Here is a 144,179-nt window from a genome sequence, read left to right on the forward strand (position 1 = left end):
TTTGTTCTATAACTGTTAAGAAAGTGACAAGTTGCCAAGTATTTGTCTAGAGCCCCTGATTCCTCTTCTTCCCCTCACACTCCTCATTTAATCCACCAGCAATCCTTTAGGAACTACCTCCAAGTGTTAGCCTGTTTTTCCACTTCTTCCCATTTCCACAGCTAACACCCTAGTCCCAGTCTCCTTCTTCTTGCCCACAGCAAGAGCTCTTTAAAGGTTTCTAAGCTTCTGCTTACAACAACTGATTCTCTAGGCAGCAGCCAGTTATGTTTTAATAACATGGAGTATGTCAGTTCCAGGTCAGAACCATCTCTCAGCTTTCCATTACACCCAGAATAAAACCCTAGCTCCTCCACATGGCCAACAAGACCTGATATAATGCACCTGTCAACCTCTTCCACACCTGTGCTATGTCCTTGCCATTCCTTGAATGAGCAAGTGAGAGCCCATCTCAGACCCTTATGCTTGCTCTTCTCTCTGCCTTCCACACTGTATCTCCAGAAGGCTGCACAGCTTGCTCCTTTCTACCTCTTAGATCTCAGTTCAAACAGCCGATCCTTGGAGAGGCCTCCGTAATCAGTCACCTCTATATTGCCCTCCAGTCCCATTCTCACTCACTCTTCATCCCTCTACATTGGGATTTTCTACAGCACACATAATCTGACATTCTTTTTGCATGTTTCTCTTTCATGGGAAGATAAGATTGATGAGAACAAGAACTTTGTCTTAATTGCTGCTAATTCTCCAGCCCTGTAATGTCATCTATCACATAGTATACTCTCAATTAATACCTGTCAAATGAATTTTTCTACTTCCAAATACAATGTCTATTCCCATGAGCTATTTATGAACACAGTTACCATAATGGAGAAGACTGATATGAGTGCCACAAAGGTGAGGGTGAAAGTCTAAAAACGTGGTGGTACAGAAACAAAATGAGAAGAGACCCTGAAGATCCGTAGCCTTTCAGATAACCTACACTGTACCAGACAGTATTATTACTGAAAGACTGTCAGTAATTCCCTACTCTGTGTACCTTACAGATCTCTGGCAAGAAAGCATATTCACCTGAGGGTGTAGGACCTTAGAGGACAAAAAGTGACGAGCAAGTGCCCGTTCTGAAGCAAAGGAAACCAGAAATCTAGGCCTTCTTCAAAGTCTAGGCCTGTGTTTTGACATTAAATAATTTGCCCAATCTCATCTGCAGTTGTGATCTAACTCTGACCCTACTTCGTCTCTGAAAACGGAAACAGACACATGATAAGTGTAGTGGCAAGAACTCTGCACTTGGAGTCAGAGAGCACAGGCTTGATGTTATGAGTTCTGACACTTAGTAACCTTGTGACTTTGGTCACGTTTCAGGTGAATGCATTCCCTCATCTGTAAAATGGAAATAATGCACCTCCTTCACAAGTTATCATGGAGAGTCCATGAGATGTGTCTGTGAGGGAGCCCAGCCTAATGCTTACATGGAAGTGCTCAGGGTATATTCATTTCCTTCCATCCTTCAAACTCTATAGCTCTTTGCTTTTCATCCATCAAACACGAAACAATGATTTGGCAGGCCATATAGGCTTCTAGAGCATCAATACACAGGCTTTAAAGGTTTGTTTTCTGAGCTTCACATAACCAAATGTATTGCATCTAATCAGCCAGAGATGCAGTCTTCTTTGGCTAGAAACAGTCTCAGATCTTGAAAATACATTGCCTTCACTGCATTTTATTCTCAGTCCATCACTAAAATGACAAGCTGCTTTCCTCAGAATGTATCAGAAATTCTGTTTCTTAGCAACACTCCTCCCACAGGCAATAAAAGACAGAATATAATTCCTTTGAGCATTAGGAGTCTGCTCGTAATACTGAAAATGTGGCCAATTTCCCCTTATATGCAGAATTAGAAATCAGTTCTCCATGTTTGAAAGACAATACACTTGAGACCCTTCAAAGTATAGCTTTTGAAAAGTTTAGCAAATTTCTTATTCTAGGGCCTGCTATTTCAGGGCTTATTTTTAATGATGTTACAGAATTTTACTGTATTAGGTCATGGTTCAAAATTAAGAATGAAGCATTTCTAATTCTAAGCTCTTTCCTCCTACTACCTCTCAAATTCATCTTCTGAGAAAGTATATCAACATACTCATTTTGACTATCAGCTGCACTCTTCAGTTTTGTATTCCAGATTTCAAAAAATAAAATTTTATTTTTATTTTTTTGAGATAGAGTCTCACTCTGTCATCCAAGCTGGATTGCAATGGCATGATCACAGCTCCCTATACCCTCAACCTCCCAGGCTCAGACAATCCTCCCACCTCAGCCTCCTGTGTAGGTGGGACTATAGGCTTGTGACACCATACCCAGCTAATTTTTAAATTTTTTTGTAGAGATAGGGTCTTGCTATGTTACCCAGGCTGGTCTTGAACCTTTCGGATCAAGGGATCCTCCTGCCTCGGTCTCCCAAAGTGTTCGGATTACAGGCATGAGCCACTGCATCCAGCCTACATTTTTAATCAAGTATAAAATAAGCTCATTATAGACATAAAGTTTGTTTAAAGGTTAAAATCCAAATACATCTAGTGTTTATGATATATTAATGATTCACTTTTCCATCAAATAATAATACTATTACTTTTATTTAGAAATTATATGCCAAGGGCCGGGTACGGTGGCTCACACCTGTAATCCCAGCACTTTGGGAGGCCGAGGCGGGCAGATCACGAGGTCAGGAGATCGAGACCATCCTGGCTAACACGGTGAAACCCCGTCTCTACTAAAAAAAAAAAAAAAAAAAAATTAGCCGGGCACGGTGGCGGGCGCCTGTAGTTCCAGCTACTCGGGAGGCTGAGGCAGGAGAATGGTGGGAACCCGGGAGGCGGAGCTTGCAGTGTGCTGAGATCAAGCCACTGGACTCCAGCCCGGGAAACAGAGCCAGACTCCGTCTCAAAAAAAAAAAAAAAAAAAAAAAAAGAAATTATGTGCCGGGTACTCTACTTAGCCTTTTAAAAGCTTTATTCTCTCCTCATAAAAACCTTGTGGGAAAAGTATTAATTCTCATTAACCATGGAACTGAGACTTAGAATAGTCAATTAACGAGGTCAAGGCCACACAGCTAGTAAATAGAGAGCCATGTAAATAATATATTAATCTTTACTCTCCAATATTTATTTGTTCCCTTTTTGTCTTTATTTTGTGCTCTGCTCGTCACTATCTTTGACCTAGTTTGTTGAATCTAATTGAATGAATAAAACCACATGTAAGTTTACACTTCTAGAAAAGGTGATATTCAGTAGTTTACCAAGGACATTTGAATATATCCAAAATTAATACTTAATCCTTTTACACTGTCATTATATGTTGCAAAGATCTAGAATTAACACTTAATCCTTTTACACTGTTATTGTTGGTTGCAAAGAAGATATGTTGAATGAATTCAATGTAGTAAAAAAGTTTCAGTGAGCTATGAGTTATTTCAGATAAGATTCTCATCACCAGAGCCAAACTATTTTTCCTCTGTTTGACAATAGGGTGATTTATCCCATCTTCTCTATGTCTGCAATTTTGTCATGTCCTGCGAATAACTAGGTGACTAGCAAGCAAAAAAAATTTGGTCACAATTATTTAAAGTGTGCTGTCATCTGATGAATCTAATTTTTCCTTAGACACGTGACACTTGATGGCTTGCATGTTCTATGACTAAAAACAGTCTTACCATTATAATTTAATAAGCCACTCCTTAACTTCAACATGAACACTCCAGCAAATGCACTATCTGTTATGCTGTTGGCACAATCCAACAAAGTGCATTATCATTCAGCTTTATATTAAGTAGTGTCTTGGGAGAGATCTCTCTCTTTCCATATATATAGAAATATATGAGTATGTAGATATATAGGTATTTCTCTATATATTTACATATATGTATATGTTAAATGAAGTGTCTTAAGGATAAAAATATAATAGATATTTAAAAGAGTGCTTATGATGAAAGAATGTCTTAAATACACATTTCTTCCTTTAGCTACCTTGGGATAGTAGTCCATTGCTAGAGGCATATGACATTATTTTAAAGGGCCATTAAACATCAAATGATTCATATACAAGTAAATAAGAATATAAATAAAAGTTGTACTTTATACACTAAAATAACACACAAGTGAATTTTTCTAATAAATTAAAGGAAATGCACTATACAAGCTCTTAACCTCCTTGTACCCTGGACCTTGCAGGAAGGTTTATTTGAGTTAGGACTACAGTCTGTGACTACAAAATGAAGACAGGCTCAATGGCTCAAAAGGTTCTCAGTCCCAAATCTTGGCCTCATTACAGGTTGCTCTAAGCAACTTTGTTTTCTATTGTGGCAGAGGAATGACACTGTTCACATTCAGAACTGAATTCCATGGGCATACCCAGGGTCACATATGATTCTCAGCCCAATTATAATTCTATACTTTTCTGATCTATTAACAAAGTGTAATTAAACTTTAGGGAGAATGTCAATATAAGAATGTTCTTAAATCAACTCTGATTTATAAAACAGCAACTCCCTTAATACTTGGTACTTATGATCCAGCATAGTTTGAAATGACAGTGGTGGATTAGCTTAGTACAGACTATTCTCCCATTCCAAACACGTGGAAAAGCTAGATACATGCACAAAAAAATTATTTAAGTAAACGGCTAAGCTTGAAAGGAAAATCCGTAAATTTCAAAAATGAAGAGGGTTATTCAAAGTCAGAATAGTAAGTGTATGAGAAAATACCAACTTTAATGGGGGTGAGACCATCTAATGGCTAGGGACTGAGGGTTTAGCACCTACAGAAGGCATCTCCTTGAGACTCAGTTAAACAGAAGCTGAAACTTATCTGAAACTGAATTTCACATAATTGCAGGAACTCTGAAAAGACTATTCCTTGCATAAAGGGAGCCAAGAAAACTTTAGTTTTCAAGTCCAGAGACACAGCAAGAAACTTCCATTGTCTGCCCATTACTCTGGGTTTGGTTAAAAACCAAATGCTCCCATTAAAAACTGGAACTTTAACCCTGCACTTGGTACACTGAATCCAAATTAACTCCATCATCTTCATATAAAATGCCCAAGATGGAAATTTAACATAAGAAGCTGATTCTGGAATTGCTGGGGCCCTGATTACTGTGATGGAATTCTCCCAAAGCCCTGGGCTTACAGATTTTCACTTGGAGAAATGCTAACTGCTGAGCATACCTACAAAAATACAGTGACAATCTACATGAGACAAGTATCCATCAAGCAGTGAGCAGCACTACAACAGGAGGATCAGCACTCTAAGAATTTGAGGTAGCATAATCAAAGGAGACCAGAAAGTAGGGAAGTTTTAAATGATATGTAGAAACTGAAGACAAACAAACAAAAAAATGGGTAAACTTGTAAAGAAGAAATAGAACTTCTAAAAATAAAAATACAGGCATAGAAATTTAAAAAGTAATAAATGTTAGCAGACAAGATAGGAAGTAATATCATTTGTGAATAGAAGATTTAAGAAAATTAGAACCAAGTACAGAGAGATAGAAGATATGTGAAAAATTAAGACACAAAGAACGGATTGGAAAAGTCTAACAATATGCCCAATAGAAGTTTCAGAAAGAAAGAATAAAGAGAATGAGAGTCCATAGAAAGACACAATGAGTAATAATTTTCCAGAACTAAAAAGAAAGACATGAGTCCACAGATCAAAGAATCATACTGTGGTCACAAGCAGAATAAATAAATAAATCAAAAACAGGTTTCATCATAAACTGAAAAATGCCAAAGACAGAGAGAAAATATCTAAAAGAACATGAGAAAAAAAAAGATTACTCACAACGGAGCAAAGAATGACTGAACTCACTAGCATCAGAGGGCAAAAAACAATAGATTAGTATCTTCAGATTAGTATCTGAGGGAAAAGTAGCTCCTGGGGCTGCACCATGGCATCCATGGGAACCCTCGCCTTTGATGAATATAGGCACCCTTTCCTCATCATCAAGGATCAGGACCACAGGTCCTGTCTTATGGGACTGAGGCCCTTAAGTCTCATATAGTGGCAGAAAAGGCTGTAGCAAATATGATGAGAACATCACTTGGGCCAAATGGGCTTGATAAGATGATGGTGGATAAGGATGGTGATATGACTGTAACTAACGATGAGTCCCCATCTTAAGCATGATGGATGTCGATCATCAGATTGCTAAGCTGATGGCAGAACTGTCCAAGTCTCAGGATGATGAAATTGGACTTGGAACCACAGGCGTGGTAGTCCTGGCTGCTGCCTTGTTAGAAGAAGCCAAGCAGTTGCTAGACTGAGGCATTCACCCAATCAGAATAGCTGATGGTTATGAGCAGGCTGCCAGCGTTGCTGTTGAACACCTGGACAAGATCAGTCATAGTGTCCTTGTTGACATAAAGGACACTGAACCCCTGATTCCGACTGCAAAAACCATGCTGGGCTCCAAAGTGGTCAAAGTTGGCACCAACAAATGGCTGAGATTGCTGTGAATGCTGTCCGCACTGCAGCAGATATGGAGCGGAGAGATACTGACTTTGAGCTCCTCAACGTAGAAGGCAAAGTGGGCGGGAGGCTGGAGGACACAAAACTGATCAAGGATTTCCAGTCACCTATAGGTGCCGAAAAAAGTGGAAGATGCTAAGATTGCAATTCTCACATGTCCATTTGAACCACCCAAGCCAAAAACAAAGCATAAGCTGGATGTGACCTCCATAGATCATAAAGCTCTTCACAAATATGAAAAGGAGAAATTTGAAGAGATGATTCAACAAATTAAAGAGACTGGTGCTAACCTAGCAATTTGTCAGTGGGGCTTTGATGATGAAGCAAATCACTTATTTCTTCAGAACAACTTGCCTGTGGTTCGCTTGGTAGGTGGACTTGAAATTGAACTGATTGCCATCTCAACAAGAGGGCGGATTGTCCCAGGTTCTCAGAGCTCACGGCCAAGATGCTGGGCTTTACCCGTCTTGTACAGGAGATCTCATTTGGGACAACTAAGGATAAAATGCTGGTCATCGAGCAGTGTAAGAACTCCAGAGCTGTAACCATTTTTATCAGAGGAGGAAATAAGATGATCATTGAGGAGGTGAAACGATCCCTTCACGATGCTTTGTGTGTCATCAGCAACCTCATCCGCGATAATCGTGTGGCATACGGAGGAGGGTTTGCTGAGATATCCTGTGCTCTGGCAGTTAGCCAAGAGGCGGATAAGTGCCCCACCTTAGACCAGTACACCATAAGAGCATTTGCCGACGCTCTGGAGTCGCCCCATGGCCCTTTCTGAAAACAGTGGCATGAATCCCAACCAGACTACGACAAAAGTCCGAGCCAGACAAGTGAAGGAGATGAACCCTGCTCTCGGTACTGACTGTTTGCACAAGGGGACAAATGATATGAAGCAACAGCATGTTATAGAAATCTTGACTGGCAAAAAGCAACAGACATCTTTCGCAACACAAATGGTTAGAATGATTTTGAAGATTGACAACATTCATAAGCCTGGAGAATCTGAAGAATAAAGACACTGAGAATACTATGTAGTAAGATCCACTACTGTGATTAAATGGATGTCTTGTGAGGCATCTACAGTTATTTATTACATCCGTTTTCAGACACTGTAGATACTATAATAAAAATAGCCCTTCGGTAACCATAGTTTGACTTGTTCAAAGCTATGTAATTGTAGGGGTACTATCTCAACAGCTTTTGTATTCATTATATTAAAGGAATCTCCTTAAACAACAACAACAAGAAAAATTGAGGGAAAAGCTGTCTGAGTGAGACAAATGTAGTTTAACATACAGTTTCCACTTTCTCCTGCCCTCAAAAGAAGAATATTAACAGAAATAGTTTAGGAAGAAGAAAACGTTTCCCAAAAGGAAGGAATGGGTTGCAAGTAATGAATAGTGAGTGCTATCAATAAAACTGGTAAATAAGTACGACTGAGCACAAACTAAAACAGTGACAACAAAATGAGGATGGGAGGAGGATGAAAACCAAGGTGAAACAAACATCTGTGATCTATAACAACGTGAAAAATTAGTGCAAGATGTTAGGAGTTAAACCATTCCAAGGTCTGTGTTCTGTTAAGCCTGTATGCATGTTCTCTTAGTTTCCTAGGGCTGTTACAACCAATTATCACAAACTTGGTGGTTTAAGTAAAACAATAAATGTATTCTCTCACAGTTGTGGAGGCCAGAAGTCCAAAACCAAAATGTTAACAGGGTAAATTCCTTCTGGAGGCTCTGAAGAAGAATCTGTTTCACGAATCCCCTGGCTTCTCGTGGCTGCCGGCAATCCTTGGCGTTCCTTAACTTGTAGCTAGGACTCCAATCTTTGCCTCTGTCTTCACGTGGCTTGCCCCTTTGTGAGATTGCCTTCATGTGCCTTCTCCTTTTCTGCCTCTTAGAAGGAACCTCATCATTGGATTCAGAGCCCACTCTAATCCAGGATGACCTAATCTTGAGATCCTTACCTTGATTATATCTGGAAAGACCCTTACCCCAAATAAGGTTATATTCTAAGGTTCTGGGTGGACATATTTTTTGAGTACCACAGGTCAACCCAGTGTTCATGTTAAGAATGTAAAAGTAGCTACTAAAAAGGTTTTTCTAAAAAAGTAGAATGTATACATTCTAAACAAACAGAGAAACAGAAATCTCCTTGAAGGTAGGAAAGAAGAAATAAAAGCATGGTGAATCATAAACCAAAGTCCAAATAAATTAGAAATGATTTTACATGCAAACAAGTTAAAATGCAACTGTTAAAAGACAAATTCAGATTAAAAGCAAGACCCACGCATACCATTGCTTCTCTAAATATTCACAGACGTGTTTCATTCTCTTTAATACCTTCTTCAGTGCCTTAGCTTAGCAAGATAGAAGTACGTTTTCATTTGATTTGTGTCCTCAAATCATTTTCACCTGTGACATTAAGCTCAGCCTACAGATGTTACAGAATAGAAAAAAGTCCCTTTCAAGCCAAATTTCTCCTTTTCAGGTGGTAGCCAATAAGTTAATTTTTCTGGAGCAGCTTTACAATTTTTTATTTTTGAAGTACTTTTAGATGGCTTAAAACATTAGTAAAAGGTTAAAGCTGTAGGACTTATTTTTCATCCCCCACTCATGTTTATTCTTCTGCCAATTTCATGTCTTAATTACCAAAAAAATTCTTTGAAATTCCTGACTATAAAGAACAACTCTTTTTACCAAACCTGTAGACTATGACTGATTTTCAATCATGGTGAGCACGAATTCTGAATGCACAGCACGGGTCAATTTTAATGAGTTCAGAATTTCTTCTAAAAAGTCATTTGCAAACATACACATATGCACATCCAAACGGTAGCTCTTACAATTTTATCTAAGAAAAATTATGAGTTTCAAAATAAGATACAAAATACAAATTTTGAGCACAATGATGTAAAAAAGATGAAGAAAATTTCATCAATGGACTAAATGGACTTTTCCCTTAACCCCCATCTTGATGAAAAGATGCAATAGCCAGCTAGCCCTAAACAATGTGAACTATGTTTGTTTTTTTTAAGTGGACAATGAATATAGAAGCAATTTTAATTCAAGACCTACTCCAATTCTTATTAAACCTAAAAGTCAGACTAATTCTCTGACCTTCAAAATATAGTTGAAAATTAGCTTTGTTTGCCTCCCCCAAAATATTGCTCTCTTCAATGGCAGGATTCTATAATTCATCTTTATATACCTGACTCACTGCATAGTGCTTGATGGTCAATAAATTTGTTGAATGTGCAAATTTACACAATAAATTCCCCCAAAACTGATTTCCCTTAGGTCATAAAGACTCTTTCTCCCACACTTTCACAACATTAGCAGGCCAGAAGAGTTGATGTTCTGACAATCTGACCCCACATTATTCTCTGAACAAAGCAGTTCAGGCCTAAAGAAAAGTCAATACATTCAATCCACAGCCCTATGAGGTATTATGAAAGTGACCAGCAATTCTAACTCTTATTTTGGTTTTTAGAACAAATTAAGGTATTTTATTATTTAAACATGGAGAATAATTTTCTTTTAATAAATTATTCCCTTTTATTAAATAAGTTACTTTTAAATAAAATTTAAAAGATAATTAAAAGACATCACTTTATCTGTAAGGCCTTACTCAAAATGACAGGAGACAAATTTCACAAGTTGAAAACTTTGGATTCTCTTTTAGTAATCACTGCTACATTTTAAAAATGAGCTAGAGCTGGGCACAATGACTCTGGAGGCTGAGGCAGGAGGATCACTTGAGGCCAAGAGTTTGAGAACAGCCTGAGCAACATAGCAAGACTCCATCTCAAAAAAAAAAAAAAAAAATTAACCAGGCATGGTGGCACATGCCTGTAGTCCCAGCAACTTGGGACTTGAGCCCAGGAGTTAAAGGCTGCAGTGAGCCAAGATGCCATTGCACTCCAGACTGGGTGACAGAGCGAGACTACAACTCAAAAAAAAAAAAAAAAAAAAAAAAAACCATTATAAAGTGAGCTAGAAAGTCAAGTAAAAGCAGTGAAAAGATACTAGAGTTAGACTTGTTGAACAATTGGGTGAGACAGAAAAAAGAGAGCAATTTTAAGTGATAACGGACTCTATTTTAACTGCCTCTTATACATTTCCTTGTTTTGATGGAGGCGAGCTATAGCTGGTAATCAGAATCTTATGTCTCTCTCTTTGCTACCTATTGAAAAACAGTAATTTAAGAAAATTTTTGTTGGGAGAAAAAAGGTGCTGCCTTAAGTAACTTTGGAATATGTTTTGACTGGATACTGTAAGGTTAAAGATGAAAAGAAGTGTACTCCAGTAGGTAAACTTATTATACATATTCTAGGTTAGCAATTCTGCAACCACTTTATTGTGTACTAGGGCTGAAAAAAATAGGGGCATAAATTATAGATAATGAAAGTTAAGTTTCTCACTGGCAGAGAAAGAAGTTACAAATAAATGAAGGGGAAAAGCTAGAATGAATCCTATGGTGCTGGATTAGGAGTTACAGATATCCATATAGACTCATTTTTAAATATATACAGAAATATACAGAAATCATTACAGATATGTGTGTATACCTATGTTAGTAAACATTCATGTATTTCCTAGCTCTGTTCACTGAGGTCTAGAAGCCATGACATCCCAGTAACAATAAGCGCATTCAGCACTCAAATCTTGGATTGTAAATAACATCCTCCAATAAAAGGAACAGGGCTCTTTGGAGAAATGACTGATTCTAGGGCTAGGCAGAGAAAATAGAAGATCAGCCTGGGGCATCGTGGTAGTGCCAGAAAGTAAAAGCTAAAAAGAAAAAAAATGGGAGCATGTCAAAAGATATGGCTCCCAATGGCCAAAGTTGGAACAATTTGAGCAACAAAACAAATAATTACAGTACTGGATAGTACGGCCGAAAAAATAAAATATGTATCTACAAGTCTACACTGAAAAATATCTCCCCTACATTAGAATTCCAAATAATGTATGTAGATACCCCTCCCAAGAAAATGGAGCTTAACTCCTGTCCCTGTGAGCACTGTTGGACTTACTGACTTGCTTCCACAGAATAGAATATGAAATGAGAAAACAGTAACTTTATAATGGAGAAACCTGGCACATATCATTTTAACCAAGTGATCGAGGTTAAACTTAGCAGTGCTACGTCATGTCGATATCATGTACATATCGATATGAGAAAGTTACCTCACTTCTGTGGTATTCTTCCACGGAAAACTATAATCCCAGTATAGTCATGACCCAAATTAAGGGACGTTCTACCAAATATCTAACCAGTACTCTTTAAAAATGTCAAGATCTGTAAAAACAAGGAAAGAGTGATAAACTGTTCGAGTAAGAAGGCATAATGATTAAATACAATGTAGTGTCTTAGATTGGGTCCAAAACCAGAAAAAGGGCATTAGTAGAAAAACTGGTGAAATCCAAATAAAGTCTGTAGTTTAGTTAATAGTGTTGTACCAATGTTGACATCTTAGTTCTGACAAATGTTCCATGCTTAAAGTATTAACATTAGGGGAAACTGAACGGTGAATGTAGGAACTCTTAACTTTGCAACTTTTCTGTAAGTCTAAAATTACTCCAAGGTTTTTTAAAGTTTTGGAGTATTTAAAGAAATCCAAACATTCTACAACTCTTACTAATTTGTGTATTTTATCTGTAAAATAAAAAAATAATTTTCATAATTCAAATATATCAACATGTTCAAAGTCAGTGATACAGGAAGAGAACTAAATACAGCCATGTGTTTCAGTCAACAATAGACTGCTCATACAATAGTGGTCCTCTAAGATTATAATGGAGCTGAAAAATTCCTATCACCTAATACTTATTACACTACACTTTTTATGATTATTTTAGAGTATACTACTACTTATTTTTTTAAAAAAGTTAACTGCAAAAACTTCCTCAGGCAGGTCCTTCAGGATGTATTCCAGAAGAAAGCACTGTTAACCTAGCAAATGACAGCTCCCTATGTTATTGTCCCTGAAGACCTTCCAGTGGGACAAGATGTGGAAATGGAAGACAGTGATATTGATGATCCTGACCTTGTGTGGGCCGAGGCTAGTGTGTGTGTTTGTATCTGTCTGTGACAAAGTTCAACAAGGAAAAAAAATTAATAGAAAAAAGCTTATAAAGATATGCTTTTGTACAGCTGTACAACGTTTTAACTGATATTACAAAAAAAGTTAAAAAGGTAAAGTTCATAAAGTAAAAAAGTTATAATCAGCTAATTTATTATCAAAGAATTTATTATAAATGTAGTATAGCTGTGTAGTCCAATGTTTATAAAGTCTACGATAATGCATAACATTCCAGACCTTCACATTAACTCATCACTTCCTCACCAACTGACCCAGAGCAACTTCCAGTCCTGCAAGCTCTACTCATGGTAAGTCCCCCATTTTTTTTTCTTTCTTTCTTTTAAACAATATTTTTACTGTACTTTTTCTATGTTTAGATACACAAATACTTACCATTGTGTTCCAATTGCCCAAAATATTCAGTAACTTGCTATACAGGTTGGTAGAGTAAGAGCAATGGGCTATACGATATAGCCTAGGAATGTAGTGTAGTAGTCTAGACCATCTAGGTTTAAGTACATTCTAGGATGGTCTCACAATGACAAAATCACCTAAAGGACACATCTCAGTACATTTTCCTAGGCATTAAGTGATGCAAAATAGTACAAAACACTAGTTTATTCTTAAGATGACCATCGGAAATGTTTAAATGCATTTTACAAATTCTGTATAACTAAAGCTCCCACCATTTCTGTAAAAAGTTACATTTAGATGAGTAGAAGCTATTCTACTATCAGCTACTGAAGAGATAAGTAGAAAGATATTGTTGCCTAGTGGCATACAATGCAGGCTTATTTTTTGTGTGTGTGAAAGATTACTCTGAAAGAGCATGAGGAATATGCCTAATTTTCTCTCAACTTTCCAGTATATAATCCCGATCACACTTATTTGAAGTCATTCGTGACTTTAAATTGCATTTTCATAATTTACCAAATTTTAGCTACTACTACTTTAAGAATTTCTGTCTTGAAAAAACTTAAGATTCAACATGGGAAAAAGAAAAAAGGAAAACATACCTAAGATACTAGGTTTTAGAACAACTATGTACTACTATAAGTATCTTTTATAGCTGTATAATCTACAAGTATAAGGATGAAAAGATACTAAAAATAGATACCAATCCTAGGGTTTTCAATTTTTTCAAGGTAGGGAACTGTATTATTTCACTTTTGAAATCAGATGTACATATATTAGAAAAATCAATTGAATTGACATAATTATATAAAGCTGTAATTTTATGAGATAAAATCTTATATAAAAGAGCTTTACAAAAAAACATGCAATAAAGTAACACGGAACCCAGGAATCAGTGACTTCACTTAACTCCCACAGCCCCAAACTTCTCAACAAAGAACGTTCTACCCACTAGTACAGAGATAAAAATATGAAATAAAGTATCTTGAAGAAATGGAGTATCTTGAGGACATACTAAGACTTTTTCTTATTTAGAGCCTTAAACATACAATATTCTTTTACTTATAAATTTGGTAAGAGTCCTCTTAAATATTGGTGGTGGTAGTGCAGACAACCATAGAACCACAAGACCAAGGGTAAAGAAGACTAATGTTTAAAAGGGCCCGGTCAAAGGAAGACAAAGCCTATACTTGTCATGAATAAGGGATAGTAACAATTCAAAAGGGAAAAACCCATAAAACTGGAGATTTCAATTTATGCTTGGAGTTTAGAAATTACAGCCAATTCATTTTCTGACTCAACTAGAGCTTTTTGTATTAGGCAAGTTAAACATAAAAAAAACAAGGACTACTTAGATTTTACAAATGAAAAGTGATGGAAAACAAACGTATAAAACTTGCATTCATAATAATATATTTATGATATACTTCTGATCACAGCAAACCAATTAAAAAACAAAAATTAAAGGCATCCCTTCTCTTATGCAGTTGACAACAAAAGTCTCCCCATATCTTTAGCTTCTGTGATCTCTACTAGAAAAAAAATTTAGAATAAACTGTACATAAATCATACTTACATAGAAGTATTAACAATAAATGCTATCTTTTAAGTTTTAACTGGCCACAAATTATCAATTAGGTTTTTCTGAAACAGGAGTTTACTATCATTTGCATTAGGATAATACCAATCAAGTATTAAGAGTTAATAAGAATACACTTGAATTTGGTGCAAATTTAATTTTATTAAACCTTACAATGAATGTTGTGGCATATGATTTTCCATTGTGTGACAATTTATTAGCTGGCATCTGAATACAGTACTTCTTTTGAAAAAATACACAATGGGAACTGACATAAGGGAGAGAAACTAGTTGTTTAGTGACACATAAGGGCAAAAAAAAAAAAAAGAAAAAGAAAAAAAGAAAATGATGATGACCAATTAGTTTGTTTCCTTAGTATCTAACTCTAAAATGGTTAAAGTTCTAGGCAATAATGCTGCTGTTACAGTGTAAAAGAGTATGTCATTATCTCATCCAGCCTGCACAATTCTAAGAAAATTAATTACAAAAATTATCATACCTGTAAATTCAGCCTAAGGTTTCTGTTGGGCAATATGATTTTTAAAGAGCTACTTTTCCCATATAACCTAAACAATTTTCCCAAATAATAGTAGACTGGGGTCTCTATATACATTAAGGTAGTCACTTTACAAGTGAGCTATCACTTAACTTCAAATTCATAATGGGCACCAAATTATCTTTGATTTGGGTTTATGCCTGTCAGATTTATGAATAAGAAAAATGACTATTTTTAAGTCTATAATCCATTTGTCTTTATAAAGTAGACTGGCATCTAAGTAAAATGACCATTTCTTTTATAGAAATGATCAAAACAGTGGAACATCTAAAATTCAGGAGGCCCCAAAAGGGCATTTTCATAGAAATGTTAATAACTTACACATTAACTCCAGTCAATAACACCATGCTACAGTGTACAGTTTAGTTAGACTCACGAGTGTAACTGGTTCATTATTAAATTTACTCATCTGTGGTTCAAAAAATAACACAAATTTAAGTATTTTATTATAATCCATCTCATAATTGTGAGAATACTTTCTGACAAAGGCTTTATCATTGTCACATTTATGAAACAATTTTCCCTAAAAGAAAATAAAATCAGGGACAATTTTGAGCTATTAAATTAACTGGTTTTTCAAAACCTCCCAATGGCATTTGTGGAGATGGCAGAGAAGGGAGAAATGTATTCTAAGTGAAATAAGTCATTTCAGTTATCAAGACTGAGTTCTAAGTTATCTATTTTTACTGGTGCAAAAATGCTATTTAAAGAAATCCTTACTTTACACAGGAGTTGCACAATTCAAATTCTGCTGCAAAACAGTGAGATGTGCCTCACTCTAAGAGCATGTAAGCCCTCCCACCCAGCCCCCAAAGAGGAGGAGGAAATACTAAATCAATTAAAAATTCAATTGTCATCTGTTATCCTCAAATTATCGAGATCAACTAATGTAATTTACTATAATGGCAAAGTTTTCCTTTATAAAAATAATAGCTTATTCATATATAATTCTTATACCACAAAGTTAGAGGCAGATGATTTCAAGATACTGACATTTGATATTTCTAGAATATTGGTCTAAATCACAAAGTATTCTTAATATATGTGACAGTTCAAATATTTCATCAAATTTTCCCACAGTAAGAGATAGTAAAACCTCTTCATCAAAAAGTTGGAGATCGTTCATTTATATCCAATTTACCTTTTCTTAATGGTGAAATCAAATTTACAACCCAGCAAATGAGTAAGAATATCTTTTAAAAATTAAATCTCAATTATTTAACCAAAAAGTCTAATGTTCTCTTGTTTATTTACTACTCCTCATTACAAGGTTTTTACTGACTAAAGATGATGACATACCTAATGTGACTGTTTGCATTGATGACTCCTTAAATAGTGTAACATCAACCCTCAGAATAAAATGTCAACACAAAAATCCAAGTGAGTGATCCAGCTCATTAAACTCACAGGTAAACTGAGTTTTTCTCAAATCAATAAGGAGCTTTTTATTGAGAACAACTTCATTAAGACATTTGCAGGGCAAATATGCCATCATAAATTTTATTCTGAATTACAATAAAGTGCTGAATGATAATTACCTGAATCTTTTTTAGTACTTTTCACTTATCTTAAGTTAAAAGAGCCCTTTCTGTGGCATTAGCAAATCTGTGAGTGAGTGAGAGAGAGAGAGAGAGAGAGAGAGAGAGAAAGAAAGAAAGAGTGAGAGAAAGAAAAGAAGAAAGAGAAAAGAAAAAGCTAACTTCCAGTAAGGGAACAGGAAGCACTGCAACCTTTCATGTTTAACTGGGGTGACAAATAATTGAGACCAAAGTAATCAAAGTAATTCATGCAAGTTATCTTTAAAGGTATATGTAAGCTTGAAGAAAGAAAGAACACTGTTACTGACCTTTGATATTATGGCAGTAAATTGCATACTAAAATACTTTAATTATCCTAGATGCCTAGATCTGGCTTGGCAAGCATCATGCCACTGACATGCTTTAGCTCTTTTTGTAACTAAAAGTGATTTGCAGTTCAATTACTGAGTATTTCAATGTGACTCATTAAGCTGTGTGATGAACTTTGAAGTTAAATTTAAGCAAATTCTCTACACCTAATCACACCATCAGCACAAGCAGGACAATGCTGGAGCAGCATGAAAGGTGGGTCACTTTAAAAAGATTCTTCCTTTTACTGCATGATATATTAAGATGACAGACCTAAATTTCAACTGGGTTAATGAGTTAGAATAGATCTGTTTCCCAAATGTAGCACACAATAATTTCAATGGATTAGAGAAAGAAACCTCAGATGTGAAGAAAGTGAAGAAAAAAACAAACAAAAAAGCTTGAGCTAAAATAGCTAACCTGCAGCTCTAAAAATTGTCATGCTACAGAGTACTTTCAAAAAATTAAGTTTGTAACAAACATAAGAAAACAGTGTTTTGAGTTGAAGTTGACCAACTGCTGCATAGAAAATATGCTAACATACAACAGTCAAGTTTAAGCCTGTGCATAGAGAAGATAAAGCACTTATGGTAACTGCAAATGGTAACGAGTCCTTAAAGTTTGTACAACCTAGTATGGGTCCATACGGAAAAAACTGTAGTAGAAATGGTTAGGACAAACAATAAAGTAGAAACAGGGGGGAAACTTGAGAAGAGAAGAAAGAAGCAAGAAAAAAAGACTTTCAATTGTATAAAATTCACAAACCAGTAAAGTATAAAGACACCACGGAAAAATGGTTAACTCTGCCCCAAACACCCAACAGCAAACAAAACCAGAATGAATAAGCCTTTGGCAGACAATTTTAGAAATTTGAATGTTACATTTCTCAATAATTCACAAACAATATATTATATGGTATATTTATATTAAATATTGGGAAACCAATGTTGTAAATTTGATGCTTATAATGCTTTAGCCAATGAGAGCACAATGATATCAATCAAGCTAAATGAATGCTGGTGTTATCACAACAGTGCTCATTTATGAAACAACTGTTACCAATTCGTGCTTTAACAGTGCTAAAATACAGTCAAGTTATCATCTATGAAGGGAAACAAAAGTCTCTAGCTTTTCTGGGATATGCCCTTTATAATATATTCTATGATTCACTATGACACGAGCAGCAAGACACTGCAATGTGGTATGATTTATAGGCTGGATTAAATTTTTAGCTATTTCCTTCTCATCCAGCAAGTCACTAGCAGTTTGTTTGTGCAAGTTTGTGGCATCAAAATGTGCACCTGATTTAATAAGGAGATTCATGATGTCTGGATGGTTGTTAAGAGCAGCGATATGCAGGGGACTGTTGTCATCCGAGTCTCTGACGTTCACATCAGCACCACATTCTATCAGTATTGCAGTAACTTGTAAAGATGGAAATTTACAAACAGGGTACCGCCCTACACATGTAGTATTCTTGTCCACAGCCAGATGAAGAGGGCTGAAGTTATTCTTTCCCCTTGGATGCAGCTTAAGAAACCTGTATATAGTCTGCTTTTTGAAATGGTCCTGTTCTAGAGTACAAGGAACTTTCTCTAACAAGCAAATTAAGTGCAAAATAATAGAAAGGGCCTTATTTAACTGCAATGGGTCAGCTGGACACTGAGTTTGTTTGATAGCTCGCTCTATTTCAAGGACGCTTTTGCAAAGTATGCCCATAAGATCATCAAATGTAACAGTAGTACCCAGCAGGCCTTTAGCCCTATCCTGTAGCATAAAGGAGAATAGTTCTGCAAAAGATAGTAAGCTGCTGGCGGTCATTGGGCTTAAAGGATCCAAATTGCTCTGCTGCATATCCAAAGCATACTTCCATAGGTTGATGCATCGTTTGAAATTTCCAGAGTCTGCATAGACAGCGCCTCTATATCTAATATAGTAAGAGGTATCAGGATGAGAAGGACCAAGAATACGTTCTCTGATTAATAGTGCCTGCATTCTCATCTCATCAGGATCAGCAATAAGACCTTCTAGCTCTTCTGCACTGTTCACCTCCTTGGCATAATCATAAGCCATTATTAGTGTCTGTGGCACTGGTTTACTAATAATATTAGTCCTATCACTGTACCTCATGTTCATTGCCTTTTTCCAGTATTTCAAAGCCCCAAGCAGATCTCTTTTTTTGTCTACAAATGTAGCTCCCAGAAGCTCTAGAGCATTAATACGTTCTGTCTTGCTGGTCTGTGCATGGTGTGTCAGAAAATCCACAATATTTGTGTGACCAGTCACACTTGCTGAGAGAAGGGGAGTCATTCCATAACCATCCTTTTCCATCTTGGCACAATACATAAGAAGCATCTTCATGATGTCCAAACTTCCAGATTCTGCACAATCATGCAATGCAGTATTACCTTAAAGAGAGAGAGAAAAAAAGAAATAACATACATTGAGGGACCAAAATATAATGTAATATGTATATGCACTTTAGAACCTAAAGAAAAGCAGGCAGCTTTAAGTTCCTAAGTAGGACATACTTGGTTTACAAACGAGAAAAAAAAATTCCCCCAGTACCTAAAACTAGTATCTGATATTAAACTTATTGAATAAATGACATGACCAAATTAGGTATAAAAAGACATCCAAAGTCACCAGAAGAAATTCAAACTAATCCATGGTCTCTTGGTATTTTTCATTAATGTTTTAAAGTGCATATTTTATGATCTAAAAATGGGTAGAATACAAATAACCAGCTATTCACCATTTTAGTGACAAGTCACTTAACTTCCAGGTCAGTTTCCACATTTACAAACAAGGAATTGGTCTTTTTTTTTTCTTTAGAGACCAGGTCTTGCTATGTTGCCCAGGCTGGTTTTAAACTCCTGGGCTCAAGCAATGCTCCTGCCTTAGTCTCCCCAAAGTGCTGGGATTGCAGGTGTGAGCCACAACGCCTGGCCAGACTGCTCTTTAATATATCTAAGATTCTTCATTTTGACTCTAATAGTAGTCAGAAATTATTTTTTCAATATTTATTTCTGATTGCCAAGTTGAATTTCAACTGTCTTAGCCAAAATTCTTGGTAACAAAGGACTTTCCCCAAAAAGCTCTCGTAAGAAAAACAAATCCATGGAATCTGAAAAATATGTGGGTGGTTCAATATGAACTTTAAAAGGAGATATCTGAAGTGTCCTTTCATAATGGATTATTTCCTATTATAATTTAACTTTTTAAACATTCTTTATAGCTGTACTAAATGTTCTAACACTGTCCTTTTCTTCCCACACACAGATTAAAACTGACAACAGGCACTGGCACATTAGTAAAAGCCTGTATGAAACATATTAAGACATCGGAAACACCAGGTATTTTAGCTAAGTTTAATGATAAACATTTTACTAATCATCAAAATAGGAATTATCATGCCCACCTCTGGTATTTACATACAATGTTTACATAAAATTTCAACAGTCAGTCATTTTAGGCATGTCTGTAGAAAAGAGGTAGCATGGCAGGCCGAGACTGCTATCCTTAGAAAGACCTTCTTGCAAGGTTGGACCTTTGGCTGGTAGCTGGGAACTTGGCTGGTAAACAGTTCTCTATACTGATCTAAAACTTTCCCTAAATGATAAGGGTGTCTCACTGTACCTAAACTGTTTGTACGAACAATGCAGTTTATGCTGAATGTCTGGTTTCCTTCTGGGAGTCTAAAATTTTGGGTATGAGCTAGGTACAGGGTACCTACATGACCAGCCCCCAGTAAAAACCTTGAGCACTGGGTCTGTCATGGGTTTTCCTTGGTAGAAACATGACACATATGTATTTACATTACCGGGGAAGAATATGCTCTATGTGACCCCTCACAAGAGGAACAAAGCATCAAAACATCTACACAAAGATTTCTCTACACTTCACCTGCGCCTTTACCCCTCATAATTCAGCTGCATGTCCTTATGACATTACAGTAATAAATCTTACCTATGAGTACAGTTATATGGTGAGTTACTTCCAAATTTGGGGGTGGCTTTGGGGATGCTCAACATAGCAAGTGTACCAGAAAGTATTTTAAACCTGAATACTTCAAATAAATCTACTTTGTAACTAAAGTTAGAAAAAAACAAGTTATTATAAGAAATATTGAATCTTTCCACAAGTTTATCCTGTTTAGTCTTCTATGATATCTACAAGGACTATATAATTATTCTGACCCAAGATTTCAATGGTCTACAATGAAATAGTGTTTGATAAAATGTTTTAACAATGAGTAAGCTAACCAAGCACTGAAAGAGCCCAGAACTTCTGACTATCGATGTTCATTTGTTTAAAATAATTTCAATTAAACATGACTACTACACTAAGTATATTTTAAACACTCTTTTGTATTAAGGACCTCTACTATTCCCCATGTTTTTCTAAGAAATAGGCAATATAAGAGAAATCTGAATATAAAGAAATGGCTTAGATGGCACTTTTCTCTATTCAGAGTAGCACAAAATCAAGAATAAAATGTAGCAAAAGCTGGCCAGGCGCGGTAGCACACGCCTGTAATCCCAGCACTTTGGGAGGCTGAGGTGGGCAGATTATGAAGTCAAGAGATCAAGACCATCTTGGCCAACATGGTAAAACCCTGTCTCTACTAAAAACACGAAAATTAGCTGGGCATGGTGGCACATGCCTGTAGTCCCAGCTACTCGGGAGGCTGAGGCAGGAGAATCACTTGAACCTGGGAGGTGGAGGCTGCAGTAAGCAGAGATCATGCCACTGCACTCCAGCCTGGTGACAAAGCGAGACTTCGTCTCAGAAAAAAAAAAAAAAAGTAGCAAAAGCCAATTAAATGAACTATATTTCTGTATTTATCGAAAAAATACAAAATATATTTATTTTGAATACACCCACATACCAGGAGAAAAAAAGTAGCTTTAAAAAAACAAACAATAAGGAAGACTTTCACATCCAGTAATGGCAGAGATACCTGTAACATGATCACCCTCCCACTAACAACTAAAAAAAACTGAAAAATTTATTTTTAAAAATCTGCTTGACAGGATTTAAGACATAACAAGGGTACAATATGCAGGAGAAGAAAAAACTAGAGAGGTCAAGTCCAGAATTTGAGGCAGCTTTCCCACAGTGGCCTCCACCAATTCTGGAAGAGCTAGCTGAAAAACTGAGCAGAACTTGTGACAGCCTTGCAGGGATAGAGGGGAAAAGTGGAGCCTACAGCCTACTAAGAAAGGAACTTAGAAAATTCCCCACACTTTGGGTTAAACCTCCAACTTTAACCCTAGGGAGTTAAAGTTAACTGCAAATAGACTAGCTATCACAAAAACTTAAATCTAATTTAAGATCATCTCATTATTGATTTGAAATAATCCAGGATGGCTAGTATACATAATTAAAAGCCAGAAGCAAATATAAATACTATTTAGAGGAAGATATTATCATATTAGCGTTCAAATTATTTATATTTTTCATATGTAATGCTTGGTATCCAATCAAAAATAATGAAAAGAAAATGAGGAACCATAACACAAAAAACAATGGAAATAAAGAGCTGACAGAAAAGCCCAACAGGAGACCCAGATAATGCAGTTTATCAACACAGATTTTCAAATAATAACTATGCTTAGCATATTCGAGGAGTTTTTTTTAAATTGAGAATTCAACAGAAAACTGGAAACTAAAAATTCAAGTAGACATTCTAGAACTGAAAAACTCGGTGAGTGGCTTTAAAAGTGGATTTATACACAGCTGAATAGAGAATTAGTAACTGGAAGGTAAGTAGGATGAAAATATACAGAAAGAAGCAGGGAGTGGTAAAAGAACAGAAAAGATGGAGACTATAAGAGAAAGAGGGAACAACGTCAGAATATTGTTAACATACTCAAAACCAGAATTCTAGAGCAAAAAAATGGGTCCCAAAGCAATATTTAAGAAAAGATAAAGTCCAAGAATTTTCAGAAGCTGATGAAAGCTTAAACTGCAAATTCAGTAGGTTTTACAAACTCCAAGAAGGACAAATAAAAAGAAAAACACATTGACATACAACACAGCAAAACTGCTGAAAACTAAGCACAAAGAGAAATATCTTAAAACAAGAGAATGAATGGAAGTTACCTATAAAAGAGCAACAATCTGACAGCAAAGTTTTCATCAGGAACAACAGAAACTAGGAGACATTAAATGATATTTAAAAGCACGAAAGAAAAGTAACTGCCAACTTAGAAAAAATTCTATACCCATATCAAGAATAAATGTCAAATAAAGAACCCTTTCAGGAATAAAGAAATGAAAAGGAAAAAATTAAGATATTTATTACCAGCAGATCTAAATACTATATGGTGTTCTTTAGGCAGAAGGAAGATGAGCCACGTGGAAGCCTGGAGATATAGGCAAAAACATCGACAAAAAGGGTAAATTTGTGAGTACATCTAAATAAATACTGATTTTAAAAATAATACCTTGTAGGGCTTGAAATACATACGTAGAAATAAAACACCTGACAGCAATACCACGAAATTATGGAGGGTAATTGGTGTTAACATGTTCTAAGATCTCTTTCTTGTAAAGACATAAAATTAGAAATTTATGTTAGCCTTTGATAAGTCAAAGTAATGCTATCTAGAATAACTACTAAAATAATAGAGGGTATGCACATAACTACATTTTCTCTAACATATAGAAAAAAATGAAATAATAATCCAAAAGTGGCAAAAAAGAAGACCAAGGAACACAAAACAGGCAGGACAAATAAAAATCAGAAAAGTACCCAGGAGATGAAAATCCAAAAATATCAGTAATTACATTAAATGTAAGTAAACTAAATGTTTAATTTAAACATTTAAAAGAAACTGTCAGACTGAAGATACAAAGAAAAGACAAAAACTTAAAAGACAAAACCTGTCAGACTGACAATGTGCACATGTACCCTAAAACTTAAAGTATAAAAAAAAAAAAAAAAAAAAAAAGATTGCAAAGAAGGAAAAACAATGCTAAAACGTTAAAGTATAAATAGCAGTACTAATAAAGCCTACGAGGTGGTGGCCTAAAAAAAAAAAAAAAAAAAAAAAAAAACCTGTCAGACTGAAGACACAAAGAAAACTCAAGACACACTGCCTACAAGACACACCTTAAATATACGGGTAGAAAATGATCTTTAGAAGTGAAAGTTTGGGAAAAAATGCCCTTTGCAAAAACTAAATATTAAGAAGCTATCTGATATTAAAATATGAAAGTAGACTTTAATGCAAAATACATAATTAGTGAAAAAAGGAAATATTTTATAGTGTTAAAAAATTCAAAATATACAGATATAATAATTTTAAACTTGTTTTCACCTAATATAGAATTAAGCTACGTAAAGTAAAAATCGACAGAACTATTAGGAAAGCAAACAAATCTGCAAACATTAGTACATCTAAACATATCTTTCTCAGTTTAGAAGACCAAAACCAGTAAGGATAAAGATTTGAACATTACAAACTTGATTTAACTGGCATAAATAAAAGAACATGGCACTCAACAACCACAGAAAACAATTTTGCCCCCAGGGATACAGGGAGCATATCCAAATACTGACCATATTCTTGGCCGTAAGGCAAGTCTCAACAAATGTCAAGGGACTGAAGTCACTGAGTATGTTCTAAGTCCACTTATGAATGAAGTCAGATATCCAAAACAAAAAGATAACTAGAAAAACCTGTCTATTTGAATTTTTAATACTCACTTGCTTCGTCTGTCAAAGAAGGAAGCCCAATGAAAATCAGAAAATTTTTTTAACTGGGTGATCATAAAAACACTAAATAATAAATTAGATAAAAAGAAAGGCTTATTTTTTAAATAGCTAAGTTTCCATCTAAAGAAGTTACAAGAAAAAACAGTAAATTAAATTAGAGAAAGTAGAAGCAAACAGTAAAAAAAAAAAAAAAAAAATTAATGAAAAAAGGGATAAGTACGTGAATACAGCATTTTTTTATATTCCCACATTTTATTTAACTGTTGCCCCCTTTTAATCTTATATTAATAACTTTGCAAGGTAGAGATGATAAACTCATTCTACATACAAATAGAATAGAGAATTTAGTGGGAAAACATAATCTCCTGTCTCCCAACTGCCAATTCAGTGTACTACTCATTTCTAAGGTCATATTTTAAATGCCAGTCATATTAAACCTCAATGAATAAATTATATCTAATATAAAACCAAACCTCATAATAGAACTTCAACCAATCACATCACTTTCCAACTCAAAAAACTTTCACAATTTCTCTAAGGAAAAGCAGACAATCTTTGAGATGGCCTTCAAAATTCTACATCATTGATTCTCAAAGCACTATCTGTGTGGAGAGAGCAATGAGGAAGAAATCTATAGTTTCAGAAAACATTATGTGCAGTAAAGTTTAATATTGGATATTCAAGGATACGTATTTTAAAAGACTAACAAATATTTCCCTACCCTATCTCTTTAGCTTCATTTCTCATTATCTCTGGAATGAATGATTCACTGTGCTTCTAACTCAGGGACTGGCAAACTTTTCCGGTAAAAGGCCAGGTAGCATTTTAGGTTTCTAGACTATAAGGTCTCTGTTGTAACCACTAAACTCCGCCAAGTACCATGAAATATGCTATGGTAGTATGTTAAATTAATGGATATGGCTGTTTCCCAACAAAACTTTTACTTTTGTACTCTAAAATTTGATTTTCATGTGTCATAAAATATTTTTCATTTGATTTCTTTCTCAACCATTACAAAAATGTAAAAAACTTTCTTAGCTCTCAGGCAGTACTGAAATGGGGTGGGCTGGATTTGAACCCTGGGCCATAGTTTGCCAAACCTGCTCTAACCCGGAAGACATGGTCTGCATCTCCCACACACAAGGGAGAAATTCTGCTTATGCTTCACATTATTCCATCCTAAGTACTTCTCCCAGCACCAAGAGCAAACAGCCCTGTTCACTTCCACCTCTATGCTTCTGTTCTTGATTTTCCTATAAAGCACTTCCTTCTTTACCATTTTAACTTCTTGTCCTTCAAATTTCACTAGAAATTTCAACTGCTTAAAGAGGTTTTCCTGGTTTTATCATATCAATTTTATCATTGTGAGAATGCCTGGTGAATAAATATATGAGTCATCCTAATAATTACTCACATAACATCTATTATAATACCTTACACTAGTATAATGCTACTGCTTCACAAATAAGTTCTTACCTAAACAGTCTATTCTTAAAGTATACAGATCCTATATTTCTTATATCCCAGAAGCAACTAGCAACCTGCTAAAGCTAAGGTAGATTCTAAATTTTTAATATTTGATATCACAAAAAGTAATTCAATCTTAGCTTTTGCAGACAAAATAAGTTCAAAAAGTAATATCCTAGAAGGAGATCTTTTTAATTACTCTAACAGGTTAAGTGTATAACCACCACACTTTTCTGCCCTGGAAGGCCCTAAAGGTAAGTTTTTTAATTATGGCCCTAGAGGTAAGTTTTTTAATTATAGCCTAGAGCATTATTACTTACAGCTTAGAAAACAGAGGGTAAAAAAAAAAGGCATGATCTTAAAGCAATTATAACTTTTGTGTCATTTCTCCAAGTCTTTTTATATAGTATGCTTTGACAAAGTTATAATCAGTATATATATAACTGTTTCCTGTTTTCACCTACACCTTGGGCATTCTGTCATGTGTTATTATATCGTCTGCATAGTTTCTGTAACTACACAGATTCTACATAATCCTTCTTAATGGTTTTATGGTGAAAGTTCAAGCAAGGGAGCAAGTCATACATTACATAAACATTTCCCCGTTGATGGACATCTGCACTGCTTCAGAATTTTTACTATTAAAATTAATGCTTAAAAAACTATAAGGACAGATAACAGAGCAGTGGTTGGCAAGGGCTGGGGGCTAGGAGAGGGGTTTAATGCAAAGGAGCATGAAGGACATTTTTGTTCTTACCTTTAATAAATGAGTAGTATATGTTTGTCAAAAATTACAGTACTGTACACTAAAAAGTATGAATTTTATTGCATGTAAATAAGTCAATAAACAAATGACAAAAAAAATTAACGCCTACCTAAAATAGAATCACAAATGTGTGATGGCTTAATAGACATCTTCAATTCACTACCAATGGGATTATAAAAATTGTTTAAAGTTCCACTTTATAGTATTCTTTCTACTACTAAAATTAACTTTTTAATTTATATTACCTCTATTCCTTGGTAAATAGAATATTTTCTCTTATCTGTTTATAAACTTTATTTTCTTTTATGCCATGTCTATGTTTCAGTTTCTGAGATTAATCTGGCTTTCTATGTATAAGCACTTTATAAAATGATAACCAGTTTGTTAAATTTACTGTAAATATTTTGCTATGTCAGTTTTTTCAAGTGCTAGATATGCTATAAGTATTAAACGTAATTTTTTGTGAAAAAGTATAACAAGCCAAATTTAAAAAGTGAGTTACCAGGGTCTTGTGACTAGTATGTACTGTTACATGCCACAGATCATTAAAATCATATTTTCTTTTTTGCTAGTTAACATAATTGATTTAAAGTTTTGGTGCATAACAATATATGCCAAGTACTATAGATTTAGCTCAAGAATTTTCTCTGGGTTACACAGGCCCTTGGCCCTTTAAAAACATTCCCATAATACAGCGATCGTACTTCCCAAAGATTTTCCATCTCCACATCATGTCTTCTTTTCGCATTCTCAGAATGAGAAAGACAATGAACAATAAAACAACACAAAGTTCAAAAATAAATACTACCAGGAATCTGAGATGAAATTAAGGATATGCAGCAATGAAATTTAATGAATTTACCTTTGGCTAAAGAAAAAAAAGGAAGAGAAAAAGGAAAACATATTATATTTAACAATTCTCAATGCCTGATTAAGAAAAAGTTCATTTGGAGAAAAAAAATATTCTGGCACTGAATTCATAAAAAAAAAAAAATTTCATGATTTCTCAAAAGACATGTTTGTTAAATGGGCATTTCTTAGAAATCCAGTTAATGGCACAACATTAAGTATTAATTCTGTTAAAGCATTTCTCTAGAAAGCTAAAACAGTATGATACGAATACATTAATTTTCAAATTCATAATTTAACACAAAAGTAATGCAAAGAAAATCTGGAAGAATGAAAAGTGCCATTTTCACTGGGATGCTTCTGGGATGAATATTAAGGTCAGGAAACTATGGTAAGTGCTCGTGCATTAAAGGGTGGTAGTATTCCTCAAGAAGCATCTGAAGTGCCAATCTTCACTGCTGTTAATTTTAAAGACACCTGTAATCTTTTAATAGCAGGTGAGTAAGACATTAAAAATTCATGTTCAACAGTGAAGCTTAGGTGCCTAGGAATAGAATCAACATTTTTTTCAAATTAGGTAACCCAAAAACATAGCTGTATTTTGAGGAAGAACTAGTTAGAGGCCTAAGAATTATCTGGGTCCAAACCAAACGTTTTGAGTTTGATAAGGGCAAGTGATTGTTACCAACCAACCATCTAAATCATAAAAGAGCTTCAACATAACATATAAATATCTCAATTTGGATAAAATTACCAAGATTCACCAGGATCAAGTCAGTTTCTAAACCACCCTCACGGAGTAGACAGAATTTACTGCTCTTTATAAAAAAACAAAAATGTCCTCCTAAGGACTGCAAAATATTTAACAAACACAGTAGATTCTGCCGTTTGTAAATTCCTCATGTATTTCAAGCTTTGTGTGTGTGTTTAGCATAAGTCAAATAAAGCTGTGCTTCTCAAACTTTCATGTATAAAATCACCAGAGAATCATAATAAAATGCAGATTTTGATTCAGATCATCTAGGCTGGATCCAAGTGATACCTACGCTGCTGGTCCTTGAGTAGCAAGAAAATAGAGAAGGATTCTCTATTTTCTTGTTTGCTATATAGATACTTGCCACATAGCTAATATATCTAATAGCAATATCAAGTCATATGAACATAAATTTAAAAGGAGGGCTAGGTCACAGCCCTGTTTTACACCATATAGAAATAAAATTGTATCATTCCTCTTTACTCTAAATTTAACCATATGCCAAAGCAGGAAGGCGTTGTGTTTTACAATTAGATTACAAAGTTTCATCCATGGAAAAGTTCCTGCATAGTAAATGGCATAGTATCAGTAAATTCTGCAGTCTATTCCTAACAATTTTCTTGTTTAAGTAAGACATTATATAAGTGACACACAAATTTCCTTAAAAATCCGTTTGTAAAATAAAAATCCAAATTGGTATAAACACCACCATCAAAAAAGTTAAAAAAAAAAAACAACACAGAATGGGAGAAAATATTTGCAAATGATATATCTGATAAAAGACATACATAAGAATATATAAACAACTCTTACAGTTCAGTAACACAAAGATAACCCAGTTATAAAACATGCAAAGGTTAATGAAGAAACTCCTCCAAAGAAAATAGAGACAGAGAGAGCCAATAACCACACGAATTAAGTACATGAAAAAATGTTCAACATCATTAGCCATTGGAGAAATATAAATCAAAATCACAATGAGATATCACTACACACTTCCTAAAATGGCTATATGAAAAAAGAAGAAGAAGAAGAACAAGTGTTGGAGAGGGTATGGAGAAACTGGAACTCTTCTTACATTGCTGACAGGAATGTAAACTGGTACAACTGCTTTGAAAAACAGTTTAACGGTTCCTGTTAAAAGAGTTACCATACAACCCAATAATGCCACTCCTAGGTATGTGCCTGAGAGAAATGAAAACATATATCCACAGAAGAATTTCTCCATGAATAGCTAAAAAGTATAAACAACCCAAATGCCCATCAACTGCTGAATGAATAAAAGTGATATATCTATTTCAATGGAATATTATTCTGCAATAAAAAGAAAAGCACTGATACATGCTACAAAATGGATGAACCTTGAAAACATTACACTAAGTAACAAGACAACTCACAAAAGACTACATATTATGTGATTCCATTTAAATTAAATGTCCAGAACAGGCAAACTTAAGACAGAAAGGAGATTACTGGTTGCCTAAGACTAGTGCAGTTTCAGGGGAATGAGGAGGGATAGGAGGGAGTGACTCTTAATGGATATGAGATTTTTTCGGGGGTGATGAAAAGCTGATAGTTGTGATGGTTGTATAACCCCGTGAACATACTAAAAAGCCATTGAATTGTATACACTTTAAGTGGTTTTGTGAATTTTATCTCAATAAAGCTGTTTTAAAAATCCAATTAAAATAAAAATATTGTATTTTTGGTGAAAGTATAAGTGTTGACTGATAGAAGCAGCAATTAGAGGGTCTTTTATTATAATAGATTTATTTGGAAAGACACAAAAACAGTCCTCATCTCTTTCTTCAGCCTACTATGCTTGGCACCAACCCATTCCTTCCTCAACTTTGTAGCTGGGGTTGGGCTGAGTACAGAGGTGGTCCACTTGTAAGATGAGGATAGGGTGTGTGGTTCAATTGCACAATAATGCTGATTCCAAGTATTTTATTCCCTGAATAACTAATAGGTGTAGGTTGATGGAGGAGGTAAGAAGGGATAAAGGGAAAAAAACAACTTAGGGTATCAAAGGAGCACTAGAAGAAGGATTCTCTGCTTAGAATGTTTCCCTTCCCCGTGTGTAGTCTATCATGAGAGATACTCAAGAACAGAAGTTCAAAAAAAAAAAAAAAAAGGAAATAAAAAAAAGAAGATAAATTGTGCCAAGACTACTATGTGCCCTCCCTTCATTAATTCTTTGTATAAGGCACTGAGCAAAGAACAAACAGAAATTTAACAATAAAGGTCCTTGAGCTTACAACAAAGTTAAATGCTAAAAAATAGCTGCATCCAAAGAGGTAAGATGCATTCTTATAACCTGAGGGAGATGAGGAATTGCATTTGAAATGAGTCTTGATGTTAAGTAGAATTTTCAAGGCTAAGAGCACTGGAGCTAAGGGATGAGGACTAAAAGCAACTAATTATGTGTAAAAAACTCATCTAATGACAGAAAACTTCAACATTATAATTCCCTGTCCTCTAGTTCACAGACTCCCTGTTCAATCACAGCTCTTCCCAAAGGGAGGAAAAAAAGAAGGAAGACATGTTCTGATCAGATTTGCATCCAACTGACTTTTTCATCTGGGTCTCTCCCTATCTCTTCCACTTCTATCTTCCATCACATACATTCCTGATGCCTCAACAGCATAAATCTATGTAATGCCCTAGGTTTCCTGAATTTTATTTCAAACAAACATATTTTATCAATCAATCAATGAAAATCTGATAAAAAATGAACCAGTGAAGGAACTACATTGTACCCGAAGGCCAGTAAGTGAAACGTAACTTCTATCTTAAGCTCATGTTACTGCCACAAACAATATGAACAGCAGTAGTGCTCAGGATCTACTCATTCTCACCAAACTGTTCAATTCTGTGAGGATTCACAGTTCAAAATCCAATCTCCAGGGACAAAGGACCACATGGATATTTCCCTATTGGACTCAATTTGCACACCATCTACAGCTTAGTTTATCCAGCTAAGATACTAATTCTTCCCAAGGACACAGAAAAGTGTGCCAGGGGATACAAGAGGGAAAAGAATGAACACAGAGCAACTTGCAGGAGTAACTTCATAATTTGGGATTAAAGTGTTAATGACTTCAACTAGTAAGTTATTTAAACATTACTCAATCAAAATAAATATAGATATATTATAGAGTATAATTTTAAGTCCCTCCCTTCCCCCTTTTATTTTTCTCTGTAAGTAGGTGTGCTGAGGTAACCAACAGCTGAGAAGAGTTTTCAAAGTCAAGAAGGAAAAGAGAACTTCAGCTTTCAACACTCAGATAGTACTAAAGTATACTAAAATAACCTAGAATGACAGCAATCATTATCTTAGTCTATCTGAATACCAACAGTTTTTAGTTTACAAGAGAGATTTTCTCATTTGAGATTCTTGTGCATTTACAGTGGGGAATTAAATAAGATTTTTCTTTAGCATTTCCTTGACTAAAATACATCTATACTCTAAATGCCCATTCTATGAGAGAGAAATAATATAAAGCCTTGGATTTGCTTTAAACTACTATAGAAAACAAAAGGAAAGTAGAAACTTCTTTTTAAACTTTAGCAAATGGGTAATTGTTGAAGTAAGATGATGAATACATAGTGGTTCAATGTATTCTCTCTGTGTAAGTTAGAAAATTTCCATAATGAAAAGGCAAATAATCTGTCTGAACTAGTTCTCTCAGACCCTTTTAATGCTAGCAATCCTTGCCACATGCCTACATGGATTTCTCCCTTTTCTGAACCCCTATATTCTACCTGTGCTACTCATTTTTGTCCAACTACTGTCTTACTTTGTTACTTCAAGTCTTCATGCATGTATTTATTTCCCTACAGAAAGGCCTATAAAACATAGTGCTTGCCATCAAGGAGCTTATAATCTTTCCTCTCTTAAATCCAACATGTCCACTCAACAAGCTCATTTAGGGCCAGATACTCTTCCTAATGCATGGGGTAAAAACACCAGGTCTTTAGCCTCAAAGACTATGTAGTAGAATGCGGTTAGATGTCACAGTGTTGTAGTAGAATGCAGCTAGATAAGTTTCTCTGAAAACAAACAAGCAAACAAACAAACCACTCCAGTTAGTCCTCTGCTGAAAAACTTTTACTGGCATGAAAAATAAAATCCAACTCCTGTACCTAGATTAAGTGTCCTTTAAAATTCAGCCCTGAGTGCCTTTTAGTTCTAATATGCCTACTTTCCAATTCCTGGACCCTCCAAGCATATTCTTCAAAGTGCCTTTCCTTATGCCATTTCCTAAACCTTCAAAACTGCCAAAACCCTTCCACAGATCCACATCCCAATAAACTTTCTGCAGATCTAAACCCCAACCTGTCCGTAGATCTAAACCCCAAAATTCAAAGCCCTGTTTAACTTCTACTTTCTCCATGAAGCATTCCTAGTCAGTACACTCGCTCTAAAATCCTATAGCATGGATTGCTTATACTATTCCTTCAGAAGTTAAAAATGTGACACCTCGTATCTTCTCATAACCTCCAAAATGTCCCACAGAATGCCTTGCCTACAGAAAGTGCATGTTAATTACCTTATTACCAATTTATTTAATTACTTTGGGTATCTAAACTGACTGATGAATGAGGACAGAATGTCTTCTAGAGCCAGTCTCCAAATCTGAGCCTACAGAGTTTTTATTGGTCTGTAGTACTGAATCAAGAACTTTTAGCTGCTCAATTTGTTAGAATTAGGGTGTAAAAGTGGAATTGAAGAGGACTTAACTTTGGATCTGCAAAGTTCTAAGTCCAAACAAAAACAACCCCAAAACACAAACAAAAGAACCAAAGGAGGCCAAAGATGACTATAACCATGAAGCGCTGAGATCACTGTGATAGCTCTGAGAAGGACTCACCTAATCACTACAGATTTACAGTCTAGATTCTTAAATAGGAACCAACTCCCGTCTCAAAACTCAATTGCTATGACTGTTAAACTGAAGAGGTATTCCTAAATATATCAAAGATTTTCTCCCCTTTTGGAATGCCATGGGAAAAGAAGAAAACCATTGTCCCCTCAGGTTATAAGTTGTTGGGGATAAAGCATTTCCAAAAATCTAATAGAAGAAAGCACTACTGTTGCACTTACCATACTGTGGTTTAAGTATCTGCTTATGAACCTGTCTCTCCAATCAAACCATGAGCTCCTCAAGAGCAGGGAATCAAGGACTGGCTATCTTGTCTTATTGCTCTTTGTATATCCTAAGTCTAACAGCCTGGCACACTGAGGGACTCAACAACTGCTCTCTCAATTAGTGAATTCCACCTTAGGTTAAAACATGTTCAAAATGCCAATAGCCTGTTAAAAAGTAATGAAAAGAGGTTAAATAATATGTACAAATATCAACCGCCTGTTTAAAAGTAATGGAATGTAGAAGTCACATGCATTTTATCTTTAAGCAGACCAAGCACAATGTATTGACATTTTCTTTCCTCAGAACCATTTCCAGTGAATGACACACAAAATGTCCTAAGGAATTATTCTATTTTAACTCTAGTCTTATTAATCTTTTCTACTTTTTGAATGGGGCTAAAAAAGTGGGGAAAAATCCTCTCTTGCTGCTAAATCACATCCTTCTCCAGTGTCCCTGCCTTACTTTCAATTGGTTCCTGCTTTTGTTACCATTAACCCATAGAAAAAAATCCAGAACCAATGAGAGAATGAGCAGTGAAGCTTCAGGATCAGAGCGGAGGAGGATGAACATGTACTTTAATCTGCCCCCAACATTCATGAAGAATCACTATGGAAATTAACAGATACCATGAAAAGGTAAAAATTCTGCCCATGAAGTGACAATATCTACATGCATGTGTATGTGTATAAAGTTGAGGTTACGAGAAAACAATTTTTGGCATGAAATTGTTTTCTCATGTTATATGTAGTTTTTTTAAAGACATACATATTAGATACTGATACTGGGGGAAAAAATGACTTAGAATAAGTTTGGCCAAAAGAGAGAACAGACATACCCTCACATATAAGGCTAAAAGATGATAGTGGTGATAAAGGGAACATTGTTTTGAAAGAGCTCAAAGGTAATCAAGTTAAATACTGTTCACAGCTTCTCAGGAGAAAATGCTGAAAAAATCTGAGCTATTTATATTAGAGTTCTCTCATATACTATATCTCCACAAGTATATAAAGAAGCTTTGAAAAATATAACGGAAGTAATACCAGTTCTCATCTCTCCAATAACATAGGATTTTAAAACATATCCCAATTTGACTTAAATATGAGTTTATCAATAATATCTACATCAAGCTGATGAATAAAAAGCCCAAAACAAAGAAACAAAAAATTCAACAAACCTAAACAAGCAGCCATGATTTCAAACCATTCCCAATATTAACATGGTTAGTTCAGCAATAATTTGTTGTCTTAAAACAAGCATTCTTCAAAAGAATGATAATTGTTTGGAGAAAAAAGAAAAGCCATGCTGTCATTTGATCTACCAAGCCACCTCTAAAGATAATCAGGAACAAATGAAAACACTTATTAGAAAGAATGTTTACAGAAACATTTTTTATCATACTGAAAAACTGGAAGCAACATAAAACTCCATCAGTAGAAGAGTATGCAGCTATTGAAATTAAAGAGCTATAATTGGTAATATTAAAGATAACATTTATTAAGCTAAAAAACAGGTTGTAGAACAGCATATAAAACTGCATACATATATCAGTAAGCAAAATTCAGAAATATCTTTGGAAGTATTATCCCTGAGTACTGGGATTTTGTGGGATTTTTACACTTCCTCTGGAAAAAAAAATTCAGAAAAATCACAATGATCTTGTATCATTTTTATAAAAGATCACACTTGTATCATTTTTATAAAAGATCACACAATCTACAGCAAATATGCTCAGTAACTATATAGTGCCCCATAATTGTGTGGTTTAACCTTTCTGAAAGGCAGACACTATCACAACTGCAAATGTACATTCACTTTGATTTAGCAATTCTGAACACAGGTATTTATACTACAGTTATTCTCACACAAGTGTGAAAAGACACATTTTTGTTCAAGAATGTTCACAGCAGCATTGTTTATATTAGCAAAGTACTGGATGTGACCTAAATATCAACCAATAGGGCCTAGATAAATTATGTACATTCATATAATGAAATACTGTATAGCCATGAAACAGAATGAGGTAGCTATGTGTGTTGGAGTTGAATGACATCCAAGGTTAGAAAACTAAATAAAGATAGAAAAGTATGTAATCAACCACTAGACGGAGGGCTACACAAACAAGTATGCTTGTACATAGACAAGTATGCTTGTATTTGCATAGACCAACTCTAAAAGGACACATAAAAAACTGTAAATAGTGGTTGTCAGCGCATTAGAGATCTAGAAATCAGGAATAAGACTTTTTATTCAAATGTAAACCAACAATGTAAACCAATTTACACTGTTTGATTTTTTTTAACATGTCTATATGCTACTTTTAAATTTTAATGGCTTTTAAAAATTAGGTAGTGAATTATTTTGCTGTCGTATAAATAGATTCCTGTAAGGGAAGTTAAGGTTTTCAAGTATCAAAATTATGCTATCAAGGCAGTTGCTTTTAAGGGTTAAAAAAATTCTAAACTACTTTTTGCTGCTTTTAGTTTACTACAATCAACAAAAATTATACACAATCGTAAACCAGAGCCCTTCTTCTGGACAAAGGTGTTTACACTGTTGCTAGCCAACAAATCCACATCTGTTTAATCTAGTCCTTGTTTTTCACTCTCAGTATTGAAGCAGTTTTAAAAATGTGTTTTCTCTCTTGCTATATTTAATGCATGTTCTTATAAAAGGATTATCTGTTGACCACAAACAAATATAGAATAAGGGAACAGATTTTCTCCTTTCCACTGATATTAATCCTTCCAGGTCAGTTTGGCCTAGGCTTCTCTGACAGAAAAAGTGAAATGACTGCCTAGAACAAACAAGACCATGACTCAATAAATATAGTAATTTCTACTCCAAGGTTGTTCTAAAAAAAAAAAAAAAACAAAAAACAAAAAGCTAAGAAAAATGTATTACATTTAACCATATTCCCAAGTAGATTAAGCATAAGCCTAAAGGCTCAGATCAGCTACCACTAACATGCTCTGTAACTCTGGGGAACCCATTTCTCAAGAATTTAAAGTTACTCCAAATAAGAGAGAAAATACTGCTTAACAGAGTAACAGAAGTCTTTTATCACACTTTTTCAATCTATTACCAAACATCAGAGAAACACTCAACAAAGTCATACTGGAAGACTTACCTAATCAAAACAGGACTGTCAATGATGGTTTACTCAACACCAGTGCTTATAATTATGTATCAAACTTCCTGAAAATAAGTGGTAGACATTTAGAAAAACAAAGAAGCTGAACTCACCTTTGACACTTTTTCTATTAACATCTGCCCCCTTTTCAAGTAAATACTGAGCAATCTCTTTATGTCCTTTGTAACATGAAATCATCAAGCACGTATGCCCATGTCGGTTTGACACTTCCAAATCAGCTTTGTGTTCTACAAGGTACTTCACTATTTCCAAATGGCCATCGAAACACGCAGCTCGAAGAGGAGTTGAATTGGTTAAAGTCGTGTTGTTGACAGATGCTCCATGATTTAACAAGGACTGGACCACCTTCAGATGTCCTGCTGCAGAAGCGGCCCATAAAGGGGGAGCCCCCTCAATGGTTTCGCCATCAAAATTGACGGAGCCCCCAACTTCTATGGAGGCACTGCATTGCTCTAGGAGGAATTCCACCATGTCAAGGTGCCCATACCTGGCGGCCATCAAGAGTGGCGTGGCCCCATTTGTTTTTTCAGAGATCAAGGAGGAAACCTCCTCTTTGGATTTGCTTGCCAACAATTTGGTGAGAAGCCGGAGTTTGCCATCCCGAGCTGCGTTAAATACTGCTGTCTTTAGATCCATTTATGTCCAGTTGAGAGGCTGTGCTTTATTTATCTTTCAAAGCAGAGCTCCAGTTTAACTCTATCGACACAGGCAAGAGTCACAGGAACCAAAGTTCAATGTTAATTGCTGCACCCCAGAACGGATACACAACCACGAAGAGTATGTTCCGTCCTACTGCTTTCCAACATCTGACAACCAGGGCACCAAACTAGAGAAAGAAAAAAAAAATAGCAGCATTTAATTTTCTATAGAAGAAGGCAAAACACTTCTTAATTTCCACTTCTGTGGGAAGAAAGGAATAAAAGCTATACTTCAGGCACTACTCCATCCCACACCCCACCCCACCCCCAAAGAAAAGGTGGTAAAGAAAAATACAGAAGGATACACAGAGACCCAAATGTTCTGGTCGCAGGCAGTCTCCTCCATGTGCGGAAAATTTAAACACTACAGGCAGCCCGTTTTCTCGCCTCCAGCTCTAACCAGCCAAGCTTTGTTCTAGTTTTGCTTTGCACACGCCCAGGGAGAGTACAACCGAAAGAGGCAGGAGACTCGGGTTCAGAAATGTTTCTCTTTCTTGCAACTGGAGGAGAGCTGGCCAAGGGCGCCAGGCTGGAAGGCCTCACTGAGGCCGGGTTTCGAGAAGGAACAAAAAGGTCGGACACACCAAACCCCGGCTAAGGCCAAAACTGTGCCCCGAAAGATTCTCTTTCCTTTAAAACTACTCACGGCTCTCAGGAAATCCGCCTGCCTTTTAGTCATTAACTTCGCCCGCCCCATTTCGATCACCCCCCACCCCCCGCCAAGGGATGATCCGCAGGTTCCTCAAACCACAGTCGCCCCAACACAACCTTCCCCTCTCCCTGTTCCAGACAACGGCAGCCCCCTCCCCAATCTCCTCCATCGACCACAACCCCCTCCCGATGGGCCAAGCTGTGGCCTCCAGCCAGCTGCCCGCCTTCGGCTCCCCCGGCGCCCTCCTTCCCGCCCAGGCCTTCCGCGGGCACCTCAGGCCCCGGCCCGAGCCCTGGCAGGCCGCTGCCGCCGCCACTACCTGCCCGGGGACTAGTCTTCCCCGCCGCCGCTGGTCACTCGGGCTTTGGCCGTCCCCTTCAAAGGGAAACCGTTGTCCCCACCGCCGCCCGGGCCGCCCTGCTCCGCCTGCGGCCGCACAGCTCCTCCATGCTCCGCGCCCCACAGGAATGAATCCGGCCGCGCTGTTCGCCCCGCCCCGCCACCCGAGCTGCCTCCCGCCCTCAGTCGGCTCGGGCTGCAGCGGCTGCAGCGACTGCTGCGACGGATGGTGTAATGGGCTGCGAGCCGGGGGCCGGACAAGCCTGAGCGTCACATCACTGACTGTGCCGCCACGCCATTGGGCCGGGGGAGGGCGGCGGCCGCGGCCAGCAACAGCCTAGGCGCGGGGCGGGACGTCGCGGCCGGGGTGGGGCGACGGGGAGGGGCGGGGCCACGGGGAGGGGGCGGGGCCTGAGCTGCTGGGAGGACGTGCCTGCGTGCAACGCGCTGGGGGGCGGGGCGCTGCGAGGGGGCGGATCTGTGCCCATCGAAGCGGCCCGAGGCAGCTCGAGTTCTGAGATCTCGCTGGCTCTTCTCCTCTCGGATTTTCGGGGTGCTCCCTTAGGGAATCTTTCGGTCCCATCTCAGAGACCCCAGAAGGGAAGTGTATTAGTGCGTTTTCACGCTGCTGATAAAGACATACCCGAGATTGGGTAATTTATAAAGATAAAAAGATTTAATGGACTCAGAGTTCCACGTGGCTGGGGAGGCCTCACAATCAAGCCAGAAGGGGAAAAGCACGTCTTACATGGCAGCAGGCAAGAGAGGAAAATCAGAGCCAAGGAAAAAGGGAAACCCCATATAAAACAATCAGCTCTCATGAGACTTACTCACTACCACCAGAGCAGCATGGGGGAAACAGCCTTCTTGATTCAATTATCTCCCACTAGGTCCCTCTTACAATATGTGGGAATCATGGGAGCTAAAATTCAAATTTGGGTGCGGACCAGTATTACCCTCACACACGTGAAGTCTCTCGGACTAGTCTTCTGTCCTTACTTTGGTGGGCCCTGGAAATTACCAAGCTCGTAATTACACCTCAGAACACACACGGAGGAAACTGAAATTTCAGAAAATGTGATTAGTTTTGGAGGCTGTCAAACTGACTCTCTTTCTAAAGTAGCCTCTAAAAAGCATAAAGGCTACGAGGAATGGTAAACCCTAAGAGAAATGTAAAGTCAATGAGGTCAGGTTCTTGAGCTCTGAGTAATAAATCGGGAACTAAAGCTTAAAAGGTTATATATATGAATGAAAAGAATTACTTCTTCATATAGTAGTTGATAAACCTCTGGAATTTGTGATGCTAAAACCTAGGTTGCATTAAACTAGGATGAAAAAGTTTAAATGTGTTTGGGAAATAACGCCCATAATGAATCCTGATGAGAAAACAGAATTTTTGAAAATGGACCTTCAATCACTTTGTTTGAGGGAACTTAAGCTCACATAACTCCTTAGTACCACTAGGAGAAATAGAATATTACAGTAGGCAGTCTGACCCTCAGCATATGTAATCCATAACGTTATGTTAGAAGTCATGCAGCACTAAAAACATTTATAAAAAATCACAACTTCATTTTTGTATATTGTAGTGTTGTTCAGAAGTTTATGTAGTTTTGCATAATTGAAATAATTTTCATACAACTATATATTTTGCTTTTCCTTTCTATACTCTAAACGTTTCTTATGTTTTTACAGTCTTAATAGTTTTTAAGTATAGCATAGTATTTCCCTTAGGTAGTCAGTATCAGACTACACTCAACATCAGATTCCCAAAACTGAAGTTAAGGTAATTGCCACTGAGAAGAAAATATAAAAGAATAGAGTATAAAGGATAAGATTGACCATCCATAAAAATTAACCAACCAAGAGGACTGGCTGTTTTATCCCCAGCATATGTCACAGTTCTATACTCTCCCAGGGTACAGATACCAGTGTACAGTGTCCCAACCAAGGCCTAACCTGAGCTGACCTGTCTCTCTCATCTAATTCAATAAGATGTAAACATTCACATCAGCCATCTTCAAACTGAGCTCTGTATCCCCCATGGGATTGTTAAGGGATAGATGGACACTTAGTTTAAAGGCTACCAATTTCTGCTGTGGCTCACACCTGTAATCCCAGAACTTTCGGAGGCTGAGACAGGCAGATTGCTTGAACCCGAGAGGTTGAGACCAGCCTGGACAACATGGTGAAATCCCAACTCCACACACACGCACACACACATGCACGCACACGCACACACACAAAAAATTAGGCATGGCATGCAGGAGGCTGAGGTGGCAGGATCACCTGAGCTGAGCTGGGGAGATCAAGGCTATAGTGAGCCATGATCACACCACTGTGCTGCAGCCTGGGCCACAGAAGGAAACTCTGTCAAAAAAAAAAAAAAAAAAAAAAAAAAAGGCTACCAGTTTCTGAATCTTCGATTTACACCTACGTTCTTTCCTAAAATTGATCTGCTGGTAAAGGAATATGGTCAAGGTGTCTCATTTCCCAACTCTTTCACAATAGCTGTATGTTTCCCAATTTGTAAAAGGAAAGACATTTGAGAATCTTACAGGCATTGCTCTGGGTTATAAAAGGCTCAGCAATCTTTGCCAATTCTTTATAAATTTAAAACACTGGTCTATATTAGAAAGTGTATACTTCTAATGACTGGGTAACAAATTCTTTTGCAAGTCAGATGATTTCCAAATAATTGCTTTGAACAAAGTATGACCTAAAGATCACTGATATCGATTAGAAGGAGTTCAAAGAATTAAGTGACATTGATATAATGACAAAACTCCTTATAGACCCAACTACCCAACTACTATTTTTTTTTTTTTTTAGACAGGGTCTTTCTCTGTTTCCCAGGCTGGAGTACAGTGGCACAATCTCAGCTCACTGTAGCCTCGACCTCCTGGGCTCAAGTGATCCTCCCATCTCAGCCTCCCAAGTAGCTGGGACAATAGGCATGCACTACTACACCTGGCAATTTTTTTTTTTTTTTGTAAAGACAGCGTTTCACCATGTTGCCCAGGCAAGTGTTGAACTCCTGAGCTCAAGCAATCCACCTGCCTCCCCCTCCCAAAGTGCTGGGACTACACATGTGTGCCACTACACCCAGCCTCCATCTACTTATTAATGTGAAAACATTTTCTCAGAATTTATAAAAATGAAAAATTGAGAAAACATTGAATCTGAACTTTGTCTCATTCTAGTAAGAAGTAGTATTTAACAATAAATGTGTGCACTTAATTGTAAAACATCACATTTAATAATCAAAAAATTTATATTTTGTATTGTTTTGAATACTTGAAAATTACTAATAAATACAATGATGCCTCAATCTGGAAGAAAATGAGCACCTACGGTCTTTAGTCATAAGAAACTTAAATTTCAACTTATATGTATTTCTTTATATGTGTGTGTGTGTGTGTATATATATATATATATATATGTGTTTTGTGTGTGTGTGTGTGACAGAGTTTTCCCTGTTGTCACCCAGGCTGGAGTGCAATGGCACGATCACGGCTCACTGCAACCTCTGCCTCCCAGGTTCAAGCAATTATCCCTGCCTCAGCCTCCTGAGTAGCTGAGATTACAGGTGCCTGCCACCACGCCCAGTTAATTTTTGTATTTTTTAGTAGAGACGGGGTTTCGCCATGTTGGCCAGGCTGGTCTTGAACTCCTGACCTCAGGTGATCCACCCACCTTGGTCTCCCAAAATGCTGGGATAACAGGCATGAGCCACTGTGCCTGGCTTTTATATGTATTTTCATTGCAGAGAAATATAATAGAGTGATTCATAAAACACATTCAGCTAGGCATAGTGGCTCATGCCTGTAATCCCAGCATTTTGGGAGGCCCAGGCAGGAGGATTGCTTGAGCCCAGAAGTTCAAGACCAGGCTGGGCAACAGAGTGAGACCCTGTCTCTACAAAAAACTTAAAAATTAGCCAAGCATGGAAGTACATGCTTGCAGTCCCAGCTACTCCAGAGGCTGAGGTGGGAGGATCACTTGAGCCTGGGAGGTTGAGGCTTCAGTGAGCTGTGATTGCACCACTGCACTCTAGCCTAGGTAACAGAGCGAGATACTGTCTCAAAAGCAAAAACAAAAAACACATTCAAACATAAAAGTACATTAATTAGGATATATTCCTGAGGAATGGGATGTGGAATGGAATTATAAATGCGAAGAGAAAATAAATTATGTAAAAATATCCTATAGGTAAATAATAATTTGTTCATATATTTTTTAAATGGTTGATGGTAAGCATAACTGCTATGATATTTAGATTTCGTTGGATTCATTTAAAAGCATGTTTTATTTAAAAATGTTAATTTTTACATTATGCGGAAAATTGCAACCTTTGCGAATACTTAAACTTATGATGAAAAATTTTAGGTGACAATTGAAAAATATGTAGGAGGGTAGATAGCATCTCATGTGCATGAGTAAAAATGTTTGAAGACTTAATTGAAATGTTTGGAGACTTATTCACAACCCCCTATTGGAGGTCATTTCCATTTCTAAAGAACATTTGTTCTTCCAATCTTTGATTTTTTTTTCTTAAATAGAAAATCAACTAAATTTCCTTTTATATAGATTTTACATTGTGTTTCTAAATGCCCACCTCTTTTCTACCTTCCATCAATGGGAGGGACAACTTTTTTGTTTGGTTTGGTTGGTTTGCTTTGGATTGGTTTGGTTATTAAGACTTTGATGTCTGGTTAAATCAGCAATTACTGTCTTCCTGAAAGTCACAGAATGCTATTGGGGCATAACAGGAAGACTCATTTTTAAGGGGTCTGTAGGTGGGAGCCAAAGACTGGAAAAGGGGAAAGGGACCAGAGATAGCCTCTGAATTACCCATTCAGGTAAGTGCCCAGAGATGACAGACAAAAAGGGGAACCACTTCCGGGAGCCAAGGTGAATATTCAGGCTTCCCCGACGGGGGAGCAAAGTGTTACTTGCATCCAGAGCACTTCCCTAGGCCCAAGGCTTTATAATGTAAGCCCAGAGGAGACATTACCCCTTACCTGAAAGGCTGATGGGGAGGAGGAATTGGATCAGCAAAAAGGGGACACCCTAATTATAGAACAATGAACATTTTCAGGCCTATAAGTTGTTTTCTTCTTCTCACATATTGCCTTGGGTTAAATTTCCAAGAGTTGGATTACAGAATGTCTTTTTGGCTTTTCATATACATTGTTATACTATTTCCTAGAAGACTTAGACCAATCTGTCACCACCAGCAAGGCACTATTGACTTCACCAAACATTGAACCCACTTGATATTATATTTTTTGAAAATTCTTACTAGTTTTGTATGTGTTAAATGATACTGCCAAGTTTCCCAAATTTACCTGGCTACCCTTGGGATTTTTTGGTCTGTGCAATATCCTTGAATTAGTAGAATATTCCTTCTATAGTATTCCTTCTGGGGATTGTCGAACATTCAATTCCTGGCAGTCTATATTTAAACCAGAAACCTCAGTGAAACAGTCTGCTTGCATGGTTTTGGTATACTTTGGTAACTTGTTCTAATTTGAGAAACGGCCAGGATGAATTTTTTTTAAATCTCTAGTTTTTGGTAACTAACTGGGCATAGTTCTATTTAGAAAAGTATGAAAAGAATCTACTTTCATGAATTTAAAAGTTACACAAAAATAGCATAGCAAGGTGTATGCTTCTTGTGCTATTTAGAAATGTCTTTCTCATATAAGTCCACTTTATTAACACTGATAATTTGCTCAAGGTGAGATATTTTAATTGTCATAAATTCATTCACCACCTTAAAAATTATTGAATCCTGGAATCCCAGCACTTTGGGAGGTCTAGGCTGTCAGACTGCTTGAGCTCAGGAGTTCAAGACCAGTCTGGGCAACATAGCAAAACTCCATTTCTACAAAAAATACAAAAATTAGGCAGGCATGGTGATGCACACCTGTAGTCCCAGCTACTCAGGAGGGTGAGGTGAGAGGATGGCTTGAGTCTGGGAAGTGGAGGTTGCAGTGAGCTGAGATTGCGCCACCGCACTCCAGCCTGAGTGACAGAGCCAGACCCTGTCTAAAAACAAAACAAAACAACAACAAAAAAACCCCCAATAAAACAAAGTTATGGAATCCTATTATGTACTATGTTAGATGCTGGATGAATATGATATAATCTCTACTTTTGAGGAATTGATGGTCTGTAGGAGAAATGTAGCTATAAACAGATGAAAACAAAATATGTGTATAAACAACAGTGAGAGCCCAAAGAACAGAGCTGCTAACTCTGCTTGAGCAAATCTGGGAAGGAGGTGAAGGTTAAATGGAATTTTAAAGGATTAGTAGGAGGAAGCCTAGCCAAAAGTCGGCAGGAGCGGGGTGGGAGGAGGCACCATCCAGAATGCTGGAGCTGAGAGAACACGTGAGATGTTCCCTTCTTTCTTCCTGCTTCCCCCGTGCCAGGGAGAGAGTGGTGCCCTAAGCTACCCTCTGAACGACCAAAAATCCCTACTCCCCTCACTCAAAGTGTATCCTAATATTAACACACCATTTCCTATTCCTACAGCTCAACCAGCTTTCATATTTTCTTCATGCAGCTTCTCTCGTGCAGGTTTTAGGAGGAGTGAGACCCCACTTAAGGTTATTTACTTAAAGCAAGAATACTTCCTTGGGGTACTAGCATTTTAAAAAGGAAACTTGTGAACCCAAATTAATTTTAAAATTGTAGAAATATGCAGGCAAGAATTCTTTTAGCAGGGAGATTTCCAGGTTCCCTTTGGGTAGTTTGGTCTCATCTTTACTTCTCTGAATGAAGCAAGATAAGGAGGCAGCAACTCAGTCACCAAATTCTGTTAATTTTCTCTTGGCCCAATCTCCCTCTATAGTATGGGGTTATCATTTCACTTATCACATTATTACAAGCTAGAAATCTTATGTCATTATAAAAGTATCCATTTATTTCCTTTGTTATCTTATTTCCTGAAGTTGTCAGGGCCCTAACTCTAGCTCTCTAGCCACACCCTAAGTGACGAACTCTGGTCCTGAGTTCTCCATCACCACCCAGACTGATGTCAGATGGGGCCAGGTTCTTCTCAGTTTTCAACACATGCGACCCCACCCAAAGTCACTGGATCCACGCTTTATTAGAGAGGGATGAGTCAGATCTCTACTAACCCAGTAGTCTATCTAGGTCTCCACACAGAACAAGGACTCCCTATCGTCTCCCATACCTGGGTCAAGGGCACTCCCACCTCCTCTCCCCGGGCCTGGGGAGAATGCCTCAGACTCCACTGCAATGCCCCTGTTGGCCAGGACTAGACACTCGAATGATCTTCTGGTGCTTTCCTCTTTCAGAACTCACAAAACAAACTTTGATTTTACAGCCTCACTCTCTAGGTGTCTTCACATCCTGGCACCAGTTCCCAACTATATCAAAGCTGCCTTCTCACACACACACCAACACCATCCCCACACAAGAGCTCCCAGCCACCTCCTCAGATGCTTAGCTGGAAGGCCCTCTTCCCCCTATTTGAATAGGAACAAATCACTATGGATGATTCTCTCTCTCTCCCAAGGTGATTACTCCAAACTCCAGAGCTGCTCCAACACCCCCCTCCAAATGCTCTCTGGTCTAGGAACCTCATGCCATTCATCCTCCCAGTGGAATTTACTATGTTCTAGTGTGGAATTCTGTGAGGATCAGCTCCACCTCATTTCCCATCCCCCTGACTTTCTGGGCGTCTAGTGACTGTGTCCACTGACTCTGTGCCTCCCACTCCATCTTTAGGTCCTTCCTACACAGGCACAGGGTGTTCCACTGCTGCCATTCTCTGAAGAGGCCAGTGCCTCAGCAAGGTCACTTTCCCCAGCCCCAATCCCACCTGTTTTTGGCTTCTTTCTCCTGCTGCCAATTGGCAGTTCCAATATGTCTTGTCCATATCCCAGCCCTGAACTCAGTCATGACGGTAGGGACCTTCACTTTGACTCTTTCTTGTTGGAGCCAGCCATGAACCCATCTTCAAACTCCCAGTACTTATGATTGGAAACCCCCTGGCCAGTTGTTGCCTGACTTGTAAATGGGGCTACTGTATCTCTTAATAATGACTCCCATTTGGCTCTTCCACTGGCATTATTCTCTGCACCTAGGTTAGTTCTTCAAAGCCTGTCCCATTGTAGTGGGTAGGTCTCATGCCAAGTCTTGGCCTCTCTTCCTGCCACATGTGGCCATACATACAATCAAATCTTGAGTTACAACTGCTAGTCAGAGGGGATAAGCCCCTTAGTGTATGTTCTGTGAGTTCAGTGCTATTGTGGAGCATGCCCGAGGACCCACCTGAAGACTTTCATTAGTGGTAGGTCTGTGCTACCTAAGGTTCTCCCCACGAGAAGCATAGATCAGATCCTTAGAAGCAGGCTGGCAGATGTGTCCTTGACAGTGAGTACTGCTGTATGTTTATCCTCTTTAAGCTCAGTACAGTCAATCAGTTTTCCATGATTTATTTTATTTTGGCTAAGTCAGTTTACTGTTATTTATTTTAACTAATAAGTAAGTGTTTTCCCATGTGCTTCAGACAAGCTTCAATTCCTTAGTCAGAGGCACCCAGTCCAAGGATACCTAAAACAGCCCTCACCTTCCAAGTCCTTATTGAAAGTAACCCTCTGATTAGCCATTTGTGGAGGGCAGGCATATTTCTTTCATCTATTCATTCAGTCAGTCGCTTATTCTTTCAACACGTATTTATTGCTGACTGTGTGCATTGCACAGTGCTGAGTGAGCCTGGAAATACAGCATGCATGAGCAAGATTGTGTCATCTATGCCCTCCTAGAAAATCCAAAGAACCTCCTCTGGGCTGGGGTGTGGTGGAGAGGAAGGCTTTCTAGAGGCAGTAATGATTGAGCAAATGCCTGAAGAATAGGTAGGTGTTTTCGCAGGTGAAAGTTGCAGGCAGAGAGAAATGCTTAGAAGCATTAATTCTAGATAAGAAGAGAAGGGTTGGCTGCTGAAGAACTAAAAGAAATCTCACATGGCTTTAAAATAACCCACAACAGGGGATCAGTGAAAAATGGAGAGTTTTGAAGGAGGCAGATCGGGGAGAATCTTAGGAAGTCATGTGAAATAATTTGAACTTGATGCTATGGCCATAAAACTTCCTTCAGGTGGAACCCAAACCTGGGCACAGGGGGCAAGGCTGGGCCCAGCTTCTGCTAACCTGGAGGGCGCCAAGTCAAAGTCAGCATGTGGTTGTCCTGAGAACAAGCTGGACATGATGTGGAAAACTGTCCAGCTAAGTCCCTCACTCCTCAGGCAAAGGGATCCCAGAATCTCACAGTGTCCCTTACCTGGATCTCTACCTGGATCTCACGGTCTGCCTTCTGGATCACTGAGTAAAAGAAGTAATTTGCTCATGTTCCACCTCCACCTTAAAAACAAAAACAACAAAACAAAAAACATAAAAACAAACAAAAAACAGAACACTCCTAAATTCTAATTCAGTGCATCTATTCAGTAGGTTCTGGGGCTAGAATCCCTTATTTTCCCTGCCCAGAAGAGTCCTGCCTATTAGGGCTCTACTTTATCCAACTTAAGAATAAACAATAATGCCTACAGTTGTTTGTTTTGATAAAATCACCAGCTTGGGTCCCTCAGTTACAATCACATACAGGCCCCACTCATGGTTCCTGGGGTAACATAAAGTTGCTATGCCCTGAATGAGAGGCCAAGGTGGGCAGATTGCTTGAGCTCAGCAGTTCAAGACCAGCTTGGACAACATGATGAGACCCCGTCTCTACAAAAAATACAAAATTAGCTGGGTGTGGTGGTGTGCACCTGTAGTCCCAGCAACTTGAGAGGCTGAGGTGGGAGCCTGGGAGGTGGAGGTTGCAGTGGCCCGTGACCACACCACTGCACTCCAGCCTGTGTGATACAGCCAGACCCTGTTTAAAAAACAACAAAAAAGGAAGAAAAGAAAAGAAAATGTCAGTCGTGTTGGAAAAGAAAATGTTTTGAGCAGTACCCTAGTTCTGTGGCTAGAGAGAGGAGAAAGAGCAATGTAATTTCCAGAAACCTTTTCTGGAGGACTAGATTAATGGAAGTGTGGATTCACCTAAGCTGTTGTTGGCTCTTAAGTTGGTTTTGTTTTGTTATCATTGTTATTGTTGTTCTTGGAGTAGCTTATAAGGTTTGAAGGATTTAGGGGAGAAGTCAAAGGCCTTGCTTCGGTGAAAAATTATGTGACCCTTACCTTCATATGAGAATATTAGGCTGAGAGCTACAGTCTCCCCAGTTGATCCTTTGCTCTGTCTACAACCTGTTCATCTCTATTTATGTCTTGGGAGGCAAAATGGTGAAAACTGTGCTTTTTACATCTTCCACAGGCTGACAGCAATCTCACACTCAACCTTGTACCTATCATCAGCAGGACACTGACAGTGATGATAATGATGCTAAACAACCACCAATATTGACATTATTTTTAAGAACCCATTGTTTTCCAGGTCCTATACCTTATTTTACATTCCTAGCTACTCTAAGAAATATGTATTTTTAAACTGTTTGTAGAGGAAAACTGCTAGGATATACATGCAAGGTTTCTGTTGTCCCATTTCAAAGAAAAATGTCTACACGTGGACTCAGGGTGGGGGTGGGCCCTGCCAATTTCCCAGCCTCTGTAGCTCCCTTGTTATAACTGGATGCCACATATTGCCCTGCCTACTTCCTCCACTCCCCATAGCTGCCATTGTGCCCTTTACTTCCTCTTTCAGGATCCTTATGATGCTTTATCTATTTCCTTTATACAACTGGAAGGCCCAGGAGGGCAGGGGCCATGTTTGGATGTTCAATTCTGAGTCACCATAATTCAGCAGAGTGTGTGGCACACAGGTTGTCCTCAGTGAATATTTGCATAGTGAAAATGAATGAGTGGATGTGGAGACTCAGTCCACCTCTGTTCAGGCACAAGCTGGACTTTGAATAGGAAGATTCAACCTTTCCCCTAGTTTCCAGGCCAAACTAGATACAGGGAGACAGGTTCAAATGTCTTTAGTGCACTCATCAGGCCAGCACCTCTAGAACAGCAGGACCCCCAACCTCGAGGAAGGAATGTATGAGCTGAGATCTGAATGTGGAATACCTTGTGCAAAGACCTAAAGAAGAAAGGGGCATGGCAATTCAGAGCTAGCAATGACAGCTCTTGTGCTGACCATGGGTTTCCAAATTGTTTCTCAGTTTCCTTTGTTGCTAATTAGTATTATAGTTTGCTGCTAATAATAGCAGTGAGCATTTATTTAGTGTTTCTGTGTGAAAGAGGCTGTGCAAAAAAGGTTTAGTATTGCTACGTTAATTTTTATAACAGACATTGTAAGTACTTCTATACAGATGGAGAAACCAAGGGTTAGAGAAGTAGAGTAACTTAAACAAATTCACGTGGCTAGTAAATGGCAGGGTGGAATTTGTCTGACTTTAGACAGTCTGGGCCAGAATGTAGGTATTACGTTGCCTCCCCAATATATTTCCTCAGTAATGGGTCTACTGTCTCCAATTTGCCATTCTCCATACCCCCTCAGTCCCTAGGTCCTGGGGCTGAGCTGCTGTGTATAGTTGTCTCCCTGAAGGACTCCCATCTATTTGGGACCTGGCCTGCAGCTTATAGCTTGCAGGACCACATCTCCATCACTGGAGAAACACCAGCAAGAATGGGCCCCACCACCTTGGTCTTGTTTTCTATCCTGAGCAGTTTCCTCTAACTTGCTTCCAACCTGCTTTCTTCTCCCATTCCTGACTGCTGGACACCTAATCCCTAGATTCACTGCCCATTTGTAGACTTATTTGCCCTTCAGATCTGATATGTGACCAGATTCCACTGGATCATTTGTGGATGGCTCATGTTGATTATGGTTTGCACTTACCCCTTTTGTTTTGCTGTTTCCAGCTTCTTTGAGTAAACACTTCATCTGGGAAATCCCATCCTCTGAAACCTGCCCGCTATGATAGGCTCCATGAGGATGTCCATGCCAAAATCAACATAACCGAAGGAGAGATGGAACCATGGCATGGTCTGAACCCCTAGATCCCGCCATGTCAGAGGTCAAATATCCCCTGGCCAGTGCCACTGTGTTGTTTGCCTCCAGAATCACTGAACAGTGCTCCCTGGAGTTAGGCAACATGCTAACCCTGTCCTAGCCTCTCGGATATATGAACAAACACATCCGTCTTCCAACGCTTTTTGTTTTTTGTTTAGGCCAATTTGAGTTGGATTTCATTCATTGCTATCAAAAGATTTCTGACAAATAGTAAACAAACATAACATATACAAAGTGAGGTCAGCACTAGGAAGAAGAAACACATATGCTTTTGAGGGTGTGCAACAGAAGCCATGACCTATTCTAAGGGGTCAACATGGGCTGCTTTGAGAAAGTGTTACTTGATGTGAAAGCCAGAGGAGGAGCAGTTAATTAGGAAGTGAGTAGAGCAAGGAGGAGGAGTCCAGGTAGAAGTAGGACATGTCTTGAAGTGAGAAAAAACTCAGTGCACTGTGAAAGCAAATAGAAAGCCAACACGTGTGGAGTATTGTGAATAAGAGGGAGATGTGGACCCCCCAAGCTAGAGGCAGGTAGGAACCAGACCATGCAGTCCACAGAACTCTGTAATCATGGAGTATCCAGACTAGTGATGAATGCAAAGTGTTTTTCACTTGGCAGATAAATAACTTGGTGGCGAATGTAGGAGTGGTGGTGCCAGGTGACAGGGTTTTTCAGACGGTCCCATTAACCCTTCCAGACTGAGGCATTAGCCTCCTAACAGGCCTTCCTACAACTGCTCTTGCCTCCTTAACCAAATTTCCCCCAGCTACCCAGAGAGAAAGGCACATATGTCATGAAGCTCCTTTAGATTCAGCAGCTTCTCCCTGCTCTTAGGGAAAAGTTTACAAATATTCATGTGGTTTCCAAAGCCCCCCAGGCTCTGGCCTGCACCTGCCCCACATCCTTGATTCGTACCTCTCTCCTCCCTGACAGCTCCTCGCTGCCTTATTGGTATTGCTTTCTGCTGGCATGTCAGACTCTTGCTGGTTCCTCGGCTTCAGGCCCCACACACACTCTTTTCCTGGCCGATGCCTACCTTGCCACGCTACCACTAGGCCTCCACTTAAATGCCCCTCATACTTGCCCTAACCCTAAGGACTAAGTTGGGTCCTAGTTTATTCTCATAGTCCTCAGTCTCCTCACTGTTTTCATGCCTCATTCACTATCTGTGAATCTGTGAGCTCTGTGGGTCCTTTCCTGTCTCTCAGGGCCAGGCAGTAGTAATGCCAGGAACCTAGCAATAACTGTCACATTTCTTTTGTTATTCTGTGTGCTCTGGGAGGTGGGGGTGGGGGAGCGGTGAGAGGAAGTTAAAGGAAGAAAGGTTTACAACAGTTTGTATGTACTGTTCATGGAGACTGTTTTTTTGTTTTGTTTTGTTTTTATTGTCAGGAAGTATGTGCATGAACAAAGAATTTTGAGAATGAATTCTTCTGAAGAGAAGGATATAGGTCATTTCTGGACCTTTCAATGTTAAACGCTGTGTTTTCCTTGCCTCCAGGCCCTAACTGTGTCCCTGCCATGTTTCTGTCATGTTCTTAAGGCCACTGAGTTTAGGTAGTTAACACATCATGCCAGGTGATAATTTGTGTGATTCTCTCACCAAAAACTGAATTTTCACATAACCCTATGCACTGTAGTAATTGTAACAACAACCCATATGATCCTTGCCCTTGTTCATAGGAGAGACTGGACAAGAAATGATGACTATGTTAGCAGAAATCCATGAGTACTACTCGTATAATGCTTCAGAGAACATTCTGTGCTGACATCATGCCAGGGCCATTGTTTTAATATACAAAGAACAAAATGTCCACATTATCACTGTAACTTCTTCTATCATCTTCTTCTCACTTCTGTTCACTAGTCCATTTTTTATTCTATTGCTAACCTTATCTCTGGCTGGTTGTTCCAACAATATTAACCCCTCTATTCAGAAATCAAAGATTCCCTCTGAATCAAAATCAGACACCTAACTATGTTCTAGGCTTCAAGTACCAGGTCGTCTTTACCTTTGCCCCTGTGTCTGCCATAATTCATTAAAGATTTTCTCTCTCTCTCTCTTTTAATTGATATATAAATAGCTGTAGATAATTTGGGGGGTACATATGATATTTTGATATATCTATAAAATGTGTAATGATTAAATCAGGGTAATTGGGATATTCATCACCACAAACATTTATCATTTATTTGTATTGAGAACATTATAGTTCTTTTCTTCTAGCTATTTTGATATATGCAATAAATTATTGTTAACTGTAGTCTTTTCTTTCTCTCTTTGGTCATGTCAGCCTTCTTATGACTTTGTCCAAGATAGCTTTACATAGAAGCGGTATCCAAGTGTGCATGATTTAAATGCCACTCCCAAAATTCCCCCAAAGAGTCTTCCATGTGCTGGACATTTTACCTAGATTAAGTCTTAGGGATCCCTTTCATATTAAGATCCATTTTATATTAAGAAATTGACTACCAAAGTGATATCTGGTTGGCTTTTTCTTACTGATGACACTTAACTATTCTTAGAGAAAACTTAGCTTGAAAAAAATGCTAATAGACTTTGTTTAAAAAATTTATTGTGAACTTTTTTCTCAGTTCTTTGATTTCCTCTTGCTTAATTATTGAGATCATCATCTATGAGATCACCATTACCAATGGAGGCCCCATAGTTTTAGAAGTCAACACTTATGAGATCACTGCTAGAGAATAACTAACAGACTTATTCATAATGTGGCATCTGGTGGTTGACATTGTCATTCTTAAAAATTGCAGTGTCATTTCATTAGCTTTATAAACATTTGAGTTATACCATACTTGTCACTATATCATGTGTTCCTATGTATCTGCCATAAATTCTTTAAGATATATGAAACATGAGCTACACAAAAAATAGAATCATTGCTATGGTAGGCAAAATTCTAAGAATGACCCTCAGTAACCCTCTCCAGAAGGCAGAACCAAGAGCCTGGGTGGGGAAAGCCAAGAGCCTAGAGAATGAAGTAGAGAGTCAGGGATAATTATTCCCAAGCTTTGAAATCCAATGGAGTTGGTACAGCTACATGCCAAAACTTCTTTGGACTGATAAGTTATTTGTACCTTCTTTTTTGAATTGGAATATCTGTAACTGTCATCTTATGCCTGTCCCACTATTGTATGTTGAGAGTGTGGGACAGGTAACTTGTCTCTTTAGTTTCACAGGTCCATGCATAATGAGGAATTGTGCCCAGAATTAATTATACCCAGGAGCCACATCAACACCTGGTTTAGATGATGATATTTTGGACTTTTGAGCTGATCATGTTTAGATGAGATTTTTGGACTTTGAACTGATGATATAGAGAGAAAAGACCCTTGGGAACCTTTGAGGGGCATGTGTTTTGCATGTGTCACAGGTGTGGATCATTGGGAGTAAGGGGTTGGAGAGTAGCAGTCAGAATTCTGCCCCAGGGACTCTCAACCTTGTACAATTGTCTTGCTTTTGAGTGTGGCAGGAACCTGTAAATATGAAATATCAGCCCAATGAGTATGTTATGTTATATGTCAAAAGGGGAATAATCCAACTAGACTCACAAAATTTAATTGCATGAGCCTTTTAAAAACAAAGAGTTTTCCCTGGCCCGTGGCAGCAGAGGGATAAATAAAGTTAGAGGGATTCAAACTCAAGGGAGATTCTCTTACTGGACTCAAAGTCTTCTGTTACTGTCATGTTGCAAGAGGGCCTGTGAGAAGGAATGGCCTCCAGGCGTAGAGAGTAATCCCCAGCTGAAGGCAAGGAAACAGGGACCTCAGTCCTACAATCACAAGAAACTGAATTATGCCAACAGCTTGAATGAGCTTTGAAGCAGATTGATTACTCCTTAGTTGAGCCAACAGTGGAGAATATAACCCACTAACACTCGATTTTAGCCTCTGAGACTCTGAGCAGGGAGCCCAGTTCTGCTATGCCAGATGTTGACAGAACTGTGAGCTAATAAATGGCTGTCATTTTAAGCCACTAAGTTTGTAATAATTTATTATAAACCAAGAGAAAACTAATACAATTCCTAAATATTGATTGACTATTTCAATGTATGTCCCATGTAAGTGGAAGTCAATTACTATTCAAATCATCAGTTGCTCATTGTCTTATTAGTTATGATGAATCAACCACTAACAATTCACATATCTCAGCTTTAAAACGCAATCAAATCAAACACTTGTATTTTCCTTGAACCCCCAACAGAGATTCTACTTCATTATATTAATCACGGCAATGCAACTGAAACAAATTAGAGTTGTATAGGCAATAAATTTCATGAGGAACTTAGATGATGACGAACAAGACAGGACAAGAATGGTTGGTGCGGGTAGAAGACGGATTGGCAGGCACTGCAAGTCATGTGGGTAGGGCAGGCAGGCTGTAGGTAAGCCCAAGAGAAGATGCAGCCTAAGAAGACTAGCATCCAGGACTCAGGCTCTAGATAAGAGGTCCAGGAATCAGACTTAGGGCACCAGCAACAAGAAGGGACTTGAAGCCAGGTGTATTAGTCTGTTTTCATGCTGCTGATAAAGATATAGCCGAGACTGGGTAATTTATAAAGAACATAGTTTAATGGACTCACAGTTCCATGTGACTGGGGAGGTCTCACAGTGATGGCAGAAGACAAAAGTCACATCTTACATGGTGGCAGACAAGAGAGAAAGAGAACCAAGTGAAAGGTATTTCCTGTTATAAAACCATCAGATCTCTTGAGATTTATTCACTACCATGAGAACAGTATGGGGGGAAACCACCCCCATGATTCAATTATCTCCCACCGGGTCCCTCCCACAACACATGGGAGTTATAGGAGCTACAGTTCAAGATGAGATTTGGGTAGGGACACCACCAAACCCTATCATCAGGCCACCTCAAATTGATCTCAGTATGTTGAAAGATTAGTCCTGAAAGGAGGAACATATAACCCACCTTGCAGGGAGTTCAACAGGTAGTGCTTTAAATAATTCCTTTTCCAATAGAGTAATGTTTTCTAAAGTGTGGCTCCTGTATTAGCTGTATCAGCATCACCTAGGAAATAGGAAATTCTCTAGCCTAACTGAGACTTAAGGAATCAGAAACCCTTAGGGGTGGGGCTCAGCAAGCTGTATCTTAGTACATCCTCTGGGTGATTTTGATATGCAATAAAGTTTGAGAACCCAGCAAGCATTTTCACCTTTACCTTCTACTGATAAGCATCTTGAAATCCACAGAAACAAGTCATTAGCCTAGATAGAGCTCCCTCTGTTTTCACACTAGAGCCTGTCTATCAGAACACATGGAGGGGAGAAACAGCCTCCAAATGTTGCTCATCTTGCTTATCATCCTGGGTATATCATTAAAGCACTGAGAGTTTTGTGCCTATCTTGGGTCAGTGGTTCCATTTATCATCTAAGTATTACCTTAATTTTTTTTTCAGAAATGTCATTTACTAAAATACTTTTATTGTGTCTCCTTGACTTTTTCCTATGTAGTTTTATTTTTCAGCTAGTAATCCAGAAACTTATTGCAGCTCTTTTTATCCCTACACTTGTGTCTACATGGTTTATTATCAGTTTTCAACTGGCCACATGGCATTCAAATATTTCTAGAACTGAAACACAACTGAAGTTCATTTATGACTTATTATCTGTACATTAAGATGCTATTACCATGATCTTTTAAAATCTTTTTAAAAATATATAAATATGAATAGACACTAAGAGAAACCCAGGACAGTCAAAATATTTTTTTAATTTAATTTACATTTTTTTCCTTCATGAACAGTCATATTGCAAAAAAATGACATTTTAAAAAAGTAAATATAACTGGGATTTCATTGCCAAAAGTTAATTGTAGAATAACTAAAATATAGGTAGAAATTATCTTTTATTTGTACCATGATGAAGAACACAACCAGTCTAAGACTATACCTTTTAAGGAAACATGTTTCTGCTCTTTTGTGGTATTCTCAGTCTAACTTTCTTAAATCATCCAAAGAGGACTATAGAACTTCTCCAGTGAGGACCATTAATAGGAACAACAACACTTTATTTCCTTTATATTAAAGTGCCATCACCTTATTGACTTTAAATCTGAATTTTGAAATATGGCAATACATATAGAAAAGCAGATGTGCATTTTATATTGTTGTACTTTTCAATGAAAGGAAAACAAAAATTACAGTCCTTGACATTCAGAATCTCACCTTACACTAGGCCATATTATTCTCCTATTAGGCATAAACCATCACATAGAACACTGACTGCAGAAAACATTACTCTAAGACCATGATAAAACAAGACAAAATAAGGACACTTCTTAATTTTTTCTATGCACAGAAAAAAAATACAAAGTCAGCATGCAACCCACAAAATATAAAATGTCTCCTCTCTTGGCCAGAATAATTGACTACTACTTATTAACCAATTGCAACTTTATGATCATTCTAACTTCCTCTCCCTATAAATAAGATTTATTGATATATCCAATATACAATTGCCCCTGCTTTCTTACAGTCTCTAATCTAGAACAAACCCTCACCACTTTAGACCATTCCCCAAATTACCCTACCAAAGTCCAACCGTATAATGGGTTCCTTCTCATACCCTTTGACTGAGGTGCTCCATGGTCTCCCATGGTATATGTTCTCCCTCTCTGCAACAGGTAATAAACCCACTTTGTTCAGTTACAGGTGTGCTTTCAGTAGTCAATTGTAAGCTATTTTAATTTTTTAAAATTAACGTTTCTTTCATGTAGATGCCTACAATCCTTTAATATACATTATAAAACTTGAATAACTTGAGTGGATCTGCAAAGCTAATTAATGATTGATCCAGCAGCTCATCTAGTAGTTCAATGCTCTGTGCTAACTCACCTAGCTATTACTTGGCATTATGTTTAATCTCTTGAGAAGTCGAATAGCAACAACTATTTTATTTATATATTACTTATATGCTTAGATTTGGTAAATTTAGAAATGGTGATTGGTATAGTTTGAGTATTTGTCCCTGTGAAATCTCATGTTGAACTGTAATCCCCAACGTTGGAGGTGGGACCTAATGGGAGTTGTTTGAGTCATGGGGGCAAATCCCTCATGGCTTGGTGCTATCCTTGCAATAGTGAGTGAGTACTTGTAAGGTCTGTTTTTTTAAGTGTGTGGCACCTTCCCCCAGCCCCTAGCTACTGCTTTCATCATGTGACGTGTCTACTCCTGCTTCATCTTCTGCCATGAGTAAAAGCTCCCTGGCCAGGCGCAGTGGCTCACGCCTGTAATCACAGCACTTTGGGAGGTCGAGGTGGGCAGATCATGAGGTCAGGAGTTTGAGACCAGCCTGACAAACATGATGAAACCCCATATCTGCTAAAAATACAGAAATTAGTCGGGCATGGTGGTGTGTGCCTATAGTCCCAGCTACTTAGGAAGCTAAGGCAGGAGAATCACTTGAACCCAGGAGGCAGAGGTTGCAGTGAGCTGAGATCACACCACTGCACTCCAGCCTGGCGACAAAGCGAGACTCCATCTCAAAAAAAAAAAAAAACCTCCCTGATGCCTCCTTAGAAGCTAAGCAGATGCTGGCACCACGCTTGTACAGCCTGCAGAACCATGAGCCAGTTAAACCTCTTTTCTGTATAAATTACTCAGTCTCAGGTATTTCTTTATAGCAATGCAAGAATGGCGTAACATAGAAAGTTGGTACCAGGAGTAGGGCATTGCTATAAAGATACCTGAAAATGTGGAAGCAACTTTGGAACTGGGTAACAGGCAGAGGTTGGAAGACTTTGGAGGGCTTAGAAGAAGACAGGAAGATGAAGGAAGTTTGGAACTTCTTAGAGACTGGTTAAACAGTTGTGACCAAAATGCTGATAGTGATATGGACAGTGAAATCCAGGCTTATGAGGTCTCAGATAGAAATGAGGAACTTATTGGGAACTGGAACAAAGGTTACTCTTATGCCTTAGCAAAGAACTTGGCTATATTGTGTCCATGTCCTAGGGATCTGTGGAAGTTTGAACTTGAGAACAATAACCTAGGGTATCTGGCAGAAGAAATTTCTAAGAAGCAAAGTATTCAAGATGCTCATGGCTGCTTCAAACAACGTATGCTCAGATGCAGAAGGAAAGAAATAACTTAAAGTTTAAAGTTATATTTAAAGGAGAAGCAGAGTATAAAAGTCTGGAAAATTTGCAGCCTAGCCATGTGGCAGAGAAAGAAAAAGCTTTTTCAGGGGAGGAATTCAAACGCACTATGGAGCAACCACTTGTTAGAGAGATATGCATGATTAAAAAGGAGCCAAATGCTAATAACTGAGAAAATGGGGAAAAGGCCTTGAAGGCATTTCAGAGATTGCAGAGGCAGCCCCTCCCAGCACGGGCCCTGAGGTCTAGAAGGACTGAATAGTTTCCTGGACCAGGGCCAGGGCCAGGGCCCTGGTATCCTATACAGCCTTGGGACACTGCTTCCCATATCCTTGCCACTCTGGGTCCAGCCTTGGCTCAAAGGACCCCAGATATAGTTCATGCTGCTGCTTCAGAGGGTGCACGATGTAAGCCTTGGCAGCTTCCATGTGGTGTTAAGCCTGTGGGTACACAGAATGCAAGAGTGAAGGCTTGGCAGCCTCTGCCTAGATTTCAGAGGATGTATGAAAAAGCCTGGTGTCTAGGCAGAAGCCGGCTGTAGGGGCAAACCCCTCACAGAGAACCTCTACTAGGACAGTGCAGAGGTGAAAGGTGGGGTTGGAGCCCACACACAAAGTCCTCACTGGGGCACTGCTTAGTGAAGCCATGGGAAGGGAACCACTATCCCCTAGATCCCAGAATGATAGAGCCACTGGCAGCTAACACCCTGCACCCAGAAAAGTAGGCACTGAACGACCTGTGAGACCGGCTGTAGGGTCTGAATCCTGAAAAGCCACAGCGTTGGGGCTGCCCAAGGCCTTGGGAGCCCATTTCTTGCACCAGTGTAACTTGTATGTGGGACATGATATCAAAGGAGATTATTTTGGAGCTTTAAGATTTAATGTCTGCCTTGCTGGGTTTCAGACTTCATGGAACCTGAAGCCCCTTTCTTTTGGCCTGTTTCTCCCTTTTGGAATGGTGATGTTTACTCAATGCCTGTACTCTCATTGTATATTGGAAATAAATAACTTGGTTTTGATTTTGCAGGCTTATAGGTAGAAGGAACTTGCCTTGTCTCAGATGAGATTTTGGACTTTGGACTTTTGAGTTAATGCTGGAATAAGTTAAGTCTTTAGGGGACTACTGGGAAGGCATGATTGTATTTTGCAATGTGAGAAGGACATGTGATTTGGGGGGCCAGGGGTGGAATGATATAGTTTGAATGTATGTCCCTGTCAAATCTTATTTGAATTGTAATGAAGTTGTAATGAGTTGAATTGTAATCCCTAATGTTGAAGGTGGAGCCAAATGGGAGGTATTTGGGTCATGGGGGCAGATCCCTTTTAGCTTGGTGCTATCCTTGCAATTATTAGTGAGTATTCATGAGATCTGGGTAAGTAAGTGGCACCTTCCTGACTGCTCCTGCTCCTGCTTTACCTTCTGCCATGAGTAAAAGCTCCTTGAGGCTTCCCCAGAAGCTGGGCAGATGCTGGAGCCATGCTTGTACAACCTGCAGAACTATTAGCAAATTAAACCTCTTTTCTTTACAAATTACCCAGTCTCAGGTATTTCTTTATCGCAATACAACAATGCCTTACTAGTAATGATCAAAAGCTACAAAATAAACACCATGCTTGGAAGACTTTGACCAACAATATTAAAATAGCCTCTATTATTAAGCAGTTACTATATGCCAGTATTGTACTTAGTGTTTTACACAATTTAGCTCATCTAAAACTCAATACATTTGGTTTACCTAGGAGTAACAGAATGTTCAATTAAAAGTGGCTTAAATACTGAATAAATTCAGTGTTTCACATAATTCCACGATGTTATTGGCTCAGTGATGTCAAAAAGGACTCCTTTACTTACCATTTTTCTGCATCTTATCCTCAGTGTGTTCGTGACATCTTCATTTTAGATTGCAAGTTGGCTAGAGTAGTCTCAGGTTTCACACGACTATATGTAATGAAAGTAGATTTCTATCATCTCTTTTTATTAGAGAGGAAATGTTTCTCCTGCTGATTTCTCCCTTCGGCCCCCAACGGCCAGGACTATGTCATGTTGTATTCAGGCCCTAGCTGCAAGAGCAACTGGGATCATGAGGATCTGGAATTTTCAGCCATAGTAATTGGAGGTGAGCTCCATTGGCAAGGAGTAAGGAGGGCAGGAGGGGTAACTCTTAGGTAGGAAGCCAACAGCATCATGCACAGGGGCTACCGTTATCCTCATTTTACAAAGGAGAAAACTGAATCTTAGGCAGGTTATGTAATTTACCAACAATTACTCAGCTAGAACATGTGGTATTACAATCCAAATGCAGCTCTGTAGAATTCCAATGCCCAAACTCTTTAAGGACTTAGACTCCAAGTCAGATGGACCCAGGTTTACATCTCAACTCTGCCTCTTTTCATTAATGACTTTGATTTTTTATTTGTAAAAAGAAATTATTGTATTATCTATTTCGTTGGAATATGGTGATGATTAAATTCATAATGTATACGTAGATCTAAAGTCCTGGCCCTGATATTACTGCTGTCATCATCATCTATCAGCAGGAGCAACATTATTACCCCCACTCCATTGGATGAAATTTCTAGGTCATCGTTCAGAGTCCAGTTGTTCTTTTCCCATCTTTCATAACACCTCGTATATGGATTTTACTTTGTTACTATGTCCATACTCTAACTTGTATTTTGGTTTTCACTCATATAGCTCCTTGAAGGCAGGGATGATGTCTTATTTATTTTTATATCTCCAGCCTGTTGTACAATGAATGATGCATAGTATGTGCTCAATAAAATATTTTGCATGAAGCTGTAGGTGAGGGTAGGAATAGCACTATAGCGCAACAATTGGGAGCTATAAATTCTATTCTCAATATTAGAGGAATCATCACATTCCAGAAAAACATTTGATTACAAATACATTATACAGGAAGGTCTACGATGACAGGCTTAGCATTTAAACAGCTATGTATTTTCTTTTTTTTTTAGACGGAGTTTCGCTCTTGTCGCCCAGGCTGGAGTGCAATGGCATGATCTTGGCTCACCACAACCTGCACCTCCTGGGTTCAAGCGATTCTCCTGCCTCAGCCTCCCAAGTAGCTGGGATTACAGGCACACACCACCAAGCCCAGCTAATTTTGTATTTTTAGTAGAGACAGGGTTACTCCATGTTGGTCAGGCTGGTCTTGAACTCCCAACCTCATGTGATCCTCCCGCCTCGGCCTCCCAAAGTGCTGGGATTACTGGCGTGAGCCACCACACCTGGCCAACAGCTATATATTAAAAAAAAAAAAAAGGTTTTTTTATTCTCCCCAAACTCCAAAATGAAGGGCTACTATTATATAAACCTCTTTCTTTCATTTTAAACCTTGGTGTACTTTCATTCATTAAAATTTATAGTAAGATGTCAACAAATTCTCAGTTCAAAGTAGTTCATTGTCCAAGTCTCCAGAAAAATCCATGTGTATTAAAAACTGAAATACTTTAAAAATTCAGGAATAACATTTTAAAATTCAGCAATAAAATACTTCTTGGAATAAGAGGAAAATGCTTTCTAGAAACCTTTCAAATAAAACCAAACTTAAAAGAAATGTGCATTTCTTAAATTTGATTTCAAGTTCTCGAGTTTCCTTGTGTCTGAGGGTAGGAAACATAACTCCTCAGCACAGGATTAATAGCAGCTGGCTTATAATACTCACCCTGAGAGCAAATAAATACACTGTGGGAAGCAGATACTGTTCTAGCTGAAATAGATATTTCAGTGGCAGTCAAAACAGGGAAGACATATTGATGTCCTCATCTGCTCATCATCCATATCACAATCATAGAATTAACTTTTCTTTTTGCTAATTTATAGGTGGTTAAAGCTTTCTTTGACAGTAAAATTACAATGGATGATTTCTCTTTTTTGTTACTTTGTTTTGTTTCACAACAAGGGTATAGTCATGCTACTGGCAAATAATAAAACTGTCCAATAATTTCTTTCCAACTATGCACACTTAATTTTACTATTTTGCTTCTTTAAAATAATTCTACAAGCCACTATTTTTAAAGTTATATTTTTACATATCAGTCATTCATTAATGAATCTATAATTTCAATAAGAGTTTCTTTAGGAAGAGTAGCTGTATCATAAATAAAATGAAGAAAACATCCAGCATTTGTAGGCTGCTCTGATTTGGGAAAATATTGTGTTTTTAAACTACCAATATACCTCTTATAAATGTCATTCAAACCCAACCTTGTTATGCAGCTAATTTTTTAGAATTTCATTATTTAGATATAAAATTACTGTTACTTGTTGAAAAGTTGGAAAGTACAACAAAATAGAAGGAAAAAAAAATAATTGTCCACAATCCAACCTTTGTAGATGGCTAATACTAACATTTTAGTTTACTGCCCTCTTGTCTTTTATCAAAGCATATGTAATATATACATTCAACTTTTTAAAATGAATTCAAGCCATACTAAATATATTTTTGGTTTCTTGTACTATTACTTAACATTATAGCTGGAATTTTTATGTCAATAAATATTTATTTAAAAAAGTTGAATCACTGAAATGCATTTCAAGATAAGGATTACTGTAATTTAACCAAATCTTCACCTGTGGGCATTTACATCATTTCTAATTTTTGTTATTATGCTAAAAATAATATAAGCACATGTATACAATGCTTTCTTCATATCTCTAATTTTCTGGCTTTGGAAGGGAATTATTAAAATATATATTTTTAAGGTTCTTAATATTTTTAAATTAAAAATGTTTACTATTAACTTTAGAGACATAGCCATAATACAATGTCAAAATGTTTTGCTCAAGTCATAAAGTAAAAACTGTTGGTGCACTAGTGCAAGGCCTGCTTTAAACACTTGGCACACATAACATATACAAAAGCTTGGCATTTTTGTTAAAAGCACCCAGAGATGGCACATCTGTGTTGCCCTTTGACATAAGATGTCCCTAGATGGAAAGACACATCACCGTAAAGATATCAAATCTCCAAGCTAAGCTGTAAATGGAATGCAGCCCTAATAAAAGGATTTTTATAGCAATATAAGCATATTTATATTAATATATAAAATTTATATTTCACAGTCATATGCAATAGTAAACAAGCAAGCACAGAAGTAGAAAATTTTGAAAATGAAGAACAATAAGGGTAAACAAGCTTTCTCAGATACTAAAGCATATTATAAAGCTTAGGAAAAAACTCAGATAAAAGAAAAACTGATAAATTCTGCTACTTACAAATACAAAATATCTCCACGGGTAAAAAAATTACCATAAGCAAATCTAAACCTGCACTGTGAAAAATATTTGCAAAACACAGACGAGGGCTAATTTATCCAACATATAAAGAGATCCTATTCTTAGGAGCTCCTATTCATATAATAGTTATATAAAGACGAATAATCCAATAGAAACTTGGGCAAAGGGTATATACAGATATTTCACAGAAAAGGGAATACCAACAGCTCTTGAACATATGAAAAGATGTTCAACTTCACATCTTAAAAAACACCAATTAAAACTTTGGTGAGACACTGTTTTTTACCTTTAGATTGGGAAAGTTTGGTGACACACTCTTCTAAGGCTCTGGGAAAACAGGCACTTTCATATAATGCTGCTGGGAATGTAAACTGATGCAACTTTTGTGGAGTATCTGTAGAAATTTCATATCCACATGCTCTCAACCCAGCAAGTTCACTTCCAGGCTTTTATCTTACTGATATATTCACTTATACATGTGCAAAATTTCACACATACATGGTTGCTTGTTACAGGGGCGCTGTAGTATCAAAAGACTGGAAACAATATAAAGGGCCATCCATCAATGGGTACTGGTTAAAATAAGTTATGATACATTGAAACAACTGAGTACTACGCAGTCAGTAAGAACAAAATGAAGAAGCTCTTCATGCATTGGTATCGGATGACCTCTGAGATAGATGGGGATGGGTAGATTTGTATATATGTACATATGTTATTGATTGTATATGCATAAGGCATCTTGGCAGAACTCATAAGAAGCTTGTAATACTAAATGGCTTTGAGAATGGAAACAAGGTTGCTGCATTGTACTCTTTGAATTTCGAGGCATTTGAATATATTAACTATTTTTAAAAATTAAATAGAACTGAATTAAATGTTTTAAGTTGAGTAGGCCCTTACAACCACAAGAAATAGCTTGGGTCCTAATGGGGCAGTCCAAAGAAGAATAAAGGAAATATCTCAGCAAAAGGCTAATAAAATAACCAGGACCTATTGTTCCCCTAAGTCCTCAATTGTTAGGTAGCCTGAATTCTCTAGTCTCCATGCCAACCATGCAGCAGAGCACTAACCAGTGCCAGAATTTCTTTGGTGGTGAAAAGCAGGCCTAGAGCTCTCCTCACCTCCTTCTTCATGTTGCTGGCAACAGAGTAGCTACTATAGCACACACACAGAACTGACCAGTGAATGAATGGCTGGGAGCTTTCCAGTTCTGGGCAAACATAAAACTCAGGGAAACAAAGACAGTATTGGAGTCGCTGGGTCAGTGATTAGAGATCCTTATGTCACCCCCTTCAGAACACCAGCCCTGAGTTTTCTCTCAGCTGTGCACCAGTGACTGGATGCCTGACTGCATCAGCCACTACGACGAGAAGGAGGCAGTATAGATGAAGCCTACCATAAGATGGAGCTCATCCTTACAGAGATCTTTTCTTTAATTTCTTTTAAGTTAAAAGCAATAAAAGTATTCTTAAGTGGTAGATGGATAGTTCTTTGGCTTTAGGCAAATGTATTAGAGGAAAGTAACACATATGGCCTTGAAGGGGAAAAATAGGGCAACTATCAAGATCCGGATCTAATTGCTTAACTAGTCTCTTAGCAGTCAGCCTTGAATAATAGGCAAGGTCAGGATGAAAGCGACTTCTAAGAATGCCTTACTCCCCCTGTCCTAAGTACTGTATCTCTATTAAATAACTTACTTTCCAGAACACCTCTGAGGTAGTCATTCCTATGATTTCTACTTTACAAATTGAAAGTATAGAAAGGTTAACTAAATTTGACCAAAGTTACCCAACAAATAAATGTACAACTAAAATTGAACCCAAATAATGGGGCTGCACAGGCTGTACTCTAATCAAAACATAAGGCATTCAATATCACAGTAGTTTTACATAAAATCTAAGCATTAAACATAATTTTTGCTAGATCTATCCCACCCTGAAACTCACAAATCACAGTGTATGTAAATGTCTGCATTCGTTTCCTTTTGTTAATGTTTCCTATATTGCTGAACATCTTTGTTCTGAAACACAGAAAAGATGCACATGATTATATGCATACAGGAGCTAAGCAACACATTTTTCCTGAAATAAACACTAGTCCCACTTATTATGTACCCCATTTTTCCTCCTCCCTCTAAATCAAAGCAGTGTTTCATTTAACATATGTGTCATCTAGTATGAGCAAATAAACTACATAAAGCAAAACAAAACAAGAGTATTTGGCGACCCTTTAAATTATCGTGGCAGACATAGTGGACTTCTTGTTCAGAGTTAAAAGACACTGACATCCTCCTCTCTTCCTAGACATAGACAGGGCTTACTAAGAGAGCATCATTTCCATTTCCAAAGGTCATGGAGTTTGTGACAAAATAGTGCTTAGTGATGCTTGTTCAAAAGCTGAAGTGAAGAAAGTACAACAAAAGAAGGGAAGCATTTTAGAATGGGCAGAGACCTTAGTTTTTAGAGCTCAGAAAAAAATCACACAGCTAGAAAAATGTTAGAAATCAGCTACTGCAATACTTTGAGTCTTCTGGAAGAAAGTGAAGATTAGAAAAGTTAGCTCCACAGCAGCACAGTGGAATTAGGACGCATAGTTCCTGAGACTGTCTGTCATGAGTTGTGCATACTAGGCAAAGAAGACTAGAATTATGGCAACCTCACCATGTTGTTTCTTTCTCACTTAGAAATTGCTGTGGTTTTCTCTTTGTACTACTGGCCTCTCCTAATTTCTCCACCATGAGAAAACCAGACAGGTACATTGAGAAGCACAATTATGAAGCCTAAGACCCACAAGGCTTTGGAGCCAGACCACTGGATATTTCAATGGCTCCATCCTCTACCAGCCTGTGATCTTGGGTATATTACATTTCCAGCGTCTGTTTCTTGGCCCAGTATTGGACACTGTATGACTAACCTTGTAGGAATCTGGGGAACACTGGAGATAATGTAAGTTAAGTGCCAAATACAGTAGATGATAAAAAATGAAACATATTATTACAAGCATATATTTCTCTACCCATTGACAGTCTTCATCTTTTTTTAGTTCCTCAAAACATTGCAGTGTAGGAAACATCTACAGCACTTAACATGACTACAAGTGTATGCTAATTTAAAAAATAATTATGAACTTTTTCAAACATACAGGAGAGCATGGAAAATAATATACCATCACCAATGTAAGTATCCATTAAAAATACAGAGCTGTCTTGTATGTTTTAAAACTTTATATAAATGTTATCAAATTGTCCATATTATTCTATAATTTACTTCTCCCCCATATTACATTTTAGAAATTTACCCATATTCACATATGTAGGTTTCCTAGTTATTTTTAATGCCCTATAGTATTGATTTCATGAACCTGCCATAATGTATTCCTGCATCCTCCTACTGATGGACATTTAGATTGTTTTCCATTATTTACCTATTACAAAGAATGCTGCATAGGCGTCCTTCTCACTAGTGCTTCTTTGGGTACCTGTGAGAGAGTTTCTTTGGGATACAAATCCAGAGGTAGAATTGCTAGATTCATAAGATATGCCCATCTTCAACATTACTAGTCATTGCTAAATCATGTTTCCAAATCACTGTAGCATTTTATTGTCATCTTTGCTTGAGAGTATTTTTTAGGTTCTTTATTGAGATATATTTTACATACCATAAAATTTACCCATTTCAAGTATACAACTCAACAGTTTTTAGTATATGTGCAGAGTTGTGCAACCAGCACTGCAATCTAATTTTAGAACATTTTAATGTGATAGCGTTATTTATAAATACACATAAAATATATAGAAATCTGTAAAGCTTGTTATGTGTCCTGTCCAATATATACATGGAAAACCTCTGGAAGGAGCTAGTTTGCAGAGTCCCCTAAAAATAATAGAAAAAAACAATTTTCTTGATTTAAACCTGTAGTTTGAGTAGGTAGCTGGAAGCAACATTTCTAATTAGATTTGGAAACTGCTTAAATGCAGGTTCCTGTTACTTGCTAATAAAAGCATTTCTAATTATTCACCTCAGAGTGAAAATGACTCAGAACTCACTCTATCTGAAGAGAAATAGAAGTGTGTTAAACTAACTAAAGAAGTGATTTCCCCAGAACAATTCTTGCTCATGACAGAAAGGAAGGCAACTGTGAAGGAGTATAGATGTTGGAGTAAACAGTTGTGAGAGCAGGTTCATTGGCAAAGGAGAAGAGAGAGCAACTGTCTTTCTTTTTTTCCACAAGTTAATTCATTGAGCTTTTTTTTTTTTTTTTTTTTTTTTTTGAGACAGAGTCTCACTGTATCACATAGGCTGGAGTGCAGTGGCCCGATCTAGGCTCACTGCAACCCCTGCTGCCCGGGTTTAAGCAATTCTCCTGCCTCAGTCTCCTGAGTAGCTGGGATTACAAGCACCTGCCACCACGCCTGACTAATTTTTGTATTTTCAGTAGAGACGGGGTTTCACCGTCTTGGCCAGGCTGGTCTTGAACTACTGACCTCGTGATCCACCCACCTTGGCCTCCCAAAGTGCTGGGATTACAGGGATGAGCCACCACACCCAGCCTCATTGAGCTTTTAATCAAATAATTTTCATGCTCTGAGTTATTAATTAATGGCACTTTCAAGTATTACTTACCTCAATCCAAACTTAATATGTTAATTGACAAGAGTATTGCCACATATGACATATATATATATATGTATGAGAAAGTTGTCCTTATCCAGCTGTTAAGTGTTCAAAATCTAATAAATTTTTCTACTTGGAATCTCATAAGAAACATCAGGTCCATGGACAACAACATCAGTTCTCTGATTCATTCCTTCTAGTCATTGGCTTAAGGACGTCAACTTCCAGATGCTGTGGTTTCATTTCATCAAGTGCCTGACAGCTTTCTGAAATTTCCTCCTTGCCCTTCAGACCATCCACAGGTATGGAGGGTACAGTCACTTTCTGTGACAGCTTAGCAGATGACCTAAGACCAGGCGGTGTAAGACTGAGAAGAGGAGGAAAGTCACAGAGGCAGCGCAGATTGCTCAGGGCAAACACACGGAATCCCACCTTACCAGCAATGCAGCCATGGCAACAGCTTCTCACTAGCCCTGGGGCCAGCCCCACCACACTCATGGATCAATGGACTTTCTCTACAGTTGGGAATAGCCTGACTCCACAGCATGGCATGTGGTTTCTTTACCTGCACTGAGGTTTTTTACCTGCAAAATGTACAGACAAAGGACCTGAGATCCTTTGCCTGCACTGAAATGATTCTCCTGAATTAGATACTAATATTGAGCCACTCTACACCCTTTGAATACTTGGGCCCCAACTCAGATTTCCTTTGCAACAAGACTGTGAAAACCACTTTGATCTCTTTTTTGCAGGGTCCTTTGCTGGGCAGACAGATGACTCAGTGAAATCTAGTCTATTTATTTGTTACTGGAGAGGAAGTGATTAAGCTTTCCAGGCTGGAACAACATCCACCATCAGGAACTGGGATTGGGCCTTAGGAATGAGCTGTTGCAAATGAGAAGGCCCAGGGAAGTTATTTCTGTTACTAGTGGTGTTACCTTCTATGCAGTGAGGTGGTTTTGACAACCAATGCATTAGGATCTGCAAAATTGAAGGATGAGGGACTGAAGTGGAAAACATCCCTGACTTGTGCTGGAAAGGGTTAACCCCAGCAAACAGCTTGTTGAATTCAAGGCAGAACTTAAGTTAGTCAGGAAAGAAAGGAGCAGAGTAGACTAGTGATACTCTTACTCCCTTCTCCACCCAACCCAAGGGGAACAGTATAACTAAACTCATACAGCCTATTCCCAAATGAGGCAAAATTATCTGGGAGTTGCTAAGCCCCAGAAAAGAGCTAAATTAAATGGATTAAATGGATTCTGCCCTCCAAAATCAAATGAACACAAAGTTGATCCACCATTTTTAAGTGTAAGGAGCAACAAAACTCCACTGAAGGCATCTAGGTCTGAGCCATTCTTCCTCCTAACTGGCTTCAAAGCTGGCACTCCTAGACTCCATTTTCCTGCTTTTCTAGTTTATGGCTCAACTTTCTACTTGTTAGAATCATGGCACCATGCTCTTGCATCCTTCATGCCACCAGCTTCCTCAGCACTCATACTCATCATTAACAGCTCACACATCTCTTGCTGATCAAGGGGGCTCCTCTGCTTTTCAGTGCCTGACTGGGGGCTGTACTGCACATGGGAACGAGGCCTGGCATCTTCCTTTGTCTTTGTTTAAAATCTATTCCCTACAAGTTGTGAGGTTTCCAAGGATAGGATTGTGGGTATGTAAAAATGCATGTGTGTCCTGCCCGCCAACCCATGCTGCATATTGAATGTGTGTAGGCAACAAAAAATAGTTCTAGTAGCATAGATATGGTAGCTATATGTGAGGCACCAGCTCATTAAATCCTCAAAATGACCTTTCAGGGAGGTATTTATGATCTTTATTTTTAGATGAGGACATTAAGACTCAAAAAAATTAGGTGTCTTGTTTAAGAACATCACTTATAGAGGACAGAGGTGGAATTCAAATCCAGGTAGTCTGACTCAGAAATGGTGTTGGAAGATGTTTGGATGCAGGGAGGCTAGGAGATGTCCACTCAGGGTAGGGGTAGGGAGAATTTTGAAATAATGGAACCAGCTGGGAGTCAGATGGCTCTTTATTATTACTGGGTATCAACAATGTTCAATAATGCAGTGATGAATTATTTTTTCCATATGGGTGGACCACTCCTATCATCTTATTAGGCTGGACACTGTCATGTCTGCATACGGTGTCGGACACTGGAGCAGCCAGGCTACACTTTGGAAGGGAGCTCAACTGAAACACTGAGAATGGAAGAGCAAAAAGATGGAAAGTACCTGGGTTTGTTTTTTTACCTTTTCTTTTTTTTTTAATTACAAGTTGAGCATCTCTAATATGAAAATCCAAAATCCAAAACACTTCTGGTCCCAAGCATTTTGGATAAGGGATATTCAACTTGTATTGTGGTAAAATCTATATAACATAAAATCTATCATTTTAGCCATATTTAAGTGTACAATTTAGTGGTATTAAGTACATTTCGCAATGTTGTGTGTCATCACCATTACCCATTTCCAGAACGTTTTCAACACCCCAAACAGAAACTCTGTATCCATTAAACAATAGCTCCATATTCCTCCCTGCCCTCAGCCCCTGGTAACCTCTATTCTTTCTGTCTCTGTGAATTTACCTTACATAAGTGGAATCATATAATATTTGTCCTTTTGTATCTGGCTTATTTTACTTAGCATAATGTTTTCAAGGTTCACCCATGTTATAGTATGTATCAGAATTTCATTCCTTTTTAGAACTGAATAATATTTCAGTATATGACTGGGATTTTAATGACATATTTGAGCCACTGTACCTTGGCGGACCTCTTGTTAAGTCAGACAATATTTTTTTCTTATGGTTTAGGCCACGTGGCGTGGGGTTTTCCTAACTGATACATGAGGCTCAACTCGGGTTCTCCCCTGTAAAGCTCCAGGGTGGGCAATAAGGCCCACAGAGTACTCAAAATGAAAGCTCCCCAGCATAGTGCAAAATTTCCCGTATTTCCTGATATGTGTATGTACCTAGATATGTAAGTGTGTGTATGGGTGTGTGCACACGCACATATGTACACAACACACAAACACATGACAAAGCCCACACCTTTACCTGTTTTCATCCTCAGTTTAGCTATTTTGTTACAATTGATAATTTCAACATATATAATAATTCAGCACTTAACATTTTTCTTTATCATAAAAAAATATGGAACCCCAAATTGGGTGAGACATTGTGTCTGGTGCTCTATGAAGTACAAATCGATGCTTCATTTCAAAACACTCTTCCACAATCTTCATTGGAGTTGAAAATAAACAAGTTTAGTCAAGAGTAAAGAATAAAAACATTTATTTTAAAAATACCATTTAGCATCAATTGCCCCAAGTTTGGCAGGCATGAAGAGTGGGCAGTTCATGTTTTATTAGTATATAAAATTGGCTTTACAGGAAGCATTATGGCAAAAAAATGAACACTTATTATGAAAACTGAAAAAGAGAAGTGAGTAGTAAGCTACTATCAGAACGTTAAGGCTAAGAAAATGTCACTATGCAATGAAAACAATCTCCTCCTCTAATAAGTACTCATAGAATAGGAGGCTCGACTTACTTGCATGCTCCTCATAGAACGTTTTGGTTCATGGCTATGAAGAGGTAACTGCAAAAAGATGTGTGCAGATCCCGCTACTGTTAGGGGATATACAAGTGGGGAATAAGAAAAAAGAAATTAAGCAAAATGTCTTTACTCAAGGATCTCTATAAAAATTTATTTTTAAGAAAGCCTGAGTAAGCATGTGTATTTTTTCCCTGTGACTTTAAGTGTAATGACAGCATTAAAAATAAATTATGCTGTCAATATACAAAAAATATCTTTTCATTATAAGCATATATAAAGCCTTCTGCAACTATTATATATCACTTTATCGAATCCAAACTTTTTTGCTTGTTCCCTTTTGTGGCCCCTAGTTTTTCACATCCTCATAGAGGACAAAGGCCTTTAGAGATCCATCAATTCAACCCTTTCATTTCACAGATAAAGGAGGGTAAATAGTTTGCCCACAGTTACATTCATCCTCAGTGGCAGAAATTGGACTAGAACCAAGTCTCATGATCCTGAAGAGGGCTTTTCTCATTACATGACATGACCCATTCTCCACTCCATCCCTGATCTCAAGTGGATGATGCTCCCTCAATCTCAGATGGGCAGAAGGGCTGTGGAGGAAAGAAACAAGCCTGTTTGGGGCCTCTCTGGCTTGTTAGGAGCATGGGGCTCTAGAATAGGAGGTAATAAAATACATCTCCTTCTATCCAAAGTCTTTATAAATAACCTATCACACACACACATGCACACAGTCAGGCTACTTTGAAGACCTAAATGAGAAATACTTCCTGAGAAGAGAATTGTGTGTGAGGGAAACTTTTAAAGCTTCCATAAGAGAGGTTTTTGATTTAAAAAGTGAATATCTGGCCACTCACACAGTTATACGCCTTTTAGAAGCTCTGCAAATAAAGCCATAGTTACAAATGATGACTAATATGAAGAGCTTTAAGCCCCAGGGGACGTCTGAACACCACTCCACGAAGTCCCTAACTACCACACTATCAAATGGGCTGTGAATCGGTGGTGGGAAATGCCTCCAAATATGCAGATTTCAGCAGAAAATACATTTGACTGGGTTCTTTTAAAAAGTTCCACCATTCTCACATCTATTTCTGATTTTGTATGCATCAACACTCAACATGCTAAATGTTCTATTCTGGCAATTCATATTTCTGGGTGATAGTACCCGAATGCTTATTGCAACATCCATGAGAGGTGCCTCAGGAGGAAGTGTGATCAGATCTCCTGGGGCCATTTTTTTTCTGTGTCCTTTGAGATCAAAATTCAGAGAATAAAAGTGTTGTCACATTTTAAAAAATGTCTGTCATACAAGTTTTTGTTCAAGGTTCAATACGAGGAATATGGATTGAGAATTCCTTTTTCATATCCATGAACTAGGAAAATTGTGAAAGAAAAGTCCTTGAAACTCTGACAATGTCAAGTTTACTGAAACATCAAAAAGTACCACAATTTTATAGACTGTCCTGCAGAAATTTATCTTTCTTGTGCTCCATAGGTTTCTTTAAGGCGAAGACTCTCTTTTATTTAAACATTTCCTAGAAACTGCTTTCTCAAGTGAAGATTAATCATTTGGTTTACAAAACAAGAGCCAGCCACATGTTATATGTTTCATCTCAGGCAATAAATTGTCTTTGTACCATATTTCTTGTCTCTTTCCATATAGTTTGTTGCGTCTTATACACAGACTCCTGAAAAATTCTTTCTACTTGTGTAGGAAAGCCACGACTTTCTTCCTCTAAGGCATTGATGGTTTGGAGGGCAAAGGGAGTCCTTTCTCGGGGAAGGGGATTGTTCAGGGGCCGCATGGGTATAACAGAGTTGTATTTATGCTGCCTGTTAACGGAGTTCATTAGGGACGTATAGAACTGGAAATTACACCAAGTATCTCTTAAAAAGTTTTCAGTCAGTAATAAGATTGTCCATGCAGACCCATTTACGGCATCATCTAAATTCTGTAAATGCTGTCTGCCACATGGCATCTCAGCAAAGATTATTCCGGGTTTGATACCAAAGTCATCTTGTAGCAGATTCTGGACTCTGAGGGCTTCATCTGTGTCATCTTCTGCATGCAATATCACAAATTTGAGGAACACCTCTTCTTCAGCTTCTTCTTCAAGCATCTCTTCCACACTCTGAGCTCCCTCCTGCTTTCCTGTTGGCCCCTCTGTTGTATTGCTGTGCTCAGCAACATTACACAAGGATAGATCTTCAGACTTCTTGGAATCTGACTCATGATATCCTGGACTTGTATCCACACTGTGCCTTTTACCCCAAGAGAGAGAAAGAGGGCAGGAATTTACTTTAGACTTCCCGATACCCATTATAAATATCCAAGGCAGAAGAAGAAAACTTTATGTATTTCTCAGCATTTCTTTTCAATCTAAAAGAAGTAACAAAACAGAAGAATATTATAAATTTAATCAAAACATTAAAAATGGAAACTTTCATTCAACCTGAAAAGCTCAAAAAGATTATAATAGACAGCTCCAAATACATAAATGACAAACAGATAATTGGGAAGCTAAACTACTAATCTTTTGTGAGCTTCACAAGGGCTATCACAGGCAGCGAAGGGAACATTAAATAAAGGGTCCAGTTTAATATAATAGGAGACATTTGGAAAATGTAAATGGTGTTATATTAGCACTACAAACCTCCAGATTGAAATAAATTACGTTGGTATTTTCGTGATAGGTACCATACCACTTTATCTTTTCATGCAGTTTAAATCTAATTTCTCCATTATCAAATTACCAGGTAGACTAGAAACAGGAAAATATAAAGAAACTGAATATTCAATTAAGCATAAATATATTTCTGTATCAAGCACAAACAAAATAGAACACAAATATCCTAACAATGACTGGCAGCATCTCTACTGACAGCATAAACAGAAGATCTGAAATGTCAAGTGAAATGATGTCCAGGATTCACTGGTTCAGAGCTTTTTTTTGTTTGTCTGGAGTCAGGCATTGTGGTGATGGTGAATCTAATGGAGAATAAATTATAATAAGAGTGTGTGAAAAGTAAGAAATATCTTTTTCCAACGAATCCTGTAACTACTGAAGAAAATATATTTATTCACCTAGGGAAAAATTAACATCTCAGTTTGGAAATGAACTCTAGAAACAAAGACTTGAGACTTTCTCCAGTGAAATCAACAAAGAATGATTATAGTCTAGACTCATTCTTGTTTTTGTTGTTATTTATTTATTCATTTATTTATTTATTTTTTGAGACAAGGTCTGGCTCTGTTGCCCAGGATGGAGTGCAGTGGTGTGATCTCAACTCACTGCAATCTCTGCCTCTCAGGCTCAAGCCATACTCCCACCTCAGCTTCTGGAGTAGCTGGGACTACAGGTACATGCCACCACACCTGGCTAATTTTTGTTTTTTTTTTTGGTTTCTTTTTTTGATAGAGATGGGGTTTCATATGTTGCCCAGGCTGGTCTCGAACTCCTGGGCTCAAGGAATCCTCCCGCCTCAGCCTCTCAAAGCTCTGGGACTACAGGTATGAGCTACCGCGTCTGGCCTAGACTCATTCTTTTATTTAAAAAAATTCTAAATTCAGAGTGGAAGAACTAGATCAACTGTGAAAGAAAAGTATACCATGTGAATCTAATTGAAATAAGTCTTCAGAAAACGTTGGCAATATTCCTAATAAAATCCCTCGGACAGGCAGTTTCAAGGGGAATTCTTTTATTAAAAGACAGAACATTTAGAATATATAAATACAGGTTTCATACTTTCAAATGTGAGCCACAGACTATATTCCAGAGCATTTTTACTTGTTCTTTATGGGCAAAGGCCATACCTCAAGAAGAAATTATAACATTCATAACAACATAAGTAACATGGCTACATATGCCTACATAATTCAGGTTTAGAAGAAACTGTTCAACAAAAGTGGTGAAAACTGTCATGGGAACAAAAACCAAGGAAAAAAACATAGAGAATTTCATTCAATGTATGTGAGTAAAAATGTTTGCAGCTGCCTCTGACTAGTGAGGAAACTGCTGACCACTCCATCATTCACTCTGTCTGTACTTTAGGTTCTCGCTCCATGGTATATTGTGCTAGTTACCAAGAGGTATTCTAAGGCATAATAACTCTAAAATGTGACATATATCCATCCAAAATAATAAAACCAAATTAATTTGGACTCTCTTCATTGATTAGGATTCACTGCTGACTTTTGTTACTACATTGTAAAAAAAAAGGATTTTGCTATGCAAAGTTGCAGAAAGAAGTTTCCCCTGAATGAGAAAACAATAGTTAAACCATCCAGAGGCATCTATTTACTGTCAATTAAAATGATCTACACTTATCACTGAATTCAACACCATTATCTTAGTCACTAGCTGGTACAGACAAGTGCTTTGAAGGAATATAACAGCTATTTATAAAGAATATGAAAAACTTCTAGGGTAAGATAGTGTGTCAAGGCAGATCACAAAATCTTTTAAAATAAAAACAAAGAATTACAACTTCGACTTATTTTTCTTAAATACCAGTTAGCAAAAAAGAGCAAAAGACTTCAGAAATCTATGATGTGTTCCAACTTCCAAGCAGTGTCACCCACCTAATCAGACCGAGAGAAAAAAACTAGTGGCAATGTCTATAAAACTTTACTATCATCTTCTAATCTGGAGGGAGGGAGTAAGGAGACTGCCAAGGGAACAAGCTGTGGAAAGTTGTGCTGTTCCCACCACCACTGTGACTCAGACATGGAGAGATGGTCAGGATTCCTTACTGCACTGTGGTTCCCAGGGCTGGGAGGAAGTGAGAGGACACGACTGTGCTTCACTGTGGGCCAGTTAACTCCATCAGTAAAAAGGGCTCTACTGGAACAAAGGAAAGGCATGGCGTGGTGAAGGAAATCTGGGGAAGGCTGGCCAAAGGAATCCTGGAAAGCCTCCTTTAAAGTTCTCCTCCTCCATCAGAACAACGAACACCAGGCTTAAAAAATTTAGGTTTCACCTCCTTGCTTCAGCTAAATGGAAGGAGAGTGAGGGTGCCACTTGGGAGACGCATGTGAGACCACTGTTCATAAAAATTAAAATGTGTATGTATATACATTTTCATTTACTTTTTTTAAAAAAAGGTGGTGGTGTGTCTCCATCCATCCTGTTACTTATTCCCATGGTCTCCTGCTGGTGACCACTTTTATCAGTTTCTCCTGCATCTTTCCACTGTTTCTCTATGAATATATATTATTATTTTTCTTTCCTTTTTTCAAAAATGTCCCAAAATTCAAAACAAGGATATTTTGAAAGAATATTCTTGTTATTCTTTCCTTTTCAAAAAAAGTATCATTATTCATATGTATACATGACATATAAATCCCAAACAGCAGTGGATAAACATTAGTATACATTGCTTTTTCCCTTTATATCTTCAGAGCTTTCCATAACAGCGCATAGCGAACTTCCTCTTATTTACAGCTACATAATCATGCAGCATGTGGCTATCCCATAATCATTCCCTGTTCTTGGATATGTGAGTTGTTTCCAGTCTACTACTAGGACAAACTATGCTGCAATGGATAATTCTGTACAAAAAGCATTTCATATGTGTGCAAGTTTATCTATAGAACAATTCCCCCAATGGGATTTCCATTTGTAACAGTGATTCATTTGGTCAAATTGCTCTCCGTAGGGCTGAGCCTTTTTTAAAAAAACTTATAACTTGATAGAATGACACCCCAACTCTATCCCTTGCCCCAGAAAAGACATAAGAGAAAAACTACCAATTACTGTTGACCAAAGCCCAACAGAGTGAATCATATCCATCCCCTCAGGCAACAGAAATGTGAAGAAACATAATCAATCCAAATGGTACCCTTAAACTAAAGTTCTGAAGGGAAGATCAATAGGTCTGAGATAAGAAGGAAGGAGAGTCCAGAATTTATCCACTTCATATCTATGCAAAAGAGGACCCCAGTAGAATTTTCCATATTAAACAGAAGAGGAATGAAAAAAACAACATGGCAAATATGCTATGGTGAATATGTAAAATATTACAGGAAATATAAAAGAATATAAAGAAGAATCATAGCGTACAAAAACAGATTTAAAATTCCATTTCATGAAGACTATGCACTCTGGAATCAGACTGCCTGAGTGTAAATCTCCTTCCTGCTATAAAATAACTGTGATTTTGTACAACTTAATCAATATATTTGTGCTTTTATTTCATTATCTGTAAAATAATTATAGTCCCTATCCTTAGGGGTTTTATGAAGATCAAAATGGCTTAGGATGGTGCTGGGCACGTAGTAAGTACTCAATAAACGTTAGCAGCTATTATTGCTATTAAATACATAACAAAGAAGCTAAAACATTTATACAACAAATGTTTATATTTTACGGTGGTGCTACTCAAAGCGTAGTCCATGAACAAGATGCCAGTCTCTGAACTGTTTCTTACCAGTCAATGAGGAGATAAGCAGATTGTGCCAGGATGTAAATCAACTACATCAGTAAGTATGCTGTTTAGCCAGCTGACATTTTTTTCCTAGCAAGACACTCTCAAAGCAGGAAGCAGCATGGTTTACATTCTGGTGCATACTTCTTAGATTATCATGGACAAGCAGTTTGAATAACCTTGCTCTGGGAGGTACTAAAAAGAATATGAAATCAATGAAACAAAAATGGCAAAGATGAGATAAATTAACAGAATTAGATAAAAAGGGAGGCTATAGACAAATCAAGGATCCAAACACTATAAGGAAAAAATAGAAACCGCAAAGGGGTGCCGTGGGGCTGGAGGGAGCCAACGGTAGCCTAGAAGGAGATAAGCGAGAGGAGAAGCCAGGGGAGGATTTTGAGCAGAGGAGTGACATGATCTGACTAGTTTTCACAGGATCACTTTGGTTGCTGCACTGAGAATAGAAGGCAGGAAGGGAAGGGTGGAAGCAGGAACACTAGTTAGGAGTCTGTTGCAGAAACCCAATAGTAAAATGATGATGACTTGAACCAGGACGGTAGTAGTAAAAGTGGTGAGAAGTGGCTAAATTTGGGGCATATTTTGAAAGTAGAACTGAGAAGATTTGCTGATGATGTTGACTAGGCATTGAATATAGAGTCTGGAGTGTAGGAGAAAGGTCCAGCAGGGAGATGTATATCTGGCCTTTATCTTTGTATAGATTGTATTTGAAAAAGACAATATGAGATCATTAAAGACTATACAGGATTTTAAGGAGGTGAGTATAGATAGAAAAAGAAAGGCTGAGCCCTATGGCACTCCAACATTATGAAGGTGGAGTTATTGTTGTCATTATTATTAAGATTAACTATTCCTACAGTGATTTTTTATTTGTGTTATGTTACAAATGATTTTTGGATAGTTGATGATCTGTCTTTAGGCTAGATTTATGGCAATTTGTTAGTCACTTCTACCCATTACTGCTATGACAACATGCAATTCATAAATCATTAATGAAACCATTAATAAAGGTAGAGTGTTGGAAAAAAAAACAGAAAAGAAAGAACTAGCAAAGGAGGCAGAAAAGGACTAGTCAGTAAGGTTGATGGGTTGATGGAAAACCAGAAGAGAGTGGTACCCCAGCTGCTAAGGAAAGAAAACAGTTCAAGAGAAAGACAGTGCTTAACCGACTTCAAATGCTTATATGACTGGTCAAGTAGGGTGACCGATGAATGTAACAATATTAAAATTTTAAAATATTTAAAGTAATTTCACCTAGTACTGAATCCTTCAGCCTTGGAGAGCCTTTTTCGTTCATATCTGAACAGCACCATCTTGTGGCAAATATATGTAAAATCAAGATTCCTGTGTTCAATCAATAAGTTTTGTTGTTAATAAATGTTTGTTATTAATAAATATTTTGGTGGAAACTCACTCTGCAGCAAAACATGCTAGGTTTTAGAGATGTGAAGCCAGGATAATTAAACAAGACAATTAGGACTCACTGCACAGGTGCTATATTCAGAATATCAGGTGCCATGAAAGCACTCAGGAGGGCCATCTGCAGCAGGGGACGCTTCACCCTTGCAAGACAAAGACAGGTGGACATTTTCTAGGCAGTGGAAGCAGCACTTGAAAAAACATTGAGGTACCAGAGGGCAAAGACTGTATGTTAGAATCATTTTGCACCGTACATTTATGGCTCAAGTCCATGAAGGAGGAGGCAGAAGAGGAAGGGAAAGAAGCAAGAGCAGGGGAAAGGTAAAGTAGATTAAAAGAGGTTCCTTATAAGGAACCTAAGGTATTTTGCTCAGGACTTTGGCTTTCATCATGCTGGCAGACAGATAGCCCCTGGTAGGTGTTAAATGCGAGTGACCTGATCTGACTTGACACAGGTTAAAATAGTCCTAAAATTGTTGATGATGAATATTACAGATGATATGGTGACCTATGGGACTTTGAGTTGTACCTTTTAGAGAGAAGGTGAGTGCACTTTTGTTTATATGAAGGAGAGTTGAATTCTACTGGAAGATGGCATACCATTATAACTATTACTGTTGTCTGGAAGTTTAGGTTTGTAAAGAAACTAGGCTACAGGACTGGAAGATGCTAGACTGGGAGAACAATTAGTTAAGAGGTTGCTACAATAGTGTCGGTGAGAAAGCAGAGCCCCAAACAGATGAAGTGATAGTGGAGACAAAGATATGTAGGAGGTAATGGGGATGGCAGAGAGGGAAGAGTCAGGGATGCCTCCCAAGCTTATGCCTTATGTAACTTGGTGGGTGGTGGTGTCATTCACTGAGAAAAGCAATATAATCAGGATGAAGTGGGTTGGGGGTGACCAAGAAATCCAGTCTGGGACCTATGGAGCTTGGGTGCCCATGGCTTCCAAGAGTGATCCAGTAGGCACTTGCACATGTAGGTCTGGGGCATAAAAGAGCATCTTAGATTGGGGATACAAGTTAGTTCCTTGCTTAAATCATGTGAGTAACTGAGAATAGGTATTGAAAAGAGAGGAGAGAGAGAGCTAAAGACAGAACCAATGACTGAAGAGCATATGCAGGGTGAGGGGCCCATAACGGAACAGGATTGGCCCAGGAACAGCATGAAAATCAGACACAGAATGGCATCTGAAAGCCAAGGGAGGAGAGGGCTTCAGCAGTGGTCAGCACCCACGGCTGCCAAGAAGTCAGCATCCACTGCATTTAGCACCGTGACATTCAGAGGAAAAGGTTGGCTGAGAGGGAAAGGAGAGGCCAATACTCATAACTAAATGCAGGGTCAGGAGAGGCTTTCATTAAGAGAAGATACTTGGAATGCTTACGAACTGAAGGGAATTTGCTAGTAAAGAGGGTGAAATATATGTGTGGAAGCGTCTTAAAATTAAGGTCTTATCCTCTTGGGCACTGGGTAAGCTCTGTCTCTCCACCACCACTCCTTTTCTGAAGAGGAATAGGCCACTTAACTCTTGAGTGTGCTGGGTCACAGGATAATGTCTGTGATGAATATTACAGATGATACAGTGACCTATGGGACTTCAGGTTGTACCTTTTAGAGAGAAGGTGAGTTCACTTTTGTTTATATGAAGGAGAGCTGCATTATATTGGGAGATAGCATGCCATTACAGCTATTGCTGTTATCTAGAAGTTTAGGTTTGAAAAGAAGAGTGTCCATGATGTTAATTAGCCAAAGTGGTGTTCTGTAGATCTGCTGCAGTATCTGCTAAAGAATTGTTCATCGAAAACTTATTCCTGTCTCTTTTTACTGTATCTTCCTGTACTTTCTGTGCCACAAGTACTAAAAACTTTCATCTCCCAGACTCCCTCAATGCTAGGTTTCCTAAATGTAATTTAAGTTCAGCATCAGATGTACTTACACGTCTGAGTTAAATATGCAAGGAGGCAGAACATGAAGCACCTGTTTTGCTGGCTAAGATTCTGGTAGAGTTGGCATAATTAAGGAGTTGGCTGCTTCCTGATTTGGCAGGAGGCTTCTGAGTATGCCAAAAGCCCCAGGCCAGTAGACAAGTCTGTTATATGGCTTTGAGAGGTGTTTCTAGAAACCCAACCTAGAGTGCAGTTCTTCAACTTTCTCAATCATACTGTACATCTTGTAATATCTCATAAGACACACCTTTCTACTTAAACTAACTAGAGTAGATTCTGTTGTCCACAACTAAACTGTGATTGATACAACATCCAAAACACACTCTACCACCTGCTTCTGTAAATACATTTTTATTGGAAGGCAGACATGTCCCTTCATTGATGTATTTGTCTGTGGCTTATTTCATACTACAAAGGCAGACTTGAGTATTGCAACAGAAACCATATAGCCCATAAAGCCTACAATATTTACTCCTTGGCCCTTCACAGAAAAAGTTTGCTGATCCCTCAACTACAGCATGGGAGTGTGCCAAGCTCTGCCGAGCTGTCAGGACACAGTAGAACAGATCCATGCCAGCCAGATGAGAAACACGTAGACTATTCTTAGACTTCTTAGACACTGGAAATATTAAAAAATCCCAACTAGGGTAATAAGTATTTTCAGGAACAGAATGAGTAGAATTTGAATCCATCTTGATCTTAGATTGAAATAACATTCTTGAGAATTGGCTGTCATTTGTTTTCTTTCTTTGGGGGATTGCAGAGAGTCAATAAGGATGGCAAAGGCCCAGCCTAAATAAAAGGATTATCAAATATCAAATATTACCTATTGGCATTTATTTACAGTTAGAGTAAGCCAGTACCTATACTTTTCATTCTTAGCTATTAGAGCTTGCATTAGAAAGGTTAGAGTTATGGGATCTATCAAAGCCTAGCACTCTGTATCTTTCCTTCATGGCACTAATCACAATTAATTATTTATGTGCATGGTTATCTGCTTAGTTTCTCATCATTCTCTCTAGACTGCAAACTTGATCAGAACAATGATCAACTTGTCTTATTCATCACTATATCCCCAGAGCCTAGCATATAGTTAGCATTCAAGAAATGCTTTGTGAATGAATAAATTAATTAGCTCCAAAGATATGACAGAATTCTGTAGCTTTAGAGAGATAGCCAGATAGCTTTTGATCATCCCTATTATATAAATCATTGACTCAACCAGAATAGAAAGTAACCAATCCAAACATATTTTGTTAGATTTTAAAAATGATCACTTATACTACATTTTTAAAAAAATTATGTGAATATAGGGTCTGGTGCAGTTGTCCATGTCTGTAATCCCAATACTTTGAGAAGCCGAGGTGGGAGGATCACTTATGGCCAGGAGTTTGAGACCAGCCTGGGCAACAAAACAAGACCCCATGACTACAAAAAACATTTAATAAATAAATTTAAAAAGAATGAGGATCACTTGAGCGCAGGAGTTTGGGGCTTCAGTGAGCCATGATTGCACCACTGCACTCTAGTTTAGGCAACAGAGCAAGGCACTGTCTCAAAAAAGAAAAAGTTACGTGAATATAAATATGACATATGCATTATACATAATATGGAAAACAGAAAAGATTACAAAGTAGACAAAAGGACCATTATCTAACTATGAAGAAATGAAATATGAAACCTTTCCACAGTGCTTCCCATACCTGGATTCAGAAATTTCTGTACAAGTTGGTTGTCTTATTGATAGAAAGCAATATTAATGTACATTTTCTAAATTGAAGGGAAATCCTTTCAGGGGATACATTGTATTAAAAACTCGAGTTCAGTTTCTTTACTACCCATCCATATCCTATCTATTAGCTACAGATGTATACAGATGTCTGAGCTGCTGACAATCAATTTTCTTTAAGATTTTTCAGGTTCTTCTGTTTGTACTTTTGCTCTCCTGCTTTTACTTGCATGTCGTACTTATTTAATATCTTTCCCTTTAGAACTATCATCTTATCTTTCTTTCTCTTCCAAAGATATAGGCTACAAAGGAAAGAGGAAATAACTCCTATGAAAAGTTATTTAACTCTCTATTATGGCTTTAAAGTCACTAAAGGCATTTCCCAAGATCCATTTAACTATATCATCATGTGTCAGTCTCTCTCTCTCATCTCCTCCTTCTCAGTCTCCTTTACTAAATGCTCTTTCTTGGCCTGTTTCTCAAATATCAAAATGTGGCTATTTGCAGCTTCCACTTCTAGTACTGGTGGACTAGGTAATTTGGATCAATGCTACTGCTGAGGATAACTAGAAAAGCTAGACAAAATAGAAAAAAAAAAAAGGCTTGAAGCATCAGAGAACTAATGACATAGTGAAGAATTATAGAACCCAAATCCAGAAGACAGAAACCCAGAGACAACTCTCCCCCTAGAGTATTTTTCAATTTCAGAAGAGGAAAGCTAGTGCTGTGCTTTTTGCCCCTCATGGTTAATGAGACAAAAGTGTGATTCCAGTTGTGTGCTTTGGGTTGGGACCCTGAAGGCTACAACTAGGTGTAAGAGTGATCTAAAAACAGACTGATCCTCCCAGGAATGGAAGCATTCTTTTTAATAACCGCCATCTCTGAAATCAGATTAAAGTGATCACAGATTGTTACTGCTGCCAGGAACCCAGCACAAGCAAAAATTAAATCCTCTCTGGAAGAAGACAAGAAAGCCAGCAAACGCAGCTGACAATAGAAATAAATCTATGTGGATTTCAAACTTTTATTAATAACTATAATTGCACAAGAGGAGGAAAGATTGAGAATTTTGTCAGATAACTGCAAACTTTAAAAAAAGGCATGGCAGGTAAGAAAAAAATCTAAAATTGAAAAATATAATAGTTGAAATTAAGAATTGAATGGATGGATTTATCATTAGATTAGATCAGCAGCAGAAGGAACTCATGAACTAGAAAACAAGCTAGAAAAAAAACCCTTCAGAATAAGGGAGAGAAACAAAAAAAGAATGTAAAATACAAGAAAGCAGGTAAAAGCTATACAGGACAACTATACAATTAGAAGGTATAACAAATGTGTAAATTGGAGTCCCAAATGAAAAGAGAGAGAATTAAAGCAAAGCAGTAATTTAAGAGATAATGTAAAGACTTTGCAATATTGAAGAAAAACATCAGATCACACATTTTTAAAAGTCCTATGAACTTCAAGGAAAATAAATGAAAAGAAAGCCACATCTAGCTTCAACACAGTAAAACTGCTAAGAGCCAATAGCAAAGAAAAAAGTCTTAAAAACGGCAAGAGAAAATAGATTACCTTAAAAGATGCAACAATAAGAATGTTTCTCAAGAGAAATAATGATAGCTTTAACGTGATGAAACAAAATAGCTGCTAATCTAGAGTCATATGCACAGTGAAAGAAAGCACAAATAACCAATGTCAGAAATGAAAATGGGATCTCAGTGATGATCTTGCAGACCGTAAAATGTAATAAAAAGATTATGACCAATCATATATAAACAAAAGTGAAAGCTCAGACGAAATAAACACATTCCAAGAAATAGACAACTTCTCAAAACAGACACAGAAGAAATAACCTGAATTCAATTAATTTTTTTCTTCAACTTTTAACTTCAGAGGTACATTTAAGGATGTGCAGGATTACTACATAGGTAAATGTGTGCCATGATGGTTTGCTGCACAGATCATCCCATCACCTAGGTATTAAAGCCAGCACCCACTAGCTATTCTTCCTAATCCTCTCTCTCAGTTATTATTAAAGATATAAATTCATAATTGGAAATCTCCCCAAAAAGAAAAATCCAAGTTCAAATGGTAGCCAAATATGTAAAGAAAAAAATAATAAAACTAGAAGACTAAAAAAGAGGAAATATTCCCCAACTCATGTTTATGAGGCCAGCATAACCATGACACCAAGAACTGATGTGAATATTACAAAAAGGAAAATTATAGATCAGTCTAACTCATGATTATTACTTCAAAAATCACAAACAAAATGTTAGAAAAATGGATCCTTTTTATAAAAAGGATAATACATCACAACCAAGTTGGGTTTATTTTAGGAATGCAAGGTTGATCTGACAGGTAAAAATTGATTGATGTGGCTGGGTGTGGTGGCTCACGCCTGTAATCCCAGCACTTTGGGAGGCCAAGGTGGGTGGATCATTTTGAGGCCAGGAGTTCAAGACCAGCCTGGCCAACATGGCAAAACCCCACCTCTACTAAAAATACAAAAATTAGCCAGGTGTGGTGCCGCATGCCTGTAATCCCAGCTACTCAGGTGGGTGAAGCAAGAGAATTGCTTGAACCCAGGAGGCAGAGGTTGCAGTGAGCCGAGATCCTGTCACTGCACTCTAGCCTGGGTGAGAGAATGAGATTCTATCTCAAAAATTAAAAAAAAAAAAATCAATGTAAGTAATCACATTGACAATTAAAAATAAAAATCTTTTGATAAAATTCAACATCCATTCATTATAAAAACTCTCAGCAAACTGGAAATAAAAGGGTCTTCTATCATCCAAAAATTTTAAAAATTACCAAAACTACTAAAAGATAAGCAAGTTTAGCAAGAAAATGGATATAATAAGATCAACATAAACAATTCAATTGTATTTTTGAATACCAATAACAAAGATAAAAGATAAAATTACAAAAAAAGTCATTTTTCAATAGATCAAAAAATATCAAATAGTTGGGCATACATCTAACCAAAAAAGGGGCAAGATTTCCACACAGAAATATTAGTGAGATAAAATATAAAAGGAAAATACTAAATAAATGCACATATATATCATGTTTATTACTTGAAATGTTCAATATAGTAAAGATGTCAATTCTCTCTAAATTGATATATAGATTCAATGCAATACCAATCAAAATCTCAACAAGACTTTTTTTGGTTGGGTTTTACCAGTTCAATTCCAGAATTTCTGTGGAAATATAAAGAGTAAGAATAGTCAATACACTTGGAAGAATAAGATGGGAGGACTTGTTCTATTGGGCATCAACACTTACTATAAAGTTACAACAATGAAGACAAGGTAATACAGCAAAATGTTAGACAAATTGCTAATGGGATGGGATAAGGAGCTCTGAAACAGATCCAAACATATATGGACACTTGATGTACAACAAAAGAGGTACTGCAGAGTAGTGAGGAAAAGACAATCTTTAGGAAAGATGATTGTAGACCAGAAAATGGTTACATGGGTGATTGTTTTTTTATTTATTCAACTATATACTTTGCTCTATGGACTTTTGTGTTCTATGTTATTACTATATAAAAACAATTTTCAAAAATGTGAGTATAATGCTTGGTCCTTTACTCTTCTGCCAGGATGTCCAGCCTTTCCAGCTCTGTAACTTCATCCACGCCTGAAATGTGTTTCCTCTGACTAAAATGACCTTTGTAACATTATCTACTTACTTATTTTTCTAAAAATGATCAAATTAAAATATATTACAATACTTACAGTATGATCCCAATTCTGTGTTAAAATTATACTGAATATGTGCATCTTTGCATATGCTTGCTTTAAACTGTGTGTATGTATACATACATATTCACATACACCCAAACACACATATGGTTGTGTGCTTTCCTATGCAATACAATTCATGAGAGCACTGTTTGTCTTAGATGTCTTTTTATACTTTTAAATAAATAAATGTATGTAAGTATGTGTGTTTAAATGCCAAATAGCAGAGTTATACATTTTTTGCTAGTAGATCAGTCAGCTTAGGAGACTAAGTTCTGTCATCGGCTCTCAGCCAAGAAATACAAAATTATTGAACTTACTAAGTTTTCCTCAGTCTGAATGGCAGCTTGACAAAGTGTTTATACTGTATGCCAAAATGTTGTTTTCTAGCAAACAGTTTTCATGCATAACAACGACATAAAAGTGACAGTGGCTAGACCTGTTAAAAAAAAAATATATGATAGATGTTTTGGCTAAAAGTACTTTCAGGAAATGACCACAGAAAAAGAGGATACAAATAGCAGGCAATTAGCAATTGGTGAAAATCCTTTGGCATTAAGAAGGCACCATAAATACCCTTGCAGCCTGGGAGGAGGACTGACTCACAATTGGATGAACTGAAATAAATGCTGGCTAAAGGCATATCATGATTTCAGGAGATTTTTTTTAGGAGAAAAGCTCATCCCCATCTGAGATGATGGATACAGACTGAATTCAGTCTGTGAGTTGTTTCCAAACAGCACTCCCTTCTCTAGGTTTGTAGCACCCCTGACTCTGCACACTATTCTGACATGATTCCAATGGAGGCTGGGCCACAAGAACTAATATGAGTGATAGATATCAAACTGGGCTTGGTACAGTCATTCCCTCTGTTGACCAAAGTTTGCTTACTGGGTCAAGCAAATAGTACCTGGGCCATAATAGGTACTCAATAAGCACAGGGTAAATGGACAGATGGACAGACAGATGGATCAATCAATCAATCAATCAATCAGTCAATCAATCTTTCCTCCTCAATCTTCTCTGCCTTGGTCAATGATACTAATATCCTCTCTACTGATTAGGACGGAAACCTAGAAATTATTCTCATATTCTTTCACCCATTCAAACAAACCCTCCCCAGAACTCCACCCACTAAACTTTAAGTCCTGCTAATAGATATGTTTAGTCTGTCTCCTAAACATATCTGTCTCTTTTCCCATTCTCTCCATTCCCTGCCTATGCTTTAGTTCAAGACCTATATTATTCCTCCTTAGAGGATTACAAATTCCCATAATATCCAACTGGTTTCATTGCCTCCAGTCTCTTTCCCTTTACATCATTTCTAGATAGATCTTTCTGCAATGGAAAACTGATCCTGTTTTTCTCTTGCTTAAAGATCCCTTTGATAATACCCTAATGCCTTCAAGAAAAACTCTATCTTATTAGAATAACATTCTAGGCCCTCTATGATCCAATCTCTCCTTTTATCCATAACATTTGCTCCTACCATGTTACTCTTGAGAGTTCTAATATCCACCTATTTACGGTTTTCCCAAATGTCATGTTGTTGCCTCTATGCTCCATCTTAGAATGTACCCTTGCCCAACCATCTACATGAATAGCTCCTCTTTATGATTCAAGACACTACTCAAGGATTGCATTTCCTTTTATCTCCAAGTTGAATTAAGTACTCATCCTCTGTATATCCATAATATCTGGTTCACATCTCTTATAATATGTATTGCCCAGCACTCTTAATTTGTCTTACTTGCTGACCTGGAAGGTAGCTTGCACCTCATTTTCCCAGACTTCTCCATCATGGTAAATGGCATTATCATTTGTCCTGTTATTACCCAAAACCTGGGGTATCCTTGACACCTTCCTCTTACTCTCCTATTCCTGCACTTCCAAGTGATCACCAAGTCCTGTGTATCTAACTCTAACAGATAATCTCAAATTGTTTCAAGTTTCCTCTCTACCACATTTTCATTCTAGATCAATGTCTCTACCCTGGTCTTCTGCACTGCCTCCTAATTGGTCCCCTACTCTCAATCAGTCTAATCCATTCTCCACTCAACAGCCAGGATGATCTTTCAAAACATCTGATTTGAGTTACTCCCATTTATAACCCTGCATTGGCTTCCTACTGTGCTTGATATAAAAATTTCTTGATATGACAAATAATACCCTGCATAGCCTGGCTCCTTCAGCTCCAACCTCATCTCATGCTTTTCTCCACTTTGTTCCTCCAGCTCCCTGCACATGGGTCTTTATGGGTCTGTAAGAGTTGTCAGAATCAAAATGGAGTTACTAGTGTTAAAAAACCGGACAATCAGAGCCAGGAAAGGCCATGAAGGAAAGGTTCTTATACATAAATGCCTAGTAACCAGAACTATCATAAAAGTCTCCCCAAAAACCAGAACCTTGGCTGGGCGCAGTGGCTCACGCCTGTAATCCCAGCACTTTGGGAGGCCAAGGTGGGTGGATCATGAGGTCAGGAGATCAAGACCATCCTGACTAACATGATGAAACCCCGTCTCTACTAAAAATGCAAAAAATTAGCCTGGCATGGTGGCGGGTGCCTGTAGTCCCAGCTACTCAGGAGGCTGAGGCAGGAGAATGGCGTGAACCTAGGAGGTGGAGCTTGCAGTGAGCCGAGATCACGCCACTGCACACTCCGGCCTGGGAGACAGTGAGACTCCGTCTCAAAAACAAACAAACAAACAAAAACAGAACCTTGCACAAATGCCATCACAGTCCTATATAAAAAGTACTTCTGCAAGAACAACTGCCCAGCAACTTCCTGTCCAATTTCAGACTGGTGCCACCCTTGTTATTTATCCACAAGCCAAAAATAATTATCTCAAAACAATTATGTAAACCTCCTCATTTTTACTTTGAAAATCTTTGTCTGCCTTTACTTCCCTGAGTACACACAATTTACTATGGCACACATATTCCCACTGCAATGCCCATTTCTGAATAAATATTACTTTCTTTTAGAGAGCCTCTATCTCCCTCTGTTATCTAGGTTGACAGACCTTTTTGTCAGTTTCTCAAACTGGCTTAGCTTTCTCTTGTCATGCAATCTATGGAGATATTTTCTGGCATATTTGAAGTATGAGTTATATGACTATATTTTATCATAAGAGATCTTGTACATAGTATCATAAGCTAGTCAAAATTCCATTGGAGGTAAAAATAAAAATATCCAAAAACTGGGGAATGATAATATTAACTATGTCACATTATTCATATGATCGAATCCTATTAAACCATTAAAAATGTTTATGAATGTTATGAACAATTTTAATGACATGAGAAAACGCTTCTCATGACACGAAAATGAAATGTAATTAAAGAAAAGGAACTGACTGTAAAATAGTTTACAGAATATGATCTCAGCTTTGTTAAACAAAATGCAGAGAAAATAGATTAGAAAGAAGTACTGTCGTCTCTTGGTATACTTAAGGGCAGGGAAGAATGATTCCAGGGGTTCCAGGACCCTTGCATATACCAAAATCCAAGAATACTCAAGTCCCACAGTCAGTCTGCAGAGCCTGCGTATACAAAAAGTCAGCCCTCCGTATATGTGGGTTTTGCATCCTGGAATACTGCATTTTTGATCCAGGTTTTGTTGGAGAAAATCCACATATGAGGGGACCCACATAATACAAACCCATGTTGTTCATGGGCCAAGGGAATACCAAAAAGGTAACATTGATCCTCTGTGAATGGTATATGCATAAGAATATATAAATGTGTATATATATGTATTCCTTCATATATATGTGAAGAACTCACATGTGTTCTTCACATGTACACATATATACACATATATACACATACATGTTCACCTTTTGAACAATGATAACACAGTCTGAAAAAATAGTTTTTTAGTAAATAAAAATTCATTTTCTAGGCTTTATATTTTTATAAATATCAATTAGGTCAATAATTGTCAACAATTATGTCAATTATGTTGATTTGATTTCCATCTAAATAGTATCTTCCTTATATATATCTTTTCCAACGCCTTTGGTAAGTGTCTTCCTTACATGCTCTATCTCTACATTCCAAATGAGTTTAGCCTATCTCCAGGTTTAGCTCTATTTCATCTGTTTTTTATTTCTATGCAAATATTTCAAGAGCATGGGTTTGCTAACTCTAAACCAAATAGGGCTTCTCCAACACTCTTCTTAAGTACCAAAGGACAGAACATTCATCTTCATCGTACCTAAAACAGGTCCTTGAGCAAGTAAATGTTCTAAAAAATGCTTCTATCTGATCTTCACCTGGGCACTGCTTTTTTATCTTGTGGACCCTATCTCTTCACTCAGTTGCTAGGAAGCTCCAGGTTAATGAGTGCTCTGGCCAACAGACAGAAGCTTATGGCAAGTGTTTTGATACTATTAATAACTTCACTCCTAGCTTCTGCTTAACCCTCCTACTCTTCTCTCTGTTTGATATTCCAAATCTACTTATTATTTAATTTAATTTAATCTTATATTGGAAATATTTATTAAAGTATCTTAAATCCTAATTCTGAAATGAGAAGGAATTTTCTTCTTTTCTTTTAAAAGAAGGGGTGATAGTACATATGCTACTGATAACAGAACCGCTTCCTTGAGATTAAAATGAGAAATAAGGTTTATAAATTAAACAATCTTTTAGTTGCTACACCTCTACATAAAGATGAAAATATTGTTTTTCATTTCTACGTAGTCCTCAAAAGAGAACTGGAGCCAGATGCAGTGGTATGTGCCTCTAGTCCCAGCTATTTGGGAGGTTGAGGTGGGAAAATTGCTTGAGCCCGTGAGTTTAAGGCCAGCCTGGGCAACACAGCAAGACCTTGTCTCAAAAAAAAAAAAAAAAAAAGTTCAATTTATGTAATATCTTATAAAATCTTGACAACTCTGATATTGGCTTAGTCACTGCAGAACTTAGAAACTTGTATATTATTCTCTGAACAAGTGTCTTCATTTTTCTTCTTCCCATAAACTACCTGCTGCTGGTACCATTCAAAGAGTCTCCAAATGTTAGATTATTGCTTCCTATTTCCTATTGCCCCTATTGGTGGGGGGAGGGGGGCAAAGTAACTGCCCCCCACCAAATATTATTACACATTCTTTTTAGTGAACTGGATATTTTTCTTCCATTTTCTGTATCTAAAAATGAAAACTGATGGTAAAGGGCAAATCTCCAAATCAGGAAGAGATTTTATAAAAACATAGAATTTAAAGGCAAACTGTCCATCTTATCAAAATTAGGCTCAAAAGAAAAATGGTTGTGCATTTTTAATATTAGGAAACTCAAGCAACCAACAATGTTTTAAAGGTACCATAAGCTTCATGGAATTCTAGAGAGTAGCATTCAGTATTTAATACCAACCTACCGCACAGGCCCAGCAGCAAAAGAGATCTTGCTGCAATAGCACAGTAACCCCTGAGGCAGCATGCTAACAGAGAAGTGAGGGAGTACAGTGTGCAATGGTCTAGCAGACACCAGCTGCAGGCAAAGGCAACAGCAGCACAATCAGTGTTACTACAGTGGAGTGGATGAGAGGGAAGTCAGGAGATGAGTTCAGAGAAGTAGTCAGGGACTAGATCACACAGGGCTTTAAAGCCATTGTAAGTCTGTTTTTTCTTTTCTTTTTTTTTCTTTCTTTTTTTTGTGATTCTGATAAGAAGCCACCAGAAGGTTCTGAAGGGAAATGAAAGTTCTGAGTATGTATGACAAAAATCACTGCTATTTGGAAAAGACTGTAGAGGAGCAAGGGCAGAGGCAGAGACTTCTCAATCATGTAGGTAGGATAGGACTGTGGCTTAGCTTACAGAGGGAGAGGTGGGCAGATCTGGGTAGAGTCAACAGAATTTGTTGGATGCTTGGATGCGGAGTCTGACCTAAAAAGAGAAGTCAAGAGTAAATTCCTAGAATTCCGGCCTACTTGAATGGCAGTAACTGAGGCTGTTTATTGAGATAAGGGAGGGAGCTGAGGGGAAACAGAGGGAGAACTTGGTGAATCTGGCATCAGTAGTTCTGTCTGTCCATACTAAATTTAAATGCCTATCAGACTGCCAAGTGGAGATGCTGAGTAAACAGCTGGACATACACATACATCTGGAGCTCAGAAGAGAACTAAAGCTAGGAATAAAATTTTGGAAGTCATCAGCTGATAGATATTATTTATAGCCAAGGAATATGGCTTGGGATACAAATTGTCCTGGGGGAAAGTATGGCTAGAAAAATATGGCCAAGAAATGAACTCTGTGGCATACTAAGATTTAGTGGTGGGGAAGCCTGGAGACACAATGAAGCAGAATGAAATGCAGGAGAATATGGTGACCTGGAAGCCAAGTGAAGAAGAATATTAGTGAAGAACATTAGTGAAGAAGAAAGAATATTGAGGAGGGAGTGATCAAATGTTACTGAGGGGTCAGGAAAGATGAGAACTGTGCACAGACACTGGATTTCACAAGACAGTCATTGGCAACATCAGGACCATGTAGGGGGTAATGGGGACAAAAAGCCTCAGATGAGAGGGGGTAGGAAGAAACAGGGAAAATGAAAATGGAGACTTAGATTAAATCTTTCAAAGAGGATTTTTGTTTGTTATAAAAAGAAGCAAAGTAGGGGAGCGGGACCTAGAATGGGATGTGTGGTCTAGGGGGGATTAAAGACAGAAGATTTAACAGCAGATATTTGTTAAATGAATACATTTTAAGAATAGCATAAGGAACAAATGACTCAACAGACAGGTGCCCATGATTCAACAGCGTAAACATGGTTTATACTTCAAGTTCCATACAGTAAGGCGTACACGTCACATTTACTTTGCTTCAAATGTAGGTGTCAATATTCTATACCTGCTTATCTATTTTCTGATTTGAATGACATATAAAGTGGAGTTGCTTAACTCCATTTATAACCAACCTACTACTTCAAAATATTAAAATGTAAGGATTGATGGGCTGATAGGTGCAGCAAACCACCATGGCACACGTTTATCTATGTAACAAACCTGCAAGTCCTGCACATGTATCCCAGAACATAAAATTAAATTAAACAATAAAAAAATAGAAATACAGATTCTGGAAATCAAGCTTACCAAATTAAACCTTCAGAGGTGGGGGGATGCATTTTAAACAAAAGTCCTAAATGCATCTTACCATCAGGCTTGTTTGAAAAACACTAATCTAAGGAATACTAAACACTTGGAGAAGGACAAGTTCTTCTCCTTTGTAGACGTGCACTGTGGGTTCAGGGGATGACACTTCAACTCTGTATAATGGTGTATTTTTACCTCCAGATCATATAGCCTTTCTCACCCTTGCTTTTCAAAATTAAAAGGATAAATTAAAAAATAATAATAAATATGAGAATATTTTTAAATACTTTCTTTAAGAAGTTTACTACCGTGGAAAGCTGGAGAGGTCCTAATATACTGAAAACTAGCTCACAGCTGCCAGTCAAATTATTTTTATCCAAATTAGCTTTGGACAAAAAGCCAAGTAGGAAAATCCATGCCAAAACCTCCAGCACTGGCTCAGTGTGCCTGGCAGGGGCTCATGCAGAGCCTTTAGAGCATTTAAGACTCTGGGCTATTTGCTTATGGTTCTGAAGTGTCTTTTCGAAAATGGGTTTTCTAGTCAAAATGAAACAAAAAGGCAGACAGCTGTGTGGATTTTCCCTTCAGAGTAAGCCAAGTGACGGAAAGGCCTGCCCGCCCCCCTGGGGACAGCAGCGCCAGCACCCGCGCCGTCGGGTCGGGTAGGCTGGGGAGGTAGCGCAGGCGGTCTGGCCCCCAGCCCACCCCGCGCCCCCGGCGGCAGCCCCCGCCCTAGCGCCCGGTACCTGCCTGCAGGCGAGCGCCACCACGGTCAGCCCGCGGCTTTTCTGTCTTCCTTTCTGGCCCAGCGAGCGCGCCCAGGGGGTGGGCGTCTTGCTCCGGGCGTCGAGAGGTTGGGGCCGTCCCGTACGCGGCGCGCCGCGCCGCAACCCAGTCCCCGCGACCACAGCAGCCTGCTCCCCACCGCGCTTGCAGAGCCCGGACGCGCGTGAGTCGGGGGCCCGCAGAGGCCTCACCCTTGGAGGTCGCCGCTTGTCAGGCCTGACTGCTGTTGGCGCCCACCCCGCCGCCCCCGAGGGGCCGCTCGAGGCCGGACTGCTGCTTTGCCGTGGCGGGCCCCACCCGGGACGTGGCGCTGCGGGCCGGGGCGGTCCAGCTGTGAGTCAGGGGTTAATGTGGCGGGATAACTCTCTGCAGAAGGAAGGAGCTCGCAAAGAGGGGTGGAGGAGGGGAAACCGCAATGGGGAACTGTCACCGAAGCTACTGGACTCTCCCTGAGCTTTTTTTTTTTTTTTTTTTTTTGGCATGTACCCCAAAAGCCAGAGGTCGAGGCCCAGAAAAATCTGGAAAGGAATTCCACCGTGTCTGCTCCTTACAGACCAGACAAACCGTAGATCCTTCAGAGGTACAGCGCCTCTCCTGGTTCCCTAAGATAGTCTCGACTTTTCCTGTCCCTTTGCGGCCCTCTCACTTGCCTACTGCAGCCAACCATACCCCTGATTAGGGGGTGCAGCACATCAGCCTCTGCCCCCAAAAACTACCCTGCGAAAGATCCTTTTTCTCAGGTTCGTTCTCCACAACCGAACAGATTGGAACTCCACTGAATATCAAGAGAGAACAAAAAAGCAATTAGTTAAATGAAGCGTAAGAAGCCTTATAAAGCCCCATTGCTGCCTCAGGCACCCAATCTAGTCATAACCTAAGAGGTCCAGTTCAGAAATCTCCCCTCCCCTTTTAACTCTCAGGCAATCCCTACTCCCTGCCAAAGGAGAACCCAGTTACTGAACATCGGATGAGACCGTGGATACTAAATTGGGAGTGAAGGTCCATACCTGGGTCTCAGAAGCACAGTACAGGTAAAGCTAAGAGTTATTTCCTCCTTCTCTTTCCCCATCCAACAACAGGATGCCTTACTGAAGGTAGGCACTTCAGGTAGTAATTACTTGGTGAAATGCCGCCAATGTAGTCAGAAATACAGTATCATGTACCGTGTCAACACAATTCATTATTCAGGCAGTTGATTCTCCAACCACTGCACCTCCCAACAATTCTACCTGAACTCTTTGGGTAAGCAGGGGCCTCCTAAATCCAACTGATACTTTTGTTGCCCTCATTTTTCCTGGGAGTCTCTCTGGCGATTGACAAAGTCGACCATTGTTTCCCAACACTCTGTTTCCTTGATGTTGACAACCCCACTTTGCCTTTATGCTCATCCTGCTTGTTAAAATTCTTCTTTCAGGCCTGTAATCCCAGCACTTTGGGAGGCCGAGGCGGGTGAATCACGAGGTCAGGAGATCGAGACCATCCTGGCTAACACGGTGAAACCCCGTCTCTACTAAAAAATACAAAAAATTAGCCGGGAGTGGTGGCAGCTGCCTGTAGTCCCAGCTACTTGGGAGGCTGAGGCAGGAGAATGGCTTGAACCCGGGAGGCGGAGCTTGCAGTGAGCCGAGATCGCGCCGCTGCACTCCAGCCTGGGCGACAGAGCGAGGCTCCGTCTCGAAAAAAAAAAAAAAAATTCCTCTTTCAGTTTCCTCTGCCTGTTCCTCTTTCTCTGGCAACCCTTCAAAATCTGAGCTTTTCACATTTTCCCACTGAAATACCACCAATGACAGATTCCATAAACACGTACTTCCCTTTTCATCACTTAGGTTGCATACATAAAAGAGCCTGAAGTCACTAGTGTCATGGGCAAATTTACTTGAACTGTTCCATCTTCTTGTAAATTGCTCCAAATTTTGCATTGTTCTTCATAATACAGTCACATGTACTAAAAAAAATCTTAAATTGGTTACAAGTTTAATTGCTTAACATTTTCTCTCCAAATGTTCAAGAAAATGCATCAATCACTTACGCCACATATGTTTAGAGTACGTTCTATGTGCTAGACATTAGGGATATTGTGTGAACAGGAGACACAGTCCTAGTTCTCATGGAGATTTTATAGTCTAATCTGGGAGACGGACAGATACGTAAAGAAGTGAGACAATTTCAGATCCGTGCATTGCTAATGGGGACAGCGAATCTTCCTAGTGGGCAATTTCTAGCTACATACCTGGTTATTCACATTCAAGAAAGGAGGGGACGACATGACAAACTGATAAATATACTGACTTACAGGCAGTGTCTAATGGATTGTCCAGCTTTTAGGTTCTTGGAAAGAACAAAATGGAAAATTTGTAAAAGATCTGTCAGTGAGACTTACAGATAACCCTCTTGGAGTGGTGAGGGCATGTGAAGATATTCATGTCCCACATAAGTGCCTAACAGGATGCATCAGGTGGAGAAGATTTTCAATAATAAGGGGAACAAGATGAATTGTCTGGTAGATGTCAGTCTTTTTCTCCAGCCAACCCAGGGCTTGGTTAATGGGCCCATTTACCAAGTGGCTATCAAAGCAGTGACAGAGGTTCAATAGTATGGTCTTCTCCTTACCTACACTATTTGGCTACCATCATTGCTGAATGCCCAACCTGGCAACAATGTGGAGTGTGACTACATTTCCAAGGCTGGGTTCCTAATATGGCATTACTCTCAATGAGACTTGCTGGCAACCCGGTAACATGATGGTTACATTGGGCAATTTCCATAAGAAATAGGTAGCACTTTGTCTTCACAAAGATAATTCACATTCAAGGTATGAATCTGCATTCTCTGCCTGCAGTGTTTCCACTGGCACTAATATTCTTGACATTTCTGAAGGTTTTATCCATTGCATAGGAATCCCAAAAACATTTCTTCCAACCAGGTACACAGTTTATGGCACTGGAAGTGAATTCAATGGTTTTAACACATGCTTATCTCCTAAAGTAACTAGCTTGATAGAACAGTTGAGTGGCAAAATGAGAGCTCGGTTACAGAGATATCTGGGAGGCAACATCATGAAAAGGTAGGGTGGTGTCCTATAGAATGTGGTATATTAATTTAATAAGCAGTCAATATATGGTGTTGTCTCCCCACTACCAGGATGCACAGGTCTCAGAGCCAAAGGGTGGAAGGAGTGTTTCTGTTCAATAGTATACCTAAGAATCTACATGAATAATTTTTGCTTCCCATTCCCAAAATGTTGGGCTTGGTGGGTTTAGAAATTCTAGAGTCTAAGAGTAGAACACTTCCTTCAGGAAAAATAATCATGTTTTGATGATTTCGGAGCCGAGACTGGCCCTGGCCTTTTGAGGTTCCTCATGCCATTAAAGTAACAGAAAAGCAGCTCAATGGACTGGCCAGGGTAGCTAATTCCAGTTATCAGAGGAAAACTGTGTTCTGTTATACAATGGAAACAAGAAGGCTATATCTGGAAACGAGGAAATTCACTGGAATGCCTCTTAGGGCTAACAGTCCTAGTCAGTGGAAAACTGCAGCAACCCAGTAAAGACAGGCCTATCAACGGCTCAATTCTGTAGAAATGAAGGTTTAGGTCACTTCATTAGACAAAGAATCCCATCTAGTCAAAATCCTGGAGGAAGGTAAGAAGAAGGATTACTAAGCTTGATTATGGTACTTTATTCCCCCAGAAATAAAACCAAAAGATGGTTTACTAGGACGTTCAAAATCAATAAACTTCTAGCCAGATAAGTCAAGAAAAAAGAGAGCAGATGCAAATTACCAATATTAGAAATAAGAGAGGTGACATGACATTGCAGTTATTAAAAGGTTACTAAGGAAGGATTATGAACAACTTTATGCCAGCAAATTCAACAATTTATATGAAATGGAAAAAATCCTTAAAAGACAAACAGTCAAGATGAAACAGATTATTTTAAAAGCCCTAAATCTATCAAAGAAATTAAGGTGTAGTGAAAAATGTTCCCAAAAAGAAAACTTCATGTCCAGGTGACTTCAATGGTGAACTCTATCAAAACATTTAAGGAAGAAATAATACCAATCCTACACATACTCTTCAAAAAAATTCAAAAGGAGGGAATACTTCTGAAATCATTCTATTAAGCCAGCATTAGTATCATACTAATCAGACAACAGACATTACAAAAACAGAAAACTAAAGACCAACATCTCTCATGGATACAGATGTAAGATTCTAAACAAAATCTGAACAAATCAATGATGGTTGAGAATTTTCCAGAACTGACGTATCAACCCACAGATCCAAGATGCCAAACAAAGCCTAAGTGGGAAAATACAATAAAATCCTCACGTATATACAACATAATGAAACTCAAAAAAAAAAATTATAATTACAAACAGAAAATCATGAAAGCAGCCAGAGGAAAATAAAATGGATTAGTCTAAATGGAGCAAAAGACTGACAGGTGACTTCTTCCCAGTAACAGTGGAAGTCAGAATACAAGGGAAAGTTATCTTTACCTTTCCAGATAACCATCCATTTCAAGGTGGAAAAAAAAAGTCCTTCAAAAAGAAGGCAAAATAACGACATTTCAAAAAACAAGAACAAAGTAAATGTGCCACCAGGTGACCTGCACTAAAGTAAATTCTAAACATATACTCAGGCAAAAGAAAAATTACTCCAGATGGAAGCTCAAAGACACGGCAAGGAATGGAGAGTAAGAAAGGTGGCAAATTTGTGGGTAAATCTAAGTCAATATTAACTATAAAAAACAATAGTAATAACTTACATTTAAAGAGATACAACATATGTGACAACCACATATATAAGCTGGGAGGAAAGTAAATGGGATTAAAGTGTTCTAAGGCTACTGCACTGCCCAGAAGTCTGGGCGAGTTTAGGCGTTGATAAGTCAGAGATGCATAATGAAATTTCTAGAACAACCATGAACAGAAATATATACAACATCCAATCTAATAGGTAGAAGAAAAAAAGGAGTCACAAAAACAAAACTATCAAAAAAAAAGTAGAAAAAAAGGAACATAGAACAGATAGGACACATACTAATAGTAACAACAATATGATATAAACAAGAGACACCTCTAAAAACTAAATATACACAAAGGCTGAAAGTAAAACTGTGGAAAATGATATACGACACAAGTGCTAGCCAAACGAAAATTGGTATAGCTACATTAATATCAAATAAAATTAATTTTAAGGCAAAATTTATTAGTGGAAATAAAGATAATTTTGTAATGATAAAGCTTCTTTCAATTAACCTGGAAAATATAACAATTATACATTTGTATCCCAATACAAAATAGAAAAAGAGAGAAATTGAAAGAATCACACAAACACATCTAAAATCATGCTAGCTACATTTTAACACAATTCTCTTAGTAATCAAGAGATATATACCAAAAACAAAAAAATCATCACTAAGGATACTGAAGACTTGAAAATTAATGAACATGACTAAAATGATTAATGAACATAAATAACTGTAGAACTTTCTTTTCAAGCATCCTAAAATTTATAAAAACCAGCCACTTATTATGTCATAAAGCAACTGTTAACACATCTCAAAGAATTTAAATCATATAGAGAATATATCCTCTGATCACAATTCAGTTATGTTAAAAATCAACAATAAAAGAAAACTTAAATATTCATGTTTGGAAATTATAGTTCCAAATAGTATCTATGGATCAAAGTAGTAATGATAATGAAATAAAAAACTTTGCAGTTAGTGAATAACTAAAATGCTAGATATTGAGACTTGTAGAATGGAGTTAGTAGTAAGCAGAATTCTAAGATGGTTCCTGAAATCCTTTCCAAGCCCCATATCCATATCTTTGTGTGGACAACGCCTGTTACATTTACTAAGAGAATATGGCAAAAGTGAAAGGATTTTGCAGATGCAATTAAGGTGCCCATTTAGTTGACTCTGACTTAATCAAAAGGGAGATTATCCCAGGTGACTCTGACCTAACCAAGTGAACTCTTTCTGGCCTTCTCTGAAACAGATTCTAGTCAGAAGTTCTGCTGACCTTAAAAAGGCATGTCATGTTATACTGCTTATATAAAAGAGCAGCCCTAAGTAGCTGAGGACCTCAGTTCTACAGCTTCAAGGAACTAAGTTTTATCAACAATCTGATTAATTTAGAAGAGAACTGTGAGCTCCAGATGACAATGCAGTTCAGCTGACTTCACTGCAGCCTTGTGAGACCCTAAACAGAGGACCCAGTTAAGCCAAGAAATTGTGAGATAATAAAATTCTGCTGTTATAAACCAGTAAACCTGTGGTAATTTGTTACCCAGCATAGAAAACTAATGCAAGAGATAAAGTAGCATTTTTATGGAAATCTATAGCTTTAAATATGTAAATCAGAATAGAAAGTTGAAAATTTGAAGAGCTAACCATCCACTACAATAATATGACATATTAACATAGAAAAGAAAAAGCTGAAATCAATAAAATAGAGAAAATATAACAAAGAAGAAAAACAAAAATATTGGCTTCTTTGTAAAGCAAAAACAATAAATATGATAAACCTCTGGCAAGACTAGTCAAGGAAAAAAGATACAATCTCAGATGCAATATAAGCAACACAAAGGGTACCATCCTTACAGATCTGGCACATGTTAAGTGTACAGGAAAAGCACAGTGCTAACAAATTTGAAAGTGTAGACGTAATGGAAAGATTCATAGGAATATGCAATCTACCAATATTACACAACAGAAAAGCTGAACCTTATTAATAAAAAGAAAATGAATCAGCATCCCATAAAGAAGACACCAGGCCCCAAACACACTTCACTTATGATTTCTAATAAACATTCAAGGAAGAAGTAACGTAAATGTTATATACAAGCTCTCCCAGAAAACAAGAAAAGAAAGCCAGTTTCCAAATCACTTTATAAGGCTAAAACAGCCTTGATATTTAAGCAAAAATCTTAAAACAAATCCAGCTATTAAAAGCAGTCAAACCACATCGTGGCCAGGTTTTTTTTACCCTAGGAAGAGAAGGTTGGCTTAACAATAGGAATCCAATTCATGTAACTGACTACATTCAGAGAATAAAGGCAGAAAAATCATGATTTTTCTCAATAGAGCTTTTTGAAAATTCAAAATTTTATATCATTTATGATTATAAAAAACTCTTAGCAAATAAGAATAGGTGGGAAATTTCTAAATTTAATAAAAGTATCATAAAATGCTTAGAGAATACTTTGAAAGCATTCCCAGAGAACAGGAACAAAACAAGAATGCCTACACATGACCTAGTCAACATTATACTGGAGGTCCCTGCAAATGTAATTAGGCAAGAAAAAGAAAAGGACAATAGAAAGACAAATTTGTCATTACTTATAGAAAGTCCAAAAGAATCTACAGATAAATTACTAGACTTTAAAAAAGATTTTTGCAAGGTTGAATAGAAAAATCAATTTAAAAAGTATCCCCACATACTAACAAAAAATTAAAAACTTAAAAGATATCATTTATGATAGCATCAAAAACAAAAAGATATGAGATTAACAAAATATATGTATGCAGTATTTCTGTGAAGAAAATTTTAAGACTTTATTCAAAGATACAATGGAAAGACAACATTAACTCACCAAAAAATGCACTATTATAAAGAATTTGTTCACAGATATAATACAATCCCAATCAAAATCCTAACAATTTTGTTTTGTTGAAATTCTAAAATTTGTATAAAAGTGCAAAGAACTGATCACGGCCAAAATCTTGAAGAACAAGGTATAAAAAGACTTATTTTACCAAATATCAAGACTTTTAAAAGCTTTAATAGTTAAGACAGTGTGTTACTGATATATGGGCAAATTGATCAATGGAATAAAAGAGAGCCCAGAAATAGACTCATGTAAATATGAGCATTTCACAGATGACAGAAATGGCATGTTCAACCAACTGAGAAAGATGACTTTTCAAGAAACAAGGGAAAAAAAAAGAACCTGGATACCTACCTCACCCACAAAACAAAATTCAATTTGAGTGGAAGACAAAACTACACATATTTTAGAAAACAGTACAGAAGATATTCATGACCTAAGGAGAGGGAAGTATTTTTTAAATAAGACACAAAAACACCAAAAAAATAGAGAAAAAGATGGATACATTTCACTAGGAGCAGAATGATAAATAACTGTGAGAAGATATTTGAAATAGTTATAACCAAATGATTAAGTAGTCTCAGTATATGAAGGAATTTTATTAACCAAAAAGTCAATAAAATTTTTAAAAATGGACAAATGATTTAAACAGCAACTTTGCAAAACGGGGAAATCCAAATGGTAAATAAATTTGTAGAAAAAATAATTAACCTCATGGAAATGCAAATTAAGCAACGAGGTACCATTACAAGCCTAGATTTTCCAAAGTTTTAAAGTCTAACAATACCAAATGTGGAACCTTTTAATGCTGCTGGTGAAAGCACTAATTACTTTGGAAAAGTTAGATATTACCTAGTTAATTTGAAGATATACATATCCTATGACCCACCAATTCCACTGCTGGATGTATTCTCAAGAGATCATACACATGTACAACCTGACATATATACAAGAATGTTCATAGTGGCTTTGTTCAAAATAGCAAAAAAGGTAGAATGATCCAAATGCCTTCATGGAAGAAATACATAGTGGTGGTATGTTAATAATAAACACAGTAACAAAAACTATAGCCATATGCATCATCAGGGATGGCACTAAATGTTCAGCAAGTCACAAAAAAGTGACATTTCTATTTATTAAGAATTTAATACTTTATTAAATTTTATTAATGTTTACTTCTACCTGTTTAGACTATTTTTAAGGAATGTAGACATCAGTACTACTCGAAGTGTGGTCCTATATTGATCCCATATTGATCAATTGTCATTGGCTGATGGAGAGAGAAGCACATAAAGTGAGCAAACATGCATAAACATTTAGAAATGCTGATAGTAAACTGACAGTGCCAATACATTCAAGTACATGATTTTGTATTTACAAAAGTATCATTTTATGATGGTTTAGAAATTATGTTTTAAAAAGTGTGACAACCAGTATACTTAATTGGTAAAAATACAAAGAAAAGATTATTTGCATTACAAGCAGAATATTGGTTCTCTCTCTTGGGGTGATTCAGGAAACTGACCAGGAAAGGATACATAGGAGCTTTCTAAAGTATTGGCAATGTACATTTCTTAACCTGAGCATTGGGTATATGAGTATCTGTTTTATAACTTTATTTCTCATTAAATTGTACATGCTGAATGCTCTCTTCTATATGATAGATTTCACAAATGTAAAAGTGTAAAAATTTGTTATAGACAGTACAATACCAATTTCTTTAAACAATACACAAATATCTATAAAAATAACTGAAATACACCAAAAAGAATGATGAAATTCTGGGTAGACTTTGTTCTTTGAACCATTATTAATCAAATTCTTATGATGTTGCCTTTTCAAAATAGTAGCGATCATTAGGAATCATCCAGCACTAAAAACAGAGTATGCCAGACTAGTGTCACTTTTATATCTAAATTTCAGCAAGGAAGCTGATTCCTAATGATAAAAATAGGATAACATCCTTGTATTTTCCTCCAGAATTTGGAAACTCCTGAGATGGAGAAGTTACTCAGGAGATCAAACATCACCTTTATTGTTAGCAAAATTAAAGAATATGTCTTTCAATCTGTAGCAACAGGGACTGGTTAATACCCATATCCCTAAACTGGAGATTAAACCACTCAATTACTGGCATAGTCACATAACCAGGGCTTCTGCTGTGGGGAGATGATGTAAAACTCCCTAAGAAATAAGTCTTTGGACCTATATATTCTCTTCTTCCTCTAGCACCCTGTAAATATCTTAGACCCTTAGAGTCCACTCTGCTTCATTACCTGTGTAACATTAGTTGCTCATACAGCTATCCTATCTACACCATCTAGGTTATGTTCCTGGAGGTCAGACTGTCTTATTCATTTTTTTTTTTTTTGAGACCGAGTCCCGCTCTGTTGCCCAGGCTGGACTGCAGTGGTGCAGTCTCGGCTCACTGCAACCTCCGCCTCCCGGGTTCAAGTGATTCTCCTGTCTCAGCCTCCCGAGTAGCTGAGATTACAGGAATGTGCCACCATGCCCCACTATTTTTTGTATTTTTAGTAGAGACAGGGTTTCACCATGTTGGCCAGGCTGGTCTTGAATGCCGGACCTCAGGTGATCTGCCCGCCTTGACCTCTAACAGTGCTGGGATTACAGGCATGAGCCACCATGCCCAGCCAGTCTTCTTCATTTTCGAAATTTCTAGCAGACCATTATGTGCATGACAGACGTTCAAACACTATCATATTTGTGTCATGTATTGTTCATGTAAGAGCCACATGAATAGAAACCATAGTAAGGACTTTAGGAACTAAAGAAAGATCAAGAGACCAGAATTAGACTAATGATAAAAATATAATTACTAAGTGCTTATATATGCTAGGCACTGATCCCTCAGTGTTTCATAAACATCTCATTTCATTCTCATTATACCAGATGGCATCACCTTAGCAGCAGATGGAAAACAGAAATATATAGTTAATAAAATCCAAAGTCACACAACCATGACTTGAACTTGGCTGTGACTCCAAAGCCAAAGCACTGAACTGCTACTGAGCTGTAGTGAAATCAAGATAGCTAAGCCTTCAGAGATCTATCCTTAATTGGTTTTTTGTAAGGCAATATTGCATAGTGCTTGAGAAAGAGGGCTCTGGAGCCAGACTGCTATGGTTCATATTCAAACTCTGCTAATATACTGTGTGATATGAGATTTCTTAACCCCTCTATTCCTCAGTTTCCTCATCTGTAAAATGGAAATAATACCTTTATTTCATAGAATCATTGCAAAGATTAAATGTGTCAATACAAATACTCAGCACAGCACCTAGCACAAGGTAGGCATTCAATAAATGTTAACCTATATTTATAGTTATTTCCCTGTTGTTTTTGGAGAATTGTGCCCAGGAACCAGACTGTCCCCTCTGACTACATTATTAAGAAAAACACTGATACAACTGGGTAATATACAAACTAAAGGTAATTTACTTAAAAATTAAGACCTCTTTAGAGCAACTGATGATTTAACTGCTTTTCACCTACACAAACTTTCAGTAAGGAATGCAAAGAGAAGGTTACAAATTAGGCAGTACAGACATGGTTATTTCTCTTTCACCTTCTTTCTTGGACAGTCCCTCAGATATTTTAATAAAATACCAAATAAATAATCACTCTCATTACAGAACTGTACTCTAGGCTTTAAGTTTATAAGGAGCTTTAGAAAGATTTAAATCCTGACAGAAACAAGTAAAGTCAATTTGTTGAAAGATTTTTTTTTTTATTCTACAAGAAATTGATAGGTGCAATCCTGTTAAAGAAATTTCTTTTCAAAAGTAAATGAAAAACCCCTCTGAATTATTTATATATTAATTTTTTGAAAACAATAGTCATAGGGCCTGCTTTGTCCTATTTAACTATAAATGTTACACATTTACAAACTGAAACAAAAATGCATAGTACAGAGATTTAAATGAAATCTTCGAAAGAATAAATTTGCTTTTCAGTCCACTGTATTTTCAAAATTGATTATCACCAAGCTTGGATGAAAGCTGTGAACCACAAACCATTTGTTTCTTTAATAGAAAAAAGAATGTGTAGATTATTAGCAAAGTAATACCTTAAAATGTATCTTCACACAGTTGAAATTTTAGTATAAACTTGTATATCAAGTTGCTTTCCATTATTTATTCTACTTTAAAAATATATACAACTATGATGTTCAAATATGTATTCTGAGCCATTATGTTCAAACATAAATATTTGGGAAATTCAAACTGCTGCAACAAGTTAGGAAAGGATTAAGGAAAAATGATGAGCTACAAATTATGTAGTTGGAGGAAGAAAAAAAATGTTACTTAGCATTTATGTCTGGATAGGTATGTATTTTCTAATTTACATACACATATCCAGTTGAGTATAGGCAACCATCAAAATGTAACCAGTTACACAGAGACTAGACTAAGCCCACACTATTTTCTATAACAGGTAACAGTAGTGATTTCAAAAATTTTAATATCTCAATAGTTTCACCAAAAATTATTTGTGGTAATATGCTAATATTCTGAAGTTTTGAGAGGCACAGATTAAATGAGTGCACTATCTATGCCAAACTCAGTAAGTCTATAACTTACTGTTTAATTATGGTATAAGTATCTGAACACAATAGCATAGAGAGGCAACCAGAAAAGGACATTTTACATATGCCCATGCTGATCAATCACATTAACATCAGTGCTTACAACTTTCAAATTTAAATATAAAGGGACACTTGCAAAGCCGCAAGACAACTTCAGTACAAAAACCCAAATTGATAAATCTGCAAAATCTTAAACTTCTTAATCCATTGATAAATATTAAGGAGTAGCTGGTCTTCAAACATCGTAAAAAGTTAAAGGGTTGAAAACATGTTCACCCTTTGCTATACTGTGGCATCTGAAATTATCAGGCATGACAACTTGAATTTGTTTTGCTCTTCCATGCAAGAAGTATATATATGCATTTTAAGATAGCTTAGAATTAAGAGTTAACTTCTAGTCAGTATTGGTAAGTGACTAGGACGGCTATCCAATCAGTATTCTATGGTATCACATATCAAAGTCTCTACAATATGACAGTCGTGTCTTGTTCAGAACTGATCACTTTTGGGTACGGAAGAGAGGCATGGCAGAAAAGCAGTTGCAATTAAAAAAAAAAACAGCAGAAAAGCTTTAAATATCTATATAATTTTGAATCATCTTGTATTCTATCAGATAATACTTGGAACAATATCTTATTTCAATCAGCTCAATCTGTACAAGTTATAAGATGCAAACACAATGTAAACCCTATAGTCTACAGAATATGCACTATTTAATACTCATTAACTAAAGAAAAGTCAACGAAGATTACCAAATAGGAAACACATAGCATTCTAAATTTTTAAATCACTTTAGGGTAGCTAACCAGAAACTACAGAAATAAAATATGCACAACAAAAGAAAGAAAAAAGGAGAGCAACTAACTTTTCAGTGCATCACACCCATGAGGATAAAATGTATGGCACTTATGTGTGAGACTAATACTAACAATTGTTAATTTAAGCTGGGAATGACTCACAGACATTAAAGTCATATAAGGGCAAGAGCCAGCCAATTAAAATGTTAAAATTAAACATATCACCTTTTTTCCTTATAAAAGCACTGAAAATGTAATGAGTACGGGTAACTCACTAAAAATTTTCCTATTTCATTTGCCCCCATTGTAGTGTCTTAAATTATTCTGTAATATTTCTACCTGTTACAAACAGTCTGATATTTAAGGCCTGTATAAACTCTTTTGCACTACTGAAACTACTGTTTTCTGTGTGCTACAAATGCCTTTATGAAAAAATAGCATAGCTGGTTTAAATTATAAACCCCAAAAACAAAAGTCTGACATTTTCTAAGCTAGTGAGAAATAAATTTTACCATGATATATCAATATTAACTAACATTCCTATGGTAGATTTATTTTTCCTCCATAAAATTGAACAGTGCAGAATAGGGCTTGGGCTACAGTTCATCACATTTGGTTTTCTTATTAACAATTAAAAGGCAATTTTCTTCCTCCCTAACACATGTAGACATTAAATCTAAGGTTTTTAAAATATCAACTACCTATAAGAAAAGTAGTCTTAAATGGTTAAAAGGAATCAAAATACCAAAGTTTAGTGTGCGAAGAGTAGATATAAACAACTGAGAACAGAGTAGATCATTGGTGTTGAATATTTAACATGAATAGCCCAAAATGAGTTCCAAAGTTTTTCCACCTTTACAAATAAAAAAAGGTGTCCTTTCCACAGTTTGGGAATATGCATTGTACATCCCTCCCAACAAGTGTATGAGTAAGGATTTAAAAATGTTGCCAATATTAAGTTCTTCAGTACCTAAAATTAATTAGAGGACAGCAATATTACAGTGGCAATGGTGCATCATTTCTCAAAACGTAGTTATGATCCAACACGAGTTGTGGTGGTTCTTTTATCTGAGAAAAAGCTTTTCAAAAGAAATACCTGCCCTATGCTAACCACCAGAAGAATGAGGGCTTCTCCTACTGACCAATAGGCCACTCTTGTATTTAGATCCTCTGCTCGGCTTCGGCCTTGAGCTTCTCTTAAACGGAAATGAGTCTGATAATCGATGACAGACTTCAGAGCTTCGTGAATTGAAACACAGGCAGATTCCATCTGCAGAGAAATATTTTCAGTCAGTATGTGTGATACTTTCTGTAGACTTCATCTATCATATTCAGCTTTTCTTTCAATTTGATCTCAATTCCTCTTTTGACTAACATGCTACTAATCTGGCATTCATTCACACATTTATGCCAGTTGTCCTTGCAATGAAAACCCCCCTGCTCATTTTCACTGGGACAACTGTTAAGGCTAGAGATCTCATGAAGCAGCTGTTTTCCCCAACTGAGATGTCACAGCCATGGCATCAGTAAGGAGGCAGATAGAACACTAAGCTAACAATAGCAGAAATACTTATCAGCTAAGGTTGGTGACTACAGAATTTCCAGCCCAAGTTCTTTAAAGAAGAATTAGGAAGAAAATGGCAGTGAGCTCACCAATGAGAATATAAGTCAAAGCCCAAATATCTATAAAAATAAACAAAGCACAGTACAAAAAAAAGCTGAATTAGTCAAAGTTCTTTGAACTATGTTTAAAACAGCCACAACATCAAAATCGTTAGTAACTTTTAAATCCGAAAGGGATCTATCAGAATAGGAATGACTTTTTTTTTTACATTTATCTATTTGTTAAATCAGCCTTTTCCCTCATGCCAGTCAACTAAACCAATATGTATGTTCCCAACAGGATGCAAGTTTCAGTTTCACTGTGTAATCAATTTGTGAGCCTTTAGCTGATAACAGCTTGCCTTTTTATACATTTATTATACCATCTGTTTTGAGAAAGGTTAAATGACTAGTTTTTTTGTATACTATGGTTTAATATTTTTCTACTGCTGCAAACTTAATCCTAGTGGTAAAATATATGTTTTATTATTATTTTATGCAACAAGCCTGTATTAAAAGTTTTAAATACAAATCTAAGTTTGTTTTAATTTTAGTTAAGGACTATAGAAATTAGAAAATAATGTTTAATGAAGTTCTGCCAAAGTAAATATGAAAGGAATAATTATTAAAATATTCTATTAAAAGTGCTTTTAAAAAATGTAAGAAATTATGAGGCCAACAAACTGCATTAACCTATTAGAAGAGTCAAATATTTTTGTTGTCCTTGCTTTGTTCAGGCCCCTAGGAATGAAAAATTTGCAAAACTGTGCTAAAATGATTCCTAATTTGTGATGAGGAGCTACAGAGAGATGTGCTTCTAGGATTTCTTTGCTTTCTCTATATTCTCAAAATGGCATATTGCCCAAGGATTCTTCACCTGGAAAGTACACATAAAGGCAAGGAGTTGACACAAATGCAGAATGTTTAGGAACTCCTTCAAGCCTGTCCATGGGGTACGGGTTAAGAACTACTGGATTAGAGAAAATCACAGAAATTAAATTACATGCATTCTACAACTTTTGATATGTGACTTTTTTTTTTTTTTTGAGATGGAGTCTCGCTCTTTCACCCAGGCTGGAGTGCAATGGCGCAGTCTTGGCTCACTGCAACTTCCACCTCCTAGGTTCAAGTGATTCTCCTGCCTCAGCCTCCTGAGTAGCTGGGATTACAGGCGCACTCCACCACACCCAGCTAATTTTTGTATTTTTAGTAGAAACGGGGTTTTACCACGTTGGTCAGGCTGGTCTCGAACTACTGACCTCGTGATCTGCCTGCCTTGGCCTCCCAAAGTGCTGGGATTACAGGCGTAAGCCATCACGCCTGGCCTGAGATGTGATTTTTAAAAAACTTTTACAGTGAAAACTTCCATATATATTCAAAAGTATTGAGAAAAGTACAATGAACCCCCACCATGTCAATAAAGATTAACACATGGCTAATCTTGCTTCATCTACATTCCCCGATTATTTTTAAAGCAAATGTCAGATATTTTATCACTTCAGCTACAAATACTTTTATACTTTATTTCTAAAAGATAACACTTTTTAAAAACATAACCCCAATAGTATTATAACACATGAAATAATCTAAAACAGTTCCTTAAAGTCAGGAAATAGTGTTCAAATTTCCCCTATTGTTTCAAAATTGGTTTTCAAGTAAGAATCCAAGTAAGGTTAACACAATCATTTGGCTGATGTAAGTGTTCATTAATCTTTAGGCTTTCTTCCTTGTTTTTCCTTTTTTCCTTGCCATCTACCCCTATCCTGTGGCATTTCCCACTTCCTGGATTTTGTTGATTGCATTCCCATGTTATTCCTTTATCCTCTGTATTTCTTGTAAACTGGCATTTGGAGCTAGAGACTTGATGGAATTCAGGTGCAATGTTCTGGGTGGGAACGTCTAGTAGTCAGTGTTGTGTACTTCTTACTGCACATTATCATAAGGCACATAATGTCTAGTTATCTCTCCATTTGTGAATGATCATTCAGTCTGATCCACTCAGTATAAAGTTCCCCATCAGCCTTTTACTTAATGGTTTTAGTAGTGACTGGTGATCATTGCCTACTCTAAATCCATCATTTTATCAACAGGTAAAAAATCGTGAGAGTAAAACTCTTATCATTTATTCTGCATTAGCAGCTGGTAATTTTGTTCTGAACTTACTAGCTGGTAATTTTGTTCTGAACTTACTAGCTGGTAATTTTCAATTTTAAAGTATGAAAAGTTGCTTTATAACAATCCCTATTATATGATACATTATCTTTTTGAAAGTAGAAAAATAAGACTGAGAAAAATAAAACATGTAGCATGGATAAAGACGGGTATGATATTAACTGCTTTATTACCATTCATTTCTTATATTTACCCACTTAGGTTTTTAGAACAAGCCACCTTATACAAGTTAAAATTCATGAAGGAATGGATACAGGTTAAGGTAATGGCCCCAGAGAAATATCATTTTACAAAGCAAGGTGTCCTTCACACAAGACCTTAAAATAAAGAGAACATTTCTAAAATTAAGAATATTTGAATATATCTTGCTAATTCTAACAACAGGTTTATGAATTAAGGCTTTTACACATTCTTAAAGCTGTTTCTTTCACCATGACTTTGGCCAAGAGACTAAATAGAACCTGGGAACACTAAAATACCAGTTTAAGATTTTAACGAGTAAGTCGTAAATAATTCTTTTTCATGCCTAATTGAGTAACTTTTAGATACGATCTAAGCCCATACAGGTTGAGTATCCCTTATCCAAAATGTTTGGGACCAGAAGTGCTTTGAATTTCAGATTTTTTCTGATTTTGGAATGTCTACATATACATAATGAGATATCTTTGTGATGGAACCCAGGTCTAGACATGAAATTCATTTATGTTTCATATATGCCTTATACATGCAGCCTTAAGGCAACTGTATATGATATTTTCAGTGATGTGTCATGAGATCAGATGTAACAATCTTCCACTTGTGTCATCAGGTTGGAGCTAAAAAAAAAGTTTTGGATTTTGAAGCATTTTGGATTTTGCTGTATTTGAACTAGAAATAAAACAGTCCTCATCACCTAAGCAATAGCTATTCACTGGGTTTAAATTTTTTACACTTTCTCTATTTCTCCAAAATAAATCTGAATTTAGCTTTTGTAACTATTTTTGTGAGATGACTTACCATTAATCTTCAATATTTCACCTAAAGGTACAGCACAAGTTACTGTTACAGCAGCTTGAGTAACACTAAGTAATGGTATAAAGGCTATGATATGGTATTATTTATCTACTAATTTAGGCATCATTTTGCTTTCAGTTACACCAGCCTCCTGAGTATGACAGCAACATTCCTTCAGGGATTAAAGAAAATGCTTCAGAAGATTGGAACACTGCTCAGCCTTCCCAAACTTCTTTTACCACTGATGTTTCTACCTTAGTGATCTTCCTCCTTATTTTAATGCTTCTTTCTCTTTACAATTAAAAGTTCATAAAATCTTTCAACATTATTTTTCACTACAAAAGTCTGAAGTTCTCTGTGAAATGCCTACATGTAAGAATTAAGATAGATTTTAAAGACTGTCAGTCTCAAAATTCCATGCTCATCAGTTAGTGCATGATATTAAATTATGCTTTTTTCCTCCTTTTAAATATACCAACATTATATTGCTGATTTTTTTATTTACCTGGGTAAGAGCACTGACTCGGTTCTCACTAGGAAACAAAGGTGGGTCTTCTCCAACTTGAAAATCAAAATATACAGTTTTATGTGTGAAAGTAGAAAATTCATTGCTGAAGCAAAATTTGTATGTCCCATTTTTGGAGGCTGTGAAGGTAAAACTATCATACTGTTTCTTCATCTCTTTGTATAACACTTTACCATCAGGATCTTCTAATCGACAATCTACATCATAGTGACCACCAGTAATCACCTGTAAGAGATTAAAAAAAAAAATCACTGTGAAAAGTTTGAAAAATTAATCAGATTTAATCAGATTTCCTATTAAAATGGCAATAAGGTGATGGGCAAAGGACTTTTACTATCACAGACAATTTTACATTTTTAAATTTTCACCAGTGGATGGAACTTGGGAGATTTTACTTCAACTAAACTTTACAGAAACTGAACAAGTTTTCTCCAACTTTTATTCACTTTGAACTAGCCAGACAACTGTGCTAATTAATGTAGATCTATTAGATCACTTAATTCTCCCAGCAACCCTACAATATACTTTTTTCCTTCCATTTGACAGACTGAAAAACTGATGTTAAATAAGCGACCTATTCAAGACTATTCATCTAAATTAAGTGGGAAAGGCAGAACTTGAACTCCAAAGTCATATTCTTAACCTCTAAGCTTACTGCCTGCAATATTTTCCTTCTGAAAATTTTCTAACCCACTTTCCTATTAGCATCATCCAAGCACACACACAGTGAAGTAACAAGGTAGGCCAATCCTTAGGATTACACCCCATTCATACTTCTATCATAGAACTTAAGCTCATTTTACTGCCAAATTACAAATAGATTGCATTTATTAAGTTCTTTTATAGTCAGTTATATGGAATTTGATATACATTTTGTTTTGAACTACACTATAAGTTGAGTAATGGAGTGGGCTATTCTAAAAGTATATAATCATTTACAACCTTGTTTTCAGGAGAGACACGTAACTGATTAAATAAAATATTGTTGAAACTCTTGTGATTAAAGCAAAAACAAAATAACATGAAGGACAACAAGTCTGTTTATCTAGAAAGCCAGTACTTAATGGCAAACATACTGAATGGAAGCCTGGAGGTAGGTGATATGAGTCTGAACAGAACTGTGGAACTACTTTCAACGGCTTATGCTTAATCAGTTACAATTCCAGCCATTTGGGTTGTACAGAGGAGGGAGAGATTTTTCCTGCGGTAACTGGATAAGTATTGTAAGAGACAAAAGGGGGAAAGGATTAAAGAGAAAGGCTTCCTTACATGAGAAAGAACTGAGTAGGAAGAAAGAGGGAGTGCAGAGAGGTGAACAAACAGAGTGAACATATACACTTGTGAAAGAGATGATGAGGAAGAGACATTGGGTTGAATGAAGGGTTCCCAAACCACCATGTGATTGGGTAGCACAAGATTGTTATTTTCAACCTTGAACTCGCTTGGTTAGCATACTGACATTCTAGGTCAAACTCTGGATTTAAAAGAAGGATCTGTGACCTGTGCGACCTTTTCTCACTTAAGAGAGAAGATGACTAATGAACTATGTTACATATCATTTTGATAATCTAATGAAAATAATTATGCACTTATGAAACTGTAAAAATATGTAAATGTTAATATACAGATAAAATGTTTTGATATAAAAGTGTCTTATCAATTGGGGATTTACCAATCCCCATCCTCACCAAAAAGTCAGTAACTTTTTCTCCAGGTGAAAATAATAACTTCATTTTGCTATACTGAATTATACGTACTTGACCATTGTATTCTGAATAATCAAACACATACATACAAACCGAATAGCACCAGAACTTATCATCACCCCACTTCTCTTCCACCAAACTTAAAACAAGTAATCTCACTTAACAGTATCCCTTTAAACCTGTCCAATCACCTACTACTGAAACTGAGGATCATCCCAAACTAACTGTCCCTATCTATCCATATGATCACACAAATCTCTCAATCTTTTTGCCTCTCTCAAATTCATCGCATTCCGAAACCACAATCCAGACAGGACTATTGCCACAACTTCCTAAAAGGTCTTCCCACTACCCAATATCTTCTCCCTCGAACTCAGGGTTTCTCAACCTCGGCATTATTCCCATTTTGAGCTGAATAATTCTGTGTTGTAGGAGGCTGTATGGTCCTGTGCACTGTGACACGTTAAGCAGCAGACCTGGTCTCTAACTACTAGATGCAGGTAGCTGCCCTTCTCCTAAAATGATGCCGAATGTCTCCTGGGAAGAAGGGGTGCCAATCTCCCCATCTTTCCTCATTCCCCATTGAGCAATCACTTAAAAACTTTTTGATACTTACCTGTGGCCTGCAGAAAAATCTAAACCTCTTAACAATGGTATACTATTCACATGTTCTTCCTCCCAGGTAGCTTCAGAACCTCTTTTATTCACACCCTTACTCGTTCTATGTTCCTAAAATACCAGACTACCAGAAATTCTCTGAACAAGTCTTTGCTTTACATCTGCACTGACAGTGCAGTTCAACAGGGTTTGCTAAAGAAGAATCACAGGGATCAAAATGACAGTGTTTGCAAATCTACAGTTTATTACTGTAGGTTATAATGTTATAAATCTACAGTTTATAACATTATATGACTATATATGTCTATGTAAGCTCTCTGAGGTCAGAGTCAGTCTCTGGGAGGTAGTATAATAAAGTGGCTAAGAATTTAACTTGGGACTGAAAAGAGTCCCAAAAGGAAAAGAATATAAAACATCACAGCCAAAGGCTGTCTCACAGCAAGAGATCTGAAAAGGTCAGGTGTGGGCTCCTTTGGCTTCCCTTTGTTAGGTCTGTGGCCAGACATATACTCTCTCAGATCTGGAACCACCCAAGTGTGCAAAGAAAACACCCTGGAACCAAGGAACCCAAAATGGAGTCTTGATTGCATTTTTAAATATTTTGCTGGTCACATAGGCATATTCCTCCTATGCAGCTAGTCTCAACAACAGAGCTCTGGGTTGGGGGTGTGGTCTCATCAAGACCAGGAGCAAATCATCAATCTCATTGTTACCAATAAATAATGTTGACAAACTGGTACAAACTGCCCCCAAAGCCCTTGGACTCACAGTCACAAAGCTATTATAATAGCTTTATATTAAAGCTAATAATAATAGTTTTGTGACTATTAATACATATAACTATAGTCACAAAACTATTATTATTCAGTGTATTTTCAATGCCATGCACAAATGTTAGCAATATAGCTCAGGCTAATTTCAGGCCTGCTGGAACTGTCATGAACATATCTGCCTAGGGCCCCTTCTTCTCTCCTCTGCCGCCTTGTAGAGCAACGGCTACTTATCTTGCAGACTCACCTCTAACATCAGCTCCTCAGCTAAATGTCCCCTGATGATCCTTCTGTCTCCTGCCAGCACTATACCTAGTGTGTACCTTTATTGTTGCATTTAACATTTTATGACTATATATGTCTGTGTAAGCTCTCTGAGGTCAAAGTCAGTCTCTGGGAGGTAGTATAATAAAGTGGTTAAGAATTTAACTTGGGACTGCGTTACTGATTTAGCTACTTCTAAGTTTTATGCCCTTGGATCTTAGCCTATCTAAACCTCAGTTTCATCAGTAAAAAAGGAGTAAGAGCTATAACAATTTCATATCGGGCTTTCCTGAGAACATACCTGAAATGCTTAACATACTGTCTACACATAACAGATGCTAATTTGTTAGCCATTGTATCCTTAGCACTAATCACTGAGTCTGCATACACAAAAATCCAGGCAATGTTTATTAAATTCAAACAAAGAAAATATCGGCTTATACTTTTTATCACAATTCCTGCTATCTTCTTTTCTGTCCCCTGATGCTAATCCATGAAGGTAAGTAAGCCTAAGGGTCATCCTTGGCTTCCCCTCCCTGACCCACTATAGCCAAATCATCACCAAGTCCTGTTGATTCTACCTACTACCTTCTCTCCAATCCTTTCACTTTTCATTTACCCCACTGCTATCACTCTACTCTAAACCACTATCATTTCTTGTCTAGACCACCACAATAACCTCCTAATCAGCCTTCCACATCCAGTCTGCAACATCTTACCACCACTTCTCTACCTGCACAGGTTATTATTAATGCAGCTACCAAGAATATTCTCGTCATATCACTGAACTGCTTATAACCCTCTGATGGCTTCCTACACTTTCAGGAAAAACAAATCCTTAACATGGTCAGCAAGACACTATCTGGCCTGCCCCTGCTGACCCCCTTGCTCTGGCTCCTTATTCCCAACCATATTGGACCTCTCTCTATGGCCCTGAAATTCTCAGTGTTCACTACTACTACAGGCTATTCCCCCTCCTCCCTTACCAAGGTGTATATAGCTCATCCTTTAAAGTTCAGCTTGAAATAATTTTCCAAAGGAAGCCTTCCTTCATGGATCCTACTTACTGCTCTTAAGGCACAGTTCTGATGAATGAGCAGATACCAGTTAAGAAAAGCAGGGTGAGAGGGGAATCATGAATGATGGCAGTGACCCTATCTGTTTCGACCACTTCTGTACCACTGGCACCTAGTATTCAATAGCTACTCAAATGTTAAATGCGCCTACCAACCAAAATTGAAGCTCAGTAAAGACTGTTCTAACCAACCGAATAAACCACATTCTGTTAAAGTTTCTTTTTTATATAATCCCAAATATCAGAAGGGGCCTCTCATTTATCACAGCAATTCTTTCTACAACTCCCTTGGCAAATGGCCGTTCAACCTGTAATGGAGCTCTTCCAATGACAGGGACCGCATTAACCAACAGTCCTAATATTGGTAAAACTGAAAAGCAAAGAAGTTAGACATTGGCAGCACTCCAAATCCAATTAAATTGGAGGTGTGGATTAGAGAGTAGAAGGTTGACACTGGGTACTACAGAGTATAAATGATTTTCTTTAAGGGAATCTTTTAAGGAAGAAAGCTCAATAGGCCTTAAAAATGAGAATGGAAAGAAATGCTAAAGGGAGCATTTCTGGAATTCATATATTTTAACTCCCGGTCTTAACATCTCTCACCCAACGTTTATTAGAGGAAAGTCAAATGCTGGGCATCAGCTACCTAGAAGCGATTTTTGAATTAGCCTAAGAACGGGGAAACACGGACAGGAAAGTGCCATCCCTCAAGTTACACCCCCAATCCTGGAGCCACGAGTTGGGGCCCAGGGACTGCTAGGCCCCTGATACCTGGAACTCCAGGGTGCACTTGGTGCCCTGAGCGATGTCCTCGTAGAAGCACTGCTTGGCGTTGTCAGGAAGCTCGAAGGTGATCTCAGAGGCGCCGCCGGGTCCAGGCACCAGTAGCAACAGTGCGAGCAGCCTGCACCCCCAACGGCCCGCGACGGCCGTCCAGCGCTGCGCGGACCCCGGCCGCGGCATCCCGAGAAGGCGGCGGCGGCCTCAACCGAGCTGCGAGACGCAGGGTCAGGTCTGCGCGGACTCACCGCGCGCGGCAGGCCTCAGCGCAGGCCACCCCGCAAAGATACACAGCACAGCAGGTTCACGCCTGTGGGAGATTCGGGATCAGAGCGACCCTCCGGATTCCTTTGAGGGGCGCAGACGGGCGCACCTGGGGAGGTAAAAGAGAAGCGGAAAAGGCCTGAGAGGGTCGGAAGTGGGGATTAGCCTTTGGGGGGGGTGAAGGGGCGGAGCCTGAGACACCGGCTCCCGTGACCCGGATGTGTTCTCCTCCGGGGACACGCGTTGGAGTGCGTACGTGGAAGCCCGCGAGGCGTTGGCTCTGCCTCCGTTGCAGCCTGGGACGAGGGGCGGGGCCACAGTCGTGGGCGGAGAGGGGCGAGACCAGGAAACGGGGCGTGGCGGCCGCCGTGGTTACAGGCGGTTGGCGAGGGTAATTACGCTCCAATCACTGGCTTTTTTTTTTTTTTTTTTTTTTGAGACAAGAGTCTCGCCCTGTCACCCAGGCTGGAGTGCAGTGGCGCGATCTGCGCTCACTGCAACCTCCGCTGGGAACTTAACGCTGGGGAGCATCTAGGGAGTGGTAAAGGGCTCATTTTGCCCTAGGGTGCTAATCTTTGGTGGTAGAGCGCTTTGCAATTTGCAGAGTTTTCTCATAAGTAATAATAAATATTTGGGGGAAGCAGCTGGGCAAGGAGCACGAATTCTAAGAGCAGACTGCAGGAGTGCTTAATCCCTGCTTTGCCACGTACTGGCTGTGTGACGTCCGGCCACTTGCTTAAATTCTCTGCCTCAGTCTGTATCTGTAGAATGGAGATAATAACACCTACCATAGAGAATTATTACAAAGTACCAATATTTGGAAAAATTACCTAGAAGTGGTTGGTACATAGCAAGCACTAGATGAACTTTTGTTAAATTAAACGTCACAGTGCAATCAATAAATTACATACCACAAGATAGGCAAAAATTTTAATTGTAACAATAACAGATATTGGTCGACTTATAGAGCCACAAAACCTCTTATACACTGCTAGTGAAAACGTAAATTGGTTAATCAAGTTGGAAAACAATGTGCCATTATCTAATAAAGTAGAATATATGTATACACACACAGAACACACACACCTATATACAGTGTGTGTGTGTGTATATATATATATATATATGGCCTGGAATATGTAGCCACAGCCTGGAAATTCCATTTTACATATATTTATGGAGTATATGCTTTAGAGCAGTGGTTCTCAAGTGTTGCTCTGAAGACCCCCAGAAGCCTCTTGAAACCCTTTCAGAGGGTATGTAATGATCTGTATGAAGCTGGATTTTCATTATATATTTCAACCAAAACAGCATAACAGATTGAATATCAAAGGAAATGAGCACCCAGCTTCTTCCTTAAATCTAGATATGAAAGATTTACAAAAATAAGGTCACTCTTCTTGCTAAATTTTTATTTGGAAAATATTTTTATTAAAAGATGTGTTATTTATGTAAATGTGTGCAGTGAGTTGAATTGTGTCCCCCTAAAAAATACATGTCCAAGTTTCAACCCCTCCACCCCTGTGAATATGATTTTATTTGGAAATAGGGCTTTTGCAGATGTAATTAAGGCCCTCAAGATGAGGTCATCCTGGGACTTAGGGTGGGCCCTAAATCTAAAGACTGTTATCCTTATGGTATGGTTTGGCTGTGTCTCCACCCAAATATCATCTTGAATTGTAGTTCCCATAATCCCCACATGTCACGGAAGAGACCCGGTGAGAGGTAATTGAATCATGGAGGCAAATTTTTCCCATGCTGTTCTGGTGATAGTGAATAAGTCTCATGAGATCTGATGGTTTTATTGTAGTTCCCATAATCCCCATGTGTCATGGGAGGGACCTGGTGGGAGGTAACTGAATCATGGGGGCGGGTTCTTCCCATTCATTTATGTTTCCCATAAAGCAGTATTTGTGTTTATAATGCATTATTTGTGTTTATAAACACATAATGCACGTATAATGCATTATTCATGTTTATAAACATTGTTCATGTTTTATAACAGGTAGTTAGCTACATGAGATCTCATGGTTTTATAAAGGGCAGTTCCCCTGAACATGCTCTCTTGCCTGCTGCCATGTAAGACGTGCTTTTGCTGTGCCTTCACCCTCCACCATGATTGTGAGGCCTCCCCAGCCATGTGGAACTATCAATTTATTTAACTTACTCTTTGTAAATTACCCTGTCTTGGGTATTTCTTCATAGCAGTATGAACATGGACTAATACACCTTATAAGAGGAGGGAAGATTTGAGATGCACAGACACAAAGATACAGGGGCAGGGTGCGGGGAGGGGAATGGCATACTGAAGACAAAGATACAGATTGGAATGATATGTTCACAAGTCAAGGAACACCAAGGATTGCCCATCGCTATGGGAAACTAGGAGAATGGCTTGGAACACCTTCTTCTTCAGAGCTTCCAGAAGGAATCAACCTTGGCAATACCTTACTTGCAGACTTCTTGACTCTCCAGCTCTGAGAGAAAAAATTTCTGTTGTTTCAAGCCATCACATTTGTAGTAATTTGTGATGGGATCCTCAGGAAACTAATGCAATATGTAATGGGTTTATTGTTTATTTTAAATGAATTATCAAATATTTTTAAATATCTCAGATCTCAATAACCTTTATTGGACATTTTTTAATTTGAAAATTTTTATTTAATCTTTAATTTTTACGATTCTGAGGCCCAGCTGAGCATGGTGGCTCACGCCTGTAATCCTAGCACTTTAGGAGGCTGAGGTGGGAAGATTGCTTTAGCCCAGGCATTCAAGACCAGCCCGGGAAACATAGTGATACTTCCTCTCTATAATAAGCTTTTAAAAATTAGCTGGGCATGGTAGCATATACCTATAGTCCCAGCTACTTGGAAGTCTAAGGCAGGAGGATTGCCTGAGCCTAGGAGTTTGAGGCTGTAGTGAGCTATGATCACACCACTGCACTTCAGCCTCAGTGATAAAACCAGATCCTGTCTTTAAAAAAACAAAACAAAACAAAACAAAACTCTGAGGCTAAAAAGTACGAGAATCACTACTTTCAAGAAGCTCATGCACAGGTATACCAGAATACGTATACAAGACTACTAAAATCCAAAGCCTGGTAACAGTCTCAACTGGAAATACCCCAGATATCTATAAATGTAGGTGTATGTAGGTATATTAAAAAAATGGGACATAACATAACAATGAGAATGAACATTATTATAGCTACACAGCACAACATTGGAGAATCTTACAAGCATGATGCAAAAGAAAGGGGCAGAAAAAAATCAGCATATAAAGGCTGACAACAAGCAAAACTGAACAATCCCATTTTCCCTAATATGTGGTGAAGCTATACAAAAAAGCAAGAGAATGATTATCTCAATAGTCAGGAGAGCAGGGAAGGATGGAGTAATAAGTGAGAGGCAACACAGGGTGGGGAAAGTGGGGGGCTTCCTTGGTGCTGGTGATGCTCTTTTTCTTGACATAGGTGGTGGTTACATGTATGGTCACTTTATATTTACTTACTATTATATGGTTTATGTACTTTTCTGCATGTATGTTATATTTCACAGCAAAAGAAGGAAAATTTAATATACTGGATGCATCAGTAGTTAGTCATTATTGTGAGAAAAACACATCAAAACTTGTAGCTTAAAACAATCTGCATTCATAGTTTACCGCACATTACAGCCCAGGTCAGCTGAGTGGGTCTGGTCTCACCTGGGCTCACTCATCCTCAGTGGTCCACTGGGGACTGGACAGACAGCTTTGCTGATCTTGGCTGGGTTAATTCATATTTTGGCAGGACAACTGGCTATAGGCTGGTCTAGGATGGTGTTGGCTGGGAAAACTGAACTCTTCTCCATGTAGGAGTCTCTCATCCTCTAATGGGCTAGCCTGGGATTAGTCATATGATGATCCCAGGATTTCAGGAGAGAGAATGTGAAAGGCCCCTTGAGGGCTAGGCCCAGTACTAGGCCCTGTCACTTCTGTCTCATTCTATTAATGAGAAGTCACAGAAGTCACAAGGTCAGTCCAGATTCCAGGGATAAGGAAGAGTTATGTCTGTCAGGGTTTCACTAGAGAAGCAGAATCACTGGAAGGCTAAATAAATAAATAAACAAGTATATAGATATCTTTGTATATATGTCTATTATATAGCTGATTAAACAGTGTGTGGGAGGCTGTTGCTTCTGTGTCTGGTGCTAGAGCCTGAAGTCTGAAGATAATGACCATAGTCAAGAAGGAAAGACGGATGTGAAGTGGAAAAATAAAGAGAAACTAGAGCCTGTGAGAATGGGCCACAAGTACAGCCATTTCTCACTGCCTCCAAGCCCCAACCTTCAGTGATAGGTGAACTGCAGGAAAAGCTGTCTTTCTTCTTCACGGAACTAAACATATACCTGGCCTGGGAGTCAGAAGACTTCAGGCATAAAAAAGAATATCGCTGCTGCTTCCTTACTTCAGATACACTGACCTTTGTCTACGCAAGGAATAGAATTCTAGGAAACAGTAGCTCCGAATTAGCTAACTTAATATAATACAAATCCACCAGACACTTTGCAAAGGTGGGTATGGGGCCAGGGAAGAATTTTGTTCATTTTTGCACTCAATGCACTCTGCCAGATAAAGACAGAAAATGAACTAAACAAGATTCTTGCCCTTGGAGGATTCATAATCTGGAGAATATGAATTTAATTTTGTTCCAGATTTTTAGTTTTTTTCCTTTACTTCCCTGGATTATTATAAGGATCAGAAAGAACATATATGTGAGAAAGCTTTATAAAATACACAAATTAATATAATCTTTATGTAAAGTACACACTTTTACTAAGGACTACAAAGTATTACAAGGAAAAAAATGACCCATAATTTTGTCAGTTTACAGTGAAAACACAGCAATGGGAATTTTGACCCAAACGTAATCTTCGAGACTAGATTGTCTCATATTCCCTACTAATACATAGGCTTGGGCAAATTACCTAACCTTTCTAATACAGTTTCTTAATCTATAGAACGGGATAATTGTAGGTGGCTGAAAGGATTGAATAAGATAATGAGAAAATGTCTGTACAGCACACAGCACAGTGCTTGAAATACAACAGGGACTCTAATTATTCCACAAAAGGCCATTATTGAAACAAAAACTATCATTTTATTCCTATAGATATGGGGTTTCCTATTATTTCTGTATGTTAGAATATTAGATTAGGTTAAATAATATTATAACTAACTTAAATATAAGATAGAGAAGTTTCAAAGGACAAGGTTTAGGTGGAGGAAAGGAACATAGCCATGACCTCCTTGGTGTCAGCATCAGATGCACATAAGGGAAACTCTGAGATAAAGCATTTGCTGCCCAGAGATGGAGATGCCCTATTTAGGCAGCTCCTGACATAAGGGAGTGAAGACTAGAAATGTCAGCATCTTTACTATTACACCTAGAGCCTACACTCATCATTATCTGAATCTGAGATATTCCTGAAAATATTTTGGACAGCAGTTTTGGGAAGAGTTAGCCTATATTCTATTTCCTATTCTTTAAATAGGAAAAATAATAATCTATTCCATATTCTTGCAAAATATCTAACCAGTTGTCCTAAATATCACCAGCAATACTCTTCAACTTATATAACAACTCAAGTATATCTTCATAATATAGTAATGTGCTGCATAACTATACTTCAGTCAACAACAGACTGAATATATGACAGTGATTCCTTAAGATTATTTTTTAAAAGTTAATGTGTGCATTATAGGAAACTGAAAACATGAGAAGCAAAGAACAAAGTCACCCACAATCACAAGCAGTTTTCTAAGATTATAATACTATATTTTTACTATACCCTTTCTATGCTTAAATACACAAATATTTGCCATTGTGTTACAGCTGCCTACAGTATTCAATGCAGTCACATGCTGTGCAAGTTGGTAGCCTAGAAGCAATAGTCTACACCATGCAGCCTAGGTGCATAGTAGGCTATACCATCTGGGTTTGTGTAAGTATATGATGTTCACACAACTATGAAATCACCTAAGGACACGTTTTTTAAAATGTGTCGGTCATTAAACAATGCATGACAGTATAAGCATTTAAAGCACTAATTATCTAATTTCCTCAACACATAATGAGCTCATCAATGGTATATTCATATGCATTACTCAAGGATACTCTACAGTATCAGATATAAATTATGTTTTCCTTCTACACTGCAAAGAATATCCACTGTAATGTAAATAAACAAGGACACACTATGTTAAAGATACATCATAACACTTAGCAAAATAACTTGATAAAACAAGGCAATTAAGAAATACTTGTTCGGGACCAGCCTGGGCAACATGGTGAAACCCCCTCTCTACAAAAAAAAAATACAAAAATTAGCCAGGCATGGTGGCACGTGCCTGTGGTCCCAGCTACTCAGGAGGCTGAGGTGGGAGAATCGCTTGAACCTAGGAGGTGGAGGTTGCAGCAGTGAGCCGAGATTGCACCACTGCACTTGAGCCTGAGTGACAGAGTGAGACCGTGTCTCAAAAAAAAAAAAAAGGAAGGAAGGAGAAAGAAAAGAAAAGAAAGGAAGGAGAAAGAAAAGAAAAAGGAAGGAAAGGAAGGGAAGGAAAGGAAGGGAAGGGAGGGGAGGGAAGGGAAGGGAGGGGAGGGAAGGGGAGGGGAGGGGGAAAAATAAAAGAAAGAGAAGAGTTACTTTCTAATTGCCCAGGTGAGATTTGGTAGTGGGAAGAGAGAAAGGGGGCTGTGATCTTGGTAGCAGTTTGGTAATGGGTGAAGTTTGAGGGAGAATGAGCAAATGAAGGAGTTAAGTCATGCAGTACATGCCAGAAGTTTGTCCAGGTCTAAATTTGAGGAGCAGATGAACAGTCTTCTCACCTTGGCTCTCAACAGTCAGTCAGTGACTGAGAAGCAAGGCCTGCAGCAATAAGACAAACCCCAATTGCCTTTTGTTGAATAGGCAATCCTTCAGGATGGATAGCATTCCCTTAGCTTGCAGCTATAAAGTTCCTAATAATAGGATTGTACCTGTAAATGTATTTTGGAGTGTGATACTTCTGCTTATGTCATAATCACTGCCATTTATGATATCAGTCCTTTCCTGTGCATGCTCTAAAGTATATTTTAAACATTGGGCACTGGGTATTCAGGATTGCTCTTCTTTTTCTTCCTCTTCTGCTGACCAACAGTAATTATTAAGTTGGACAAATTTCAACATATTCCTTAACTATAGACACACGCACACACACACACACACACACATTATAAACCTTGGCAACTTCTGTGATTTTTTGTTTTGAAATTATGACTGCCCCAAAACATTGTTAGTCAGCAACTAATTGCACAATCGATTTTCTAGAAGATATTTTTATTTAATAATATGGAGAAGATGAGATCTATAATGTGCAACCCATTTAAATGATGAAAGCAGGGACTCATCCACTCGGGAAAAGGTTGGAACTAGGTCTGCAGTGTACTCTGCATCCTCTCCTCTAGATATCAAAAATAATGTACATGCTTTGGCTGACAGATGCATGGCAGATTCATTATAGCAGGCTTTGATTCAGAGTGAATTTGCAGATAAATTGTTTGCAATCTTTAGATGATGAGAATTCAGAAAGTGAAAGATACCTATATTTTTGCCCAGCTCCACAGATTGCTCCGTAGTAAAGACTTGTCTGATATCCCTGATATATAAGAGAAAGCCAAATAGACACATCAATGCATTATTTTTCACAGTTCCTTAATCTGTTTGAGGAGATGAACACAAAGATATACACAAAGGACACATTTTCAGACCTTTGTGAATTCCCAAATCTATGAGTACTTCTACAGCATATGATTTTTCTTTTTTTTTTTCTTTCTTTTTTTGAGATGCAGTCTTGCTCTGTCGCCCAGGCTGGAGTACAGTAGCGTGATCTCAGCTCACTGCAACCTCTGCCTCCCAGATTCAAGCGATTCTCCTGCCTCAGTCTCCTGAGTAGCTGGGATTACAGGCGTGTGCCACTACGCCTGGCTAATTTTTGTATTTTTAGTAAAGATGGGGTTTCACCATGTTGGTCAGGCTGGTCTTGAACTCCTGACCTCATGATCCGCCCACCTCGGCCTCCCAAAGTTAGCAATTTGGGGAATTACAGGCATGAGCCACTGCGCCCGGCCTATCCCTGATATTTAAGAGAAGGCCAAATAGACACATCAATGCATTATATTTCACAGTTCCTTAATCTGTTTGAAGAGATGGACACAAAAATATACACAAAGGACACATTTTCAGACCTTTGTGAATTCCCAAATCTATGAGTACTTCTACAGCATATGATTTTTCTACAGCAGGCAATGCATTTGAAGTTTAAAAATTAATGTGAAATTTTCAGAGCCTTACTAAGAGTGATTGCCAACTTGATAGTGTATTGAATAGAAAGCAAAACCACAAGGAAACCCTGATGTTGGCCAGTAACACAAATCATATTTGTGTCTCAAGAAAAGAACAAATTGTCAGAAGCCACTAGTCCTCAAAAGCCACTTACCACTTACCAGTTTCAGTTTCAGCTGAAACTGAAAACGCGAAATCTCTGGAAACCAGGAATCCAGGCTACTAGATTGTCAGCTCCTCAGAAACCTCTGTAGTTGGACCATGTTGCTCACCTTCCTGCAGAAATTCCTTAACATTATAAAGATTTCAGATTATAAACATAATATTATGGGGCAATATTTTAAATCCTCATTTAAAATGGAAGTTGAAGACAGTAACAAACACACCACCTTCCTTAAGAAAACCAGTTTTGCATTCTCCAAAATGTAGGGAGCAACAGAGAAAGAAGTTTCTCTTGTAAATGGCCAGTGAACCGGAAACCACGCTGTGGCTTTCATATTCATTGGCTCCCTTTCAACTCTCCCTCCTACCCCACCAACACCAAGCTGGCCACTAGGTGGTGCTGCTCCCATTCTAATATTACTGCCCAGGCACCAATAATGGATTGTTCCTCTTTCATCTGAGATTTATAGTAGCACAGCTACTATATTTTTTGAAAATATAAAATATTTTTAAAATACTTAAAATATTTTAAATATTTTATAAATAATTTATATAAAATAATTTATTTATATATTAAATATATTTAATATACTTATAACACTATCTAAATATTTATAAATATATTTAGTGATATATTTATAAATATGTTGTAAATATATAATATTTAAAATATTTTATAAAATATTTTGAAAATAAAATTTTTTTTGAAATATTTGAGCGGAATTTTGCTGAAAGCACCAGGATTAAAAAAATAGAGATGAGAATGAAAAGTTATTAGTGAATGGATCACAAAATTACATTGACAACTACTTCTGAAAGATCATGTTGTAGGACATTTGGGCATTTTCCTAGGGCAGTGCAGAACCATGGAATAACCTAACTGCTATTATCAAAAGAGCATTCTGGCTGGCATATAAAGACTAAATTAGAGAGGTGTACTACTTCTCCAACTCTCTGACATCAGCTGGGTGTCCAATAATTCTATTCAATTCTGATGCTATCTACCTGGAGTTATAGTCAGTTCCTACAGGTTAAAAAGCTTAGTCGCAGAAGACTACCCCCACGTCAGATACCAACACAAGTTCCGGGCGACCTGTACTTCTGACTGACCATCTATAAATCGGACATTCCCACAACTCGCTTCTCAAGTTTGGCAGTTCACTAGAATAGCTCGCATTACTCAGAAAGGCACTTTACTTACCATTACTAGTTTATTATAAAGGATGAAACTCAGGAACAACCAAATCTAAGAGATGCATAGGGCAAAGAAGGGAAGGGGATGCAGAGCCGTCATTCCCTCTCCAGGCACATAAACCTCCTAGCATACCACCGTCCCGTTACCTCGAGATGTTCACCTACATGAAAGCTCCGTGAACCTTGTCATTTGGCAGTTTCATTATGTAGGTATGAGTGATTGATTACATCTTTGGCCATTGGGGATTAACTTAAACTCTAGCATCTCTGCCTTCCCAGGAGATTTGGGGGTTGGGCTGAAAGTTCCAGGTTTCTAATTAAGACTTAATCTTTCTGGTTACCATCGCCAATCTTAAAGCTATATAGGGGTCCACCAAGAGTTACCTCACTAGAACAAAGGATACCACCATCTCCCTTATTACTCAGGAAATTCCAAGTGTTTTAGGAACTCTGTGCCAGGAACCAGGGACAAAGACCAAATATTTTTCTGTGGCACCACAGCCACTGTGCACCTGTGCTCTGATTGATGAATCATAGTGATATTTGGGGTTCCAAGAATCAGTGTTAGTCAGGACATAATAATCTTCAAAACTGAAGTTATTTCTCCAGTGCATGATTTCTGAGGTAAAAGGGGTCAAAAATCCCTTGGGGGAAGGCTAGCAGTATGATCATGGAAAGGGCCTTTCTCAAGAATATCCAACATCTTTTTATTCAAAACATTCTAGGTGTGGAAACCGACTCAGGTCTGGAACTGGATGGAAGACTGGGATTTTCTAATGCGGAGGTTGAGAGCAGATTTCTGTTAGCCTTCACCTTACTTGGAGTTCTGTGATTGTATAAATCAACGACTTTAGTAGGTTGCTTATCAGTTTTATTCCTGTAGAGTCCGCAAATTAGTCACAACCAGAAATCTCTGCATATTACCCCTGTCTTTAGGTCTAATTAACAAACCCACTCTGCTGCCTTTGCAAATAGCAGAATCACATTCTTTAGGGCACTGTTCTGGGGGATCCTCTTTATTCCCCTGAGTTCAGGGAGCCCATTTTTATTCAGCTTTTCCCTCAAGCCCTTCCAGCTTACTAAGGACAGACAATAAACCATGTTTTAATGATTCAAGTGCGCTCCTCACCAATCTGATTATCATGGCAAGAGTGAAAGTAGAGCCTTCTGGGCTGCAGGGTGGTGAAGGTGGATGGGAGGGATGCTTATCATATTCCATTCAACATGGATGTCCTCTGAAGTCTTCAAATTTCTTCCTCAACCTCATGCAAAGGAATTTGCTGCCTTGTAATATCACTTAATGAGCCATTCATTGCAGGCTTGTATTTGCTGGTTCAGCCAGCACACTTTTACAATCACAGTTGATTGCCTGAGTCAGCTCAATGAATGGCAACACCTGCATCAAAACATAAGCTATCTGAAAAATTCCCTCCTAAACAAAGAAACTTCAAAATCTATTTTCATTAATATTCTCCAGATTTTTTTATGGCATGACACGAATTAGTAAATGCCTGCAATTCCTTGTGAATGGAACTCTTATTTTTTTTTTTTCTACTCTGGTTCTGTACTTTATTTGTTTTGAATTCTGGTTACTAGCCAAGCTACATATAAGACTTAGGGCGTGATTCTTAGCTTTCTTCTGCAAGGGAGGTGAGCTACCATGGCAAAGGCAAGCAGTGGCGAGTATTTCAGAAGATTTTCAGGGCTCTGAGGGTGCCCTGTGTTGCTCTTCTAATTGTCAGGATCCGAATTTTTCTTGATGATTGTCCTAATTTACCCATGAGACACAGTGAAGTTTTAAATTCAACCAACACTGTAATAAGGCAGCCCAATAAGTAATCTCTGCGTTTGGTTTTCAGGAACCTCAGGCTCTAGCAATCATTGGAAAGGTTCTGAGTATTGTGCTGTGCTTTTCGGGAAGAATTTTAAGATTTGAACATGGCTTTCTTTCATTTTATTAGCTACCGCCTTCAAGACCAATTCTCCTGCCCCCATACACCAGAGATTTGCAAGGGAATACAAACCCTCAGAGATGAGCCGTCTCATCACTACCTGCCGTGGGTTGTCACCTTCACATCCTGGAATCTGCACATAAGTTTTACTGCCTTTTGTCTCATTGCAGCTTCTTCCACAAGCTTTTCCAGTTATTAAGGACAGCCGGTGGAGCACATTTTAGTGATTCCAGTGCTGCTCTCACATGAATCTAATTATCATGGCACGAGAAAAAGGAGAGGCTTCTGAACTCTGTTGTGATAGTAGTGAGAAGGTGAGTGGCAGGGATGCTTATTATAGATCCAATCCAACATGACCGTCCTCTGAAAATCTGGGAATTTCTTTCTTAACCTGATGAAAATGAATAATTAAAGTTTAAAAAATATCATTTAATACAGTCAGTCCTTTTGAAACCACCATGTTTCCCAGAGGCACTATTGCCTCCCACTAACTCTTTGATACTAGTATTTGAATTAGTGAGAGTTCCTTGGCTGCAAGCAATAGAAAGCAGCTTTGGCTCACCTAAGCTGAATAGGGTATTTGCTGAAAGAATACTGAGTCAAAACACTACTCAACTTCAGTAAGGACCAGAATTGGGGAAGCCCCACTTAACTGCAGATGTCTAAGTGTTCCCATTGGATGACTCAGGTACAACGGTCTTCAATTCCTATGTCCCCACCCAAGATTCAAATTCTCCAGAGGATACGATAAGCCTAGCTTGGAGCATCCACTATTGTGGCAGGGTAAAGGAGGGGAATGTCTCATGATTGGTACATTTCAGAATCAGAAGCCAAAGATGTCCTCTGAGTTAGGTCCCTGCAGTGACCAGGTGGCATATACATGTGAACATATACACACATCCACATGCATGCAAACAAAATAGTGGCCTTTTAACTTTCCACTTTAAATGCAAAGATTAGAATACTCCTCATGTACTTTCTGTTACATGGTCGATCGGAAGTAATTTTGGGAAAATATTTTACAAAGACAAAGGATTGAAATGTATTTTTACCTTATACTTCAGTTTGTTGGTAATCTAATTTACTATTACCTCCTACCACCCCTTGGGCAATGGTACAAAGAGGGCAGCCAATCTCTGACTTGCCCAGCTGCTAGAAGTTTAGCCCATAACCACTATATCTCCACCCACCTTGCCTGCTGGAATGTTACATGCTGAGACTGACCAGTGAGCTTAGCACAGTGGCATATTGAGAATCATCCTTCCAGTTCTGCAAAAGGTAGCCCTGACTTAAACAAAGGAATTGATGGCAAGACAAGCCTGGCTAAGGGATTCTGTGAGGCTGTGATCTGCTCAGCCCAGATACAGGGGTTCCTGAGTTTCCTTGCTTTGTTCAGCTCTTGTGTTTGTAAGGCTAGACCTGCAATGATTGTTCAGTAGATTTAGAAAAAGAAGGGGCTGCTGATTCTACCACATCCCCTATCTAGCCCTTGAGACTAACCTGACAGTCTGAAAAGGCCTCTAAAACTGGGCCCCACCTGTATTTGATGCAGCTGGTAGTCCTGTAGTTACAAGGGGCTTCTTAGTGGACATAAATCTGTAATAATTTAACTAGTGGAGGATCAGGATTGTTAGTTTTGCTCTTAGCAAATCTTTAATTTTACTTTTTATTTTTCAGATCTTGTTGCAAATCTTTAGAGAGAAAAAGTGAATTCCCAGTATCTGAATGGGTGAGAGCAAATCATGCTAAGATTGGGACCTAATTTTAACCAGCGGGAGTTAGGCAAGAAAACTTCTGAGTAGAGACTGCTCTAGATAACATAAATGAATGAATGGAGTCCCCCTGTTTCACTCTCTGCTAATGCTGATACTTTCCCTCAGGGGCCTTGAGCACAATCACAACTCATTATTTATCAGCTTATTGGTCTTATGCCAGTCTAATATGTTCTAGCTGGCAAGCCCATGGGAGTTGGGACTTTTCTACATTTACTCACCATTGGATCACTAGCACCCACCTACTGCCTGGCACACAGAGGGCACTCAGTGAATATTTCTTGATTGATTATGTAGCAGGGTTATACATTGAACTCACACTGGATTTAAAGGTGCAGAATTGCTGCATTTTCTCAAACTGTTCTGCTCTGGCCTTCCTCATGAACCCCCCCCCCCATCCTCTTGGGTAATACCTTATCTAGGGTACGAAGATACCTTAGATGTGACAATTGAAAGATGTTGCTGGGCACGGTGGCTCAAGCCTGTAATTTCAGCACTTTAGGAGGCCGAGGAGGGTGGATCGCTTGAGGCCAGGAGTTCAAGACCAGCCTGGCCAACACTGTTAAACCCTATCTCTACTAAAAATACAAAAATTAGCCAGGTGTGCCTGTAGTCTCAGCTACTCAGGAGGCTGAGGCATGAGAATCGCCTGAACCTGAGAGGTGGAGGCTGCAGTGAGCCAAGATCACGCCACTACTACACTACAGCCAGGGCGACAGAGTGAGAGTTGGCCTAAAAAAAAAAAAGAAAGATGTTTCAGTTTCTTTTAGTTTAAATAGTATAAGTAGACAGAGCTGGTTTACATAGTGTGTGTGTGTGTCTGTGTGTGTGTGTGTGTGCGCATGTATGCCATCCTCTTTAGGAAAATGCTTAGTCTTCCTGAGCACTTTGTCCCTTTCCTGTGACCTTCTCTAAAATTATATCTGGGGGTAGGACCAGGTGCTTTGGCAGAAGGATGAAACCATTGAATCCAGGAAGTGTCCTCCGGAGTGTCCTCTGGTGTCCTCAGTGGTGTCTCTTGAGTTCTGGCCACATCCTGCCCTACAGGCATGAGTGGCTGATGCCTGCGGCTGGTGAAGCTCAGTTTGTGATCCACTGGCCCAGTTCTTCTAGTTGGGTCAGGGCCTGGCAGTGCCTCTGCTGCAGCCTCACCTGGGCTCTTGCCAGTGCTATGGACCCTCTGAATCTCTGCCACATGCCTCATCCAAACCTCGATCTAAGCAATCTACTGCACAGCCTCTGAAGCAGGATGGCTTCTTTCCTCACCATGCCAACACCCACTAAGGCTGCCTGCTCTCAACACAGCCTTCTTCACAGGGTCCCCTGTATTGTATAGGAATCTCTGGGTCCTGACACCTGGGAACTAATAGAGAATTGGTAAAGTTAATCCCAGCCCTCCCTCTGTCTAATGAGGCTACTCCCTGTTGGTATGGGGCAAATGGAGAGATAATTGCCTCTTTCGTGTTCCAAACATCAGTTGGATGAGCATCTGCCCCTTAATTCATCTACCACACTTCCAGGTAAAGCCTGTAGAGGAGAACTGGGGCTCCCTGCCTTTTTCATTCTCTTCTCATAATTCCCCAGGCCTAGAGCTTTGGGCTGTCTACTCTTATGTCATATTTTCCTCCAACTTGACTGCAGCCTCATAGCTAAAATAAAATGGCAGACAGCATGCTGTAGAGAAAAAAGTGCCCAAGCTACAGATGAGGAATTTTAAATTGGGAAAGACTAGAAAATTATATATTTTGTAAGTAGATGGCTCCCTTCAGGCTTTCACTAATATTACAGTTTAAACTTTATTTTGCTATAAGATGTAAAATAGATGCTATGAGAGCATCTAATGTGGAAGTGAGTTATTGACCTAGTCAGGGCAGTCAGAAAAGGCTTCCAGGAGGAAGCGAAAAGCAAGCTAAGGACTATAGATTGTGCTAAAAGAATAGGGAAGTGTTTTCCCTGTGGAAGAAACAGCATGCCTAGGTGTCTTGTGGTCAGAAGGTGGCCCTTTACTATTCATTTTACCTTCAATGATGGTTGATTGTCAATTTAACATATGAGAAGGATATAATCTGACCATAGGCTGAGCTAGGGCAAATGAGGACAAATGGCAGTGAAGACATTTTCTAATTACAATCTCCCATATAGTTCCAGTCTAATGGAGAACGATTTGTTAAATTAGTAGAGCTTGGTATCATTTTGTTAAATGATTCTCTGATAATATTAACTTTTCTGCAAACTAGAAAGTAGAAAATTATTTTCTTTTTTTGAAAACAATGATTTCAAGGAGGCAATATTGCTTAAAGCAAAGAAGTATTTTAAAATTCATAATAGGAATATAAAGCTGACCTTAAAAATTTTTTCATAGTGCTAAAATTTTATTTTCCTCTTTAGAGACATTGACTCAGTTTGATCTTTACAGAATATGTATGAAACACAATATAATAATCATTTAGATTAAAGAGGCTTATGATTAAAAACAGATGGATAAAATGTTTTATTATTGGGCATTTTGATATTTATGCTGACTAAATATTACTCTTGAACTTGTCTCCAAAGGCCCTGACAAAATGATGACAGCCCATCCCTTGTGAAAATTCAGCCCATCAGACAGTGTGAGAACATGAGCTCAGAATTTCATCTGATAACTTCCCATCTTTAATTCATTTTAGAATATGATACGCATAAGTGGGAAAAAAACAAAACCCAATGACTAGTGACTCATCCTTTTGTTGGCTTTAGCTTTATTCTCACAATAGCTTTTTGGAATTCTGTGACTTGTGTGGTGTAGAATCTGACCCCATCAAGAAAGGCACAGAAAGATTATATAACATGTTAATCACCACCAGAATATCAATATGATTAGATAACTGCACACTGACGTTTCTGAAGAGATAAAAGAAAATTTGGTATGTTAGCAATCCCCAGATGATAATCATTTGTTATCTGCCCAATATGTAAATTTCTCAACATACAGCTGATTAAGTAAGAGAAAGAAAAATATCCACCAGTAATTCGACATATGTTATATTCAATATTGAGTGTGGATACTTTGCATTTTATGTATTTGCATAATTCCAGTGGAGAATAAGGTAAACTTTTATTTTTGAGGTTATAATATTTGTGATGAAAATGAACCTGTCCCTTAGTCCTCACTCACCGCTTACATGTGATGAAGTAGTTAATCTTCAAAGTGGGTGAATTGAGCCTTTTTCTGTTCTTTTTTTTTTTGAGTCAGTCTCACTCTGTCACCCAGCTGGAGTGCAGTGTCAGGATCTCGGCTCACTACAAGCTCTGCCTCCCGGGTTCACGCCATTCTCCTTCCTCAGCCTCCCAAGTAGCTGGGACTACAGGCGCCCACCACCACGCCCAGCTAATTTTTTGTATTTTCAGTAGAGATGGGGTTTCACCGTGTTAGCCAGGATGGTCTCGATCTCCTAACCTCGTGATTCACCCGCCTCAGGCTCCCAAAGTGCTGGGATTACAGGCATGAGCCACCGTGCCCAGCCGAACTGAGCTTTTTTCAGGCTAAACCATAAGTTTATGGCAAAGACAGTTTCTGAATTATGATCTACTATACATGTATATGTATGTATATGTATACGTATATGTACGTATACGTATATGTACGTATACGTATATGTACGTATACGTATATGTACGTATATGTATATGTACGTATATGTATATGTACGTATATGTGTATGTATATGTACATATACGTGTATGTATAGGTACATATATGTATATGTACATATAAATGTGTATATATATATTTGGTTTGAAAATTCACTTCAGAAATTTGATGTGAGGAGAAAAGGAAACAGGACAAGATAACGTGTTAAAGGTGAAAATGATAAAATGCTAGGGTGCAGAGAATAATCTCACATGAGCTTTCTTAATACTTGGGAATAAAACATAACAACATGTTGTTCTTATATAACTCTGGTCTAGCTAATGGTGTGTTATCTATATATGGCACTACATAATACTGTGTTTTCCCTAAGCCCATGCATGATACTTTACACTAATTTATAAAAAGAAAGCATGTTCCCATAGACCAATGCAAGAATACACACTGCAGTAGGTAAACAAGCTAAGGGGGCAGAAGTCCAACAACGTAGCTCTTTTTGAGGAACTTTAGTCACAAGATGAGGTCCTGCCACAGTATATGACCAGAGCTGCAAACATTCGAGAAAACTGAGAATCTTTGGGGAAGGTGGTATGCAGAGTTAAGCTTGGGTATGGGTGGCAAACCACAGGATGTGTGTGAGGGGCAACCATGAAGTGATATGTGAGATTTAACTCATGTGCCAAAAGTAAGTGTGATCCTCTCTGCCCTCAATGTTGTAGCCTAAGAAACCAATGTGCCAGGGCACAAAAGATTCTCTTGACCTCCTCCTTTGTTATTACTCAGCATATTCTTTTGAATATACTGGGGTGGAAAATTTTTTAGATTTAGGGGGACAGATGATTTTTAAGGAATTGCCAAATGCCATTGGATGGGGAGTAATTTATCTTTTTTTTATTGTATTGCTATGTTTTTTCTTTCTAGAGAAAGAAGGGGAAAGAGAAAGGAGATTATTATAAAATAATGAGGCATTTTCTTGCATATCTTTGGAAAATTTATTTTAAAATATTATGTACCTCATATATGTGTGCTCCTAAGTACAAAGCATGTCTACTCAAAAATTTATAATTACATAACATTACCAAGTTGTTCTTAAAACAAGAAAGGTAGCTAATTTCTATCTGGACTACAGGTCTTGTGTGATTGGTTCATATGGAATATGTTCATAGTGCCCATGTCAAGTCTGGGGATGGATAAAAATAGGAAAACAAAATACATGGACAAAGCATAAATCTTGGTGTCAGTATGCATAACAAATGAAAGCCTTAATTGCATCAAAAAATAAATATAGATGTAAGGAGCTGGCACAAACTCAGCACTCAATATGTGCAATCTGTCAGAGGATAGAGCTGCCACAAAAGCTACCATTATGAGCATTTACTATGTACCAGACCTGCCAAATTGCTTTACACACATATCTTGCTTCTTTCTCAGGACGGTCCTATTACAGGGAAATTACTATTTTCCACTTCTAATATAGGGAGGTTTAGAGAGGTTAGATAAGTCAATTAAGGTCACACGGCTAACAGGAGCAAAGCCAGATTTTGAAACCATGTCTGTCCAACACCAGATTCTGCACTCTTAATCCCTTAACTCTCTTTTGTATGTTTTCTGCAAAAGTAAAAAAGGAATTGAAATGAATGTACTCTGCTCACATCGAAACTATTACACCAAAATCTGTTCCTTGGCTGAAACACACACACACACACACACACACACACACACACGGCATGGCCCTTACTGACTTATACACCAGCTTACTCAGCTGAATGAGTACTTCCCTATTGTCTTTTATCTTTTGTCTTCCTTTACCTCCCTTCTTGACTGTCATCCTTCCCATCTGACTTTGCCTTAACTCCACTATTCCCATCTCTTTCACCTGAATCCCACCTTTACTTTTCTCCTTTCACAAAGGCAAAGACTTTGATGCTGGGGGTAAAAAGAAGAGAACCCGCAACCCCTAGCTGCCTCATCCTCCCCACCCATAGGCCATTCAGCTGTGTCTGAGGCATCTTCTCGTTTCCCCAACAGCCTGCTTGCCACAATCCCCAAGCCCTTCTCCAGCTCACAGGCAAAGATGCCTAGAGTAATCTCAGTTTAGTTTTCCTCTACATTGTAGTTTATCCTGGTTTATGTCCTCCAAGACATAGCTCCACTATCTGTTTTCCTTTCCTAACGAGGTTAGGAGGAGGGAACATGAGAAACGAGGTGCAGGAAGAAAACTTTTCTACATTTATATGGTTTCTAGAGTGTGTCACACTGCCAAATTGAAATGAGACTTGTTAAAAGAGTACTCAGTAACTGGGGCTGTTCACCTAACATTGCCTCCTCTGGGTATCAGAGTCATGACTGCATCAGGCAGGTGAGGTCCACAACTTGTCTATATTCCACAGTGCCATAGGAGTTGGGGCAGGAGGAGGGTTCTTTAACTTCACATTTCATTAAAACACTGTATTAGTCTGTTTTCACACTGCTATAAAGATACTACCCAAGACTGGGTAATTTATAAACAAAGGAGCTTTAATTGACTCACAGTTCCACAGGCTTAACAAGAAGCATGGCTAGGAGGCCTCAGGTGAAACTTACAATCATGGCAGAAGGCGAATGGGAAGCAGGCACCTTCTTCACAAGGCACAAGAGGGCATGTGTGTAGGAGGAACTGTCAAACACTTATAAAACCATCAGATCTTGTGAGTACTCACTATCACAAGAACAGCATAAGGAAACCACCTCCATGATCCAGTCACCTCCCACCAGATCCCACCCTCAACACGTGGGGATTATGGGGATTACAGTTTGAGATGAGATTTGGGTGGGGACACAGAGCCACACCATATATCAAACACCAATAGCATTTTTAAGTAATGATTACATCAACACTATAAAATAAGAACTAATTTAGCTATGCTTATGTATAAACAATAAACAAATGCTATATAATGTTCCTGATGTAAATGTCCAATTCTTTCATAACTTAAGAATAGCTTTATAACATTGTTGGCTAAGAATAGCTAAGAGAGTAGTCTAATAGTCTCTGTTCTGCTCAAGTAAACATCTCTTCTATAACACATTATCCGAATTCTGCTTATCTTTGATTTTTAATGATTCCCAGGCTGTTCCTGTACCATACTGAGATGTCACCTCTCTGTGTGAGGGCCCCTATTGCTAGTCAGTAAATGATCCCTATCTGCAACTACTTAAAGTTCAGATTTTAAACAACAAAAGTCATTGTCCTAGAATTGACAATGTGTGTTTTCAATATACTCACCAAGATGCCTGGCACTAAGTACTTGTTGCTCCAAGAATAGCGTCAGGCAAGTAATAGGGGCCTAGTAAAATGAGGTTAAGGAGAAAAAAAAAAAGCAATTTCTTAGAAGGATGGGGGTGATGTGGGTAGCTTATAGTTCCTAAAGGCAAGAAACTCAACTAGCCTCCCCAAGTTACTCTGTCCACAGTCACAGGATCTCTTGTTTCCAATTTTCTCTGGGCAAAGGCTTCATTCTCTCTCTTCCAGGCTGGCTCTCTGCTTATCCCAGCGCATGGGAGGATATAGCCACTGCACCAGCCCTAGTTGTTCTTCCCTTCCAATTCGTACATTCAATAAAGACTTAGAGTTTGTGTGTGCCTAATCCACATTTGCAGGAAAATGAACAGATTGATCAGCAGAAATTGGGCTTCCATCGGGTCCAACACACCAAGGGAGGGGGCCAACATGGGAGCCCACGAGAGAAGGAGGTGAGGAAGGGTTCTCAAAGGAGAAGGGTAGAATGAGGAGAACAATGGGATAAATGGCTTCACTTATTTCTAATCGCTCTGTTCTGCATGCTTTTACACTCTTGGGCAGGACAAATAATTTTTTTAAACCAGAACCCAAGAGGCAAACTGATCAACCACTGGGCTTAATAATGGATGTTAGGACATGTCCCATATATTACCATTAAACATGCTCCTGATAATACCTTTTCAAGGATGTAGCTGTTTAACGATGGTATCCTCTTGGTTCAGAGACATAGAAGCTAAGAGGGGAGAACCAAACCTCTTTGTTCATGAGCCAAGAATGAAAGGAACAGCAATTAAAAGAAGTTAGTTGTATCTTATTCCCCCATTCTAGGTTGTTATCTCTTATCAGGACTTAAATTCTATCCAAGGGAAGCTCTCTTCCTGACATAGTGGAGGCCAGAAGTCAGTCAACTAATTTTTTTAGAGTCAGTTAAATGTGAAATTATAAAAAATACATATATACCTTAAACATTTAATTTAAATTTTTTTTTTGAGACACAGTCTCGCTCTGTCACCCAGGCTGGAGTGCAGTGGCATGATCTCGGCTCACTGAAAGCTCCGCCTCCCAGGTTGACGCCATTCTCCTGCCTCAGCCTCCTGAGTTGCTGGGACTACAGGCACCCCCACCATGCCCAGCTAATTTCTTTTTGTATGTTTAGTAGAGGCGGGGTTTCACCATGTTAGCCAGGATGGTCTTGATCTCCTGACCTCATGATCCACCTGCCTCAGCCTCCCAAAGTGCTGGGATTACAGGTGTGAGCCACTGCACCTGGCCTAAACATTTTATTTTAACTTAAAACATGTAAAGGCATATTCATTTGCAAATCTTTTGATGCAGCCCTGAGGCCTTTTCTTTGAATATGGAATCATTGTTTGGTATTTTGTTCCACATTGCTTCTCTAAACCACATTTATTTTTTCTGATCTCCAGATATGGTTTATTTAAAGTGGAATGAAGATTTAAAGACTCATAAAAGAGTACAAAACAGTAGATGTTCACCAATTTTTCTCTTTCAAGAACATTTTTTAGTGACTTATCTTCATTGACTTTCTAAAATATTCAATATGGTTGTCATAGAAACAATCATTCCTTTTCTTTTGCCCTCATATTTCACTGGTAAACATAATCATTAATTAAAATCTGTAAATAGAGTGACAAGTACAATTGTCATGAACAGGTGTGAGAACTAGCCCCACAGTCTCTCAGTAAGGATGCGGCTCAGCTTAGGGGAGGGGAGTTTGCAGCGTGCACAGGAGCAGTGTCTTCTCAAACTTGAGTGTGCCTCAGAATCACCTGGAAGGCTTATGAAAACACAGGTTGCAGTGTTTTAGCAATTCCAGGAGGTCTGGGTTAAGTAAATCCTGGAGGCCTGAGAATTTGAATTTCTATTAACTTATTGGGGCTGCCAATGCTTCTGGTCTGGGGGCCATACTCTGAGAACTACTGTTCTAGTGAGTGACCCAGTAGCTGTGAGCATTCAGCAGGTCATGGCAACAGTTTGAATGCTTTTCAGAGTGACTGGAGAGTGCCAGGCAATCCAGCAGGCTGATTACATAAAGTTTGTTATGAGAGTTTGCCCTGTGATTCTTCTCTGTCATTCTCTCATATTGCTAATCCAGGTGATCTGTGTTTAGCTGCTGAGGTTCAGTCACCCTGGGCTCTGGTTCCATCTGCAATGGATGACCATGTAAATGACCATGTGCTCTCGGCTAGCTATTTAATTTTAATGAACCCCAGTTTACTTATTTGTAGAAAATGGGATGATAACTTTTTTAAGGGACAAAGGACCTTGTTACTCATTGCACAGCAGGCAACATGAGCATCAACTTGTTTGTGTTGATTTCCCTTGCCACCAAGTCCCATAGGGTGACACAATATAGGCCATATGGATGCTAGGCACACAGTGGGTTTGTGTTGTAGCTAAGGAACACTGAACTTTGGGAATCCATTGCTTTATAGCAAGCACTAAATAAGCCTACTCTTGCTGTGGAGGAAGATTGTATCTTATCTCTCAAATTTACCAGCACATAAAATAACCTTGAGAAATTGCCCCGTAACAGAGCAATCAGTCTTACAGTCTTGCCACACCCAGAAGAAGAGTGCCAGGGGCCCAAGGAGAACTGGCTGTTCCCGCACTGTGCACTTATGCAAAGTGCAGAATTGCTGTATCCAAGCATATTCCCATTTTACAACTTGACATCCATTGCCAAATTGCCCTTCAAAAAACTTTTACCGAGTTATATTCCCAGCAAGGACCCATTTTCTTATGTTCTTACTACACTGAGTATTATCCTCCTTTTGATCTTTGCAATTTTATAGGTCAAAGACAAATTCTTGTTTCACTTGTGTCTCTGTGATCAATAGTGAGATTGGACACCTTTTTACACTCATTAGTCATTTATATTTTTTCTGTTGTGAATGTAATGTGCTGGTTTTCTCAGAACTAGTTGGCTTGGCTCTTCTCCTTGGACCCATGAAGAATGCAGCCTGGACCTGGTCTTATGTGCTGAGTATCTATTATGAGCAAGGCTCTGGTCTCTGTCCTTGAGCTTCTCCACAGTAGTTGGGAAAATGAACCACACTCAAGTACAGGGGAACTTACGATGCCAGCCTCTGAATCCTAAGGGACGAATGTATAACACAATCATTTATTCAGTCAGCCATCACAGAGCCCCTTCTAGTATCAGGCATTTCTCCAGGTACCAGAGATATAAGAACCAGACATATTTCTGCTCCTAAGGCACTCACTGTCTGGTAAAGAACAGGCAAGTAGAATACAGTGTGAGGAGGAGCTATGATAATAGGAGTGTACATGGGGTGCTATGGCAGCAAATCAGGAAGTGATAATTTTTATCTTTTCTAATTTATGTAACTTTGTGAGTAATGAGAATACATAAGACAATATACAGCTCAAAAAACTATAAGATGTTATTAGGGATGGCATGATACTATGAGAGGATTGTAGTATTGGGAATCAGACATACAAGAGTTGTTATCTCATTTCAGCCACTTTCTAACTATGTGATCTTGAGGAAGTTTCTTAATAATATCTTCTTCATAGAATCACAATGAGTCACAAAAATAATATAAAGTCCAATCTATTTGTGGGGCCTGGAGATCTACATATCATATTTATAAATAGTTAAAAGTTTAAATCAAGTTAGTTATAGATCAAATGCAATTTCTATCAAAATTTCAATTGCCTTCTTTGCAGAAATTGACAAGCGGATCCTAAAATTCATATGGATATGTAAAGAACTTCAAATAGTCAAAATAATCTTGAGAAAGAAAAACAGTTGGAGGATTCACACTTATCACAAAACTCACTACACAACTACAGTAATCAAGACATAAAAATCAAGACATTAAAAATAGACATACAAGTCAATAGAATGGAATTGAGAGGCCAAAAATAAAACATTACGTTTACAGCCAATTGTGCTAAGACAATTCATTGTGGGAAAGATTAGGCTTTTCAATAAATGGTGCTGGTACAACTAGATGAAGCTGAGACCCCTTCCTCACTCAAACATAAATGAACTAAAAATGAACTATAGATCTAAATGTAAGAGCTTACACTATAAAACCTTCATAAGAAAGCAAAGGTGTACATTTTCATGACTTTTGATTAAGAAATCGTTTTTTGTTTTTGTTTTTGTTTTTTTTTTGGAGAAGGAGTTTTGCTCTTGTTGCCCAGGACTAGAGTGCAGTGATGTAATCTTGGCTTACTGCAACCTCTGCCTTCCAGTTTCAAGTGATTCTCCTGCCTCAGCCTCTGGAGTAGCTGAGACTACAGGCGCCCGCCACCATGCCTGGCTAATTTATGTATTTTTAGTAGAGACAGGATTTCACCATGTTGGCCAGGCTGGTCTCGAACTCCTGACCTCGTGATCCACCCACCTCCGCCTCCCAAAGTGCTGGGATTACAGGCGTGAGCCACCATGCCCAGCCTAAAAAATGGTTTCTTAAATATGAACCAAAAGCACAAAGCAACCAAAGAAAATATAAATAAATTAAACTTCAAAATTAGAAGTTCTTGTGCTTCAAAGGACACTACAACAAAAATATAAGGTCAACCCACTGAATGTGAGAAAACATTTGCAAATTGTCAG

At 38.1% G+C, this 144,179-nt stretch overlaps 3 protein-coding genes and 1 pseudogene across 7 annotated transcripts; 1 reads left to right on the forward strand and 3 right to left on the reverse strand.

Annotated features, from left to right (window-relative positions):
• The first annotated feature begins 4,053 nt into the window (after positions 1 to 4,053).
• Positions 4,054 to 7,540, forward strand: LOC100988525 (T-complex protein 1 subunit epsilon-like; annotated as a pseudogene).
• A 7,213-nt stretch (positions 7,541 to 14,753) lies between these two features.
• On the reverse strand, positions 14,754 to 69,113 carry FEM1C (fem-1 homolog C). Of its 5 annotated transcripts, none has more exons than XM_055112560.1 (6): positions 68,684 to 69,110; positions 66,008 to 66,081; positions 64,345 to 64,594; positions 47,927 to 48,006; positions 37,012 to 37,745; positions 14,754 to 19,461 (listed from the first exon to the last, which is right to left on the reverse strand). In XM_055112560.1, the coding sequence occupies exons 5-6, from the start codon at positions 37,553 to 37,555 to the stop codon at positions 18,152 to 18,154; spliced, it is 1,854 nt and encodes a 617-aa protein (XP_054968535.1). In that variant the 5' UTR covers positions 37,556 to 37,745; positions 47,927 to 48,006; positions 64,345 to 64,594; positions 66,008 to 66,081; positions 68,684 to 69,110; the 3' UTR covers positions 14,754 to 18,151. The 5 variants fall into 5 exon arrangements, with proteins under 5 accessions (XP_054968535.1, XP_054968534.1, XP_054968531.1 ...); XM_055112559.1 differs by lacking the exon at positions 64,345 to 64,594 and adding an exon at positions 54,344 to 54,456 and having other exon boundaries at positions 68,684 to 69,104; XM_055112556.1 differs by lacking the exon at positions 64,345 to 64,594.
• A 2,850-nt stretch (positions 69,114 to 71,963) lies between these two features.
• On the reverse strand, positions 71,964 to 95,568 carry TICAM2 (TIR domain containing adaptor molecule 2). Its single transcript, XM_034960366.3, has 2 exons — positions 95,387 to 95,568; positions 71,964 to 74,630 (listed from the first exon to the last, which is right to left on the reverse strand). The coding sequence occupies exon 2, from the start codon at positions 74,569 to 74,571 to the stop codon at positions 73,864 to 73,866; it is 708 nt and encodes a 235-aa protein (XP_034816257.1). The 5' UTR covers positions 74,572 to 74,630; positions 95,387 to 95,568; the 3' UTR covers positions 71,964 to 73,863.
• A 10,908-nt stretch (positions 95,569 to 106,476) lies between these two features.
• On the reverse strand, positions 106,477 to 120,361 carry TMED7 (transmembrane p24 trafficking protein 7). Its single transcript, XM_008952065.5, has 3 exons — positions 118,944 to 120,361; positions 113,719 to 113,964; positions 106,477 to 109,716 (listed from the first exon to the last, which is right to left on the reverse strand). Exons 1-3 carry the CDS (start codon positions 119,133 to 119,135, stop codon positions 109,480 to 109,482), a joined length of 675 nt encoding a protein of 224 aa, XP_008950313.1. The 5' UTR covers positions 119,136 to 120,361; the 3' UTR covers positions 106,477 to 109,479.
• Positions 120,362 to 144,179: the final 23,818 nt, after the last annotated feature.

The sequence above is a fragment of the Pan paniscus genome, chromosome 4 (genome assembly GCF_029289425.2).
Source record: "Pan paniscus chromosome 4, NHGRI_mPanPan1-v2.0_pri, whole genome shotgun sequence".
In the NCBI taxonomy this organism is placed as follows: Eukaryota; Metazoa; Chordata; class Mammalia; order Primates; family Hominidae; genus Pan; species Pan paniscus.

Coding starts and splice junctions, on each gene's coding strand:
- FEM1C (XM_055112555.1), bottom strand. CDS start 37,555: ATGGATCTAAAGACAGCAGTATTTAACGCAGCTCGGGATGGCAAACTC. Junction 19,462..37,011: donor TAATAGAAAAAGTGTCAAAG/GTGAGTTCAGCT, acceptor TCTCTCTTTAAG/GTAATACTGCATTGCATGAT.
- TICAM2 (XM_034960366.3), bottom strand. CDS start 74,571: ATGGGTATCGGGAAGTCTAAAGTAAATTCCTGCCCTCTTTCTCTCTCT.
- TMED7 (XM_008952065.5), bottom strand. CDS start 119,135: ATGCCGCGGCCGGGGTCCGCGCAGCGCTGGACGGCCGTCGCGGGCCGT. Junction 113,965..118,943: donor AGTGCACCCTGGAGTTCCAG/GTATCAGGGGCC, acceptor AATCTCTTACAG/GTGATTACTGGTGGTCACTA. Junction 109,717..113,718: donor GAGTCAGTGCTCTTACCCAG/GTAAATAAAAAA, acceptor ATTTCTCTGCAG/ATGGAATCTGCCTGTGTTTC.